Consider the following 138,233-nt stretch of genomic DNA (forward strand, 5'->3'; position numbering starts at 1 on the left):
TGCTGAGGGATGTAAGGGAGGAGATCGCAGGGGCTCTGATCCAAATTTTTAATTGCTCTCTGGCCATGGGGGAGGTGCTAGAGGACTGGAGAACAGCTAATGTTGTTCTGCTATTGAAGAAGGGTTGTAGAGATAAGACAGGGAACTACAGGCCAGTGAGTCTCACATCAGTGGTAGGGAAACTATTGGAGAAATTTCTGAAGGAGAGAATCTATTTCCACTTGGAGAGGCAAGGTTTGATCAGGGATAGTCAGCATGGCTTTGTCAGAGGGAGGGCATGCCTTACAAATTTGATTGAATTATCTGAGGAAGTGACCGGGTGTGTGTATGAGGGTAGTGCAGTTGATGTAGCTTATATGGGTTTCAGCAAAGCCTTTGAAAAGTTCCCACATGGGAGAATTATAAAGAAGGCAAATGCACATGGGATACAGGGTAATTTGATAAGGTGGATTCAAAATTGGCTTAGTTGTAGGAGGCAGAGGGTGATGACAGAAGGATGCTTTAGTGACTGGAAGCCAGTGTCCAGTGGCGTACCACAGGGATCTGTGCTGGGTCCCCTATTATTTGTCATTTATATAAACAACATAGATGACTACGTGGGGGGTAGAATTAGTAAGTTTGCGGATGACACAAAGATTGACCGGATGGTTAACAGTGAGGATGAGTGTCTTGGGCTACAGGAAGATATAGATGGGATTGTCAAAAGGGCAGATAAGTGGCAGATGGAATTTGACCCTGAAAAGTGTGAGGTGATGCACTTTGGTAGGAGTAATTTGACAAGGAAGTATTCAATGAACGGCATGACACTAGGAAGTTCTGAGGAACAAAGGGACCTTGGCGTGTGTGTCCATAGATCTCTGAAGGCAGAGGGGCAGGTTAGTGGGGTGGTGAATAATACATGTGGGATACTTGCCTTTATCAATCGAGGCATAGATTACAGAAGTAGGGAGGTCATGTTGGAGTCGTATAGAACCTTATTGAGGCCACAGCTGGAGTACTGTGTGTAGTTCTGGTCGCCACATTATAGGAAGGATGTGTTGGACTGGAGAGGTTGCAGAGGAGATTCACCTGGGTGTTTCCTGGGATGAAACATTTAAGTTATGAAGAGAGGTTGGATAGACTTGGGTTGTTTTCGTTGGAGCAGAGAAGACTGAGGTGCGACCTGATTGAGGTTTACAAGATTATGAGGGGCATGGACAGGGTGGATAGGGAGCAGCTGTTCCCCTTAGTTGAAAGGTCAGTCACAAGGGGACATAAGTTCAAGGTGAGGGGCAGGAGGTTTAGGGGGGATGTGAGGAAGTACTTTTTTACCCAGAGGGTGGTGACGGTCTGGAATGTGCTGCCTGGGAGGGTGGTGGAGGTGGGTTGCCTCACATCCTTTAGAAAGTGCCTGGATGAGCACTTGGCACGTGGACCATGTGCTGGTAAATGGGATTAGGTAGGTAGGTCAGGTGTTTCTCACGTGTCGGTGCAGACTCGATGGGCCGAAGGACCTCTTCTGCACTGTAATTCTTTGATTCCGTGATTCTGTGAGTGACTTGGAGAGGAAAGAAAATTCACTCCTTGTAATATCAAGAATCGAATTGGTTGAAGACTGGCATCTGTGATGCTGGGGACCTCCGGAGGAGGCCGAGATGGATCACCTACTCGACACTTCTGGCTGAATATTGTAGCAAATGCTTCAGCCTTATCTTTTGCACTGATGTGCTGGGCTCCCCAATCAATGAGGATGGGGATATTTGTGGAGCCTCCTCCTCCAGTGAGTTGTTTAATTGTCCACCACCATTCACGACTGGATGTGGCAGGACTGCAGAGCTTAGATCTGATTCGTTGGTTGTCGGATCGCTTAGATCTGTCTATCACTTGCTGCTTATGCTGTTTGGCACTCAAGTAGTCCTATGTTATAGCTTCACCAGGTTGACACCTCATTTTTAGGTATGCCTGGTGCTGCTCCTGGCATGTCCCCCTGCACTCTTCATTGAACCAGGGTTGATCCCCGGGCTTGATGGTAATGTTAGAGTGGGGGATATGTCGGACCATGAGGTTACAGATTGTGTTTGAGTACAATTCTGCTGCTACTGATGGCCCACAGCACCTCATGGATGCCCAGACATGAGTTACTAGATCTGTTTGAAATCTCTCCCGTGTAGCACAGTGATAGTGCCACACAACACGATGGAGGGTATGATGACCACCTCAGTCGTATGTGCGGAGGGTTCCACTCTTGCTGCCATGTGGTAATACAATATGTCCCATTCCCCATGTATGCAATGTGGGCTGGCTCTTTAGTAGCCCATATAGTCTCTATTGTACAATTGGCTGTAGCGCTAAATCCACACCTTGCCCTTTCTGTTTAGTATATCGGATGAGCACATATTGCTGAGGTGGCTTCTATACTGCATCTATCTAATTAAGAACTAATCATGCTGCCCTTTATCTAAACTGCGTATGGTGATATATTGTGATATCTTACATAATGATTCCCCCTGATTACTCCGATATTCTCTACCCTATATATCGTCCTGCTGGGCGTTGACTTGGGTATAATGGGTATCAACAAGACAATGCCTATCGACATGTTATTATCCCTGACACGTTCAGCATCAGTTCCATTCACATGATTTCAACCCCTGAGCTGGCAACCAGTCAAATCGTGAATGTGTTGTGAAAGGTTAAAAAGATGTATATTTGTTATCCATAAAGAGACCGTGCCTGTCTCAAATTCCCCCGTGTTTGTTCAAGCAGCCACGATCCATGTGTACTGCAGACACTGTTCCTGTTCGCATCATCCGAGATTTTTTTGCCCATTCCAGTTAATTTGTTAATAATGTCTGCACGACTCTCCAGCACAGTGGTCAAGTCCTGAACTATTGGTGTCAGGTTTTGGTCTGTGCCTAGTTGAGTGCAGAAACATCGGGTGGAATCTTCAGGTCGGTGTGCGGGGGCAGGGCCTCGATCGCTGATGTGTAAAATGACGTGGTGATGTCGGACGTGTGTCCTGATGTCGCCGCGCGTCATTCAGATTTTCAGTTCGGCGGGTGCGCACTGGAGTCAGCTGCATCCTCCAAACTGTCAAAGGCCTATTAGGGCCGTTTAAATTCCAATTAAAATAATTAACGGAGCTGCCCGTCCAACCTTAAGGTTGGGGGGCAGGTGAAGAGCCCAGGCGGCCTTCGCATTTCTCATGAAACCTCATCCACGGGCGGGATGAAGTTTTATGAAGGTTTTAAAACATAAATAGAAACTTTTAGTAAAATTCATAGTCGTGCCCCAGCTCATGTGACACTGTCACATGACAGGACATGTCTTTAATTTTTTTCCCCCCTTTTATTAAAACTTTTAAAAATCAAAGTAATCTCCCTGAAACAGCTCTGTGCCTCAGGGAGATTCCTGCACTCTTTCACGCACGTGCGCAGGCCCCGACTCAGCCTCCTGCCCCCCTCACACAGGGAGCGCTCAGCACTTCCGGGCGTGCGTCACGCTGGGCAGGCCTTAATTGTCTTGCCCACGTAAAATGGCAGAGCCCAGCTGATTGCGGGCACCGATCGCCCAGCTGATTGCGGGAACCGATCGCCCAGCTGATCGCGGGCGGCGATCGCCCAGCTGATCGCGGGCGGTGATCGCCCTCCCACGCTCGCTCCCGCCTAATCTCCCTCTGACAGGAAGAAAATTCTCCCCATAGAAACATAGAAACTAGGAGCAGGAGGAGGCCATTCGGCCCTTCAGCCCTTCAAGCCTGCTCTGCCATTCAATATGATCACAGCTGACCCTCTATCTCAACGCCATATTCCCGCTTTCTCTCCATACCCCTTGATGCCCCTAATATCGAAATAATTATCAATTTCTTTCTTGAATATATTCAGTGACCCGGCCTCCACAGCCTCTGTGGGAGAGAATTCCGCAGGTTGACCAACCTCTGAGTGAAGAACTTTTTCCTTATCTCAGTCCTAAATGGCCTGACCCGTATCCTGAGACTGTGGCCCCTGGTTCTAGACTCTCCAACCAGGGGAAACAACCTCCCTGCATCCAGTCTGTCTGGCCCTGTTAGAATTTTATACATTTCAATCAGATCCCCTCTCATTCTTCTAAACTCCAGTGAATACAGGCCCAGTCGCACCAATCTCTCCTCATACGACAGTCCTACCATCCCCAGAATCAGCCTAGCGAACCTTCACTGCACTCCCTCTATGGTAGGGAGACCAAAACTGTACACAATACTCCAGGTGTGGTCTCACCAAGGCCCTGTATAACTGCAGTAAGACACCCCCACTTCTGAACTCAAATCCTCTTGCAATGAAGGCCAACATACCATTTGCCTTCCTAATTGTTTGCTGCACCTGCCTGTTTACTTCCATTGACTGGTGTACAAGGACACCCAGATCCCTTTGTACATCCACATTTCCCAATATATCACCATTTAAATAATACTCTGCCTTTCTGTTTTTCACACCGAAGTGTATAACTTCACATTTATCCACGTTATACTGCATCTGCCATGTGTTTGCCCACACACACAACTTGTCTAAATCGCCCTGAAGCCTCCTTGCATCCTCCTCACAACTCACAACCCCGCCCAGTTTTGTGTCGTTAGCAAACTTGGAAATATTGCATTTGGTTTCCTCATCCAAGTCATTTATATATATTGTGAACAGCTGGGGCCCAAGCACTGATCCCTGGTACCCCTCTAGTCGCCACCTGCCATCCGGAAAAAGACCCACTTATTCCCACTCCCTGGCCAGAATTTTTCCGTCGGTGATTTGGGGGCAGGGCCTGCTCGCCAATGGGAAAATGACGCGGGATGATGTTGGGGGGAACCCCTGATGTCATCCCGCCCCATTTAAATTTTCAGGAAGTCGGGGGAACAGTGAAATCAGCTGTCCGCCCGCCGACCTGTCAATGGCCAATTGAGGCCAATGACAGGATCATTGAAACAATTAAAGGACCTGCCCGTCCAACCTTAAGGTTGGCGGGTCGACCAGGAGCCCCGGCAGCAAATAGAGAAAACATGAAACCTCATCCACCGGCGGGACGAGGTTTCATGTCTGTTTTTAAAAAGCTTAATAAAGTTTCTGTGCTTTTTATGAACGTGTCCCATCTCGTGTGACATTGTCAAATGAGGAGGACATGTTAATCTTTTTTTATTTTTCTATTTTTGATGTTTATAAAGCTTTCACCGCTCTCCCTGAGGCAGCACTTAGTCTCACGGAGCAGTGCGCACTCTCACATTTGGGGAATCCCTTCACCCCCCCACCCCCGCACAGGGAGCGCATAGCGCTTCCCATTGGGTGGCCCGCTGGGTGTGCCTTAATTGGCCCACCCACTTAAAATGGCGGGGGGCCCGTTTCGGCGGCAGCGATTGGCTGCCCGCCTGCCACTGAGCCGGTGGGGCCCACCCGCCCATCAAGGACTAAATTCTGCCCCCTGTCTCCGGCCTGTCAACCAATTCTCAATCCGTGCCAGTATATTACACCCGATCCCATGTGCTTTAATTTTGCCCACTAGCCTCTTATGTGGGACCTTATCAAAAGCCTTCTTGAAATCCAAATACACCACATCCACTGGTTCTCCCCTACCTATTCCAGTTATATCTTCAAAAAACTCCAGTAGATTAGTGAAGCATGATTTCCCTTTAATAAACCCATGCTGACTTTGTCTAATCCCATCAATGCTTTCCAAGTGTTCTGTTACCACATCTTTTATAATAGACTCTAGCATTTTTCCCACTATTGATGTTAGACTAACTGGTCTGTAATTCTCTGTGTTTTCTCTCCCTCCCTTTTTAAATAGTTGGGTTACATTTGCCACCCTCCAATCTGTAGGAACTGCTCCAGAGTCTTTGGGCAGAATCTTCTGGTTGACGTGCGGGTGGTGGAGTCCCCACGCCAGTGCTTAAAATGTCGCGCGCTGACATCATGCGAGTGTCCTGACGTCAGCGTGCGGCATCGCGATATTTCGGTCGGCGGGTGCGCTCAGCAGCGGGACAAGCGCCCGCCATTAATGAAAGGCCTCGTTAAGGCCCTTAACTTGCGAATTGTTGACGATTTTGAGGGGCCCGTGCGAATTTCGGGTCGGCGCACGGGCCCAATGGGCACGCGGGTAGGAGATTTTTTAATAAAAGCCATGCACTGGTGGGATATGTGGACTCCGAGGGGTTGTTCATGTTTTCCACGATGTTTTAATTGCAGAAAGTGTTTTAAAGTTGCCTGTGTGATTGTTAGCAGTTTCTCATCGATTTCCAAGAGCTTTTTGTGTACTTTGAAACCAGTCTGCAGATAGTAATCTTTATCGGGCCTGCAGCTTTCCGGAGGCCTTCATTTAGCCTGGGGTATGGGTTCTGACATCTCCACTGGAGGCAGCTCCCCTGAGGAGGGAGGGAGGGATAGAATCAGGAGGAGGCCAGGAGTGGACAATCAGCCTCCAGGGGAGCCACCTTTGGGAGGCCAGGCACAGGCACAAGGGGCGCAGCATCAAGAGGTTGTCCAAGGTGGAAGGGGCCGCAGAAGACTCCACTATCCTGCTGCCAGGGTTTACAGGCGGCGAAGCAGCTACCTCAATATGACAGAGGTGCAGTGCCGAAGGAGGCTCCAACTCTCAAGGGAGACAGTCAACTATATCTGTCAAGTGATTGGCCCTGAGATCTCCCCTAACTGTGTGAGTGGACACCCCAGGCCAGTGGCTCTGAAGGTCACAGTTCCCTCCACTTCTATGCCTCTGGCTCCTTCCAGGGCTCGGTGGGTGATCTTTGCGGTGTCTCCCAATCAGCTGTACACACGCATGTCAAGCAGGTTACAGACGCTCTGTTCAGACGGGCATTGACCTTCATCCACTTCCATTGGGACCAGGTAAGTCAGACACAGTGAGCCAGAGGCTTCGCAGCCATTGATGGCTTCCCCCGTGTCCGGGGTGCTATAGACTGTACACATGTGGCCATCAAGGCGCCAGCAGGTGAGCCCGGTGCCTTCGTCAACAGGAAGGGCTTCCACTCCATGAACGTGCAGAACGTGTGACCACAGGATGCTGATTCTACAAGTCTGTGCAAGGTACCCAGGCAGCTCCCACGATGCCTACATCCTCAGACACTCCCAGGTGCCGGGGCTCTTCAGTGCTCCAGCCCGGCTGGATGGATGGCTGCTGAGTGACAAGGGCTATCCTCTCAGAAGGTGGCTCATGACGCCTCTCCACCATCCAAGAACAGAAGCTGAGCAGCGGTACAATAGGAGCCAGGGCACCACAAGGGCTGTGGTGGAGAGAGCCATCAGTCTTCTCAAGATGCTCTTCCGATGCCTGGACCACTCAGGGGTCGCACTCCAGTACCCCCCAGATCACGTCTCTCTGATAGTGGTAGTCTGCTGCGCTCTGCACAATCTTGCGCTGGAACGGGGGGATGCAGTGGACGATGAAGACCTTGACGCCCTGGATTAGGCTGCACATGATGAATCCAGCAGTGGCTCAGAGGATGAGGAAGCACAGGGCGATGATGAGGGGCAGCACGCCGATCCGCTACTCACCAAAGAGGCAGGGACACCCGGGACACTTTAATCCAGTGAACCTTCAGCTAGCTCCACACACATGGATCTGCAGGACCAGCATTGCCTGGCGCTTCCACACATGGCACTTAGGTGCTACAGTACCTTTAGGTCCACAGTACCTATGTTGCTGGAATTAACCACTGAGGTTCCTGAATTAAACACTGTAGCGACATCATTTTCCAGGCTGCGATTCAGCCGGTTCTTCACCTGGGCCCTTGTCCATGACCCACTGTTGCACTGAGCTGCTCCTATCAATAACCGACCCATTAAGGCCGTATACAATGCTTGAGTATGAGTCGAGCACCATCCGGGCAGGGATATGCCGGGAATGTTTAGGACCCTGGGTACCAGCTCATGGTCTACACTATCATACAAGATCTTATTATCATTAATCAGCAGAAGTCCGTTTTCCGGTCCTGGGCTTAATGTCGGACCAGGTGGTTCAGATGGCCTGGTTTGTGGGGTTTTGAATGCATCTGCTGGGATCGATTGTCCTGTTGCCATGAAAGATGGTGAAGTGGTTGTAACAGTCCTTTCCTTGGGATATTTTCCCCACATCCACTTAGTACCGTCCTGTGCCCACGTTCGTCTATTATTGTCATTTGGACCACAAGTGTCCCTGCCTGTTTCTTGGTGGGGGGTTGGGGGGGAGGTGGGTGTAGAATGAGTAAAAAACTGGGCATACCCTGTCATACATGCCACATGTATGTGACTTCCTTTCTCACAAACAAAATCCTCCTATTCCTTATGCTTAAAACATACATCAGCTAGACACGGGAATTTAACAAACAAACCGATCTCCCCAAAGAGCCCCCACCAACTGTCCATTTGTATCAAGTTGTTACTGCTTCCGCATCCAAAATTAAGTAGACCCACACTGCAATACAATGTTGCTTGCTCTCCTATTGTTACGTCCAGTGTACCATGTTGGGTGTTGCACTCCGCACTGCTTGTGGTGTACCATAGTCCCGTCGGCGGTGTTTGTCAGGTGGTATTCCCCATTCCCTCCGCTAAGATTACCAATCCCACGAGTATTGGTGTGGCAGATAACATTCTGTAAATTAAACCAATAACCGTCCTGGTCATCACCAGTCGGTTGAGATTAATTCTGGAAAATGAGGTCAGTTAGTGACATGCTTCAATTGCAACCTGTGCTTCCAGCGTCCCTTCCCTTTCATATCCATGTAAGTGTTGCTAATCATTATTATCTCATAAAGTCCTATCCACTTGGTGAAAAACCTGGTTTCTCAGGCGTTACCTTCACCATTACCTTATCCCTCACTTCTGGCATGTTCTGAGGGAGGCACCCCCGCCTCCCACACTTCATTCCTGCTGCTGTCCCACGTCGGACCTCAATTCCTTAAGCTGCCCACACAACTCCACAGTGCACCTTCCTATCCTATATTTCAATGGCTCAGTATCTTCACTCCCAGTGGTGGTTCTCTCTGGGAACTGCTTAACTCTGTCTGTCATCACGGTGTTAATCCTGTGGCCTTACTTTTTGTAGCTCGCAGGCACATTAATATAGTCAGTAATACATCTATTTAGCCTTTTTCTGGCTTTCCCTTTACCTGTATCCATCTTGTGGTAAATTGTTGTTAAGTATTATTTCTCCTTACCCTTCATTTGCCTCAACTTTGGATTCCTTATACTTTTACCTTAAAGTTTTTTTACTCCCTCCAACCATGGTCATCCTAAGATTCTCTTGAGGTCAGTTTCTCTATTGTTTTGATCATTTAAAATGTTTCTTTAGGTCATATTAACTATTCCATGTCAACGGGGATCCCTGTCTCTATCTTCCCCTCTGCAGCTCCAATGCCTCAGTCGATGGCCAGATTAGCTAATTCACTTCTCTTAAAACAGTTTGTATATTGTGTCCTCTTTCCCTAACTCTATCTCCTACCCTTAATCATTTCCTCATACCATTTCACACACGCCAGCTACCACCTTATCTCATTCAGCTTGTCTGGACAGACTTTACAATCCAATAAAGTAGTCTCATAACTCTTTTAAAACAGGAATCAAACACTTCCATTTGATTCCAGGCATTAACATATTTTGCTTCCTTATCTTCTCAAACAACATTTTATTTTCTCATAAGTAACCCATTAGATTTGTGTCTGACCCTTTTTATCATTTTAGAATTACCCCAAATTCATTAATTCTGCCAAAAATGGGATTTCTGCCAAACTTTGTCAAGGTCTCGAGCTTAATTTTCTATTTTGAGAACAAGCTTACAAATACCAAAGCTGGCAGTATTTGAATTAGTGTCAATTGTTATCAAACCCTTTAAAATAAAGGGATCTTGGAGGCTCCACCTATAGGGACAATCAAACTGACTGAAGCTCACATTTCCTCTGCTCCTGCATGTCACTGCTCATTAACCCTGCTAGGGGTACCTGTCTCTCCCTTTCTCTCTCTCCAGCACAAACAGCTCTTGTGGCTTAGAACAATTCATTTTTAAGTAATTTACTAAAAGCTTTCGGGTCCTACCCATCCTTCCACAATCCCTTCATAATTTTTGACTGTCATCCCGCTATAAACCTCATGATGGAGCCCTCCAACCCCCAATCAAGGTCTATCGTGTTCTCTTTCTCCTTCTCCTTCCCTGACTGCACTTATTTATTATTCATACAGCTCCAGCCCAGATTTGGCTACAGCCCCTGTGCGGATACAACCGGCCCAGATTTGGCTATGGCCCCTGTGCAGATACCACTGGCCCAGATTTGGCTACAGCCCCTGTGCAGATACCACTGGCCCAGATTTGGCTACAGCCCCTGTGCGGATACAACCGGCCCAGATTTGGCTACAGCCCCTGTGCAGATACCACTGGCCCAGATTTGGCTTCGGCCCCTGCGCAGATACCACTGGCCCAGATTTGGCTACAGCCCCTGTGCGGATGCCACTGGCCCAGATTTGGCTACAGCCCCTGTGCGGATACAACCGGCCCAGATTTGGCTTCGGCCCCTGCGCAGATACCACCGGCCCAGATTTGGCTACAGCCCCTGTGCGGATACCACTGGCCCAGATTTGGCTACAGCCCCTGTGCAGATACCACCGGCCCAGATTTGGCATCTTCGCTAGCGACCTCCCTTCTTTCAGCGCTTCCAGTACTGACTTCTCATTTAGATTTTTTAGTACTCGGGTCAACTTACTGGACTGACTATGGGTGGCAAATAAACTTTACGCACCCGCTTTGTACTGCTGTGCCAATGGTTCAAGATGAGTATCCTGCCGACTATGCCAGATTGTTGTGGTGCCTTCTAAGAATCAAATACAGGAGACTCAGATACAGGTTAACAATTGTTTTAGTTGAGTAAACACAGGGAGAATCATAGAATCACAGAATCACACAGTGCAGAAGAGGCCCTTCGGCCCATCAAGTCTGCATCGACACATGAGAAACATCTGACCTACCTAATTAATCCCATTTATTGCTCCTCAATTTCCTGCCCCTCCCTGAACCACGTCTCAGTGATGGCTACTATATCACAATTCCACGTGTCAATCCTTACCCTTAACTCATCCGTTTTACCTGTAACACCCCTGGCATTAAAGTAGAGGCCATCCAGCCTTGCCTTACTCCCTTGAAACTTAATGCAGCTGTACTCCCTCTGACTTGATCGTTTCACTGTATTATGATGTGTCCCTATTCTGCTAACATTCTGTGTCCCCTGCCCCTGCCGAATTAGTTTAAACTCCTCCCAACAGCACTAGCAAACCCGCCTGCAAGGATGTTAGGCCCGCTCTGGTTCAGATGTAGACTGTCTCGCTTGTACAGGTCCCACCTTCCCCAGAAATGGTCCCAGTGATCCAGGAATCTAAAACCCTCCCTCCTGCACCAACTCTTAAGCCACATATTCATCTGCGCTATTCTCCTATTTCTGAGCTCGCTAGCACGTGGCACTGGGAGTAATCCAGAGATTGCAACCCGAGAGGTCTTGCTTTTTAGTCTACTGCCTAACTCCCTGAATTCTTGATGCAAGACCTCATCCCTCTTTCTATCTATCTCATTGGTACGAACATGTACCATGACCTCTGCATTGTCACCCTCCCCCTTCAGGATGCCCTGCAGCCGTTCAGTGACATCCCGGACCCTGGCACCAGGGAGGCAACATACAATCCTGGAGTCACGTTGATGGCCACAGTAGTGCCTACCTGTTCCCCTGACAATAGAATTCCCTATTACTATTGCTTTTCCTCCCTTTCTCCCCTCCTGTACAGACAGGCTGCTTGTGGTGCCAGAAGCTTGGCTCTGTCCGCACTCCCTGGAGGAACCAGCGCCCTCATCAGCCTCCAAAACGGAATACCGATTTATGAGCGGGACCCCATGGGACTCCTGAATTACCTGCCTGTTTCTCTTGGACTGCCTGGTGGTCACATATTCCCTTCCTCAAGTCCCTTCATCTGCGGTGTGACCACCTCTCTAAACGTGCTATCCACGATGCTTAGACTGGCTAAAACAGAACTCTCCCAATTACAGGAAATCCATCTTTTTTATACACAGTTATGCACACATTACATTATTTAAATTCGAAACTTGCCAGTACATAATCGCATAATAAGCAGATGTCCCCTGCCGCATGTACATATCTTTATCTTACCCAAGCAGGGTGTCTTTATCTCATTCTAGCCTGGTACTGTTTGACTTTACCTTACTTGTTTATCCTCATCCTCCCTTTCTTTCTCCTATCTAGTTAATCCCTTGTGATCTCCAAGGTCTTTCTGGAGAGTTCTGCTAATATCGGCCCTATGGTGTACAACGTTCGCTCGGAGAACCCTGCTGGACTTTGGTTTTACTAATAGAAAACTCCTGTTTAACTAGAAGTCCCTATTTGACTCTTACACTACTTACCCTCCCACCTAGTTTTGGGTCATCAGCAAACTTGGAAATATTACATTTGGTTCCCTCATCCAAATCATTGATATAAATTGTGAATAGCTGGGGCCCAAGCACTGATCCCTGCGGTAACCCATTAGTCACACCTTTCCCTCCGAAAAAGACCCATTTATTCCTACTCCCTGTTTCCTGTCTGCTAACCAATTCTCAATCCATGTCAATATATTGCCCCCAATCCCATGTGCTTTAATGTTACACACTAACCTCTTATGTGGGACGTTATCAAAAACTTCCTGAAAATCCAAATACACCACACCAATTGGTTCTCCCTTATCTATTCTGCTAGTTATGTCTTCAAAAAATGCTCTGCCATTTCCTTGTTCTCTATTATAAATTCTCCCATTTTGGACTGTAAGGGAGCAAAATTCTTAAGTTGCACCCAGGAGAACTTTTTTAACCAGTACATAGAAAGCCCAACAAGGGAGTGGGCAGTTCTGGACCTAATATGTGGAAATGAGTTCGGGTAGGTGGAAGGTATATCAGTAGGGGAGCATTTTGGAGATAGTGACCATAACTCAGTTAGATTTAGGATAGTTATGGAAAAGGATAAGGTTGGGATAGGAATAAAAGCTTTCAACTGGGGAAAGGCTAATTTTACTAAGATAAGATATGATTTGATCCAAATGGACTGGGAGCAGCTACTTGCAGATAAAACTGTGTCAGAGCAGTGGGAGGCATTCAAGAATACAGGGTAAATATGTTCCCGTGAAGACAAAGTGGGGCACCAAGTCCGGAGAACCCTGGATGTCAAAGGACATAAAGGGTAGGATTAAGAGAAAAAGAGAAGCTTATGGCAGATACCAAGGGCTCAATATGGCAGAGCCCCTAGAGGAGTATAAAAAGTGCAGGGGGAGCTTAAAAAGGAAATTAGGAAAGCTAAGAGGATGCATGAGAACGTATTGGTGGGTAGAATAAAGGAAAACCCAAAGGGTTTGTTTAAATATATAAAGAACAAGAGCATAACTAGGGAAAGAATAGGGCCAATTGATTGTCCCACTTTCTCAATGCAATCTTCCAACCTTGGTATAGGATATGTATCTGCTTTTGTCACCACATTCACCTTTTGTGAATGTTTGTGTTCCATTTGGTTTTGCTACAATAGGCGAACCTGCAGTTACTGCAACTAGGCTCAATGATATCATTTTGAAGCATGAATTTGATTTCTTTCTGTACTTTTGATAACTTTGCTGGATTTAATCTATAAGGATCTTATCAAAGAGTAAACTTCTACACATACATCATGTATAGCTAAATTTGTCTTTCCCAGCTTATTCCCACAAATAACTTGGTGACTGCAATAGCTTTTCCAAATCACTTTGACACTTGTCTGGAAGGTAATTCAATATTACATTTAAAATTTCAAGCATCCCCTCATTAACCAATTTGATTGGAGGCAAATCAACTTCAGATTCCTGCATTTCTCGTTATCTACCACCACTAACATCTCCTTTTGGTCCTCTTCCCTGTCAAAGTACTTTTTAAGCATATTTACGTGACACACCCTCTGCTTCTTTCTTCTATCTGGGGTATTTATTGAATAATTTACTTCACTCAGTTTCTTTTCAATCCTGTAAGACCCACTAAACCTTGACTTTAATGAGTCACCCAGTACTGGTAACAGAACTAGCACTTTCTCTTCAGCAACAAAATCCTGAGCTGTAGCTTGCCTGTCTGCTTTCACTTTCATCACTTGCTGTGATATCTTTAAATGCTCCCTAGGCAACTCACATGCTTTGTCCAACCTCTCTCTGAAGTTTGATACGTAATCCAGAAGAGTAGTTTCGGAATTTTGACCCACCAATGTCTCATAAATCAATTTCAGTGGTCCCCTTACCTCATGACCATAGACTAGTTTGAAAAGATTAAAACCAGTTGATGCATTAGGAGCGTCTCTAATAGCAAAAACAAGAATGGAATTCCTCCATCTAAATCCTGTGGATAATCCTGACTGTACGCTCTCATCATATTTTTCAGAGTTTGATGGCATCTTTCCAAAGCCCTTTGTCACTCAGGGTGATAAACTGTTGACTTAAATTGTTTACCCCCAAACTGTTCCTTAAACAGCTGTGACATAGGTAAATCATATCTTGTAAAACATTTAGTTAACTCGCCCACAATCTTCTTTGTTGTAATACACCTCAAAGGTATCGCTTCAGGAAACCTTGTACACACATTCATTATTGTCAGTAAGTACTGATTTCCACCATTAGTTTTAGGGAGGGGTCCTACACAATCACTCATGACCCTGGTAAAAGGTTCTTCAAATGCAGGAATTGGAATTAAAGCTGCTGGCTTAATCACTGCTTCTGGTTTCCCTATCACCTGACATGTGTGACATGTTCTACAGAAATTTGACTACATCCCTATTCAATCCAGGCCAAAAAAAAAAAGTTTTTGTACTTTCCCCTGTGTCTTTCTAATTCCTAAATGTCCCTCCATTGGAATTTCATGAGCTATCCTCAGAATCTCATTTCTATATCCAATTAGTATTATAATCTGATGTACCTCCGTCCAGCTTTCATTTGCTGAAATATGATACAGACTCCATTTTCTCATTAAATCATTAACCTTAAGGTAATAACATTCTGGGATACATTTTGCCTTTGTTTCTGAGTAAGCTGTCTGATATAAATGTGATTTTGCAAATCTCTTTCTGCAACTCCACCAACTACCAACTGAATTGCCCTCTGTTCTTTCCTCCTGAACAATGTTATCAAACACAGTGCCAGTTAATTTTTTTAAAAATTATTTTTCATGGGATGTGGGTGTCACTAGCTAGGCCAGAATTTATTGCCCATCCCTAATTGCCCTTGTTCACAGAGCATTTAAGAGTCAACCACATTTCTGTGGGCCTGGAGTCACATGTAGGTAAGGACAACAGATTTCCTTTCCTAAAGGGCATTAGTGAACCAGATGGGTTTATATAACAATTGACAATGGTTTCATGGTTAATTCCAGATTTTTATCTATTTCAAATTCCACTATCTGCTATGGCGGGATTCGAACCCAGGTCCCCAGACCATTACCCTGGGTCTCTGGATTACTAGTCAAGCGACAATATCACTGCGCCTTTGCCTCTCTTCATTGGACTTCAACCTTCTCCCTGCATTTGAACTTCCTGTTCTTCTTGTTTCAACCTATCAGCTTGTGACCTTGTTATCCCACAACCTGGAAATAATCCAGGATGCTCTCTCTGCAACATTTCTGTTGAAGATGCCTCTACAGGCTGCTCAACTACCATAGGCATCACCCACATTTATGATCCAGCTATATCATTACCCAAGATAAATTGAACTCCTCCAATGGGCAATTTTTCCATCATCCCATCAGTCACTTTGCCCATTTTCTACTTACTCTTTAAATTTACCTTCCACAAGGGAATAGGTTTAGCATCTCCATGAACCCCACTTATGAACCCCTGTTCCTGCAATACTCCCTCTGAACAAAAATATCACTATCCCACAACATTAAGGATTGACTAGCCCCTGGGTCTCTTAAAATGTTAACATCTCTGCCTACTCCACCCTGTACACATGGAAAGACCTTTTCTTCACTTACAAGATCTTTAAACATTTCTGCAAGCTTCCCCTCAGAATTCTCTTGGGTAAATTGTGAGCACATTCCCACTCCTTCGCCTATCACTGATTCTCCTGTTTTACCTGTATACAAACCACTGTTTTTTCCTGTGCCTGAACCTCAGAACCCACAGTACTTTTATTTCCAGAACTTTTCTGTATCCCAATAATCCCAACAGGTTTTCCCTGCAATTTCCAACACACTGACTTTGTGTGCTCCACTTTATTACAATGCAAACACACTAATTTTCGAATGTCGCTTCTACCTTCAGCACCTTCCTTTTTATTCTGAAAAAAAACTTTCTGGGAACTTCCAGCTACTTCTTCTCTTCTCTGGCTACCCACCATCCTTTCACCTTCCCAATTGTTATCCTTTTCCAATTTGAAAAGGTGACGGAATAAAGGTTTAGCTCTATGAACGAGCTCATTATCATCAGCTATCACTGCTGCTTGTCTTACAGAATCAACCCTCTGTTCCTCCACATGAGTTCTCACTACTGAAGAGATTGAATCTTTAAATTCTTCCAAAAGAATGACTTATCTAAGAGCTGCATAGGTTGTCTCTATTTTTAACGCCTTTATCCACCAGTCAAAATTACTTTGTTTTACTCTTTCAAACTCAAGATAAGTCTGCCCAGCCTGTTTTCTCATATTCCTGAATTTCTGCTTCAGGAACCAACTAATATGCACTCAAAATAGCTTTTTTCGCCACATCATAATTCACTGAAATTCAAAATCATAGAATCACAGTGCAGAAGAGGCCCTTCAGCCCATCGAGTCTGCACCGACACTTGAGAAACACCTGACCTACCTACCTAATCCCATTTACCAGAACTTGGCCCATAGCCTTGAATGTTATGACGTGCCAAGTGCTCATCCAGGTACATTTTAAAGGATGTGAGGCAACCCGCCTCCACCACCCTCCCAGGCAGTGCATCCCAGACTGTCACAACCCTTTGGATAAAAACGTTTTCCCTCACATCCCCCTTAAACCTCCTGCCCCTCACCTTGAACTTATCTCCCCTTGTGACTGACCCTTCAACTAAGGGGAACAGCTGCTCCCTATCCACCCTGTCTATGCCCCTCATAATCTTGTACACCTCGATCAGGTCGCCCCTCAGTCTTCTCTGCTCCAACAAAAACAACCCAAGTCTATCCAACCTCTCTTCATAACTTAAATGTTTCATCCCAGGAAACATCCTGGTGAATCTCCTCTGCACCCCCTCCAGTGCAATCACATCTTTCTTATAATGTGGCAACTAGAACTGCACACAGTACTCCAGCTGTGGCCTCACCAAGGTTCTATACAACTCCAACATGACCTCCCTACTTTCGTAATCTATGCCTCGATTGATAAAGACAAGTGTCCCATATGCCTTTTTCACCATCCCACTAACATGCCCCTCCGCCTTCAGAGATCTATGGACATACACGCCAAGGTCCCTTTATTCCTCAGAACTTCCTAGTGCCATGCCATTCATTGAATACTTCCTTGTCAAATTACTCCTTCCAAAGTGTATCACCTCACACTTTTCAGGGTTAAATTCCATCTGCCACTTATCTGCCCATTTGACCATCCCATCTATATCTTCCTGTAGCCCAAGACACTCAACCTCACTGTTAACCACCCAGCCAATCTTTGTGTCATCCGCAAATTTACTAATCCTGCCCCCCACATAGTCATCTATGTTGTTTACATAAATGACGAATATTAGGAGACCCAGCACAGATCCCTGTGGTACGCCACTGGACACTAGAAATATAATTTATCCCGGCACAGCCCCCAGTTGTTATGACCGATGCAGTTGGTAAAGTGAAGTTATTTAAAATTCTCAGAGGGAAACATTAAACAACTGTCATAACCTATAATTTTAAGTGTTATGTTTGAGAGGCAACCTTAAATTCAGGAATTAGACCATCAGTTCTCAAGGCTTTACATTAAACTAATTGAAACATTTTATTAATTTATACAGGTTAAAATAGATATACACATGTCTACAAATTACTACTATCATAACTTTTAACAAATTCCCAAACTAATCTCCATTAAGGCAACAGTAACCCATAGGCTTAACCAGACACCAGGCAAAGCATTTTCACCTTACAAATTCAAAATGAGGTTCCTCTCACTGTGGAGACAGTTGGAGGCTTACAGCTGCCTTTTGATCTTACATTGCCTCTGCCCTGCACACCCAAAAACTACTGAAGTTATACCGACCACCACTGATTGAATTCAAATTCTCATTGTCTCACCGGTTACTTTGAACTTTACCTGTTAACAATGAAACCCCATTCATTGTACCAATTCGATTAGTATTATAAACATATCGCTTGGTAGCTGCTGGATAACAGTCAAGTTTTCATCCCACTTCCTGAATGCTCTATTCAAAAAATGCAAATGCACTCTAATGCTCTTCCATATCAAAACGAATACCTATCAAAGCAGCCAGGCTAGCTGGCTTTAATCCAGTTAAGACAGACCAGCAGACTAAACCTCTATTTTAAAAGAACAACGTTTTCCAAAATATTATATACATTAATAGCTTCATGGCAGGCACCTACTCTCACCTCACCTCGGGAGTTCAGCTCTTTTGTCCATGTTTGAACCAAGGCTGTAACGAGGTCAGGAGCTGAGTGGCCCTGGCAGAACCCAAACTGGGCATCAGTGAGCAGGTTATCACTAAGCAAGTGCCGCTTAGCACTGTTGTTGACCCCTTCCATTACTTTACTGATGATTGAGAGTAGACTGATGGGGCGGTAATTGGACAGGTTGGATTTGTCCTGCTTTTTGTGTACAGGATATACCTGGGCAATTTTCCACATAGCCAGGTAGATGCCAGCGTTGTAGCTGTACTGGAACAGCTTGGCTAGGGACGCAGTAAGTTCTGGAGCAAAAGTCTTCAGCACTATTGCTGGAATATTGTCAGGGCCCACAGCCTTTGCAGTATCCAATGCCTTCAGCCGTTTCTTGACATCGCATTGAGTGAATTGAATTAGCTGAAGACTGGCACCTTCAGATGCTGGGGACCTCCGGAGGAGGCCAAGATGGATCATCCACTCAGCATTTCTGGCTGAAGATTGTAGCAACTGCTTCAGCCTTATCTTTTACACTACAAAAACAGAAATACCTGGAAAAACTCAGCAGGTCTGGCAGCATCGGCGGAGAAGAGCAAAGTTGACGCTTCGAGTCCTCATGACCCTTCAACGGAACTAAGTAGAAATAGGAATGGGGTGAAATATAAGCTGGTTTAAGGTGGGGGGGGAAGAAGTGGGAGGGGTTGTTGGGACAAGCAAGCAGTAATAGGAGGAGATAATCAAAAGATGTCATGGACAAAAGAACAAAGAGGTGTTGAAGGTGGTGATATTATCTAAAAGAATGTGCTAATTGAGAGTGGAGAGCAGGCATATTGAGTTCAACAACTTTAGATCTTGAACTCCATCCCCACCCCCTTTCCGTTTCTTCCCCCTCCCTTTTGCTTTTTCCAATAATTTATATAGATTTTTCTTTTCCCACCTATTTCCATTATTTTTAAATGTATTCCACCCTCTGTTTATTTCACCCCACCCGTACTAGAGCTACCTTGCTTGTCCTGCTCGACACTCTTAATTAGCACATTTTTGTAGATAATATCACCACCTTTAACACACTCTTTGTTCTTTTGTCCGTGACATATTTTGGTTATCTCCTCCTATCACTGCATGCTTGTCCCAACAACCGCCACCCCCCACCACTTAAACTAGCTTATACTTCACCCCTTTCCTATTTCTACTTAGTTCTGTTGAAGGCTCATGAGGACTCAAAACGTCAACTTTGCTCTTCTCCGCCGATGCTGCCAGACCTGCTGAGTTTTTCCAGGTATTTCTGTTTTTGTTTTGGATTTCCAGCATCCGCAGTTTTTTGTTTTTAACTCTGTGGAAGATGGTTGTGGTTGTTGAAGGTCAATCATCTCAGCTCCAGGACATCACTACAGGAGTTCCTCAGGGTAGTGTCCTCAGCCCAACCATCTTCAGCTGCTTCATCAATGACCTTCCTTCTGTCATAAGGTCAGAAGTGGGGATGTTCACTGATGATTGCACAATGTTCAGCACCATTCGCGACTCCTCAGATACTGAAGCAGTCCATGTCCAAATGCAGCATTCTTGGACAATATCCAGGTTTGAACTGACCATTGGCAAGTAACATTCACGCCACACAAGTGCCAGAATCTAACCATTGCCCCTTGATGTTCAATGGCATTACCATCGCTGAATCCCCCACTAGCAACATCCTGGGGGTTACCATTGACTAGAAACTGAACTGGACTAGCCATATAAATACTGTGGCTACAAGAGCAGGTCAGAGGCTGGGAATCCTGTGACGAGTAACTCACCTCCTGACTCCCCAAAGCCTGTCCACCATCTACAAGGCACATGTCAGGAATGTGATGGAATACTCTCCACTTGCCTGGATGAGTGCAGCTCCCACAACACTCAAGAAGCTCAACACCATCCAGGACAAAGCAGCCCCGCTTGATTGGCTCCACATCCACAAACATTCACTCCCTACACCACCGATGCACAGTAGCAACAATGTGTACCATCTACAAGATGCACTGCAGGAATTCACAAAGGCTCCTTCGACAGCACCTACCAAACCCATGACTGCTAATATTTAGAAGGACAAGGGCAGCAGATAGATGGGGACACAACCACCTGGAAGTTCCCCTCCAAGTCACTCACCATCCTGACTTGGAAATATATCGCCGTTCCTTCACTGTCACTGGGTCAAAATCCTGGAACTCCCTCCCTAACAGCGCTGTGGGTGTACGTATACCATATGGGCTACAGCAGTTCAAGAAGGCAGCTCAGCACCACCTTCTCCAGGGCAATTAGGGATGGTCAATAAATGCTGGCCCAGCCAGTGACGCCCACATCCCATGAATTAAGGAAAAAAACATTAATTTACCATTCCCCAATCTGGAGCAGGGACTGTTCACAATGCTCCAGATGTCGAGAATATTGGTAAACCACATGTTTCACGTAACTTCACTGTTTTACTGATGTCGGTTTTGAGTTAAATATTGATCCTCCAACATTGCAGGATTCCCTCATTATTCATCCTCTGACAGTGCAGCATTCCCTCAGTGCTGACCCTCTGACATAGCAGTGCTCCATCAATACTGACCCTCCAACAGTACAGCACTCAGTACTGACCCTCCGGCAGTGCAGCGCTCCCTCGGTGCTGACCCTCTGACAGTGCTGCACTCCCTCAGTACTGCCCCTTTGACAGTGCGTGCTCTCTCAGTACTGACCCTCCAACAATGTTCCTTCCTTACTGCCCTCCACACCCCTCAGTACAACACTGAAATGTCAGCCTGGGTTATAAAGTCAAGTCTCTGGAGTGGGACTTGAGCCTTTGACCTTCTCACGAATGGATGGTTGGGATTGGATTGAGTAACAACTGCCACAAGTTTAGAAACTTCTGCTTAGGAACAGAACTTCTCTTTGACAAACTGTCAATTGGGAAAGGACATCTTGGCCCAACGAGGTAACTGTTAAAAGACGGAGAGTTGTGTAATAAGCAACAGCTGCATTTTGCTCTGAATGAAACCTGGCTTCACACCGGGGTCGGCCAAAGGTCACGTACAATAAAACAGCCCAACATGAAGAGCAGAATCAAACCAGTTCATCTAAATATCAGAATTAAAGGCAGAAATATTGGAAACCTCACACCAAAACCAAACTGCATTTTGCCCGGACCATAATAGTCAAATTCAACCAGGTTATCAACATATTTCTCTCACTTTCTGTCAGGCAGTGAGGGGGAAGGTGTCATTCTGTGGCTCTGGTTGACAGATGGAACAGATTGTGGAACCCTGCATGTGCTCTTCACCTCTTGTCCAGTATTCATCTAGATCCTGGCATTGTTTAACAGTTTTTATTTTATTTTTGTTTTTGTTTAATACTTGTTGGTCATTCTAACACAGACGGTGTATTTAGTCTGGTGGTCACTCTGTGCCAGCACTGTGATCTTCACCCGGGACACAAATCACAAACAAGGGTCAAAGTTTATGAGATGGACTGAGATGAAGAGGAATTGCTTCACTCAGAGGGTGATGAATCTTTGGGATTCTCTACCCTAGAGGGTTGTGGAGGCTCAGTCATTCAGCATGTTCAAGACTTAGATCAATAGATTTCTGGATATTCAAGATATTAAAGGTTATGCGGATAGGGTGGGGAAATGGCATTAGTGTACAAGACCAGCCATTGTCTAAGTGAATGAGCGAGCAGCTGTGATGGGCTGAATGGCCTACTCTGTTCCTGTTTCCTATGTTCCTATGTAATAGAGTATTTGTCTCTCACACAATCTAGCCAGTGTGGGCAGCCCACGCCGTTTACATTTAAGAACAAATAGTACCTTTCAGCTCTTTGCAGAGAGGGTGAAGGGAACCAGGGACAAAGGAGGAGAGAGGGCTGACTAAATGCTTGGTCAAAGAGGGAGGAGAGAATTCCAAAGCATTGGGCCTAGATTACAAGAGGCATTGCCATCAATGGTGGAGTGAGAAAACTGGGAGAAGGTCACAAGTAGTTTTGTTTTTAAACATCTCAGAATGTGGGCATCATTGGCAAGACCAACATTAAATGCCCATCCCTAGTTGCCCTGAGATGGCGGTGGTGAGCTGTCTTCTTGATCTGATACAACTGAGTGGCTAGCTGGGCTATTTCAGACAGCAGTTATAAATTAATGAATCTGCAGACATGCATTGGTCAAAGCGGGTAAAGGTCTATTGGAAGAATTTTTACATTCCCTGAATTACTAGCCCAGAAACATATCATTCTGCTCACTTACCCTTAGCATGCAGCTACAGCAAGCAATTAGGAAGGCAAATGGCATGTTGGCCTTTATTGTAAGGGGATTGGAGAACAGGAATAAAGACATCTTGCTAGTGTTTTACAGGGCTTTTGTGAAACCACATCTGGAGAGTGCAGTTTTGGGTTCCATATCTAAAGAAGGATATAATTCCATTGGAAGAGGTACAGAGAAGGTTCAGTAAATTGGTCCCTGGGAGAGGTTTGTCCTGTAGCTCACCACCTTCCCAAGGGCAACTAGGGATGGGCAATAAATGCTGGCCCAGCCAGTGAAGCCCACACCACGTGAATGAAATAAAAAAAAGTGCACAGTAAATTGAGTCACTATTCTCTGCAGTTTAGAAGAATGAGAGGTGATTTCGTTGAAAGCTACAAATTCTGAAAGTGTTTGACAGGGTAGATGCTGTTTCCACTGGTCGGGGAATCTAAAACACAGGGACACAGTCTCAGGATAAGGGGCCGGTCATTTAGGACTGAGATGAGGAGAAATTACTTCACTCAAAGGGTTGTGAATCTTTGGAATTCTCTACACTGGAGGGTTGTGGATGCTCCATCGTTGAGTATATTTAAGGCTGGGAGAGAGAGATTTTTGGTTTCTCAGGGAATTAAGGGAAATGGGGAGTGGGTGGGAAAATGGAGTTGAGGCAGAAGGTCAGCCATGATGGTACTGAATGGTGGGGCAGGCTCGATGGGCCGAATGATCTACTCCTTCTCCTATTTCTTAGGGCTGAGGCCTGGGAAAGATTTCAATACAAGGATAAGAATTTTAAAATTGAGGCTTTGTCAGGCTAGGAGCCAAGGTATGTTATTGAAAAAGGGCTGTTTAGTGAACAGGACTTAATGAGTGTTTGGATGCGAAGATCCTAGTTTTTGAAGGTGGGAAATGGAATAGTCAAGCTTGGAGGTGACAAAGACACAGATGAGTTAGGTTGATGTGGGGATGGAGAGTTGAGGATGTTACAGAGTTAGAAATAGCTGGTATTTGTGATGGAGAAGATAAGAGCTTTGCATTGAATATATTCCTGAGATTGGGAACTACCCAGCTCAACTTGAAACAATGGCTGTGGAGAGGGCTGGGGGTCACTGCTGAGGGAACAGAGTTTGTGTCAGGGGCTGATGACAATGACTTTGGACTTCCCAATGTTGAACTCCGGAAAATTGTAGCTCATGCAATACTGGATGATTGAACAAGCAGTGTGACAACACAAAGGCAATGGGGGTGTCAAGGGGAGGCGGTGGCATAGTGATATTGTCACTGGACCCAGGGTAATGCTCTGGGGACCCAGGTTTGAATCCCATCACGGCAGATGGTGGAATTTGAATTCAATAAAAATCTGGAATTAAAACTCCAATGATGACCATGAAACCATTGTCGATTGTTGTAAAAACCCATCTGGTTCACTAATGCCCTTTAGGGAAGGAAATCTGATGTCCTTACCTGGTCTGGCCTACATGTGACTCCAAACCCACAGCTATGTGGTTGACTCTTAACTGCCCTCTGAACAAGGGCAATTAGGGATGGGCAATAAATGCTGGCCCAGCCAGCGATGTCAACATCCCATGAATGAACAAAACAAAATGTGGTGGAGAGGGAGAGCTGGGTTCCATTGGGGGAACTTGCATTGGAGACAGTTCAGAAAAAGTTCACCAAGCTGATCCTTGGGATGAAGAGGTTATCTGATGAGGAAAGGTTTAGTAGGTTGGGCCTATATTTCCTGGGATTTAGATGAATGAAAGGCGAACTTATAGAAACATTTGAGATCCTGAAGGTACTTGACAGAGTCGATGCTGAGAGGATGTTTTCCCTCGTGGGTAAATCTAGTCCTGGGGACACAGTTTCAGAATAAGGGGTCTTGATTTAAGGCGGAGATGAGGAGGATTTTTCTTTCTCTCAGAAGGTCTTTAGTCTGTGGAATTCTCTTCTAGAGAGAGCAGCGGAGACTGGGTCATTGAATATATCCAAGGTGAGTTAGACAGAGGTTTTGATTGACAAGGACTGAAGGTTATGGGGTGGCAAAGAGGAAAGTGAAGTTAAAGCCACAATCCAATCAGCCATGATCTTATTGAACAGCGGAGCAGGCTTGAGGGGCCGAATGGCCTGCTCCTCTTATTTCTTATGTTCTTAGTTGACCAGGTCAAAGGTTACAGATAGGTCAAGGAAGGATAATGAATTGTGGTGACAAATACAGAGAATATTGTTCAGGAGTGTGATGAAGGTCACTTGGCTCAGAGAGTTATATAGGGAGGTAATGGTGTAGTGGTATTGTCACTGCACTGGCAGTCCAGAGACCCAGGGTAATGCTCTTGGGACCCAGGCAGATGGTGGAATTTGAATTTAATAAAAATCTGGAATTAAAAGTCTTATGCTAACCATGAAACCATTGCCGATTTTTGTAAAAATCCATCTGGATCACTAATGCCCTTTAGAGAAGGAAATCTGTCATTCTCACCTGGTCTGGCCTACATGTGACTCCAGACCCACAGCAATGTGGTTGACTCTTAAATGCCCTCTGAATAGGGCAGTTAGGGATGGGAAATAAATGCTGGCCTAGCCAGTGACGCTCAAATCCCATGAACGAATAATAAAAAATACATGGCACAGTAGGACGCCATTTGATCCATCGAGTATATGCTAGCTCTCCACAGAGAAATCCAATTTGTCCCACTCCCCGTTCGATCCCTGTAGCTCTGCAAGTTTATTTCCTTCTCCTGTATATCCAATTTCCTTTACATCATCTCATCTCCCCGTAGGCAGCAAGTTTCAGGTCATTACCACTCACGACATTAAAAGAGTTCTTCCTCACATCGCCCCTGCATCTATTGCCCTAAACCTTAAATCTGTGTCCCCTACTCCTTGTACTAGCAACCAAAGGGAACTGTTTTCCCTTGTTTACCTTATCTAAACCTGTCATCATCTTGTACACCCCTATCAAATCTCCCCTCAATCTCCTTCACTCCGACAGTTCCAGCTTCTCTAACCTCACCTTGTAACTAAAATCCCTCATCCCTGGAACCATTCTGGTAAATCCCCTCCTCACCCTCTCAGGGACCCTCTCACCCTTCCCAAGTGACCAGAACTGGATGCAGTACTCAAGTTGTGGCCTAACCAGGGCTTTCTAAAGGTTCAGTGTAATCTCCCTACTTTTGTACTCAATGCCTCTATTTATGAAGCCCAAGGTCCCGTAATATAGAACGGTCACAGCAGCGAAGGAGGCCTTTCGGCCCGACATGTTTGTGCTGGCTCTCAGCAAGAGCAATTCACCTGCTGCCACTGCCTGTCTTCTCCCCACAGCTCTGCAGTTTTTTCCTCTTCAGATAATGATCAAATTCTCTTTTGAAAGCCATGATTGAACCTCCCTCCGCCAGACTCTCAGGCTGTGCATTCCAGACCCTAAACACTCGCTGCATGAAAAAGTTTTCCCTTCATGAAGCCATCTTGTGAATCTTTTCTGCACTCTCTGTAATACTGTCACATCCTTCCTAAAGTGTGGCACCCATAGCTGGACAAAATAATCCCGTTGTAGCTAAACCAGTGTTTTGTATAAGTTAAACATAACCTCCTTGCTCTTGTACTCTATGCCCCTAATAAAAAAGCCCAGGACACTAAATACTTCATTAACCGTACTCTCAACCTGTCCTGTCACCTTCAATGATTTATGTACCCTTACACCCTGGTCCCTCAGCTCCTGCTCCCCTTTAGAATTGTACCCTTTATTTTATATTGTCTCTTCATGTTCTTCTAACGAAATGAAGCACTTCACACATCTCTGCACTAATTTTCATCAGCTACTTGTCCACCCATTCCACCAACTTGGCTCTATCCTTTTGAAGTACTACACTATCCTCCTTATGGTTCACAAAACTCCCAGGATTTGTATCATCTGCTGGTTTTGAACGTGTGCCCTGTACACCAAGGTCTAGGTCCTGACTTAACTAAAAACAGAAAATGCTGGAAATACTCAGCAGGTCAGGCAGCCTCTGTGGAGAGACATGCTCTAGGGTCACTTTGTGCACCTTTACTAATCCCTCCTGTGTCCTCAGCTGCTTTCTTATTGATTCTTAAATCTACTAATTTCACTTTCTTGAACATTTGGAGGTGTTGTGTTTGATTTCTGTGTGTTTGATTTCTCTAAGCCTGTTTTCTCAGCTCTCCTGAGCTTTCCCTGCACTTCTCCTTTCAAACAGATGATTCCCTCTTTCCCCATCCCGTTTAACGGCCCTACACATGTTACACATTCCCCGAGTTCTTCTATTTCTGAGGGTGTTGCTCAAATTATTATTACCTAAGATTGACAAACAGCATCAAACTTTTAGCCAATAGAAACCCAACATCAGCAGCATGTGACCATTTGCACCTTGACCCATCTCTCCAATGCTGTGATATAAACTCTGATCAAACTGGGTCTCTCCGCAACTGTGAAGATCCTGCACAAGGTGAGGAAATTTTCTCAATCTCTTTTCCTGAAGCCTGAGTGAAGTCCAGGAATTATGGAGTGGGTCCATGCTGGGACTATCCCGAACACTCCTGTTCCTCAATGCGCATCTTAAATCAGTGTTAGTGCTTATGCTCAGTAGAAGGGACACAGGATAGGGAGCTGCTTCCTCCATTGGGTTCCAGTGAAATGAGTGAGTGAAATGGAGAGAGATCCAAAATTTACTCTGTACCTAACCCCGTGCTGTACCTGTCCTGGGAGTGTTTGATGGGGAGAGTGTAGAGGGAGCTTTACTCTGTATCTAACCCCGTGTTGTACCTGTCCTGGGAGTGTTTGATGGGGAGAGTGTAGAGGGAGCTTTACTCTGTATCTAACCCCGTGCTGTACCTGTCCTGGGAGTGTTTGATGGGGAGAGTGTAGAAGGAGCTTTACTCTGTATCTAACCCGTGCTGTACCTCTTCTGGGAGTGTTTGATGGGGACAGTGTAGAGGGAGCTTTACTCTGTATCTAACCCTGTGCTGTACCTCTTCCGGGAGTGTTTGATGGGGACAGTGTAGAGGGAGCTTTACTCTGTATCTAACCCCGTGCTGTACCTGTCCTGGGAGTGTTTGATGGGGACAGTGTAGAGGGAGCTTTACTCTGTATCTAACCCTGTGCTGTACCTGTCCTGGGAGTGTTTGATGGGGACAGTGTAGAGGGAGCTTTACTCTGTATCTAACCCCATGCTGTACCTGTCCTGTGAGTGTTTGATGGGGACAGTGCAGAGGGAGCTTTACTCTGTATCTAACCCCGTGCTGTACATGTCCTGGGAATGTTTGATGGGGACGGTGTAGAGGGAGCTTTACTCCGTATCTAACCCCATGCTGTACCTGTCCTGGGAATGTTTGATGGGGACAGTGTAGAGGGAGCTTTACTCTGTATCTAACCCCATGCTGTACCTGTCCAGGGAGTGTTTGATGAGGACAGTGTAGAGGGAGCTTTACTCTGTATCTAACCCCATGCTATACCTGTCCTGGGAATGTTTGATGAGGAGCATAAAGATGAGCATTGACCAATTGGGCTAAATGGCCTCTTTCTGTGCTGTACATTTGATGGATGTAGCCATAACGCCCAGCAAGTGTGAACTGTCCCAGTAAGAGTCAACGGTCAATGAGAGAAAAATTAATATCTTCCCAACATGGCTGGGTGATCAACAGTCGAATTCCCCCAATAAATATGAATCCAAGTCTGAGTAATATCTGTAAGGGACACAGAAATCTTCTCTCTACAACAGCAAGGCCCTTTCTCAGTGTGTGTAACATTTCCCTGTATTGTGTCTGTTCTACAGAATGTCAACTCATTACCTGCTGGTGTTTGCCTGTCTCTGGGGCTTTGCTAATGCCCATCCCTCTAAAGGTAAGACATTAACGTCTCTAAGTTACAGCTAGTTACAAACACAAGCAGGAAAACTATGCAGGTTCAGCCACTGTCTAATTCCCATTTAGATTGGTTATTAGTGCAGGCTGGTACTGGTCAGACTGGGTCAGTGCTTGGTGACTGTGACCAGCTGGAATTACACTGTCCCTGACTGAGAACAAACAGTCACAGCTCTGATAGCAGAAAATCACCCCAAAATGGACAGTGTGTGTGTGTGTGTGTATCTCTCTTACTGAGTGTGTGTGTGTATTTTGTATGTAGATGATAGCGACATGATACTGTACAGCTGGAGGCCATTCGGTCCATCGTGCCTTTGAAAGAACTATCCAATTAGTCCGAGTCCCCCCCACTCTTTCCCCAAAACCTGTTAAAACTTTCCCTTCAAATATTTATCCAATTCCCCATTGAATCTGCTTCCACCATCCTCTCAGACAGTGCAGCGCAGATCTCAACATCTCACTGTGGAGAAATGGTTTCCCCATCTCACCCCTGGTTCTTTTGCCAATTCCCTTAAATTTTAGGCAGGATTTCTTTTGTCAAAGTTGAGTGGAAGGTAAAGTTTTAAACAACTTTCTTCCCCCTGATTCCAGGGAATCTGGCAGCAACCATTCGGGCTACCCAGTCCAGCCTTGAACATTTTCTTGGCGAACCTCGACATGCCATCGATGGAAACGAGAACACTGATTACAATGTGGGATCGTGCAGCCGCACAAGGGTGCAAAGGTCCCCTTGGTGGAGGGTTGATTTTTTCTACCATTACCATGTCTACGTTGTAGAAATCACCACCAGCAGGGATGGAGGGGGCTTGACGGGAGCAGAAATTCGCATCGGAGACTCATTAGCCGACAATGGCAACAAAAACAAAATGTAACGTACAAACACCCCATCATGTTGAAACCCCCTGTAACTTACCAACCCCATTGTAATGTACAACATCCCCTGTAATGTACAATTGTGTTTATTTAACAACCCTTGTAACATACAAACCCCCCTGGAATGTACAAACCCCGCAGAGTCAACATGGCTTTTTTAAAAGGGAAACCATATTTAACCAATTTATTGGGGTTCTTTGATGGAGTCACATGTGCTGTGGATAAAGGGGAACAGGTAGATGTACTGTACTTAGATTTCCAGAAGGCATTTGATAAAGTGTCACATCAAAGGTTATTGCAGAAAGTAAAAGCACATGGTGTAGGGGGTAACATATTGGCATGGATAGAAGATTGGCTGGCTAACAGCAAATAGACAATAGGCATAAATGTGTCATTTCCTGGTTGGTAGGATGTGACGAGTGGTGTGCCACAGGGTTCAGTGCTGGGACCTCAACCTTTTACAATTTATATAAATGACTTGGATGAAGGGACCAAATGAATGGTGGCTAAATTTGCTGATGACACAAAGATAGGTAGGAAAGTAAATTGTGAAGAGCATGTAAGGAGGCTACAAAGTGACATAGATAGGTTAAGGGATTGGGCAAAAGTTTGGCAAACGGAGTATAATGTGGGCAAATGTGAAATTGTTCATTTTGGCAGGAAGATTAAAAAAGCTTATAACCTAAATGGTGAGAGATTGCAGAGTTCTGAGATTCAGAGGGATCTGGGTGTCCTAGAGCATGAATCACGTAAGGTTAGTATCCGGGTACAGCAGGTAATTAGGGAAGCTAACAGAATGTTATCATTTATATGAGGGAAACTGAATACGAAAGTTGGGAGGTTAAGCTTCAGTTGTACAGGGCACTGGTGAGACCACATCAGGAGTATTGTGTACAGTGCTGGTCTCCTTATTTAAAGAATGATGTAAGTGTGTTAGAAGCAGTTCAGAGAAGGTTTACTGAACAAATACCAGGAATGGGCTAAAAGCAAAATACTGCAGGTGCTGGAAATCTGAAACAAAAATTATTGGAAAAACTCAGCAGGTCTGACAGCATCTGTGGAGAGAAAGACCGAGTGAAAGTTCTGAGTCTGTTTGACTCTTCTTCAGAACTAAAGAGAAGTAAAAATGTGGTGAAATATATACTGTTTAAGGGGGTGTGGGGCAGGTGAAGCTGGATAGAAGGCCAGTGATAGGTGGAGGCAAAGGAGAGATTGCAAAAGGTGTAATGGACAAAAGGCTGATGGTGGTGATACTGGCTAAAGGAGGTGCTACATGGAACATCAAGAGTAGAAAGCAGAATGAGCAAGTGACAGATGGCCCTAGTGGGGATGGGGTGGGAGGAGGGGATGGTGTGGGAGAAAAGCTGTCACCAGGATTAGGCAGGTTATCTTATGAGGAAAGGTTAGGCTTGTATCCACTGGAGTTTAGAAGAGTAAGAGGTGACTTGAATGAAACATATAAGATCCTGAGGGGTCTGGACAGGGTGGATGTGGAGAGGATGTTTCCTCCTGTGGAAGAATCTAGAACTAGGGGTCACTGTTTAAAAATAAGGGGTCACTCATTTAAGACAGAGATGAGGAGAAATCTGTTCTCTCAGAGAGTTGAGAGTCTTTGGAACTCCCTTCCTCAAAAGGTGGTGGAAGCAGAGTCTTTGAATATTTTTTAACGCAGAGGTGGATAGGTTCTTGATAAACAAGGGGGTGAAAGGTTATCTGGGTGGGGAGAATGTGGGGTTGAGGCCACAATCAGATCAGCCGTGATCTTATTGAATAGTAGAACGGGCTCGAGGGGCCGAGTGGCCTACTCTACTCCTGCTCCTAATTTGTATGTTCGTCTCTAATGTACAGAGTGTGTTTATTTAAATCCCCCTTTAATGTTCAATCTAGAGTTAGTCACAGATTTTGTACAATTGATTCCTAGGGACTGAGATTCTCTCTTTATTTTCACCCTGTCTCTTACAGCTGCGCCAAGATTGAGAGCATTCCAGCAGGAGCGACACAAATATTTAAATGTGCAGGTCTCGGAGTGCACGGCCGTTATTTGACCATCCATGTTCCAGACAAGGTGGTGGCCCTGTCGCTGTGTGAGGTGAAAGCGTTTGGAGCACATGAACCTCACGATGAGTGAGTATTGATTCTGAGGCTCTGTCTCCAGCTGGCTCCATCACCATCCATTCACTCTCTCAGCTGCTGAGATCCCTCTCGGGGGAGCAATGGTCAGTGCTTCAGGGCTCTGAGGTTGGATAGTGGTTGAGAGTGGATACGAAGGACCTATTTACCTCTTCAGGAGGTCAATAACCAGGTGAATAGCAGAGATCTCCACACACTCCCAGGACCACTGAGATTACCACGTTTATCTGTAAAAGTTTCTATCTGTCAGCAGGCCTGGGAAGAAATAACATTAACACTGAGATAGGGGAAAGGAAGTAGAAGAACTGAGGGAACTTGGAAAGCGTGCCCACTGCCCCCTGATGGTAACGGGGCAAGTAGATAAAGTGGTAATGAAGCTTACAGAATACCATCCTTTATTAGCCATGGTATAGACTATAAGAGCAGGGAGGTTAACCTAGAACTCTCGAAAACACTAGTTAGAGCACAGCTGAAATACTGCATCCAGTTCAGGTTAGCGGATTACAGGAACGATGTGATCACACTGAAAGAGAGTACAGAGGGCATGGAGAATGAGGAAAGGTTGGATCGGCTGGAGTTGTTTACTTTGGAACAGAGGAGGCTGAGGGAGATTTGAATGAGGTGTATAAAATTGTGGGACCTCGATAGAGTGGATACGAAGGACCTATTTACCTCTTCAGGAGGTCAATAACCAGGCACCATGGGGTTTGACAGCCAATTAGCATTGAGAAGGATTTTTTTTCACAGGTGTCACTAAACTTCCCCATCCTCTGGCACCTCCCCTCTTAATCTGGGGTAGATGACCTGATTCATACTTGAAGAATTCACCTGATGTTCATCATTGACCCTCTTTTTTTTTAGTTTCATTATCATCTCTATCTCCCTCGTCACCCAAGGAGCCCTGTTTTTGATTCCCTTACCTTTCACTCTTGTTGGAATGTACCCAGCCTATATCTGAAATTTCCCTTTTCCCATTTCCCATATTGCAGTCTAACAGTCCCTGCCCTGGAGTGCCAACCTCGATTCTGTGTTCCTGTCCGACAGCGGGACTTGAACTCACTGCCCTCTGAGCTGTGCCAGCCACTGGATGAGCCGAAGAGGCAGTCAGGGGATCATTGTATCCGAGACAGTCCTGCTGAGCGGTCAAATCTCTGACTCACATTGGGACTGACAGTGGCTCACATTGTCTGCATGGACTCACACTGACCCTTCAACCTGTTTAAGGATGAGTCCCCAACAATCAAGGGTCACCTTTCCCTGGTGACCAAGGCCCTGCCCACTGCCAACCTAATATGAAGCCAATGTGGGCAGCTCTCTCTGCAAACCACATGTACTGTAGCATCCATCAATTCTGAAAAACCTAACTCCGCTCACTCTGCACAATCCCTCCCTGTACTGAGTTAGCAGTGTTACTGATGAAATCATTCCAATAACGGAAATGGGACCCATTTTTCTCTTGTCCTCTAAGGAAGGAAAGCTACCATCCTTACCTGGCCTGGGGCTTTAGATGTGACTTGAGAGCCTCAGCAATGTGCTTGACTCTGAACTGTCTTCTGAATTAACCCAGCCAGACTCAATTGTATCAAACCACTCCCAGCAGGAATGTGACTCAGTCGCACCACCTCAGGGTCACTTAGTGATGGACAATAAATGTTGGTCTTGCCAGCGACGCCCACGTCCTGTGAATGAAACAATAAAAATATTCTTCATTGATACTAGTTTTGTTTTCCAGACATGAACATTGAATAATCCAAACTGAAATCGCCGCTTGTTTGGAAAGATCCATTTTGTGCTTCCAGCTTATGCAACCAACCAGGGTCATTCTCAGCTTCTTCTCCTGGGCCACACTCTCTGCAAAGCAGCTTTAAACAATGAGCTCACACAACGAGTCTGTCTTCAGAGTTTCTGCAACACATCCAAGAACAGGCAGTCGATGGGTTCTCAGTCAAACAGTTTTCATCGAGAAATCAGAGGCAATGGGACAGAGCTCAGTGAAAGGACAAGAGTCACCAGAGAAAGAGTCTGTCAAACACTGTCCAGAACACAGGAGTACAGAGTGATGGATCAGTCCTATCTCTGTCCCACTGACTGTCAACTGCAATTCCCGCTTTAATGGAAAACCTGCAGCTCTGAGGAGAGGCAGGATTAATCCTGGAGTCTGTGCAGTTTACCCCCATCAGTATCTGTCCAATAAGAGCTCAGTACAGATTGACCATTCACTATCTGCATTGTTTAGTTCCTGTTCTGGGAGGATGTGTGTGTGATCTATAACCTGTCATTCCTGATTTTAAACAAAAATCAATAAAATTGCTGATTGCGGATCATTGTTACTGTGTCTGTTCTGTTCACTCTGTCCTGCACTGGACACTCAAACTCATTCCACACAATCTCACTTCATTCAGGAATATTGCTGACTTTTCACACTCCCATTTCCCTATTGTACACAGAAACCAAGACCCCGTGGGCCCTCTCCCTTCCCCCCACCCGTGGGCCCTTTCCCTTCCCCGCCTTCTCGCAGGCCCTCTCCCTCCCCCTTACGGGGTCTCCCTCCATCGTCCCTGCAAGCTCTCTCTCCCCCCCTCATCCCAGGCCCTGTCCGTCCCCTGGGTTCTGCCCCTCACTCCTCCAGCCCCTGTCTCTCCTCCCCCTGATGTTAACTGAGCCAAGCTGACAACTGGAGACTTGTTCTGTCTTGTCTCTGTCACACGCAAATCATTTCCACACTTTGACATTACCCCCTTATCTTCAATCATTCCATCTCCCTCTGCTATTACCTTCTGACTCTCCTGTTGTCGGCTTAGTTAACATCACTAAAAAAATTGCTTATTAATCTCATTGTTATTTGCGGGATCTTACTGTGCCATTGATCTTGAAGAATGTTCCAGGTTGTTTGATTTTGAATGTTTTTTGTTTTCTGCCAAACAGCCTTCTATCCACACTAATCCAACTAGTCGTCTGGTAGTCCTTCTACTAGTGTAACAGTTGCTTCCTCTCTCACCTCAGCCTGGGTACTATCTTCTTCATTTGTAAAGACAAATGCAAAGTACTCATTCAACATCTCCACTATTACTCCAGCCTCCACATGCAAGTCCCCTTGTTATGTCCCTAATCAGCCCTACTTTCTGTTCCCACCCTTTTATTATTTACACGCTCATCAAAGACTTTCGGATTCCCTTTTCTGTTCTCTGCCAGTCTCTTTTCATGCTCTCTCCTTCCTTTTCTTATAGTTTTTTCATTCCCTTCTGGTCCTTCTATATTCAGCTTGATTCTCCATTGCATTTTCTACTTGATATCTGTCATATGCGCAATTCTTCCTTTTCATCTTTGCCTCTATATCTCTCATCATCCAGGGTGTTGTAGATTTATTTGCCCTACCTTTCCCCTTCAAGGGAATATACCCTGACATCACCTGCAATACTGTTTCTTTATAGCTCATTCTTCATGCACCATCTTCTCTGCCAACATTTGATTCCAACTCACTCGACTCAGATACATTCTCATCACATCGAAGTTGGCTTCCACCCAATTAATTATCCCTGCTCTGGATTGTTCCCTGTCCTTTTCCATGATTAACCTAAACCTTATGATACAATGGTCACTGTCCCCTAGAGGCTCTCCCACTGATATTTGATCCACTTGGGCCAACTCATTCCCCCGAACCCAGTCCAACAGTGCCTGTCCTCTCATTGGACTGGAAACCTATCGCCGCAGAAAACTATCTTGAACACATTCCAGGAACCCTTGCCCCTCTTGTCCCTTTGCACTATCCCTATCCCAGTCTATATCTGGAGAATTGAAGTCCCCCATTATAATTATTCTATAATTTTTGCACCTCTCTGTAATTTCTTCCCAAATTTATTTCTCCACATCCCTTCCACTAGTTGGTGGTCTATATACTACACCAATCAACGTTATTGCACCTTTTTTATTCCTAACCTCTAACCAGAGAGATTCTGTCCTTGACCTCTCTGGAATATCCACTCCCTCCAGTACTGTAATGCCAGCTTTAATCAATACTGCCACTGCCCCCACCACACCACCTCCCCCAACCTTCTCCCCCCTTCCTGTCTCTCCTAAACACCTTGTACCCAGGAATATTTAACGCCCAGTCCTGCCCTTCTTTGAGCCCGGTCTCTGTTATAGCAATAATATCACAGTTCCATTTGTCAACCTGTGCCTGCAGTTCACCAATCTTATTCACCGCACTCCGTGTATGCACATAGACACACATTAGCCCTGATTTAGGCTTTCTTACTTTCCCCTTTATTCTGACCCCAACTAATAATTTACTGTTGTCTACTCTAATTCTATTAAACTCTCCAAGTAATCTATCCAATTGATGCAACTCTGATATATCCTCCATATCAGTTAACACTTCTCTACTTCCCACAGCCAGTTTTTCTCCTCTGCACTCTGAATTTCCCCTCAGGTTCCCATCCCCCTGCCAATCTCGATTAAACCCTCCCCAACAGCACTAGTAAATCTCCCCACGAGGATATTAGTCCCAGTCCTGTTAAGGTGTAAATTATCCTTCATGTACGGGTCCCAGAACTGGTCCCAGTGCCTCAGAAATCTAGACCCCTCCCTCCTGCTCCATTTCTCCAGCCACATGTTGAACTGCTCAATTTTCCTATTCTTATGCTCATTAGCACTTGGCACTGGGAGTAATCCTGAGATTACTGCTCTTGAGGTCCCGCTGTTTAATTTCCTTCCTAACTCCCTAAAATCTGTTTTGAGGACCTTGTCCCTTTTCCCAGCTATGTCATTGGTCCCAATGTGGACCACGACCTCTGGCTGCTCGCCCTTCCCCAAAAGAATGTCCTGCAGCTGCTCTGGGACATCCTTGACCCAGGGAAGCAACAAACCATCCTGGAGTCACGTCTACAGCTGCAGAAACATCTGTCTGCTCCGCTAACTATGGAATCCCCTGTCACTAAAGCATTTCCACTCTTCCTCCTCCCATCCTGTGCAGCTGAGCCTCCTGTGGTGCCACAAACGTGACTCTTGCTACAATCCTGAGGAACCATCTCGCTCACCAGTATCCAAAATGGAGAAGTGCTTAGAAAGCGAGTTAGTGCAGGAATCCCCTGAGGCTATCTGCCTGTTCCTCTTACATACTCTGGCAGTCACCCATTCCCTCTCTGCCTGTGTACCTTGTAGCTGCAGTGGGGGAGAGGCAGGAATCCTCACAACGTTTAAGAAGTATTTAGATAAGCACTTGAGACGCTGCAGCATACAGGGCTACGGGCCAAGTGCTGGAAAATGGGGCTAGAGTTGGCCAGCACAGACAGGATGGGCTGAAGGGCCTGATTCTGTGCTGTACAACTCTATGACTCTAAAATACAAATTGAAAAACAGTTGTGGCTGCTGTTTGAAGATTCCATCTGGGATTTGAGCAGCTCAACATTCACCCTCTGTTGTGCCATAACACAGGCCATGTACAAAAGCAGCAAGGCCTGAGATTGGGCACGTGTCCACACGTCATCGCGCACGTGGGCAATATTGAGGTCGGCAGGTGCACACGGGAGTCCGAGCAGCGCCCGCCCGCCGCCAATTAAAGGGAAAATTAAGGCCAGTGAAAAGCCAATTGGCCACGATTTTATGTTGATTTTTAGCCCATCCACAGGCAAAATGGGTGGGTGGAATTCAGGTTTTAATCATTTCCTCATCCACAGGTGGGAGAAAAGGCCCCAGAGCAGCAGCACTTTCTCTGTCATTACCCAGTCCTTTACTGTGGATCGTGGCTGGTCCCAGAGTTTCTTTGGCATCTCGTTTGATTGTCCAGCCTGCCTTTCAGCATCTCAGGCCCTCACCTTCCGTGGGAGGTTCCCCTGAGTATTGCAGCCCAGCGCTCCTTCATTTACAAGACACTGCCCCTCTGCATCCCATCTAATGGGGGTAGTGTATTCTACTGGGGGAACCTCCTGTGAAGAGGAAGAGAGGAGCAGGAGGGAGAGGATACCAGGTGGACGCAGTCAGTGAACTAGAGACAGGCCTTTAAGAGGAGAGGCACGGGCTCAGTTGGTGCAGGGCCAGCAGGGAGGCCAAGACAGGAGGGCACACTGAAGACACCAGTATCCAGCGGCTTGAGTGTTCAGGCAGTGTTCCAACTACTTCCAGATGTCTGAGGTCCAGTGCTACAGGAGGCTCCGCCTCTCCAGGGACAGAGTGACATCAATATGTCACATGATGGGTCCAGAAATCGCCTCCAAACGCATGGGTGGACACCCCATGCCGGGGGCTTTGAAGGTCACAGTGGCCCTGACCCTCTCTGCCTCTGGTCCTTTTCAGGGCTCAGTGGGGGATCTGTGCGATGTTTCTCAATCAGCTGCACACGGTTGTGTCAGGCTCATAACTGATGCTATCTTTAGACACTTCCGCACATTCACCCACTTCCGGACAGACGAGACAAGCCTGGTGGAGAGAGAGCACGAGGTTTCACTGCGATGGTTGGGTTCCCCGTGTCCGGGGTGTAATATCTTGCTGCACTCACATGGCCATCCAGACACCAGCAGGTGAGCCGGGAGCTTTTGTAAACAGAAAGAGGTTCCACTCAATGAATGTTCAGATCTTCTGGGACCACAGGACACAGATTCTCCCAGTTTGTGCCCGTTACCCTGGGAGCTCACACGATGCTTATGTCTTGTGGCCCTCACAGGTACCAAGGCTATTCCTGCCTCATGCACGAGTGGGTGGATGGCTCCTGAGTGACAAGGACTATCCCATAAAGAGGTGGCTGATGACCCCACTCCATCACTCAAGAATGTAGGCCAAGGGGAGATACAATGAGAGTCATGACTCCACTAGGGCAGCGGTGGAGTGGACCATCGGGCTGCTGAAGATACGCTACAGATGCCTGGACCTGTCGGGGGTGGTGGGGGGGTCATTACAGTGCCATCCAGAGTCTGTCTCCCTCATAGTCGTCGCATGCTGCACTCTGCACAACCTGGCTCTGGCAAGGGGGGACCTACTGGAGGCTGAGGAAAGCGAGGCAGCTCCACAGGTCATGGAGGATGAGTCAAGTGATGGCTCAGAGGAAGAGCCTGAGGAGGTGCAGGGTGAGGATCTCGGAGCAGAGGACAGGAATCCTCATGGAGGCAGGGACACCAGGGATGCTGTGATCCAGTGAACCTTCTGCTAGGCACCCAAGGCATCGATGCCTCGTCAGGCCAATGGCTCTGTCTCCTTTGCTAACAATTGATAAATGAGAACCCAGCCCAGTACGCCAGCAGCACACAACACCACACTGCTTCAAGCTGGTGCTGTATCTGGTACCTACTCATCCTAACCAGCCAACACAGCACATTTAAATCAAATAAGTGTTTATGGTACTTCACATGGACAAGGAGCAAAGTGTTCATCCCTAACACAAGAGCCAAAAGGAAAAATGCAAAAATGTCACCTGTGACAGGCCCCAGCTGTGCTCAAGGTGACTTCAACTTCCATGGGCGGGTGTTGTTAATGGGTGATCCTCCCCCGGCCTGCACTGGCAGTGCTGCTGGAGGCAGCTGCTTACCCTGCTGTCCTGGTGGCCCTGATGACCCTGGCGGTTGTCCTCTGGCAGCCAGAGATTGAACAGGCTCCGCCTGGGAGGGTGCATCCAGCCCCATAGCTGGGCACTCCTCAGTCATCACGGCATCATCAGATGCAGTGGTCACTGGCAGAGGGGCAGAGGAGCTGGTGCCCTTGTCCAGGGTGCCCTGAGAGGAGCCCACAGAGATGACAGGCAGCTGGCCAGCCAGTGTGAGGTGTGTTTGCACCTCCCTGCTCACCATCGATGGACGGGGACGTAGCAGGGAGACGAGCTGCCTCATCCACCTCTCACACTGGCAATGGCCTCCTGAGGGCTTGCAGGTCCCAGTGAAACCCCAGGAGCCCCTGAGGCTGTGATGGAAAAGGAAAGAGAGGCTTTTAGCAGGTACAAGAGAAGCAAATCAGCAGAGGCATTAGTGGAGTACAGACAGTGCAGGGGAGAGTTTAAGAAAGCAATTAGGAGATCAAAGAGGGGATATGAGAAAGCTCTGGCTGGTAGAAGTAGGGAAAATCCCAAGATATTCGATAAGTATATCAATGGGAAGAGGATTACCAGGGAAAGAGTTGGGCCCATTAGGAACCAATGGAGCAATCTATGGGTACAGACAGAGGACATGGCTAGAGTGTTGAATGAATACTTCACATCCGTCTTCACCCTAGAGAATGAGGATGAAGGTATCGAACTCAGGGAGAGAAACTACGAGGTTCTTAAACAAATTCATATAGGTAGTGACAAGGTATTGGAGATGTTGGCAGGCATAAAAGTGGACAAATCTCCAGGTCCAGATGATTTGTGTACCAGGCTGCTGAGGGAGGCAAGGGATGAGATTGCTGGAGCTCTGACCCAAATTTTTATTTCCTCTCTGGCCACGGGGGAGGTGCCAGAGGACTGGAGAAAAGTTAATGTGGTTCTGCTATTGAAGAAGGTTTGTAGGGATAAGCCAGGGAACTACAGGCCAGTGAGTCTCACATCAGTAGTAGGGAAACTATTGGAGAAATTTCTGAAGGAGAAAATCTATCTCCACTTGGAGAGGCAAGGTTTGATCAGGGATAATCAGCATGGCTTTGTCAGAGGGAGGTCATGCCTTACAATGAATTAGCTGAGAAGGTGACCGGGTGTGTGTATGAGGGTAGTGCAGTTGATGTAGCTTATATGGGTTTCAGCAAAGCCTTTGACAAGGTCCCTCATGGGAGACTTATAAAGAAGGCAAAGCCACATGGGATACAGGGTAATTTGATAAAATGGATTCAAAACCGGCTTAGTTGTACGAGACAGAGGGTGATGACAGAAGGATGCTTTAGTGATTGGAAGCCAGTGTCCAGTGGCGTACCACAGGGATCTGTGCTCAGTCCCCTATTATTTGTCATTTATATAAACAACATAGATGACTATGTGGGGGGTAGGATTAGTAAACTTGCAGATGACACAAAGATTGGCCGGGTGGTTAACAGTGAGGTTGAGTGTCTTGGTCTACAGGAAGATATAGACGGGATGGTCAAATGGGCAGATGAGTGGCAGATGGAATTTAACCCTGAAAAGTGTGAGGTGATACACTTTGGAAGGAGTAATTTGACAAGGAAGTATTCAATGAACGGCATGGCACTAGGAAGTTCTAAGGAACAAAGGGACCTTGGCGTGTGTGTCCATAGATCTCTGAAAGCAGAAGGGCATGATAGTGGGGTGGTGAGAAAGGTATATGGGGCACTTGCCTTTATCAATCGAGGCATAGATTACAAAAGTAGGGAGGACATGTTGGAGTTGTATAGAAGCTTGGTGAGGCCACAGCTGGAGTACTGTGTGCAGTTCTGGTCACCACATTATAGGAAGGATGTGATTGCACTGGAGGGGGTGCAGAGGAGATTCACCAGGATGTTGCCTGGGATGAAATATTTAAGTTATGAAGAGAGGTTGGATCGACTTGGGTTGTTTTCGTCGGAGCAGAGAAGACTGAGGGGCGACCTGATCGAGGTGTACAAGATTATGAGGGGCATGGACAGGGTGGATAGGGAGCAGCTGTTCCCCTTAGTTGAAGGGTCAGTCACAAGGGTGCATAAGTTCAAGGTGAGGGGCAGGAGGTTTAGCGGGGATGTTTAAGAATAGGGAGAGACAGTATAAAATAAACAGAGAAACTCTAGAGGTGGTGCAGGAAGAGAGGGGCATGGGTGTATATGTGCATAAGTCATTGAAGATGGCAGGGCATGTTGAGAGAGCAGTTAATAAAACATATGGTTTCGTAGGCTTTATTAATAGGAGCATGGGGTACAAAAGTAAAGAGGTCATGTTGAACTTGTATAAGACACTAGTTAGGCCTCACCTGGAGTCCTGCATCCAGTTCTAGGTGTCATACTTAAGGATGTGAAGGCATTGGAGAGATTACAGAGGAGATTTACAAGAATGATTCCCAGGATAAATAACTGTAGCTGAGAGGATAGATTGGAGGGGTGAGGACTGTTTTCCTTGGAGAAAAAGCAGCTGAGAGGAAACTTGGAGGTATTCAAGATCCTGAGGGGTATGGACAGGATAAATCGTGAGAATCTGTTCCCACTCAGGAGAGCAGGTACAAAATAATTGACAAAAGGGGTAAGTGATGAGGAAAAATTGTTTATTTATTTTTCACACCCAGAGGGCGGCTGCAGTTTGGAACCAACTTCCAGAGAGGGTGGAGGCAGGTTCCATGAGGTATTTAAAAGGAACCTGATTGCTACCTGAAAAGAGAGAATTTGCAAGGTTATGGGGATAAGGCAGAGGAGGAGTGGGACTAGGTGGAGAGACAGTGCAGACTCAATGGGCTGAATGGTCTCCTTCTGCACTGTGAAGATACTGTGATGATGCAGTATGGATAAGTGGTTTCCAATTAATTGGGACCAATCCTCCAAGTCTCCAAGATCAAGAACACTCATCTTAGACCTATACTTCACACTTCTGAATTTCACATTCAGTTTCAAATATGATCAGTCATCTGGAGGCTCCCTCATGTTATCGATTAATCCCATCTCATTGCACATTACAAGTCTACAGTAATCTATTCCATGGTTGGCTCTAGAACATACTGCTCAAAGGAATTGTCCCAGATGCATTATGATCTCACCTTTCAGGTAACCTCTTCCAGTATAATTTACATTTAGATTTGATGAATTAAAGTCTCCCATGGCGGTGGTAATTTCCTTACATGGCCCATTTTTCTTCATGTGGTGTCCTACCATGTGGATACTGTTAGGGAGCCCATAAACAGTTCTCAAATGACCTCTTACCTTCCCCATTTTTAGTGTGTACCCAAACTGATTCTAGATATTATTGCCATCCTTATTGACCGTAGCTACCCCACCACAACTTAGTTCCTGTCCCTTCAAAATGTCAAATAAGCTGGAATATTCATGTCCCAGCCTGGGCCACCTTGCAGCCACTTACCTGAATTTAGCATTCACTGGATGTGTGCATTACTGGCTAGGCTAGCATTTGCTGCTGCTCATCCCCAATTGCCCCTGAGGTGGGGAGCAGCCTTCTTCAATCACTGCAGTCCCTGTAGGTGTACCTACACCAGTGCTGTTAGGGAGAGAGTTAGGTGGCAAGTTACTCACCACAGGATTCCTAGCCTCTGACCTGCTCTTGTAGCCAAAGTATTTATGGCTAGTCTAGTTTCTAGTCAATGGAAATATCCGATGTCAATAGTGGATGATGCTGCAGGAACTCACCCAAAGCTCTTGAGAAACCCACAACCATTTATCTCAAAGCACCAGGGGAGGAGACCAGCACCTTCAAGGGCAATTAGGGATGGCAATAAATGCTGGCCCAGCCAGCAACACATCTCTTGAAATGGAAAAATTCAGTGCTGGCAAATGCAATGCATGGACAGGGGCAATGGTTAGATTCTCTCAGATGGAGATGGCCTGGCACTTGTGTGGGGCCAATGTTACTCCCCACTGGTCAGCCCAAGCCTGGATATGGTCCAGGTCTTGCAGCATTTGGACATGGACTGCTTCACTGGACCAGAGGCCAAACATGAGGCACAGGGTGGCCATCACTTCATATGTCCACACAGACTGAGGTGACGTCACTGCTAACACATGGCATGTTGTTATCTAGGAGGCTAGCAGTGTGCTTCAGTTCCTACAGGCTCACTAAACTGCAGACTCATCCCCTGGACAAGAACTGGAACTTTGGGGGGTGGGGGGTGGGGGGGTGCAGCAATGGGGTGCAATTGTGGTCACAAGTGGCAAAATTAACTGAAAGGTGAGCACAAAGATCGAATCTCAAAGATAACATGAGAACAGAGTTAGGTAATACCAGGAGTTTATTATCCAACACACACCTACAGCTCCACTGATCTGCACTCAGTGCCCAGCCTGTGAGTCACATTCATTTTCCACACAGCAACAGTCCCGACCAACAGGGTCACAGAGAGCAGCGCTACCCCAACCGCTAATCCAGGAGCAACATGGGAGGGGGAATCCACAGCAGCACCTGTGGAGTGAAAGCCAGGGTTAGAGGGACACCAGTTACTCCATCACTAGACACAGGAAGAGATTCCTCCTTTACCTTTCTCTTCCTGCTCCAACCCAGCAGCCAATCTCTCCTCATCTCCCAGGAAAATGATGGAGCCCTCAGTAGTCAGCAAGGCTCCAGACTGATCATCAGCGCTTCTTCGTCTCTCTGGGGGAAGAGAAGGAGAAAAGGTTCAAGGTGAAGCTTTGGAAGCCACAACATTCAATCCAATGAACAATATACCTGCAGACACTGGGTACCGGACAGGGATGGGAAATCAGTCTGTGCTCAAATATTGTTTCTCTGCATATTCTGGGGGAGGGAACAATTTCAGCTGAGTAACATTTCCTGTGACTGCCACTGCAATAAATATCCGATATTCACGTGGGGTGAATTGAATTGGCTGAAGACTGGCATCTGTGATGCTGGGGACCTCCGGAGGAGGCTGAGATGGATCGTCCAATTGGCACTTCTGGGTGAAGGTTATTGTAAATGTTTTAGCCTTATCTTTTGCACTGATGTGCTGTGTTCCCCCATTAATAAGGATGGGGATATTTGTGGAGCCTCCTCCTCCAGCGAGTTGTTTAATTGTCCATCACCATTCACTACTTAATGTGGCAGGACTGCAGAGCTTAGATCCGATGTATTGCTTTGCTTGTGGAATCACTTAGCTCTGTATATCACTTGTTGCTTGTGCTGTGTGGAAGACAAGTTGTCCTGTGTTATAGCTTCACCAGGTTGACACCTCATTTTTAGGTTTACCTGGTGCTGCTCCTGGCATGCCCTCCTGCACTCCTCATTGAACCAGGGTTGATCCCCTGGCTTGATGGTAATGGTAGAGTGGGGGATATGCTGAGCCGTGAAGTTACAGATTGTGTTCGAGTACAATTCTGCTGCTGCTGATGGCCCACAGCGCCTCATGGGTGCCCAGTCCCAAGTTGCTAGATCTGTTCAAAATCTATCCCATTTAACGTAGTTGTAGTGCCACAGAACACGATGGGGATGTGACCTCTGGCCCTTGCCCTTCTCAATGCTTACACTAAGTGGTGTTCAATATGGAATATTGGCTTATCAGCTGAGGTAAAGTGGTGCTTGGAGGTTTCATTGCCCATGTTTGACCTGATGCCATGAGGTCTAGAGTCAATATTAGGGTCTCCCAGGACAACTCCCTCCTGATTGTATCCCACCACTACCATCTCTGCCTGGCCTGTCCTGCCAGTGGGACAGGTCATATCCATGGATGGTGATGGTGTCTGGGACATTCTGTAAGCTATGCTCCCATCAGCATGACTGTCAGTCTTTAGCTTAACTAGTCTGTGAGCCACTCTACCACTTCCATTGAGTTTGTTAGTGAGTGGTCTCTATTTTTCCCCCTCCATGATCACCTGTTGCTCCTTACTCTGATCGCCAATACACCACTCCCAGGAATGCAGCTCAAATCCTGAAAAACCCATCAGTGAGCGGATTGTAATATCTGTTCATCAGATTAATCAGGACTTGGCCCTGTTGGTCTGGTGAACCTAATACCTTCCCCACACTGCAGCATTCAAGCCCACATCAACAGCCCCCTGGGAAAAGGTTTGTGGAATGGGGAAGTGAGGTGATGGTAAAGCACCATGACCCAGGTTTGGCCAGTTCCTTCCCTCCTGGAAAGTAACAGTGAAGAGGTCTGAGAACAGACCCCAGGATCTAGATCAGAAGTGAGTGAACCTGGGTGGATAAGAAAGTTTTACTGGCCTAATGCAGTTTTAGATCTCAGTGCAGTTTAGCTTGGCTTACAGGCAAGGAAGGATAAGACCATAACATGCAAGAGCACAAGGAGATCATGTGGCCCATAGAATCTGCTCTTCCACTCAATGAGATCATGGCTGGTCTGATAATCTTCAGCTTAATGCCACTTTCCTGCCCTCTCCCCCATAACTCTTGATTCCCTTCCTGAGTGAAAACCTGTCTACCTCTAGACTTCTTCAAAGTGTTAACAAGCAGGAGAGATAAAGAGGAACCAATAGATGTAATATATTTGGATTTCCAAAAAGCTGTCAATAAGTAGCCTTTTGCATTACCTTAATAAGTGCCCATGGTGTTAGGGTAGCATATTAGCAGGATAGAGGATTAGCTAACTAATAAAAGACTTGGGGAAAAAGGGGCATTTTCAGGATGGCAACCTGGAGTGCTACACACATCAGTGCTGAGGCCACAATTATTTCAAATATATTAATGACTTAGTGATATTACACTCATTTCCCTCATCTAAGTTTGCAGATGACAAAAATGGATGGGAAGGCAAGGGAATGGAATATAAAAATAGGGAAGTCTTGCTAAAACTATACAAGGCACTAGTTAGATCACAACTAGAATACAGTGAACAATTCTGGTCCCCTGACTTAAGGGGAAGTAGACTGGCATTGGAGGCAGTCCAGAGGAGGTTCACTAGGTTGCTCCCAGGTATGGAGAGATTTTTTAAGAAATCATGAGCTCAGGCTCAATGGAGTTTGAAGAATGAGAGGACCTTACTGAAACCCACTTAGCAGGTTTGAAAGGTGCTGAGGTCATCTCCCCTCAAGGGAGATCCTAGGGGCAGAGGTCATTATCTCACTAAGAGGGCACCTAGGAGAAATTTACTGAGGGTAGTGAAACTGTGGAATTCCTATACCACAGAGGAGTAGAGGCTAGGTTGTAAAGCATATTCAAGGATATTACCACCCGAGATGGATTGTGACAGAGGCTCACCCCACTAATCCCTAGGACGGTGGGAATGTCTTGAGGGGAAACAGAGCCTGTTTTGTTTAGAACCTCAGAAGAGGTGATCTCATTGAAACCTCAGTACTACACTGGTAGAAGATGTGCAAAGGAATACAAATAATCTGAGCAGGTCAAGCTGCACCAGAGCAAAGATATTGGCCTTCCTAGTCTGTATTTCCAGCAGCCAGTTTCACTTTTACAGCTTGGATATTTCCCCTAGCAGATGAGTCTTCACCCAGGGGACAGTCTTAGAATAAGGGTCAGGCTATTGAAGACTGAGATGGAGGAAGAATTTCTTCACTCTTCTCTAGCCCAGAGCACTGTTAGTGACTGGGCTTCCAAAGACCAGGGATCTATTGATTAAGATACAAAGATAAAGGCACGTGCAGAGGTGCACAGTAGAGGCATTGAGGTAGATGATCAGCCATGGTGCAATTTGAATGGAAGAGAAGCCTCAAACAGGCTGAAAGGCATTCCCTGTCCATACAGAATAGGATAAATAACTAGCTGCACCTGAAACCAAACTCACTTAGGAGTAAAAACACCACAGGATGGAAGATCTTCCTTAGTTTATTACAGAACAGACACATCTACATCTACAGTTCCATCGAGCTGCACTCAGTGCCCAGCCTGTGAGTCACATCCATTTTCCACACAGCAACAGTCCCGACCAACAGGGTCACAGAGAGCAGCGCTACCCCAACCGCTAATCCAGGAACAACATGGGAGGGGGAATCCACAGCAGCATCTGTGGAGAGAAGCCAGAGTTAGAGGGACAGCAGTTACTCCATCACTAGACACAAGAAGAGATTCCTCCTTTACCTTTCTCTTCCTGCTCTCTCCCAGCAGCCAATCTCTCCTCATCTTCCAGGAAAATGATGGAGCCCTCAGCAGTCACCAGGGCTCCAGACTGATCATCAGCGCTTCTTCGTCTCTCTGGGGGAAGAGAAGGAGAAAAGGTTCAAGCTTCTGAAGCCACAACATTCAATCCAATGAACAATATACCTGCAGACACTGGGTACAGGACAGGGATGGGAAATCAGCCTGTGCTCAAATATTGTTTCTCTGCATATTCTGGAGGAAGGACTCACTTCAGCTGAGTAACATTTCCTGTTACTGCCACTGCAATAAATATCTGCTCCCCTGGTGAAGACCAATTTCACCATCTGCCTTACCCATTTATTCCACAGGACATCCATGTCCCAGGTGTCTGGACATGGGATATCCATTCCCCTTCCAGCTGGAATTCCCACTAATGAAGCTGACAATTGGACACTGGGTCAGTGTTCCCAATGCCAAAGATGGGATCTCTTACCAACCAGGAGATTGGGAGTGGAGTGTACCTGAAGCAACAGATGGAGACTTCAGCAAGGTCAGTTAGGCTGCTTCACTATCCACATTAGGAACAAGGAACCAAAGTACTGCTCAGGGTTCCTGATAAGTACCTTCCTGCTGGAACATGTGCTCACACCCACCGCCCCACAATTATTCCAATATCAAACTGCACCAAGTGGAACTGGGGGACTTCCCACAACAATTCAGAGCCTCCAGATTCACCACACGATTCCTGGGAGCAACTGGAGCCCTTGTTGAGGGAAGCCAGTGTCCAGATGGGACACCCCCTCACCATCAGGCTTCAGTTTCTAGTCCGATCCCAGGTACTTACTGGAGCTGCAGGGAGCTGTGCAGTTCTCTCGGGTGGAAGGGTGACACACCTCAGCCCTGCAGTGGATGTACACCTGGAAAGAGAGAGTGCAGCATGGTCAGTCCCACAGCTCCCAGTCAGGAGATTGATGCTTCTACATTCAGAGGGTGAACAGGGGCCTCCTGACTCTCAGCAACAGCCCGGGAACAAATTGAACCAAGGCCCCGAGACACTAACACTGAAGGAAGCTCACCTCCCCGCTCAGAGGCCGGGCCCAAACTCGCTCCCAGAAAGTGAAAGTGCTCACTACAAAGCGATGGTGATGAGTTGGGAACCGCAAATGGGAAGCAGCGTCTACCGGGACCAGGCGGGTTTTGTAGTTGTCACCAGCAAAGGGACACCTGCAACACAGAGACAGGGGAGGGGGGGAGTTAGATAGGGAGGGGGCACGAGAGGCAGCTTTACACATCACACAACTAGAAGCCACTCATTGGCTATGTTCAAGGGAATGGAGAGCGAGGCATCTCAATGGGAAAGATCATTCATTCACTAAATGCCCACACTGGCCATTTGCTCTTCTTTCATCCCCAATCTAGCCCAAGGTGCCTCACTCGCTCCTTTACCTGTTCACCAGCAGCTCCCATCGGAGCCCCGAATACGGCTCGGGGCTGGGGGTCGCCCAGCAGTCATTGAGGACCAGCACCAGGCTCGGGTCGTTCCGCTTCAGGAGACGAACCTCCACAAACACGGGCTCCCGGAGCACACTCAGGACCGGGTAGTCAGTGGCCACGTACCAGCTCCGGTAGGCAGCATCTGGAGAGAGAGAAAGATGAAAGACGGCCACTATGTGGACACAGAGCCTCAAGTTGGACACTACTCGCCATCATTGAGCACTCGCTACCTCTCGCTATTCTCAGCTCCAGAAGCAGAATGCCGGCCTCAGTGACAGGCAGTGGCGGAGAAAGGGTGTAAACTCGGGGCTTCAGCTGCACTTCAGACTCCTGGCTTCCCGTGTAACTACACTGGACATGGAGCCTGCAAGAGAACGGACACGTATGGCTACACAATTCAGCTCCTCACCACCTCCAGCCTCTCAATGTGCTCCCATTCTCACCTGAAGGGACTGTCCCGGCTCACCGAGCCCAAAGCTCCATCCAAGATCTCAAACTCAGCCAACACATCCGTTTCATACACCACATTCACCCCGTCCAGCTACAAGAGACACAAGACGACGATCAGTAGCCGACTCGCAGCCAATGATGGGGCTCCCAAGTCCCAATACCTACCCGCTGAGTAGTGCCACACTCAGTGACTGCGAACTGAAAGAGCACAGTGTCTACAGAGGCCACGCTCGGACTGCACTCAGCTCCGTGTCCATCCTTCAGATGCACCGTTGTCAGGTTTACAGGAGGCAGCGTTAAATCCTTGGAGATGGCGATCAGAACGCGCCCATCCTTGGTACAAACTGCAAGAGAGGCAATGAAAGGCGCTTGGTTTCAGCACAGGGACGGTTAGAGAGTGGGACAAACTCCATGCAGCTCAGGGCCATGTTCTGCTATCTGTTCTCTCATTCTCAATCAGCTGCTGAAGCGGTTAACCAGCAGCCACACAGCACTGCTGTGGCTGTGCTCCAGAGACTGGCATCCCAACTGAAAGATCAGCTCTACATCACACTCTCTAGGGACCTGGGATCCTTCACTCCGCCCTTTGGATCTTCCTCTGCTCCAGCCCGCCCAATTCAGGCTAGAATGAGGCTACATCAACTCTTCTTCACTTCCCTTCAGCAATCCTTCCTTCACTGAGACCATAAGACATTGGAGCAGAAATCTGGCCAATCGGCCCATCGAATCTGCTCCGCCATTCAGTTTCTCAATCCCATTCTCCCACCTTCCGCCCGTAGCCTTTGATCCCCTTACCAATCAAGAACCTATCTATCTTGTTCTTAAATACACTCTATGACCTGGCCTCCACAACTTTCTGTGGCAATGAATTCCATAGATTCACCACTCTCTGGCTAAATAAGTTTCTGCTCATCTCTGTTCTAAGGGAAGGTCTTCCCTTTACTGAGGCTGTGCCTTCGCGTCCTAGTCTCTCCTACTAATAGAAACATCTTCCCCACGTCCACTCTATTCAGGCCTTTCAGTATTCTCTAAGTGTAAATCAGATCCCCCATCATCCTTCTAAACTCCATCGAGTATAGACCCAGAGTCCTCAAACATTCCTCATATGTTAAGCCTTTCATTCCTGGGATCATTCTCGTGAACCTCCTTTGGACCCTCTCCAGGGCCAGAACATCCTTCCTGACATACGAGGCCCAAAATTGCTCACAATATTGTAAATGTCATCTGACCAGAGCCTTATGAATCCTCAGCAGCACATCCCTGCTTTTATATTCTAGTTCTCTCGAAATAAATGCCAACATTGCATTTGCCTTCTTAACTCAACCTGCAAGTTAACCTTAAGAGAATCCTGGACTAGGACTCCCAAGTCCCTTTGCACTCCAGATTTCAGAATTCTCTTCCCATTTAGAAAATAGTCCATGCCTCTATTCTTCCTACCAAAGTGCATGACCTCACACTTCCCCACATTGTATTCCATCTGCCACTTCTTTGCCCATTCTCCTAACCTGTCCAAATCCTTTTGCAGCCTCCTCAATAATACCTGTCCCTCCACCTATCTTTGTATCATCTGCAAACTTAGCAAGGATGCCCTCAGTTCCTTCATCTAGATCATTAATGTATAAAGTGAAAAGTGGTGGTCCCAACACTGACGCCTGCGGAACTCCACTAGTCACCAGCCGCCATCTTGAGAAGGATCCCCTTATCCCCACTCTCTGCCTTCTGCCAGACAGCCAATCTTCTATCCATGCTAACACCTTGCCTCTAAAACCATGGGCTCTTATCTTACTGAGCAGCCTCCTGTGCGGCACCTTGTCAAAGGCCTTCTGGAAGTCCAAGTAGATAAAACCATTGCATCTCCTTTGTCCAACCTACTCGTTACCTCCTCAAAGAATTCTAACAGATTTGTCAGGCATGACCTCCCCTTGATGAAACCATGTTGACTTTGCCCGATTTTACCATGCACTTCCAAGTATTCTGAAATCTCATCCTTAATAATGGACTCTAAAATCTTGCCAACGACCGAGGTCAGGCTAATCGGCCTGTAATTTCCTGTCTCTTGCCTCACTCCCTTCTTAAACAGGGGGGGTTACATTAGCGATTTTCCAGTCCTCTGGGACCCTCCCTGACTCGAGTGATTCCTGAAAGATCACCACTAACACCTCCACCATCTCTTCAGCTATCTCCTTCAGAACTCTGGGGTGTAATCCATCTGGCCCAGGTGATTTATCCACCTTCAGACCTTTCAGTTTTCCGAGCACCTTCTCCTTGGTAATGGCCACCATTCTCACCTCTGCCCCCCGACTCTCTTGAACTTTGGGGATGTCACTCGTGTCTTCCACTGTGAAGACTGACGCAAAGTACCTATTCAGTTCCTCCGCCATTTCTTTGTTCCCCACTACTACTTCTCCAGCGTCATTTTCCAACGGTCCAAAGTCCACTTTTGCCTCTCTCTTACCCTTTATATATCTAAAAAATCTCTTGCAATCTTCTTTTATATTACTGGCTAGTTTACCCTCATATTTAATCTTCTCCCTCCTTATTTCTTTTTTAGGAGTCCTCTGTTGGTCTTTGTAGGCTTCCCAATCCCCTGCTTTTGGCCACATTGTATGCTTTCTCTTCAGCTTTAATGCTGTCCCTGACTTCCCTTGTCAGCCATGGGTGCCTCGTCCAGATTGAAAACCATTGTCTCCGCAAGTTGCTGCATCGTCTGATAACTCTCCTACAAAGCAACCCCTTAACCTGCTCAATACCTTAGGGGAGGGGATTCCGTCTTCAATCATGTCAGTCGGGGCCAGGTCAATCTTGGCTAATTTAACCAGCTTTACAAATACGGATCATTGATGGAGATTTAATCCGACAATCAAGTTGCAGGAATCAGAGAAGCTAAAGCTTCAGGGGAGGAAAACACAGATTCTCCCAGTAAAGGCCGAGTCCATGTGGACTGCAGCTGCTCCTGGAGAGTCCAGCTCTGGACTATGGCCGGAGGGAGAATCCACCCACCTGGCAGATTATCCAGTGAATAGAAACAGGGCGGCACATCCCGGCTCCCAGCATCAAAACAGCAGCCCATCCGCACACACTCACTGCCTTCAATCCCCGCAAATCCACACTCTGTGCGCCATTTGGGAGACAGCCAACATTTCTGGGCGGGGAGAAAGAGAGAAGGCGGCTGAGCGGAACAGATTGTAATCAATAACAAGCCTAAAAGCCCTACTCCGTCCATTGGAACAAGCGGCTCCTCCCAGAGAAGTGAGGCTATGGAGCCGACTCCCCCCCTTTTGATCCCAGCGCTGTTGCAGCCACAGTCAATGAGTTTCCCAATCAGACTGAGACAGAGTCCGCGGCTCACGGGCTCCTGAACATCAAGCCGCATTCCCACGGCTCGCACAGAGATGGGGCCTGTTTTTAATCAAGCACTAAAGGTGACCCAGGCTCCAAAGACAGCTCCACAAGTCACCCCACTTAAGGAGACAGCACTCATCGAATTGACACACAAAGTCTCATGAATGAAAGAAATGTTGAATTGCCAACGATCATATTGTTGTTTGTGGCAATTCCACACTGGGTATGTTGCGGGGCAGAGAGAGGCCGCTTCCATCCCATAGACACTGGGGAATATTGATTCAGCTCCAGAGCAAACCCCTCTCAGAGAGCCCATCTACTGGATTGTCTGCTTGTGGTCTCAGGGGATTGGACACATCCCTGATCTAATCCTCTTCCATGTGGCTTTAACTCTGTTTCCCGTGTCTCCACCAGTTCACCCCACGCTGACATTGGAACAAAAACAATAAAAGTCGATTTGGACCAGCGTCCACAACCTGTCACCCCATGGCCCGGTATATCCCCAACTCCACCATCACCATCAAACCAGGAGATCAACCCTCGTTGAATGAAGAGTGCAGGAGAGCATGTCAGGAGCAGCACCAGACATACCTAAAAATGAGGTGTCAACCTGGTGAATCTCTAACACAGGACGACAAGCGTGTCAAACAGCATTAGCAGCAAGTGATAGACAGAGCTATGCATCCCCACACCCAATGGATCAGATCTAACTCTGTACTCTTCCCACATCCAGTCATGAATGATTGTGGACAATTAAACAACTCACTGGAGGAGGAGGCTCCACAAATATCCCCATCCTCAATGATGGAGGAGCCCAGCAGATCAGTGCAAAAGATAAGGCTGAAGCATTTGCAACAATCTTCAGCCAGAAGTGCCGAGTGGATGATCCATCTCAGCCTCCTCTGGAGGTCCCCAGCATCACTGATGCCAGTCTTCAGCCAATTTGATTCACTCCAGGTCATATCAAGAAACGGCTGAAGGCACTGGATACTGCAAAGGCTCTGGACCCTGACAATATTCCAGCAATAGTACTGAAAACTTGTGCTCCAGAACTTGCCACACCCCTAGCCAAGCTGTTCCAGTACAGCTACAACACTGACATCTACTGGCTATGTGGAAAATTGCCCAGGTATGTCCTGTACATAGAAAGCAGGACAAATCCAACTCGACCAATTACCACCCCCTCAATCTACTCTTGATCATCAGTAAAGTAATGGAAGGGGTCATCAACAGTGACATGATGTGGCTCCTTCAGAAAATAATCTGCTCACTGATGCTCAGTTTGGATTCTGCCAGGGCCACTCAGCTCCTGAACTCATTACAGCCTTGGCTCAAACATGGACAAAAGAGCTGAACTCCCGAGGTGAGGTGAGAGTGACTGCCCTTGATATCACGGCCACATTTGACTGAGTGTGGCATCAAGGAGCCCTAGCAAAACTGGAGCCAATGGGAATCAGGGGGAATACTTTCCACTGGTTGGAGTCATACCTAGCACAAAGGAAGGTGGTTGTGGTTGTTGAAGGTCAGTCATCACATTCCTGGGACATCACTGCAGGAGTTCTTTTATTCATGTTATTCATGTGGGCATCACTGGCTGGGCCAGCATTTATTACCTATCCCTAATTCCCTTTGAGAAGGTGATAATGAGCTGTCGTTTTGAACCGCTGCAGTCCATGAGGTGTAGGTACACCCACAGTGCTGTTAGGGAGGGAGTTCCAGGATTTTGACCCAGTGACAGTGAAGGAATGGTGATATATTTTCAAGTCAGGATGGTGAGTGATTTGGAGGGGAATTTCCATGTAGTGATCTGCCCTTCTCCCTCTAGATGGTTGAGATCGTGGGTTTGGAAAATGCTGTTTAATGTGCCCCGGTGAGTTCCTGCAGTGCACGACCTCACATTAGTGTCCTCAGCCCAATCATCTTCAGCTGCTTCATCAATGACCTTCCTTCCATCATAAGGTCAGAAGTGGGGATGTTCGCTGATGATTGCACAATGTTCAGCACCATTCGCAACTCCTCAGATACTGAAGCAGACCATGTCCAAATGCAGCAAGACCTGGACAATATCCAGGCTTGGATTTTTTTCCTTTATTCATTCACCGCATGCGGGCTTTGCTGGCTGGGCCAGCATTTATTGTCATTCACTAGTTGCCCTTGAGAAGGTGGTGGTGAGCTGCCTTCTTGAACCGCTGCAGTCCATATGGTGTAGGTACACCCACAGTGCTGTTAGGGAGGGAGTTCCAGGATTTTGACCCAGCGACAGTGAAGGAATGGTGATATATTTCCAAGTCAGGATGGTGAGTGACTTGGAGGGGAACCTCCAGGTGGTGGTGTTCCCATCTATCTCCTGCCCTTGTCCTTCTTGGTGCTAATGGTCATGTGCTTGGAAGGTGCTGTCTAAGGAGTCTTGGTGAACTTCTGCAGTGCATCTTGTAGATGGTACACACTGCTGATACCGTGTGTCAGTGGTGGAGGGTGTGAATGTTTGTTAATGTGGTGCCAATCAAGTGGGCGGCTTTGTCCTGGACAGTGTCAAGCTTCTTGAGTGTTGTGGGAGCTGCACTCATCCAGGCGAGTGGGGAGTATTCCATCACACTCCTAACTTGTGCCTTGTAAATGGTGGACAGGCTTTGAGGAGTCAGGAGGTGTGTTACTCATCACACGATTCCTAGCATATGACCTGCTCTTGTAGCCACAGTATTTATTTGTCTAGTCCAGTTCAGTTTCTGGTCAATGGTAACCCCCAGGATGTTGAAGGTGGTGGATTCAGTGATGGTAATGCCATTGAACATCAAGGGGCGATGGTTGGAGTCTCTCCTGTTGGAGATGGTCATTGCCTGACAATTGTGTGGCATGAATGTTACTTGCCATTTGTCAGCCCAAGCCTGGATATCGTCCAGGTCTTGGTGCATTTGGACATGGACTGCTTCAGTATCTGAGGAGTCGTGAATGGTGCTGAACATTGTGCAATCATCAGCGAACATCTCCACTTCTGACCTTATGATGGAAGGAAGGTCATTGATGAAGCAGCTGAAGATGATTGGGCCAAGGACACTACCCTGAGGAACTCCTGCAGCGATGTCCTGGAGCTGAGATGACTGACCTCCAACAACCACAACCATCTTCTTTTGTGCTAGGTATGACTCCAACCAGCGGAGAGTTTTCCACCTGACTGACAAGTGGGAAGTAACATTCATGCCACACAGTGTCAGGCAATGACCATCTCCAATAAGAGAGAATCCAGCAATTTCCCCTTGACATTCAATGGCATTACCATCACTGAATCCCCCAATATCAGCATCCTGGGGGTTACCATTGACCAGAAACTGAACTGGACCAGCCATATAAATACTGTGGCTACAAGAGCAGGTCAGAGGCTGGGAATCCTGCGATGAGTAACCCACCTCCTGACTCCCCAAAACCTGTCCATCATCCACAAGGCACAAGTCAGGAGTATCATGGAATATTTCGACTTGTGCAAGGTCCACTTTCTCTTGCAAAATTTCTGGATCTGTCTTCATTTTTGATTGGGTGGTTGAGGTCCTCTGTCACAATCATACAATTCTCTATGTATTTACTCCATCTCTCCCTGATTTTGTCCTCTCCCATTAGAATTGATTCATCCTTTGCTGGCAAACATCTGTTGGCACTGCAAACTGATCGCTTTCCCGAAATTTAACTGACACATTGGTGAATTCCCTTAGTTTTAGCGTTAATTTACGATGTGAGCTAAATGACAGTAAGAGCTAAACAAGTCACTTAGCAACCGAACTCAGAATAGCGTTGACACGGTCAACTAGAAGTGGAGCAAGATGAGAAATGGAGCAGAATGTCCATGTGGTTTGGTTTCAGAGAATTGTAGCAACAATAAATTCTCAGTGTCAGTCAATGAAGTGCCAGATGCACAGCAAATCAAGACAGTTATTTTAACGGAACAATGTACATGACAACAGCATGTGCCCAAATAGTAGAAACATGTCTGTAAAACTTGTATCACTAGTGCTTTGGCTCTGACTTGAGAAGGGTCACTGATCTCCTGTAGATGCTGCAAAAAAGACTCTTGAACGTGAGACTCAGACTCTGGGAGGTGATACCCCTGAAAGGCGAAGGATGCAAGATTTTCATTGTCAATTGAAGCGTTTTTGTCATTCGGCCACATTTCTTATTCTTCCCTGCATTGCTGTTTTATTTCTTGGTTCTGTCTGCCATATTCCCATTCTAACTCTGCTGCTTTTCTCCTTTCGTCTTCATGGGCTGAGTTTTCTGCTCCCCCCTCCCCCTTCCACCAACACATTTTAAAGTGGGGGTGCTTATGCAATGAAGCCGGTGACATTCCCACTGTCTTATTCCACCTCCGCCGCTATTTTACATGGGGCAGGGGGAAGGCGGAGGTGAGGTGGGTATCCGCAGCTTTCACTGCATGGGCTGCTGTAGGGCAGGAGGGGTGGTATACCTCCTTCTGGGGTGCCCTGTGCCCAATGGTGGCACCCCCAACCTGCTACAATTGTGCCCCCTGTTTAATCTCCCCTCTGGGTCCTCAAACCCAGCCCCTCCTCCTACCTCCCTCGCTCCTTGCTGGGTCTGCCAGTCAGGCCTGTCCAAAATCCCAGACTAAGATTGCAATCCGAGCTCCATCACTTCTTCAGTTCTGAGGGACAGGATGAACTGTCACTTGGAGAGACACAGATTCATCAAGGGCAGTCAGTGTGGATTGGTTAAGGGAAGGCCATGTCTGACTAATTTGATTGAATTTTTTGAGGAGGTAACAAGGAGGATTGATGAGGGTAGTGCAGTTGATGTGATCTACATGGATTTTGGAAAGGCTTTTGACAAGGTCCCACATGGCCGACTAGTTAAAAAAATAAAAGCCCATGGAATCCAGGGGAATGTAGCAAACTGGATACGAAATTGGCTCGGTGGCAGGAAACAAAGGGTAATTGTTGACGGGTGTTTTTGTGACTGGAAGACTGTTTACAGTGCAGTTCCACAGGGCTCAGTACTAGACCCCCTGCTTTTTGTGGTATATTTTAATAATTTGGATGTAAATGTAGGGGGAATGATCAAAAAGTTTGCAGACAACACAAAAATCGGGTTGCTGGAGACTGCAGAAGGTATCAATGGACTGGTCAGGTGGGCAGAAAAGCGACAAATGGAATTCAACCCAGAGAAGTGGGAGGTGATGCATTTGGGAGGTCAAACAAGACAAAGGATTACACAGTTAATAGGAGAATACTGAGAGGAGTAGAGTAAGTGATTTGACAGAATTAACATATCTCATGGGAAAATTAAGATGCTAATTAGGCAAACACTGTTAGGAATACAGCTTGACATTAAAACACGGCTACAGTATTTGAATAGTTGCCAGGATGTCAAGAGTATATAAAGCCCTTGAATCATCATGCTGTTGGAAGCATGCCCAGAGGCTGGATTTTTTTCTAGACACCCGAACAAGGTGGTCGGCAAGGTCCTCAAATGTGATAGGAAGTGGTTTTTCTAACTTGTTTTCCTGAGAGACAAGGCACAATGAAAGGCTGATTTGGTCTCTGCTGAAATTCTCTTTAAATTAGTGACAACTCGCTCAGACAGGTCAGCCAGCCATCTTTTAGACCTCAATAGTGTTCCGGGCCTTTCCAGGATTCCCTATTTGAGACAAAGACACTTAAAACCCATAAAAAATTATTGTAAGTATAATTATCTTTAATCAATATTTGTTTGTTTATGGTGGATTCAAAATTGTATGTATCTTGTACCCACTTTTTTCTTATAATTATAATATTTTTTAAATGTATATATTTTTCTTTTCCCACCTATTTCTATTATTATTTGTAAAATTTATTTGCATTCATTGTTTTATCCCCACCCTTTATCCTATTTCGATCCCCTCCCCCCCACCCCACCCCCCACTAGGGCTATCTGTCACTTGCTCATCCTGCTTTCTACCCTTAATGTCACCATTAGCACATCCTTTAGCTAATATCACCACCGTCAACACCCCTTTGTCCTTTTGTCTATGACATCTTTGGCAATCTCTCCTTTGCCTCCACCTATCACTGGCCCCCTGTCCTGTCCAACCCCCCCTTAAACAGCTTATATTTCACCACATTTCTATTTCTCTTTAGTTCTGTTGAAGAGTCACACAGACTCGAAAAGTTAACTCTGCCTGCCTCTCCACAGATGCTGTCAGACCTGCTGAGTTTGTCCAGCAGCTTTTGTTTCTGTATGTGGGATTGGCATGTTCTGATTCGCTTTAGTTACCCTCTATTGGGAGAGGCGGAGGCGTAGTGGTATTGTCACTGGGCTAGTAATCCAGAGACCCAGGGTAATGCTCTGGGGACCCGGGTTTGAATCCCCCACGGCAGATGGTGAAATTGCAATAAAAATCTGGAATTAAAGGTCCGATGGTGACCACAAAGCCTATTGCCAATTGTTGTAAAATCCCATCTGGTTCACTAATGTCCTTTAGGGAAGGAAATCTGTCGTCCTTACCTGGTCTGGCCTACATGTAACTCCAGACCCACAGCAACGTGGTTGACTCTTAAATGCCCTTGTCCAGAGGGAAATTTAGGGATGGGTAATAAATGCTGGCCCAGCCTGTGACACCCACATCCCATGAACAAATAAAAAAAATATATAATCCTCATCCATAAACAGTAATCTATAATTGGTTTAAATCATCAGCATTTATTATAAAATATAAAAGAACTGGAGTCTCACATTAGCACCCTCATGAGTCCACATATACAATACCAATATCCTAGGATTCTAAGTTAGAATTCTAAGAGCTGATATTGGGCAATTTGACAGTAGTTTAGTCTGCTATAATATACCTCTATGTATGTTCTACCCTAAGATAACTGTTGGGTTGGAGACTCCAGAGAGAGAGGACCTCTTATTTCAGGACCCAGTCTATATCTGGCCTAGCAGACTATGTTCCTTTATTGATTGGAAATTTCTTTTAGTTGAGATTCTAAGCTAGCAATAAGTTCAAGGGAACAGGTTTACCTTGCTGGAGGTGGGGGTGCAGTGGTATGGGGTAAAGATAGAACCATTAACAGTGAGAGATCTTGGAGTGAATGTCCACAGATCCCTGAAGGATGCAGGACAGGCTAATGAGGTGGTTCAGAAGGCATGTAGAATCCTTTCCTTTATTAGCTGAGGTATAGAATATAAGAGCAGGGAGGTTACGTTGGAACTATATAAAGCATTACTAAGGCCACAACTTGAGTACTGTGTGCTTATTAAAAATGATTCTTTCATGGGAATGAGATGTGCCCATCCCTAATTGCCCTTGAACTGAGTGTCTTGCTAGGGCCATTTCAGAGGGTTGTTAAGAGTCAACCACATTGCTGTGGGTCTGGAGTCACATGTAGGCCAGACCAGGTAAGGACGGCAGATTTCCTTCCCTAAGGGCATTAGTGAACCAGATGGGTTTTTACAACAATCGACAATGGTTTCATGGTCATCATCAGACTTTTAATTCCAGATTTTTATTAGATTCAAATTTCACCATCTGCTGTGGTGGGATTCAAGGTCCCCAGTGAATTACCCTGGGTCTCTGGGTTACTGCTCTAGTGATGTTATCAGGAGGCCACTGTCTCCTCCTATTCTGGGCACCTCATCACAGAAAGGATGTAACTGCATTGGAGATTGTGCAGAGGAGGTTTGCGAGGATGTTTCTGGGAATGGAAAATGCAGCCGAGATGAAAGATTGTTTAAAAATAAGGGGACACCCATTTTATACAGAGATGAGGAGAAAGTTTTTCTCTCAGAGGGTCATGAGTCTTTGGAGCTCTCTTTGTCAAAAGGCGGTGGAAGCAGAATCTTTGAATATTTTTAAGGCAGAGCGAGATAGATTCTTGATAAGCAAGGGGGTGAAAGGCAGGAACCAGATCAGCCGTGATCTTATTGAATGGTGTAACAGGCTCGAGGGATAGGCTGGGTTTGGTCTCCTTGGAACAGGGGAAGCTGAGGGGAGATTTGATTGAGATGTACAAAATTTTGAGGGGCCTGGGAAGGATTAGAGGGAAGCGAGGAAAACTTCACCCAGAGGGTTGTGGGGTTCTGGAACTCGCTGCCTGAAAGAGGAGTAGAGGCAGAAACCTTCAACTCATTTAAAAGGTGCCTGGATATGCACCTCCTGCGCTGTAACCTGCAGGGGTCCGGACCGAATGCTGGAAAGTGGGGTTAGGCTGGGGGGCTCGTTTTTCGGCCAGTGTAGACTCGATGGGCCGAGTGGCCTCTTTCTGTGCTGTAAACATGCTGGGCAGAATTTTCTGGCTGACATGCGGGTGGCGGAGCCCACACACCAGCGCTTAAAATGTCGCTGACATGACACGAGCGCCCTGACGTCAGCGTGCGGCATCGCGATATTTCGGTCAGCGGGCGCACTCAGCAGCGGGACAAGCGCCCGCCATTAATAAAAGGCCTCGTTAAGGCCCTTAACTTGCCAATCGTCAATGATTTTGAGGGGCCTGTGCGAACTTCGGCTCGGTGCATGGGCCCAACGGGCAGGCGGATAGGAGATTTTTGTACAAACCTCATCCAGCGGCGGGATGGGGTTTGATCGCGGTTTTAAAAAACGTTTGATAAAATTTTTGTTTAGTTAATTAACATGTCCCATCTCATGTGACGTTTTCACATGAGGGGAACATGTTAATGATTTTTTTATCGTTCTATTTTTTATATTTGCCAGCCTTTCAGCGATCTCCCTGAGGCAGCACTTAGCCTCAGGGAGATGTGCGATATTTCGTGCACATACGTGAAAGAGCGCACTCTCGCAGTTGGGGAATCCCTCCCGCCCGCCCGCACAGGGAGCGCATAGCGCTTCCCGTCGGACAGCCCACTAAGTGGGCCTTAATTGACCCACCCACTTAAAATGGCGGCAGGGCCCATTTTGGTGGCGGTGATCGGCTCCAAACTGAAGAAGTAGAATCCAAAACTAGGGCCCTGAATTTAAATAAAGGAAACTACAAGGGTATGAGGTGTGAGTTGGCAATGATGGATTGGGGAACCTTACTGAAAAGGTCGACTGGATAGGCAATGGCTAATATTTAAGGAACGTATGCATGAATTACAACAATTATTCATTCCTGTCTGGCACAAAAGTAAAACAGGAAAGGTGGCTCAATCATGGATTACAAAATAAATTAAGGGTAGTATTAGATCCAAAGAGGAGACATATAAAATTGCCAGAAAAAGCAGCCAGCCTGAGGATTGGGAGCAGTTTAGAATTCAGCAAAAGTGGACAAAAACATTGATCAAGAAAGAGAAAATAGAGTATCAGAGTAAACTTGCAGGGAACATAAAAACTGACTGTAAAATCTTCTATAAATATGTGAAGAGAAAAAGATTAGCGAAGACAAAGGCCACTAATAGTCAGAAACGGGGGAAATTATAATGGGGAACAAAGAAATGGCAGAAGAATTGAACACATATTTTGGTTCTGTCTTCACAAAAGAGGACACAAATAATTTTCCAGAAATGTTAGGGAACCAAAGTTCTAGTGAGGGAGGAATTGAAGAAAATCAGTATTAGCAAAAAAAATGGTGCTAGAGAAATTAATGGGGTTAAAGGCTGAAAAATCCCCAGGGCCTGATAATCTACACCCCAGAGTATTAAAGGAAGTGGCCTTGGAAATATTGGATGCATTGGTGGTCATCTTCCAAAATTCTATTGACTCTGGAGCAGTTCCTACAGATTGGAGGGTGGAAAATGTAACCCCATTATTTAAAAAGGAGGGAGAGAAAAAACAGAGAATTACAGACCAGTTAGTCTAAAGTCAGTAGTCGGGAAAATGCTAGAGTCTATTATACAAGATGTTGTAACAGAACACTTGGAAAGCATTAACAGGATTAGACAAAGACAGCATGGGTTTATGAAAGGGAAATCGTGCTTAACTATTCTGGAGTTTTTTTGGGATGTAACTAGTAGAATAGATAAGGGAGAACCAGTGGATTTGGTGTATTTGGATTTCAAGAAGGCTTTTGATAAGGTCCCACATAAGAGGCTAGTGGGCAAAATTGAAGCACGTGGGATCGGGGGTAATATACTGGCACGGATTGAGAATTGGTTGACAGACGGGAAACAGAGAGTGGGAATAAATGGGTCTTTTTCCGGATGGTAGGTGGTGACTAGTGGGGTACCACAGGGATCAGTGCTTGGGCCCCAGCTATTCACAATATATATCAATGACTTGGATGAGGAAACCAAATGTAATATTTTTAAGCTTGCTAACGACACAAAACTGGGCGGGGTTGAGGTGTGAGGAGGATGCAAGGAGGCTTCAGGGCGATTTAGACAAGTTGTGTGTGTGGGCAAACACATGGCAGATGCAGTATAACGTGGATAAATGTGAAGTTATACACTTCGGTGTGAAAAACAGAAAGGCAGAGTATTATTTAAATGGTGATATATTGGGAAATGTGGATGTACAAAGGGATCTGGGTGTCCTTGTACACCAGTCAATGGAAGTAAACAGGCAGGTGCAGCAAACAATTAGGGAGGCAAATGGTATGTTGGCCTTCATTGCAAGAGGATTTGAGTTCAGAAGTAGGGATGTCTTACTGCAGTTATACAGGGCCTTGGTAAGACCATGCCTGGAGTATTGTGTGCAGTTTTGGTCTCCCTACCTAAGAAAGGATGTACTTGCCATAGAGGGAGTGCAGTGAAGGTTCACTAGGCTGATTCTGGGGATGGTAGGACTGTCATATGAGGAGAGATTGATTCGACTGGGTCTGTGTTCATTAGAGGTCAGAATGAGAGGGCATCTGATTGAAATGTTTTTCCAGGTATTTTTGATTAACACCCGTGCCCAGGCTGTGCAACTACATCTTAACCTTTGGGGTGTCAGCTGTGGCTCAGTTCATAGCACCCTCGCCTTTGAATCAGAAGGTTGTGGGTTCATGTCCCACTCCCGGTAAACCAAGAACTGTGAATGTACTCGAAAGAGTTACATTCTGTGACTGTTGATAACTCGAAAGAGTTACATCTTAATGTTCTGTGGCTCAGTTCATAGCACCCTCACCTTTGAGTCAGAAGGTTGTGGGTTCATGTCCCACTCCAGGACTTTGAACAAAAAAAAAGTCAAGAACTGTGAATGTACTCGAAAGAGTTACATCTTAACCTTCCTAACCCTGCCGCTACGTCTTGGTGCTCCCCAGACATCCACAGCGGAGGTGGAGGCAGCCTGCTGACTGCTACGCCCTGTCTGTAATGACCTTGGTGGGCGTCCTCTGGAGGGCTGAGACCTGGAGGGCCCCGGCCTGCTTTTGGGGACCTGCTGTGTGGCAGTAGCTCCCTCCTCAGCCTGTGGAGCTGGAGCTGCTGAGGTCACAGGAAGAGGGGATTCGGATGGGCCGGACACTCCCCAGTTACCTGGGTGGATGGTCCCGGGGTGTGCACCTGCTGATCCTTCTCCCTATGTGCGCCCAAGGGCCCCTGGTTGACTACTTGATGAGAAGGGGAAGCTGGAGTGAGATCGAGCTGCCCTGCATCCCTCTCACGTTGACACTGTTGGAGGCCAACTATGGCGTCAGTGATGGAGTTGAGCCCGGGCAGCAGTGCAGGAGCGACGTCCTGGACCAAGGTCTCCATGGCGGCCGCCACCCTGCCAGTGTTGACCTAGGTGCGTTGACAATGTCGGCGCTATCACCTCAGCCTGAAGGCAGACAGACTCCTCCATCGTGCCTTGCAATCTGAGGAGTGCAGTGGACATCCCTTCCTGATGTTCCCGAGCTTGTCTTTGCAACTCCAGCAACTGTGACATGACCGAGTCCAGAGGCTCCTCATCTGACTCAGCCTCAGCAACGTTCTGGCCTCCAGCAGCTCCTCCGAGTGCCGGGGACCTGGGAAGTCCTGGCCTCCGCCTGCTGTGGATCAGACAGTGCGATGTGCTCATCAGATTGTGACCCCGAAGCTACTCTAGAACTAGATCCCACCGAGGTGTGTGTCTCTGCGCTGGTGTGGGTGAGGCTGTGATGGGTCTTCAATCAGGGCGTCATCAGATTCTTCACCCAAGGTGTCTTCGGGGCTCGAATCGAGGACCTGGCTTGTGGAGCCTCTCGGCTGCTTCCCACATGTGCCTGTGAAGCAAAGAGAGATAAAACTCCGGAACAGGGGGACTCACTCACAGCCTGGGTGTCTGATGGATGTTGCACTGCTGGATCCTCACTTGGTTGAGCAGCGCCGACCTCACTGTCAGCACAGGACCGGTCCCGGACATCGCCGGCCAGCTGGATGGCTCTGTTTTCAAAGGCCGTGAGGACCTTGATGTCGGGCATTCCTCCACCAGTCTGCGACCTCTCCTTTTTGTTGTGTGCCAGCTTGTCCTGCATGGACAGAGATGGAGAGAGTATGAACAGGACATGTGCCAGACCAGATGAGAAGGATGCCTGACATGTGTGAGTGGTGAGTGGCACCTTAGACGGGGTGAGGACAATGACGGTGAGTGTGAGAGAATGAATGGTGATGTCCCTTGCACTGGGAGTGGGTGAGATCCCTGTGGATGTGTGTTGGGTTTGTGAGTGTGTGAGTTGAGAGTGATGAGAGGATTGACTAACCCTGGTAGAACCAAGAGAATTCATTGACGTTTGGCAGTAGCTGGCTGCCCTCTTTCGCAGGGCGTTGGCGCTGACCACTGCCATCGCCTCCCAGGCTAGGTTGGTGACCTCACTTGCTGGTCTTCATTCAGAGCGGGGGTAGAGGACATTGTGGTGGGGCCTCCACTGCACCCAGTAGGTGCCCGAGGGAGGTGAAGCTAAATTTGGGGGCAGCACGTTTCCTCCCTTTGGCAGCTCTGACCTTGCAGCAGCTTCTGATCCCTTAGAGAGAGCTGGCCCTGTGCAGGGGAGCCCTTTAAATATGGCACCCGGATTACTGGAGGCCTGAGGTGACAGCGGGGTGGGCCAATCAGAGGCATGGAACCCGGGAATGCATTATTAATGAGGCGGGGCACGCAGAGAATGGGACAATACGGTCCAAAAATACTCCATTGCAGCCGGTGGGTAAAACATCTGTATTCACGCTCACTACCGCACTTGGTGCAAATCTAGGATGATTCATAAGTGTGTGTGTGTGTGTGGGTGACAATTCTTTCTTTTCCCATTAGTTGAAGCAATTTGTTCAATAAACAGTTATTTACTTATTAAGTTTACAAACCTGGTGCTCATATTTTGTTAACCTAAATTAAACAGTTCGGTAGAATTGGGGACAATCTGGTGGTTTGGTCAAACTTTTCACCTTTGTCTCAGCTCGGGGAACAGTGGGGCTGATATTACAGCGCGCTATCCCCAGTGAGTCGATATTACAGCCACTGTCCCCAGTGAGTCGATATTACAGCACGCTGTCCCCAGTGAGTCGATATTACAGCGCGCTATCCCCAGTGAGTCGATATTACAGCGCGCTATCCCCAGTGAGTCAATATTACAGCGCGCTATCCCCAGTGAGTCGATATTACAGCGCGCTATCCCCAGTGAGTCGATATTACAGCGCGCTATCCCCAGTGAGTCGATATTACAGTGCGCTATCCCCAGTGAGTCGATATTACAGCGCACTGTCCCCAGTGAGTCGATATTACAGCGCGCTATCCCCAGTGAGTCGATATTACAGCGCGCTATCCCCAGTGAGTCGATATTACAGCGCACTGTCCCCAATGAGTCGATATTACAGCGCACTATCACTAGTGAGTCGATATTACAGCGCACTATCCCCAGTGAGTCGATATTACAGCGCACTATCCCCAGTGAGTCGATATTACAGCGCACTATCCCCAGTGAGTCGATATTACAGCGTGCTATCCCCAGTGAGTCATGACAGTTACCCCCTCCCCCCTTAGACAAATCAGACTGGCAAAGGCAGCCTGGATGATGAGTTCAAAAGGGCGTTTTTTGGATAGTTTCTTGCATGTTTTGCACCAACCAGAGGGCAGGCTATGGTCAAGATGCCTCTAGGTGGCAGTGATTGAATTTCATGTTCAGTTTGAGGGAGAGAGGAGTGGATCTAAGACTTGTGTTTTAAACTTAAGTAAGGGCCATTATGAGGGCATGAAGACAGAGGTGTCTAAAGTGAACTGGGAAATTAGGTTAAAGGATAAGTCAGTAGAGATGCAGTGGCAGGCATTTAAGGAGATATTTCAGAATACTTACAAAAGTGGCATGAAAATATAATAATTCTCATAATATTAAAGTGATTTATTGTAAAAGTAGGTTAATAGTGGGGTTTGGATAGTTTCTCAGTGTGTGTCTGTGTGGGATTTAATTGAATTGGGGACAGCTGGTCTGGAGGCTTTGACTCATCAAAATAAACTAGGTTTGAAATGCTCAACACGTAAACATGGCTGGAGTCTTAGAATGTGAGGTGAAGAGAATTTGCATTTTTAGATAACTCAGGACAGTTTGAATTTCAAAGAGATGTTAGGATGTTTACACCTAGCCAGAGAAGTTAGGCCAAGCAGTGTGTTTATTTTTCCCAAAGGTTACTGACAATATTTGCACCATGAAAAGATTTATATTATGAGAAAGGTAAGGTTCCAAAGGCATATGGGAACAATGGGATTTACATTAAAGGGGAGAAACATGTATAAAGGAGAATGAGGCTATATGCCAGGGAAGGCATTGTAAGATCTACTAAAAACCTCCAGTATTTGTGCATTAAGGCTGCTGGCTACAGAAACCAAAGCTGGGAAAAGCCATTTTGAATTATACCTTCCAGGGTATTGTGGTAACTTGCTAGAATCTGTTTAAAATCTATTTCTTTAACCGTTGCCTTAATGGGGGTGTAACTGGAAGCCGGATTAATTAGGGGTTTTAGGAGTCATTAAAGTAGTAATTTGTAGACCTACGCATATGCTTGAGATCTTTTCTTTTGTTATTAATTGTTTAATTTAGTTTTTTAAAAAAATCTCTGATGCCTTGGTGGATGTATTACTTCTGAATTCAGGGCACACATCTTGAAATAAATACAAACTTGCAAAACCATTGTGATTGTGGGATCGGGTTTCCCTCGTGCATTTGATCCACCTGGCACACGTCATCTTCCATGTCTTAACAAATTGGGGGCTCGTCTGGGATATTTGAAATTCCTTGATTGGTTTGGAGTTGGTGAATCTTAAGGTTACAAGGAGGAGAAACACATTCAATTCAGGAGTTGGTGTGAGGGTTTTTTTAAATTGGTGAGACTGAAAAAAACTGGCTGTATCCATGGATAAAACATTTTTGGAAGTAGAAGACATAACTCTGATTGGGTTACACAAAGTATCTAAGGGTAAGTTAACAGAGTTGTTGGATAAGTTGTAGTTGAGGTTACCTGTAGGTGCTAAGAAAGCAAACATAGTTGAAGTAATAGCACAGCATTTGAAGTTGGAAGTGATGCCTGACAGTAGTGAGTCACAGCTGGAGGTAGTGAGACTTCAGTTAGAAATGAGGAAGCAAAGGAAATATAACAACTGGAACTAGAGGCAACAGAGTAAGAAAGGGCATTCCAAAGGGAACTGGCAGAAAGGCAGAAGAGGGACAGTAATGGGAATTCATAATGGTGAGGTTAGAAAAGGAGGAAAGAGAGAACGAAAGAAAAAGAGTACCAACTTAAAAAGCTGGAGTTTAAAAAAGAGACATCAAATGCTGAGGAAAGTTCCGATGATGAAAAAACCTTTAGCCTAAAACCCAGTGGGGAGATGTTTAAGTTTGTACACGCTCTTACAAAGTTTGAAGAAAGAGAGGTGGAGGTTTGCTTTATTTCATTTGAGAAGATAGCTAAACAGGTGAAATGGCCACAGGGAAACTGGACATTGTTGTGATAATCTTGGTTATGGGGGTAGAGCACATGAGGTTTATGCTTCACTGTCAGAAGAAATGTTGGTGGACCATGATGTGGTAAAAAAAGGCTATTTTGAGCGCAGATGATTTGGTGCCTGAGACATACAGGCAGAAATATAAGAATATGAGAAAACAGCCTGGGCAAACGCATATTGAGTTTGAGAGAGTAAAACAAAGTAATTCTGACCAGTGGATAAGGGAATTAAAGCTAGGGACAACATATGCCGATCTTAGAGAAGACATTCTTTTGGAAGAATTTAAAGATTCAATTCCTTCGGTAGTGAGAACTCATGTGGAGGAACAGAGGGTTATAATGGTAAGATAAGCAGCAGATATAGCTGATGATCATGAGTTAGTTCACAGATCTAAACCTTTTTCTCATCACCTTTTGAATCAGATAGAAAAGATAGAAAGTGGGAAAGTGAAAGGGAGGTGGATAGTCAGGGAAGAGGAGTAGGTGGATATCCCCAGGAAGCTTTTTCTCAGACTAAAAAGGAAGGTGCTTAGGGTAGAAGTGATACTCGAAAACTGAGGTTTTTTCATTGTAATGAAGTTGGACACACAAGGTCAGTGTGTTGGAAAGTACAGGGAAAATCTGTTGGAATTATTGGGATGCAGAAAAGTTCTGGAAATAAAAGTACTGTGGGTTCTGAGGTTCAGGCACTGGAAAAATCAATGGTTTGTGTACAGGTAAAACAGGAAGAACCCCGGTGATAGGTAAAGAAGTGGGGATGTGTTCACAATTTACCCAAGGGAGTTCTGAGGAGCAGGCTGCAGAAATGTTTAAAGATTTTGTATGTGAAGGGGAAGTCTTCCCATGTGTACAGGGTGGAGCAGGTAAAGATATTAAAATCTTAAGAGACACAGGGGACAGTCAATCCTTAATGTTGTGGGATAGTGATATTTGTTGTTCAGAGGGAGTAGTGCAGGAACAAGTGATCATAAGTGGGGTTCATGTAGATGCTAAACTTATTCCATTGTGGAAGGTAAATTTAAAGGGTAAGTGGAAAACAGGTGAGGTGATTGTTAGAATAGTGGAAAAATTGCCCATTGCAGGGGTTCAATTTGTTTTGGATAATGATATAGCTGGATTACAGGAGTAGGTGATGCCCATGGTAGTTGAGTAGCCTATAGAGGTGTTTTCAACAGAAGTATTGCTGAAAGAACATCCTGGGTTGTTTCCAGATTGTGCGGTAACAAGATCACAAGTAAAAAGAGGAAGTTAAAAGGCAGGGAAAAGGTGTTGAAGTGAAGTTCAATTAGCTGAGACTACCTTTGATAAGATTGTTCAGGAATAAAGGATGGAAGAGAATGCAGCTGAGGTGTTTAGCTCAAGGCAGTTGTCAGAGTTACAGAAAAAAGATCCACACATAAAACAGTTATATCAGGCAGCTTACTCTGACACAGAGGCACAATGTATTCCTGAATGTTATTATAATATAAGACCACAAGAGGTAGGAGCAGAAGTAGGCCATTCGGCCCATTGAGTCTGCTCTGCCATTCAATGAGATCATGGCTGATCTGATAATCCTCAACTCCACCTTCCTGCCTTTTCCCCATAACCTTTGATTCCTTTGCTGATTAAAAATCTGTCTATCTCAGCCTTGAACATACTTAACGACCCAGCTGCTACAGCCTCTGTGGTAAAGAATTCCACAGATTGACTACCCTCTGAGAGAAGAAATCCCTCTTCATCTCTGTTTTAAATGGGCGACCCCTTACTCTGAGATTATGCCCTCTGGTCCTAGACTCTCCCACAAGGGGAAACAGCCTCTCAGCATCTACCCTGTCAAGGCCCCTAAGAATCTTATATGTTTCAATAAGGTCGCCTCTCATTCTTCTAAACTCCAATGAGTACAGGCCCAACCGACTCAACTTCTCCTCATAAGAAAGTCCCTCCATACCCGGGATGAACCTAGTGAACCTTCTCTGGACTGCCTCCAATGCCAGTATATCTTTCCTTAGATAAGGGGACCAAAACTGTTCACAGTATTCTAGGTGTGGTCTAACTAGTGCCTTGTATAGTTTTAGCAAGACTTTCCTATTTTTATACTCCATTCCCTTTGAAATAAAGACCAACATTCCATATTACCTGTTGAACTTGTGTGTTAGCTTTTTGGGATTCCTGCACAAGGACTCCCAAATCCCTCTGTGCTGCAGCTTTCTGCAGTCTTTCTCCATTTAAATAATATTCAGCTCCTCTCTTCCTCCTGCCAAAGTGCAAAACCTCACATTTCCCCACATTATATTCCATCTGTCACTTTTTTGGTAAAGTGTTAATGAGAAAGTGGCGGCCGTATCAGGTTTCAGCAGGTGAAAACTGGAGGGAAGTACATCAGGTTGTTATGTCATTTGGATATAGAAATGAGATCCTGAGAATAGCTCATGAAATTCCAAAGGGGGGACATTTAGGAATTAGAAAGACTTAGGTTAAAAAGCAAAAACATTTTTATTGGCTTGGATTGCATAGAGATGTAGTCAAATTCTGTAGAACATGTCACACATGTCAGGTGGTAGGGAAACCACAAGCATTGATTAAGGTGCCACCTTTAATTCCAATTCAAGCATTTGAAGAACCTTTTACTAGGGCCCTGATTGATTGTGTAGGACCCCTCCCTAAGACTAAAAGTGGAAATCAGTACTTACTGACAATAATGGATATATTAACAAGGTTTCCTGAAGCAATACAAAGGGAATTGTGGAAGAGTTGACTTAGGGCGGAATCTTGTCCTTGGATGGCGGGTGGGCCCCACCGGCTTGGCGGCGGGCGGGCAGATGACCCCCACCACTGAAATGGGGCCCGCCGCCATTTTAAGTGGGTGGGCCAATTAAGGCCCGCCCAGCGGCATCCCCGATGGGAAGCGCTATGCGCTTCCTGTGAGGCAGGGAGGGAATCCCCAGCTGTCAAAGTGCGCATGTGTGTGAAAGAGCGCACTTCTCCCTGAGGCAAAGTCCTGTCTCAGGGAGAATACTGATAGTGTCAAAAACATTAAAAATAGAAACATTAAAAAATTATTAACATGTCCCCCTCATGTGACAATGTCATACGAGATGGGACATGTTAATAAAGAACACATACGCTTTACTAATTTTTTACAATACGGACATGAAACTTCATCCCGCCAGTTTCATCAATAATCTGTAGCCCCCTGGGGCTCCTGGCCTGCCCGCCAGCCTTAAGGTTGGACAGGCAGGTCTTTAATTACTTTAATTAGCCTATCAATGGCCTCAATTTAGTCCTCTTGAACTAGTCTATGGTCATGAGGTAAGGGGACCACTGAAATTGATTCATGAGAAATTAATGGGTCAAAATTCAAAAACCACTCTCCTGGATTATGTATCAAACTTCAGAGAAAAATTGGACAGATCATGTGAGTTGGCTAGGAAACATTTAAAGATATCCCAGCAAGTGATGAAAGTGAAAGCAGACAGGCAAGCTACAGCTCGTAGTTTTGTTGCTGAAGAGAAAGTGCTAGTTCTGTTACCAGTACTGGGTGACTCGTTAAAGGCAAGGTTTAGTGGGCCTTCCATGATTGAAAAGAAATCGAGTGAAGCAAATTATTTAATAAATACTCCGATAGAAGAAAGAAGCAGAGGGCGTGTCATGTAAATATGCTTAAAAAGTACTTTGACAGAGTAGAGGGCCAAAAGGAGATATTAGTGGTAGGTAGGGAAATAAGTTGTGAAGAGGACGTAAGAGCCGGGAATTTCTGTGCCCACTGGTGTCGGGCATGTTTGGTGACATGAGCAGACAATATGGCTGTGTTTCCCACCAATGGACGTTGGGAACCTCATTGTAATACACCTCCATATTATTATAAGGCCAGTCTGCTGGATTCATCTCCCGCACCGCTGGATCGTCCACTCATGTTGGCAGGAAAACACGCTGATGTCTTTCAGAACAGCATATATAAGGCACGCACTTGGTGAGCTGTATTTTTCTTGGGGCTTCAAGGTTTGTTTGTCTACCTTGATTTTGTCAGTCATCAGCGCCAGGCTTTACAGGCAGCACCACATCGCTTTTAGGGGGTCTCACAGACAGGGCTCTATTTACCAGACCAGCCGTAAGGTGGGGGAAGCTTTTCAATGGCTGCAGGGCTAGGGCTTGCTTGGGGAAGGGGGAGAAGTGGCCTCAGGCACGGGAAGAGGCTGCAGGACGAGGGCTGTACTGGGGAAGGGGGGTATCCCAGGGTGGGTGTGGGGGGCACATGTTGATCTGTACAAGTGTCCTCAAGATGGTGAGGGCTGAGGTGTCAGTCTCCAGGGAAGATGAGGCCAGATGGAGATGTGAGGGTGTGCGTGAGAGAGTGAGTGGTGATGTCCCTTGAGCTGGCAGTGAGTGAGATGCCAGTGAATGTGTGAGTTTAGAGCGAGGAGATAGTTGCCTTACCCTGGTTGCATGGATGAGATCATTCATCCTCTCCCTGCATTGAATGGCCAACCTCTCCTATGCAACATTGACACTGACCACCACTGCCATCGCCTACCAGGCCATTGTGGTAATGTTGATGTCCCTCCTGCAGCCAGGATGGGGGTAGAGGACATCAGCATGGGTCTCCATAGCATCCAAAAGGGCCGCAGTCTTCTTGCCTTTCAGGGCCATGTCTTCTTTGCTGTCGTCCTGGGCTGGAAGCACTGAGTGCGGCTGTACTGTAAATGTGGTACCTGGCGTGGTGAAGTGGTGAGGTGACAGTGTAGCAGGTGAATTGGAGACCATCCACCATCAAGTCAGCATGTACCCCGGGAATGCATAGTTAATGCGGCAGGTTTGGGACGATGCAGTGTGAAAACCCACCATTGCAGCCGACATGTAAAACGTTGTTTCTTCCGCCCACTACCACACTTAGTGCAAACCTGGGGAGATTCCACTCAAGGAGTCTGCAGAGGGGTATAGACAGGTAAGTGAGTAAGCAAAAATTTGGCAGATGGAGTATAATGTGGGAAAATGTGAACTTGTCCAATTTGGCAGGAAGAATAGAACAGCAGCAAATTATTTAAATGGGGAGAGATTACAGAACTCAGTGGTACAGAGGGATCGGGGTGTCCTGGTACATGAATCAGGAAACGTTAGTATGCAGGCACAGCAAGTGATTAGGAAGGGAAATGGGATGTTGGGGTTTCTTGAAAGGGGAATGGAATATAAAAGTCGGGATGTTTTGCTGCAGTTGTACAGGGTGTTGGTGAGACAACATATGGAGTACAGTGCACAGTTTTGGTCTCCTTTTTTAAGAAAGGATATAAATGCATTAGAAGCAGTTCAGAGAAGGATCATTTGATTAATACCTGGGATGAAGGGATTATCTTATGTGGAAAGGTTGGACAGGTTGGGCCTGGAGTTTAGAAGAATGAGAGGTGATCTTACTGAAACAGGTAAGATCCTGAGAGGACTTGACAAGGAGGATGTTTCCCCCTTGTGGGGGAGACTGGAACTAGGGGGCACAGATTAAAAATAAAATTTAAGATGGAGATGAGGAGAAACTTTTTCTCTCCGAGGGTCGTGAATCTTTTGCACTCTCTTCCCCAGGGGTCGGTGGAGGTAGGATCAATGAATATCTTTAAGGCAGAGGTGGATAGATTCTTGACTAATAAAGGAGTTAAAGGTTATTGGGGGTAGGCGGGAATGTGGAGCTGAGTCAACAATCAAATCAACCATGATCTTACTGAATGGCGGAGCAGGTTTGAGGGGCTGAATGGCCTCCTCCTGCTCCTAATTCAATGCACTTGGAATGTTTCTTTAATGACAAGGCCTCTCAGTCGTTCAAGATCCCATCTCCTTTTCTCTTACCTTACTAGAGATTTTTAGCTTGATGTTCATTGTGGTAACCACTGGTGTGTGATTGATGTCACAGTCCGCTCCAGGATTAGAGTTTAGCTGTTTAATTGAGTTTCTTTTCATTGTAATAAAGTCAATCTGATTTCTTTTCAGTCACCTGGACTTTTCCAATTCCAGCTTTGCCTGTTCTAGTGTGTGCATTTCTAAACATAGCCGAGAACTGCTGTGACACAATAGCTTAAGCAAATAGAATGCATTCACAGGACAATTAATTGAAAGATGAGGCAAAGTAATTTGCTCTTGTAGAAAAGCTCAGCTCTTACCTGGAATACTGAGCCCAGCTTTGACATCCTCGTATGATGGGTGATAGTGAAGTTTTGGAAAGGTTGAAAAAGAGGAGCCATTCAACTAATTTCGGTTATAAAGCATTTTAGTTATCAAAATAAACTATAAGAGTTGGGGCTGTATGCTTAGAAAAACAGTAACTCAGGGGTGATCTGACTGAGATTGATAAGGATAATGAAGGGAATAGGGTGACTTCCAGGAAACAAACTCTTTCAATTGAGTAGGTTATGGAGGACGGGGGACAGGGGGGTCACATGTTATGTTGTGTAAGGTCAGATCTGAGTTTGATAACAGCTGGTGGTTTGTTTAGAGTCATAGAGTCACACAGAGCACAGAAGGAGGCCATTTGGCCCATTGATTCCATGTAGAGCCATCCAGTCAGTCGCACTCCCCCACTCCATTCCCATTGCTCTGCGGGCTTATTTCCTTCCATTGCCCATCCAGTTTCCTTTAGAAATCATTGATGGTCTCTGCTTCCACCATGTCCATAGGCAGCAAGTTCCAGCTCATTACCACACTCTGTCACTTTCCCAGATCTTCAATCTCTGTCCCCTACACTTGTGCCATCAGCCAATGAGAACAGTTTTTCCTTGTCTCCCTTACCTAAACCTGTCATCATCTTGTACACCCCTATCAAATCCCCCCTCAATCTCCTTCACTCCAAGGAGAACAACCCCAGCTTCTCCAACCTCACCTTGTAACTAAAATCCCTCATCCCTGGAACCGTTCTGGTAAATCCCCTCCTCACCCTCTCAGGGACCCTCACATCCTTCCTAAAGTGTGGTGAGCAGAACTGGACACAAGACCCTAGTTGTGGCCTAACCAGAGCTTTATAAAGATTCAGCAGAACCTGCCCGCTTTTGTACTCAATGGGCAGGATTTTCTGTGCCCGCTGGCCTTGGGCGTGTTCATGAGTGGACAATATGGCGAGAAAGCCAAAAACCGGTTTCATGACATTGTGAAACTAGTTTGCAATCGTCCACTCAGCCAGTCGATGGCGGGCTGTGTTTCCCACCATTGGACGTCAGGAACCTCATTGTGATACACCTACATATCATTATAAGGCCAGCCCACCGGAATTGTCACCCTGACCCCCTCCGCTGGATCATCCGTCCGCGTTGGTGTGATTGCACGATGACATTTTTCACAACAGCTCATACGATGCGTGCGCTGGGCGGGCTGCACTTTGAGGGGAACTCGGAGGTGAGTTCACAGTAACATTGTGCAGCCCTCACCAGGGTCACCTGTTGGACTTCAAGCTTGAGGAGCTTTGGGTGGTGGCGGGGTGCAAGTGCTGCCCTGCGGTTGAAGGTAGCGCACAGGCACATGTGGGAGTGGGGGTGGAGGGGGTAGGGTGGGGGGAAGGGGTGGACGAGGGAAGTGGCCACACATTAAGGAAACCTGTATAAAGTGACCATTCCTCTGAAGCTGGGACAGTTCAGGTCAGCTACATTGATGTGCTCGGATAAAAGCAAAATACTACGGATGCTGGAAACCTGAAACAAAAACAAAAATACCTGCAAAAACTCAGCAGGTCTGACAGCATCTGCGGAGAGGAACACAGTTAACGTTTTGAGTCCGTATGACTCTTCAACAGAACGTGCTTGGAGTTGGGCCTCTCAAAACAACACAGAGGCAGGAAAGTGCCACCAAGTGCTCCAGAGCTTCTCACCCCTCGGGCACAGACTGCAAACTCATGAGCATTTTAGTGGACTGCGGAACAGTTGGATGACTGCACACGTTGTACAATCTCCTCGCTAAAGCTGGGCCATGGAGCAGTCACTGGTGGAGATGCTCACAGCCCCTTTGCAATGTCATCATCCCGGTTTGGAGCAATCTCCCCCATGGTTCAGGCTAACAGTGCAGCCTTGCAGTGTGGGTTAGGAAAATGCCTGTGCCTGAGCTGAGAGCACAGCCTGCAGTCCAGTGGGCAAAGCTGCCGCGGTGAATCACACCAGTCGCAAAGGCTCGCTGGATGTGTAGCTGGTGTGCAGCCACAGAATGGGACAGGCTGTTATGCGCAGTTGTGTGCCCCCCCCCGTCTCATTATTTATGGACGCACACGGTTCACACGGCGGGACAGGCTGGAACTCAGCTGCCTCACCATCATGGCCAGACGCCAAGTTTAAAAGGACCCAGGCAGGCAGTCATTGATGGCACCAGGAGCTGCCAGAGAGATGGAGATGTCCAAAGCCATGAGGGGGCTGGACAGAGTAGATAGGGAGAAGCTGTTCCTGCTCGTAAAAGGATCAAGAACGAGAGGACACAGATTTAAAGTGATTTGCAAAAAAAGCAAACGTGATGTGAGAAAAACCACAACGAGTGGTTCGGGTCTGGAATGCGCTGCCTGGAAGTGTGGTGGAGGCAGGTTCAATCGAGGCACTCAAGAGGGCATTAGATGATTATTTGAATAGAAACAATGTGCAGGGGTACGGGGAAAAGGCAGGGCAATGGCACTAGGTCATAATGCTCATTTGGAGAGCTGGTGCAGACACAATGGGCAGAATGGCCTCTTTCTGTGCCGTTAAGATTCAGTGATTCTGTGATGGTGGGAGGGGAAGGTTCTGCAGCTGATTTCTGATCTGGACCAGACCAAAATACACACTTACCTTCCTCCAGTTTTCCTGAGCGATCTCCTGGCTGGGGGGGGTCTGTCACTTCAGACTCGGCGCAGCGAATGTGGGAGGGAGGAGCCCAGAGAATCCGCATAGAAACCACGCCCGCTAGGGGACATATTCCAGTAAGGAAAGAGTTAAAATGTCCCAAAGCCTCTGAGAGAAACTATGGAGAGGGGGTAAGTGTGTAAGGGGGTCGGGTGGGTAAGAGGGACGGGTAGGGAAGGAGGTCGGGTGGATAGGGGATGGGGTAGGTAAGGGAGTCAGGTGGGTAAGGGGATCGGGTGGGTAAGGGGGTCGGGTGGGTAATGGGGTCGGGTGGGCAAGGGGGTCGGGCAGGTAAGGGCATCGGGTGGGTAATGGGGTCGGGTGGGCAATGGGGTCAGGTGGGTAAGGGGGTCGGGCGGGTAAGGGGGTCAGGCGGGTAAGGACGTCGGGCGGGTAAGGGGGTCGGGTGGGTAATGGGGTCGGGTGGGTGAGGGGGTCAGGTGGGTAAGGGGGTCGGGTGGGTAAGGGGGTCGGGTAGGTATTGTGGTTGGGTGCATAAGGCGGTGGGTTGGGTAAGGGGCTGGGGTGGATAAGGGGTATGGGTGGGTAAGGGGGTCGGATGGGCTGGGTGTCTAAGTCGGTCGGGTGGGTAAAGGGTTGGGGTGGTTAGGGGGGTTGGGTGGGTAAGGGCGTGGGGTGGTTAAGTGGGTCGGGTGGGTAAGGGGGTTTGGGTGGGTTGGGTAGGTAAGGGGGTGGGATGGTTAAGCGGGTCGGGTGGGTAAGGGCGTGGGGTGGTTAAGGGGGTTGAGTGGGTAAGGAGGTCGGATGGGTAAGGGTTAGGGTGGGTAAGGTGGTCAGGTGGGTAAGGGGGTCAGGTGGTAAGGGGCTAGGGCGGTTAAGGGGTTGGGGTGGGTAAGGGGGTCGGGTGGGTAAGGGTGTCGGGTAGGTAAGGGGGTTGGGTGGGTAAGTGGGTTGAGTGGTAAGGGGCTAGGGTGGTTAAGGGGTCGGGTGGTTAAGGTGGTCGGGTAGGTAAGGGGGTGGGGTGGGTAGAGGGGTGGGGTGGGTAAGGAGGTCGGATGGTTAAGGGGGTGGGGTGGGTAAGGGGGTCGGGTGGTTAAGGGGGCAGGTGATTAAGGGGGTGGGTGGGTAGAGGGGTTAGCTGGGTAAGGGTGTTGGGTAGTTAAGGTGGTCGGGTAGGTAAGGGGGTTGGGTGGATAGAGGGGTGGATTGGTAGGGGGGTGGGTTTGGTAAGGGGGTTGGGTAGTTAAGGGGGTCAGGTGGTTAACGGGTGGGTGGGTAGAGGGGTTGGTTGGGTAAGGGTGTTGGGTAGTTATGGTGGTCGGGTGTGTAAGGGGGTCGAGTGGGTAAGGGGGACAGGTGGGCAAGGGGGACAGGTGGGCAAGGGGGAGAGGTGGGCATGGGGGTCGGGTGTGTAAGGGGCTCAGGTGGGTAATGGGGTCAGGTGGGTAAGTGGGATGGGTGGGTAAAGGAGTCAGGTGGGTAAGGGGGTCGGGTGGGTAAGTGGGATGGGTGGGTAAAGGAGTCAGGTGGGTAAGGGGGTCGGGCATGTCAGACTCACAGGATCACAGAATGGTTACAGTGCATGAGGCTATTTGGCCCATCATGTTTTCCCCAGCTAACCTAGATCCACCCCCCACCTATTCCCTGTAACCCTGTGCATCATTTCATTTCAGATAAAAGCAAAAACCTGCGGATGCTGGAAATTGAAAACAAAAACAAAAATAAAAATAAATAAAAATACCTGGAAAAACTCAGCAGGTCTGGCAGCATCTGCGGAGAGGAACACAGTTAACGTTTCGAGTCCGAATGACTCTTCAACAGAACTAAGGAAAAATAGAAGAGAGGTGAAATATAAGCTGGTTTAAGGGGGGTGGGACAGGTAGAGCTGGATAGAGGGCCAGTGATAGGTGGAGATAACCAAAAGATGTCACAGACAAAAGGACAAAGAGGTGTTGAAGGTGGTGATATTATCTAAGGAATGTGATAATAGGTGACTTTAAGGGTAGAAAGCAGGACGAGCAAGGTATAGATAGCCCTAGTGGGGGTGGAGTGGGGGGAAGGGATCGAAATAGGCTAAAAGGTAGAGATAAAACAATGGATGGAAATACATTTAAAAATAATGGAAATAGGTGGGAAAAGAAAAATCTATATTAATTATTGGAAAAAAGGGGGATTGGAAAGGGGGTGGGGATGGAGGAGAGAGCTCATGATCTAAAGTTGTTGAATTCAATATTCAGCCCGGAAGGCTGTAAAGTGCCTAGTCGGAAGATGAGGTGCTGTTCCTCCAGTTTGCGTTGAGCTTCACTGGAACAATGCAGCAAGCCAAGGACGGACATGTGGGCATGAGAGCAGGGTGGAGTGTTGAAATGGCAAGCGACAGGGAGGTCTGGGTCATGCTTGCGGACAGACCGAAGGTGTTCTGCAAAGCGATCACCCAGTCTGCGTTTCAGATGATGTCCAACTCACTCTTGAATGCTTCAATTGAACTTGTCTACCCCACACTTTTAGACAGTGCATTCCAGATCCTAACCACTCGATTGACCCTGTCTCCACTACACACTCAGACAGTGCATTCCAGATCCTAACCACTCGACTGACCTTGTCTCCACTATACTCTCAGACAGTGCATTCCAGATCCTAACCACTAGACACGTAAAAAAATTTTTCCTCACTTAATTTTGGCTTCTTTTTCCAATCACTTTAAATCTGTGCCTCCTTGTTCTCAATCCTTCCACCAATGGGACTCGTTCCTCCCTATTTACTCTGTCCAGACTCCCAATGATCTTGAATACCTTCTTCAAATGTCCTCTCAGCCTTCTCTTCTCCAGGGAAAATAGTCCCAGCTCCTCCAAGATAAAAGCAAAATACTGCGGATGCTGGAAATCTAAAATAAAAACAGAAATTGCTGGAAAAACTCAGCAGATGCTGCCAGACCAGCTGAGATTTTCCCACAGTTTCTGTTCTTATCCCAACTTCTCCAGCTTCTTTATGGAAATGAAGTTCCTCATCCCTGTAACCATATGGTAATCGGGTAAGGGGGTAAGGTGGCAGGTGGGTAGGTGTGTCTGGGGCTAGTGAGGTCAGGTCAGGGGATAATCAGGGGGTCAATGGGGACTCAGGTTGTGGGGTCGAGTCAGGTCAGGTCAGGAGATGAGAGGGATCAGGGTGTGGCCAGGGGTTTAGGGTCAGTGAGGAAGTCAGGGGGGAGTTGGGGGCTGTCAGTGTGGGTGAATGGGGGTGGGGTGGGGTCAGTTGTAAAGTTACGCAGGTCTTAGACATGGGCAGGATTTCCCGGCTCGCCTGCTCCCCAGGTCATCCGGTCCTGCCCAAGGTCAATGGAACTTTGGCTCAGCTATCGAATCTCCTTCGGCAAGTCCCACTATGACAGGACTGGAAAACCCCGCCCAAGGTTTTTTTTCTGCCTAACATTTCCTGGTATCTATCCAGGTGAGTAAGCTGGAACTGTTCAAAGTCTCTGACTCTAACTCAGAGTTGGAGACCTTCCCAGGGAGTCCCAGGGAGCAGGGGAATTGCCCATTGGAAATTCAAACTTCTCAGGCATTTCCCATGGACTCCTTGCATTGGGGCTTCCAAGTGGTCCCGTGGAGTATCGTCTGAGGTACATCCGGTCTCCAACCATCCAAAGACTGGAAGAACTAGGTTAGTATTTAACCGGAGAGTGACTGCAGAACTCAGTGATACAGAGGGATCTGGGTGTCCGGGTACTTGCATCACAAAAATTTTAAATGCGGGTACAGCAAGTGATTAGGAAGGCAAATGGAATGCTGGTCTTTATTGGAGCGGGGGATGGAATATAAAAGTAGGTGATCCTTGATACAAACCTGCAGGAAATTGGGGAGATTGCACCTGGGGGACTGTGACGGTCGGGTGGGTAAGGTGTTGGGGTGGTTAAGGGGGCCCGGTGGGTAAGGGGATAGGGTGGAATATAAAATTAGGAGAGCCTTGATACAGGAAATTGGGGAGATTGCACCTGAGGAACTGTGTACAGTTTTGGTCTCCTTACTTAAGGAGGAATAGACTTGCTTTAGGGACAGTTCAGAGAAGGTTCACTTGGCTGATTCCTGGGATGAAGAGGTTGTCTTATGAATAGCGGTTGAGCAGTTTGGGCCCGTATCCATTGGAATTTAGAAGAATGAGAGGTGATCTTATTGAAACATAGAAGATTCTGAGGGAAATTGACAGGGTAGATGCTGAGAGGATGTTTCCCCTCGTGGGGGAGACTAAAACTAGGGGGCTCTTGTCTCAAAATAACTGGTCTTATTTAAGACGGAGATGAGGAGGAATTTCTTCTCTCAAAGAGTCATTAAGCATTGGAATTCTCTTCCCCAGAGATCAGTGGAGGCTGGGTCATTGAATATATTCAAGACTGAGTTAGACAGAGTTTTGATTGATAAGTGAGTCGAGGGTTATGGGGGGGGCGGACAGGAAAGTGGAGTTAAGGCCACAATCAAGCCATGTTCTTATTGAATGATGGAGCTGGCCTGAGGGGCTGAATGGCCTCCTCCTGCTCCTATTTCTTATGATCAGAAGGAGGCCATTTGGGCCATCGTTTCCTTTGCCGACTGATGCAGATTAATCCCACCTTCCTGCAGGTTACAAATAGAAATCCAAGTGCCTTCTAAATGTGGTGAGAGTCTCTGTGTCTGCCTTCCCCTTCTTCCTTTCTGTCACGGGCAGAAGAACATATGGATTAGGAGCAGGAGTAGGCCATTCAGCCCCTTGAGCCTCCTCCACCATTCAATAAGATCATGGTCGATCTGATTGTAATCTCCTGCCTACCCCTGATCACCTTTCACCCCCCCACTTGTTTCTTGAGAATCTATCTCCCTTTGCTTGAAAAATATTCGAAGACTCTGCCTCCACCGCCTCTTGAAGAAAAGCGTAGCAAAGACTCACGACCCACGGAGAGAAAAAATTTCGCCTCATCTCTGTCTTAAATGGGGGACCCCCTGTTTTAAAACAGTAACCCCTGGTTCTAGATTCTCCCACAAGAGGGAACATCCTCTACACATCCACCCTGTTAAGACCCCTTATGAACGTATATCTTTCAATGAAGTTGCCTCTTACTAATCTAAACTCCAGCAGATACGAGCTTAGTCTGTCCAATCTTTCCTCATTGGACAACCAAGACAAGGCACTGAGCTCCAGGTCCCTAACACGCTCTGTTAATCCTCCCTTTATCCCCACCTATCGCTCACCCTCTATCCAGCTCCACCTTCCCTAGTAACAATTTCATTACATTTCTATTTCTCTTTAGCTCTGAAGAAGAGTCATACGGACTCAAAACTCTGTTTCTCTCTCCACAGATGCTGCCAGACCTGCTGAGTTTTTCCAGCATTTTCTGTTTTTGTTAAACATCTCACTGTCTAAGAATGAACCAGAGCTTGAGGAATAGGGAATCTCTAGATCATTGGTCTCCCAGTGCCATATTTTAAAAATTCATTTATGGGATGTGGGCTTCGCTGGCTGGGCCAGCATTTATGGCCCATCCCTAGTTGCCCTTGAGAAGGTGGTGGTGAGCTGCCTTCTTGAACCGCTGCAGTCCATGTGGTGTAGGTACACCCACAGTGCTGTTAGGGAGGGAGTTCCAGGATTTTGACCCAGCGACAGTGAAGGAATGGCGATATATTTCCAAGTCTGGATGGTGAGTGACTTGGAGGGGAACTTCCTGGTGGTGGTGTTCCCATCTATCTGCTGCCCTTGTCCTTCTAGATGGTAGTGGTCGTGGGTTTGCAAGGTGCTGTCGAAGGAGCCTTGTTGAGTTCCTGCAGTGCATCTTGTAGATGGTACACACTGCTGCTACTGTGCGTCGGTGGTGGAGGGAGTGAATGTTTTTGGATGTGGTGTCAGTCAAGTGGCTGCTTTGTTCTGGATGGTGTCAAGCTTCTTGAGTGTTGTGGGAGCTGCACTCATCCAGGTAAGTGGAGAGTATTCCATCATACTCCTGACTAGTGCCTTGTAGATGGTGGACAGGCTTTGGAGAGTCAGGAGGTGAGTTACTCGCTGCAGGATTCCTAGCCTCTGACCTGCTCTTGTAGCCACAGTATTTATATGGCTGGTCCAGTTCAGCTTCTGGTCATTGGTAACCCCCAGGATGTTGATAGTTGGGGATTCAGCAAAGGTAATGCCATTGAATTTGAAGGTACGATGGTTGGACTCTCTAATGTTGGAGGGGTCATTGCCAGGCACTTGTGTGGCGCAATTTTGAAAAATATTAATTCACAGGATGTGGGCTTCGCTGTCTGGGCCAGCATTTATTGCCCATCCCTAGTTGCCAAAGCGAAGGTGGTTGTGAACTGCCATCTTGAACCGCTGCAGTCTATGTGGTGTAGGTACACCCACAGTGCTGTTAGGAAGGGAGTTCCAGGATTTTGACCCAGTGACAGTGAAGGAACGGCGATATATTTCCAAGTCAGGGTGGTGAGTGACTTGGGGGGGAACTTCCAGTTGGTGGTGTTCCCATCTATGTGCTGCCCTTGTCCTTCTAGATGGTAGTGGTCGTGGGTTTGGAAGGTGCTGTCTAAGGAGCTTTTGTGAGTTCCTGCAGTGCACCTTGTAGATGGTACACACTGCGACCACTGTGCGTCGGTTTTATTACAAATATGAGACTTTGTCAGACAGCTATGTTTTAAAATGCAGAATGTCCTGGAAAGTGAGATGGTGATTATGCTGAACTCTATCCAGAGGCAGTGCTTCCTCAGTACTGACCCTCCGACAGTGCAGCACTCCCTCAGTACTGACCCTCCGACAGTGCAGCACTCCCTCAGTACTGACCCTCCGACAGTGCAGCACTCCCTCTTACTGACCCTCTGACAGTGCAGCACTCCCTCAGTACTGACCCTCCGACAGTGCAGCACTCCCTCTTACTGACCCTCTGACAGTGCAGCACTCCCTCAGTACTGACCCTCCGACAGTGCAGCACTCCCTCAGTACTGACCCTCTGACAGTGCTGCACTCCCTCAGTACTGACCCTCCGACAGTGCGGCACTCCCTCAGTACTGACCCTCCGACAGTGCGGGGCTCCCTCAGTACTGACCCTCTGACAGTGCTGCACTCCCTCAGTACTGACCCTCTGACAGTGCCGCACTCCCTCAGTGCTGCCCCTCTGACAGTGCAGCACTCCCTCAGTACTGACCCTCTGACAGTGCAGCACTCCCTCAGTACTGACCCTCCAACAATGTTCCTTCCTTACTGCCCTCCACACCCCTCAGTACAACACTGAAATGTCAGCCTGGGTTATAAAGTCAAGTCTCTGGAGTGGGACTTGAGCCTTTGACCTTCTCACGAATGGATGGTTGGGATTGGATTGAGTAACAACTGCCACAAGTTTAGAAACTTCTGCTTAGGAACAGAACTTCTCTTTGACAAACTGTCAGTTGGGAAAGGACATCCTGGCCCAACGAGGTAACTGTTAAAAGATGGAGAGTTGTGTCATAAGCAACTGCTGCATTTTGTTCTGGATGAAACCTGGCTTCACACCGGGGTCGGCCAAAGGTCACGTACAATAAAACAGCCCAATAATATTAATAATGAGCAGAATCATTTTGGATGCAAACCAGTTGATGTAAGCATCAGAAGCCAGGTGTATTAAAATGTTATGATAAAGTTGAGCTGGATTGAGTACAGACCATAATGATACGTATAAATCAGGCTAATATCTGAATCGGATCCAGACTGAAGCAGCCAGTGGATTTTATCTAGACTTGCCAAGTGGTTTTACAGCCAATGAAGTATTTTTGAAGTGTAGTCACTCCTGTAATGAGGAAATGACGGCAACCAAAATGCATACAGCGAGACTCCACATACATCAATGTATCAATGGCCAAATCATGTTACCGTGATGCTGGGTGAATTGAGAGGTGAATATTTACCAGAGCCCCTCGATTCTTTGAAGAGTGCCATGGGATCTTTTACATTCAAACTTTTATTCTATTCATTCATGGGATGTGGGTGTCATTGTCAAGGCCAGCATTAATTACCCATCCTGAGTTGCCCTTGAGAAGGTGGTGGTGAGCTGCCTTCTTGAACCACTGCAGTCCATGTGGTGTAGGTACATCCACAGTGCTGTTAGGGTGGGAGTTCCAGGATTTTGATCCAGTGACAGCGGGAGAATGCCCTTTCTGTTATAAACCAGAATACAACTGAGTGGCTTGCTAGGCCAGTTCAGGGACCAATTAAGAGTCAACTACATTGCTGTGGGTCTGGAGTCACATGTAGGCCCAGACCAGGTAAGGACGGCAGATTTCCTTCCCTAAACGGAAATGGTGAACCAGATGGGTTTTTACAACAATCGAGCAGTTCCGTTGTCACCATCACCGTTCCCAGTGTTTTGCTGTAAAATGACTTAATTCATTGAAATTTAATTTCCCCAACAGCTGGGGTGGGATTTGAATTCATGTCTCTCCCTCTGAATTACTTGTTCAGTAACATAGACACAATGGTACTGTAATCTTTCTGCTATAAACCAGAAATGGGGAGCTTCAGCTTTGAGGTGACATGTCTTAAAACAAAGAATGTTCACTTTGTTAACTCTTTCCTTATTTAAATATCTATAGAAACTCTTATTTCCCATCTTTATATTACTAGCTGGCTTTCTCTTGTGCTCTAATGTTTCTATCCTTATTAATCTTTTAGCCTTTCTTTGCTGTTTTTTTATTCTGTCCAATCTTCTGACCTGCCACCCACCCTTGTGCAATTATTTGCTTTTTTTTTAAGTCTGATACTATCTTTAACTTTTTTAGTTAACCACGGATAGTGGGCCCTCCCCTTGGAATTTTTCTTTCTCATTGGAATGTATATATTCTGTGTATCCTGAAATATCCCCTTAAATGTCTGCACTGAAGTACTATTGATCTATCCCTTAACCTCATTTGTCAGTTCACTTTAGCTAGTTCTGCTTTCATGCCCTCATAATCACCCTTATTTACATTTAAAGCACTAGTCTTGGCCCTAATCTTCTCCCCCTCAGAATGAATGTAAAATTCAATCATATTATAATTGCTGCTACCAAGGGGCACCTTTACTATGAGATTTTTAATTAACTCTATCTCGCTGCACAATACCAGGTCTAATATTGCCTGTTTTCTGGTTGGCTCCAGAACATGTTTCTTTAAGAAGCTATCCCTAAAAGACTCTATGAACTCCTTATCTAGGTTACCTTTTCTCATCTGATTTATCCAGTCTAGTTCTGTGAAAGAGTCGCATGTGCTATGGATAAAGGGGTACTAGTGGATGTACTGTACTTAGATTCCCAGAAGGCATTTGATAAAGTGCCAGATCAGAGGTTATTGTGGAAAATAAAAGCACATGGTGTAGGGGGTAACCATATTGGCATGGATAGAAGATTAGCTAGCTAACAGGAAGCAGAGAGTAGGCATAAATGGGTCATTTCATGGTTGGCAGGATGTGAGGAGTGGTGTGCCACAGGGATCAGTGCTGGGGCCTCAACTGCTTACAATTCATATAAATGACCTGGATGAAGGGGCCAAAGGTATGGTTGTTAAATTTGCAGATCACACAAAGGTAGGTAGATAGACATTAAGTTGTGAAGAGGGCATAAGGAGGCTACAAAGGGAAATATATAGGGTAAGTGAGTGGGCAAAGACCTGGCAAATGGAGTATAATGTGGGAAAATGTGAAATTGTCTATTTTGGCAGGAAGAATAAAGAATAAGCTTATTATCTAAATGGTGAGAGATTGCAGAGCTCCGAGATTCAGAGGGATCTGGGTGTCCTAGTGCATGAATCACAAAAGGTTAGTATGCAGGTACAGCAGGTAATTAGGAAAGATAATTGAATGTTATCATTTTTTGTGAGGGGAATTGATTACAACAGGAGGGAGGTTATGCTTCAGTTTTTATTCATTCACAGGGTGTTGCTTCAGGCTATGCTTCAGTTATACAGGGCACTGGTAACACCACATCTGGAATACTGTGTACAGCATTGGTCTCCTTAGGATGTAAATGCGTTGGAAGCAGTTCAGAGAAGGTTTACTAGACTAATGCCAGGAATGAGCAGGATGTCTTATGAGGAAAGGTTGGACAGACTAGGCTTGTATCCACTGGAGTTTAGTAGAGTAAAAGGCAACTTAATTGAAACCTTTAAGGTCCTGAGAGGTCTTGACAGTGTGGCTATGGAGAGGATGGTTCCTGTTGTGGGAGAATCTAGAACTAGAGGCCACTGCCGGGTTGTGAGTCTTTGGAACTCTCTTCCTCAAAAGCGGTGGAAACAGAGTCTTTGAATATTTTTAAGCCAGAGCGAGATGGATTCTTGATTAACAAGAGGGTGAAGGGTTATCAGGGGTTGTAATTTTTTTATCATTCACGGGATGTGGGCATCGCTGGCTAGCCCAGCATTTATTGCCCATCCCTAGTTGCCCTTGAGAAGGTGGTGGTGAGCTGCCTTCTTGAGCCGCTGCAGTCCCTGTGGTGTAGGTACACCCACAGCGCTGTTAGGGAGGGAGTTCCAGGATTTTGACCCAGCAACAGTGAAGGAATGGCGATATATTTCCAAGTCTGGATGGTGAGTGACTTGGAGGGGAACTTCCAGGTGGTGGTGTTCCCATCTATCTGCTGCCCTTGTCCTTCTAGATGGTAGTGGTCGTGGGTTTGGAAGGTGCTGTCTAAGGAGCCTTGGTGAATTCCTGCAGCGCATCTTGTAGATGGTACACATACTGCTGCTACTGTGCGTCGGTGGTGGAGGGAGTGAATGTGTGTGGATGTGGTGCCAATCAAGTGGGCTGCTTTGTCCTTGATGGTGTCAAGTTTCTTGAGTGTTGTGGGAGCTGCACTCATCCAGGCAAGTGGGGAGTATTCCATCACACTCCTGACTTGTGCCTTGTAGATGGTGGACAGGCTTTGGGGAGTCAGGAGGTGAGTTACTTGCCACAGGGTTCCTAGCCTCTAACCTACTCTGGTAGCCACAGTATTTATATGGCTGGTCCAGTTCAGTTTCAATGTGGAGTTGAGTTACAATTAGACCATGATCTTATTGAATGGCAGAGCAGGCTCAAGGGGGCCGAGTGGCCCACTCCTGCCCCTAATTCGTATGTTCATAAGACAGCTCACCATAGCCTTCTCAAGGGCAATTAGATCTGGGCAATGAATGCTGGCCTTGTCAGCGACACTCACATTGTAGGAATGAACGACTAAAAAAGGGCAGGCATAAGAAGAGAACGAAGGAATCAGAGACCAGATACACGTAGGATAGGAGAACGGGGACACATATGGAATAAGGCTAAAGGAGGAGGAGTGCTTTAAGAAAGTGAGTGCAGATTTGGGGTACTAGTTATAGAATTTGTCAGCAGTAAAGGCAGCATTTATTGCCCATCCCTAATTGCCCTTGAGAAGGTGGTGGTGAGCTGCCTTCATGAACCACTGAAGTCCATGTGGTGTAGGTACACCCACAGTGCTGTTAGGGAGGGAGTTCCAGGGTTTTGACCCAGTGACAGCGAAGGAACAACAATATACATTAGGGTTTTTCTCTTTCAAATCCTCTCATCATCTTGAAACTATCTATTATGTCACTTCTTAACCTTCTCTATTCCAAACGGAACAGTCTGAACTTTTCCAACCTCTCCTCATAACTGAAGACCCTCATCCCAGTGACATCCTGGTAAATCCCCTCTGTAGCATTTGTAAGACCTTTACATCTTTCTTGATGGCTCCAGATAGGTTTCCTCACCGCCTTCTGAAGGGCAATTAGGAATGGGCAATAAATGCTGGCCTAGCCAGTGACACCCACATCCCATTAAAGAATATAAGGAAACTACTGTTTTTCCATATTATTCCTCTCAAATTTCATTATTTCACACTTCTCTGCATTGAACTTCATCTGCCATCTTCTGCCCATTCAGCACCCACTCTCTGTCCCCCAGAAACTGAGAATTATTGTCACCACTTTGTCAAGTTTCACATTATCTCCAAACTTTATAAAGCTGCTTCCTGTACCCAAATCTAGGTGATTTATAAAAATTCCACCGAATAATGGATTCAAAACTGACTCATGGAGAACACGGCGTCATTATCCTTCCTTTCCTGTCACTGAGCCAATTCTGGATCCATAACCATCACTTTCACCTTAATACCAGTGGCTTCCATCTTCTTCATAAATCCCCCATATGGCACTTTGTCAAATGTTGTCTAAAGGTCTGTACACACAGCAGCTACTGCACCACCTTGATCATCTTTCTCCATTACCTCACCAAAGAATTTGATCAATCAGACATGATTTACCTTTAACAGTCCACAATGACCCACCTCGACTAACCCTTACCTTCCCAAACGAAAGCTTATTGTGTCCCTGGTAATGGTTTCCAATAATTTCACCACCATTGATGTTAGGTTGATTGACCTGGTGTTTCTCTGGTTTATTCCTCTCCCCTTTCTTGAATAGTGGTTTAACAATAGCGACCCTGCAATTCTGTATTCAATGAGAGGCTGTGACCAATGCTTTGGCTATTTCTACCCTTGCTTCTTTCAGTGACATGGGATGTATTTCCATCTGGACTGACTGACTTACCACCTTTCTGCAGTGATTATGTGGTGCGGTAATATGCTGGTAATGTTGTGAGGCTAGTAAACCAGAGGCCTGGATAAATGCTCAGGAAACACAAGTTCATGTTGCACCATAGCAGCTGGAGGAGTCACAGTTGATTAATTAAACCTGAAGTAAAAATTTAGTTTCAGTAATGGTAACTTTTATGCTTCTATAGTGTGAAGTGACCACCTGGGAAGTATGTTTGAGGGCACTCGAACTGCAGTAACTCCAGCAGCTCCTCAAATTGGAGCAGGTTCTCAAGCAAATGGCAGCACTTTAGGAGAGGCAATGGTATTGTCACTGACTAGTAATCCAAAGGCCCAGGGTGATGCTCTGGGGACCCGGGTTCGAATCCCACCACGGCAAATGGTGAAATTTGAATTCAATAAAAATCTGGAATTAAAAGTCTAATGATGACCATGAAACTGTTGTCGATTGTTGTAAAAACCCATCTGGTTCACTAATGTCCTTTAGGGAAGGAAATCTGCCGTCCTTACCTGGTCTGGCCTACATGTGACCCCTGACCCACAGCAATGTGGTTGACTCTTAACTGCCCCCTGAACTGGCCCAGCAAGTCACTCAGTTGTGACAAAAAAGGAGCCCTGTGGGTGTACCCACACCACATGGACTGCAGCGGTTCACCACCCTCTCAAGGGCAACTAGGGATGGGCAATAAATGCCAGCAAAGCCCACATCCCATGGATGAATAAAACAAAAACTTTCTGCACCCTATGGTTATGCAGGATGTGGCCTGGAATTCCCAAATTGGAACAGAATGCTCAGGCGATCGAACCCTGGTGAGCCCTCTGACCTCAGAATCACTGAGGCCCTGACTGCTATGCAACACTGGATTCCAAAAACGTTCAGATACTGAGACACCAACATATAAGAAATCAATCTCTGAAAGGCTGAAGACAGTGGGGATGGTATATATTATTTAAAAACACAATGGGAAGGGGCATGAATTGAATTGCACACTTTAGGGAGGGTAATTGAATGGATTTCTTGTCCGAAAAATCAGCAGAATGATGGAGGATGTCATGGACAGTACTTACTCATCAAAAACCTGCTCACTGATGTTCAGTTTGAGTTCTACCAGCTCCCCTTGGCTCCAAACTGATGACAATATTGGTCCAGGTTTGGAGACCTCCCAGTATGAAGCAACCACTTGATAAGCACCCCATGTACCACCTTCAAAATCCACTCCCTCCACCACTGACGCACAGTAGTAGCAGTGTGCACCATCTACAAGATGCACTGCAGGAATTCACCAAGGCTCCTTCGACAGCACCTTGCAAACCCACGACCACTACCACCTAGAAGGACAAGGGCAGCAGACACATGGGAACCCCACCACCTGGAAGTTCCCCTCCAAGTCACTCACCATCCTGACTTGGAAATATATCGCCGTTCCTTCACTGTCACTGGGTCAAAATCCTGGAACTCCCTCCCTAACAGCACAGTGGGTGTACCTACACCTCATGGACTGCAGCGGCTCAAGAAGGCAGCTCATCATCACCTTCTCAAGGGCAACTAGGGATGGGCAATAAATGCTGGCCCAGCCAGTGAAGCCCACATCCCGTGAATGATTAATAAAAATAATCATAGCAGGTGGATGGAGCCAGTGGTCAGTCCTCAAAGGGAGCGAGTAAAAGGTCAAAAGAGGCTTCCTGGTCAAGTCAGAAAATTCCTTCCAACAACCAGAGGCTCCAGGATCTTTATTCCTTCATGGGACATGGGCATTGCTGACAAAGCCAGCATTTCTTGCCCATCTTTAATTACCCTGCTTGAACTGAGTGGTTTGCTCGGCCATTTCAGGGGGAAGTTAAGGGTCAACCACATTGCTGTGGGTCTGGAGTCACATGTAGGCCAGACCAGGTAAGGACAGCAGATTTCCTTCCCTAAAGGACATTAGTGAACCAGATGGGTTTTTACAACAATCAATAATAGTTTGATGGTCATCATTGAATTTTTTGAGGAGGTGACCAGGTGTGTAGATGAGGGTAGTGCAGTTGATGTAATTTATATGGATTTCAGCAAAGCCTTTGACCATATGGGAGACTTATAAAGAAGGCAAGTGCACATGGGATACAGGGTAATTTGATAAGGTGGATTCAAAGTTGGCTTAGTTGTAGGAGACAGAGGGTGATGACAGAAGGATGCTTTAGTGACTGGAAGTCAGTGTCCAGTGGCGTACCACAGGGATCTGTGCTCGGTCCCCTATTATTCATCATTTATATAAACGACATAGATGACTATGTGGGGGTAGGATTAGTAAGTTTGCGGATGACACAAAGATTGGCCGGGTGGTTAATAGTGAGGCTGAGTGTCTTGGGCTACAGGAAGATATAGACGGGATGGTCAAATGGGAAGATAAGTGGCAGATGGAATTTAACCCTGAAAATTGTGAGGTGATACACTTTGGAAGGAGTAATTTGAGAAGGAAGTATTCAATGAACGGCATGACACTAGGAAGTTCTGAGGAACAAAGGGACTTTGGCGTGTATGTCCATAGATCTCTGAAGGCAGAGGGCATGTTAGTGGGGTGGTGAAAAAGGCATATGGGACACTTGCCTTTATCAATCAAGGCATAGATTACAAAAGTAGGGAGGTCATGTTGGAGTTGTATAGAACCTTGGTGAGGCCACAGCTGGAGTACTGTGTACAGTTCTGGTCACCACATTATAGGAAGGATGTGATTGCACTGGAGAGGGTGCAGTGGAGATTCACCAGGATGTTGCCTGGGATGAAACATTTAAGTTATGAAGAGAGGTTGGATAGACTTGGATTGTTTTCGTTGGAGCAGAGAAGACTGAGGGGTGACCTGATCGAGGTGTACAAGATTATGAGGGGCATGGACAGTGTGGATAGGGAGCAGCTGTTCCCCTTAGTTGAAGGGTCAGTCATGAGGGGACATCAGTTCAAGGTGAGGGGTAGGAGGTTTAGAGGGGAGGTGAGGAAAAACCTTTTTACCCAGAGGGTGGTGACGGTCTGGAATGCGCTGCCTGGGAGGGTGGTGGAGGCAGGTTGCCTCACAATCTTTAAAAAGTACCTGGGTGAGCACTTGGCACATCATAACATTCAAGGCTATGGGCCAAGTGCTAGTAGATGGAATTAGGTAGGTAGGTCAGGTGTTTCTCACGTGTCGGTGCAGACTCGATGGGCCGAAGGGCCTCTTCTGCACCGTGTGATTCTGTGATTACTGAGAATAGTTTTATATTCCAGATTTATTAATTAATTCAATTTAAATTCCACCAGCTGCCTTGATAGGATTTGAACCCATGTCCACAGAGCATTGATCTGGCCCTCGGGGTTATTAGTGCAGTGACACTATCAATGCTCCATTGTCTCCCCTCTGCCTTAAGTTTTAGGTGGCCAATTTTCTTCTATCAGGGGAGGGGTAGAACACAAATGAGCCTGGGTGTGATAGCAGAATGGCAATGTTACTGGATTAGTAATCCCTGTGGCCTGGACTAATACTCCATAGATATGGGTTCAAATCCCACCACAGCAGTTTCATTAATGTTGAGTGTGAACCTATTGGATTGTTATAAACCCCATCAGGTTCACTGATTCCTTTCATAGAAGAAAATCTGCTACCCTTATGTGGTCTGGCCTACAAGTGACTCCAGACCCACAGCAATGTGGTTGACTCTGAGATGGTTTAGCAAACCAATGAATGAATCTAAGGGAGGCCTCAAAATCCTGGCAGCCCAGCAGCTCAGCCAGACTTTCCTTGTTGGATGTGCATCTCCCTTAATTTCCCACACCAACCCCTTGAGGAAATCAATTGCCACCACTGGCAGGTTAATTAGGGAGCTGCTTTCTGACCCCACGAGGGTCAAAGGCCAAGGCATTATCCTGGCCTCTCATTTCAGGGTCTTGGTCTGAAGCTCATCATTAACAGAACACCCAGCATTGTTCATTCACTCCTCCACCCCCAAGCTCTCAATTTCCCTGCACTTCTCCTTTCAAACAGATGATTCCCTCTTTCCCCATCCTGTTTAACGGCCCTACACATGTTACACATTCCCCGAGTTCTTCTATTTCTGAGGGTGTTGCTCAAATTATTATTACCTAAGATTGACAAACAGCATCAAACTTTTAGCTAATAGAAACCCAACATCAGCAGCATGTGACCATTTGCACCCTTGACCCATCTCTCCAATGCTGTGATATAAACTCTGATCAAACTGGGTCTCTCCGCAACTGTGAAGATCCTGCACAAGGTGAGGAAATTTTCTCAATCTCTTTTCCTGAAGCCTGAGTGAAGTCCAGGAATTGTGGAGTGGGTCCATGCTGGGACTATCCCGAACACTCCTGTTCCTCAATGCGCATCTTAAATCAGTGTTAGTGCTTATGCTCAGTAGAAGGGACACAGGATAGGGAGCTGCTTCCTCCATTGGGTTACTTGTCCATCCCGTCTCTGTGAGGGATTCTGGTTGAGGTTATTCTGCAATCATTGAATCCAACCCGCTTAAAATCTATTTGACACAATGGGCCGAATGGCCTCCTTCTGTGATGTTAAAAATCTGTGATAAATTCTGTGATTCTGTTAGTTCTTCAGTTGGGTAGAACAAGCTAATAGGAGCAGCAGACATATACTGAAAGCTTTGCTGATGGGTATCAATGCCTAGATAAACTAGAGAATATTTCACTTTTAAAGGATTTTTTTTTTCAGGGATTCATGAGAAGGCTGTTTACAAAGGATGCAGAGGAGATTGACTAGGTTGGTGCCAGTGTTGAGGGCATTGAGTTTATGTAGAGAGAGTGGAGAAGCTCTCCTTAGAGTGAAGATTACGAGGAGATTTAACAGAGGTGTTCAAATTCATGAAGGGCTTTGATAGAGTAAGTGAGGAGAAATTGGAGGTTGGCATGGTGGTGCAGTGGTTAGTGTTGCCACCGCATGTTTCCAGGGACCCGGGTTTGATCCAGACCACGGGTGTCTGCTTGTGTGGAGTTTGCACATTCTTCCTGTGTCTGTTTGGGTTTCCTCCACGTGCACTGGCTTCCTCCCAGGGTCCAAAGATGCGCTGGTTAGGGTGGGTTGGCTCTGGTAAATTGTCCCTGAGCGTGTGCCCTGTGATGGACTGGAGTCCTCTCCTGTGTCTACCTGACCTTGTGCCCATTCCCCATTGGGATAGGCTCTGACTTCCTGTGATCCTGAATCACACAAAGCGGCACTGGAAAAGTGAGTGAGTCTTTCCAGTGGCAGGAGGGTCGGCAACCAGAGGGACTCAGGTTGAGGGTGATTGATAAAAGAGGGGGTAATGAAGAATGTGCTGCCTGAAAGGAGGGGGCGGGGGTGGTGGGTGAGGGGAAGCAGATTCAATAATAACTTTCAAAAGGGAATTGGATAAATGTCTGAAGGGCTATGGGGAAAGAGCAGGGGCTGAGTGAAGGGTGAAGGTGGGGTGGAGATGGCATGTGAGCAGAGTGGGTTTGTCCCTTTGCTGATTCTAAAATGTATCAAAGATAATTAATGAGTAAATTACATGGTCAATGGAGAGAGGTCTGAATTAATGGGAGATGCCAGGGTCCATGGGAGTGATCAGTGGGTGAAACCTTTCCTGTCCTTGGGTTTCCCCAGTCAAACAGCTCAAGGAGAATTAGAGAGAAAGGTGGAAACATCTGGGATCTCAGCGAGTGTAAGAAATCTCTGAACTAGGCAAAGGGATGGAATGTGGCCCAGTCAGAGAGAGCTGAGGTTAGGGAAAGAGTGAAAGTGAAAACTGGAGAGCGAAGAGATATGAACGGAGGAACATAAAAGGAGTGGGGGTGGGGGTGAGGAGAAAGGGAGAGGATTGCAGAGGGCAATGGAGGGTCTGTGATGATTTTATAGCTAGCCTCCTGCTCAGTGAATCTATATCTCTGCAACAATAGCCCAGGTCTTCCAACCCCCGGATGGTCAGAGACCGGATATACGCTGCGGACTCCCTCGGAGATCCCAATGCAAGGACTCCCTGGGAATTGCCCAGGAAGTTTGAACTTCCAATAGGAAATTCCCCTGCTCTCTGGGTCGATCTGAAAAGGCCTCCAACTCTGAGTTAGAGTCAGAGATTTCAGACTTACTCACCTGGATAGTTACCCAGGAACTATTAGACAGGAAAAATCTAAGTCTAACTCCGGTGTAACTATACAACTGACTCCTCCTAATTACTCACACTGACATCCCCCTCAAACCCCCACTACCCCCAACCCTCACCCCACCCCGATTCCCCCTGACTCAACCTGACCTGACCTCACCACCTGAATCCCCAACTGGCTCTCCGAATCTCCTCTGCTGCATTGGCCTCTTGGCTCTCCCCCAATGCCCCCATTCTGACGCTCCCATTCCGCGTGACCCAACCTGACCCAACCGCACACGCTGGCCCAACTCTCCCTGACCTGGCATGCTCCAACCTCACTACCCTACAGATCTGCTACCCTACCCCTTTACCCACCCTAGCCCCTCACCCACATACCTTACCCACTCTTCACCTTCCCAAGAACCTTACCAATTTACCTCACCCACCGTATTCCCTCACCCACCTAATCCCCTTAACCCCTGCTCCCTCCCCACCCTACCCCCTCACCTACTGTACCCCCTTATCCATTTACCTCACACATCCTATCCCCTTACCCACCCGACCCCCTTGCACACTTACCCTCTCTCCATAGTTTCTCTCAGAGGCTTTGGGACATTTTAACTCTTTACTTACTGGAATAGGTCCCCTAGCAGGTGTGGTTGCTGTGCAGACTCTCTGTGCTCCTCCCTCCCACGCTCGCTGCGCTGAGTTTGAAGTCGCCCGTTGGGAGATCGCTCAGGAAAAGCGGAGGCAGGTAAGTGTGTATTTTGGTCTGATCAGGGCCCTGACCCTGATCGGAAAAATGGAGCCAATAAATGTTACAAATGATCCAGCAGTTACACCTCCTGTCAGTTGGTGAGAATCTCTCTCCTGCAGAGGAAGACAGTATTTCATATTGCCACCCATGGAATCCTGACTTATTAATTCTGAAACTGATCCTTCATTGAGTCTCAAAATACACAATTAATGTAACAACCTTTCTCTATTTTTACACCATTTTCAACAGTGAAATATGGTAGTGTGGGCTATTACAAGATGGTCAATGTGATTAATGAGTAGGTTTTTGGTCAATGTGCTTCCTGAGTGTTACTTCTTGTCTCTTATTATGCTTCTCAATTGACCTTCCTTGTTATATATAATATATTATATAATATATTATATGTTATATATAATACTACAAGTGATAACTGGTGTACAACATTAACAGTTTTGACTACTTAAATCAGAAGCAGACTTCTAGCTATTAATTAACCTGGTCTAAACTCAAAGGAAATGTGGTTTCCTATTGGGTTAATGAGACAATGTTGATGGATGAATATTGAAAGGGAGAGGCTCGGGTTTTATGAGAAAGGAAATGAGGAGAAGGAAGGGCTAAGAACAACGCTACAGAGCAACAAGTAGAGAACATAAGGAACAAGTGATGCCTTCATCAGTCAACCTGCAATAGGAGCCAACCTGGACTCATTATCTAATATTGCTGGAAAGGTCATTCCTATCAAACCGCGTGCTGTACCTGCCGTGGGAGTGTTTGATGGGGACAGTGTAGAGGGAGCTTTACTCTGTATCTAACCCCGTGCTGTACCTGTCCTGGGAGTGTTTGACGGGGACGGTGTAGAGGGAGCTTTACTCTGTATCTAACCACGTGCTATACCTGTCCTGGGAGTGTTTGATGAGAACAGAGTAGAGGGAGCTTTACTCTGTATCTAACCCCGTGCTGTACCTGTCCTGGGAGCGTTTGATGGGGACAGTGTAGAGGGAGCTTTACTCTGTATCTAACCCCATGCTGTACCTGTCCTGGGAGTGTTTGATGGGGACGGTGTAGAGGGAGCTTTACTCTGTATCTAACCCCGTGCTGTACCTGTCCTGGGAGTGTTTGATGAGAACAGAGTAGAGGGAGCTTTACTCTGTATCTAACCCCGTGCTGTACCTGCCCTGGGGACATTTTAGGTAGTAAGTGTAATGCTTTTAATACTCTCTCTGCTGTGCACCTGCAATTGGGTATATTATACAAAACTTACTTCAATTTGAATTCTTACAGGCAGATGGGGGGACTGTGATACTGTCAGCCTATGCTTTATTGAGAGTCAGTTTCAGATGCGATAGGGATGTGCTGGTCTTCGCACTGGTGACTTTAATCTTCTGCCATTTATATTTCCCTCCCCTCTAGCCCGACTAAAATGACTACAACACAGTCCTTCTCAACAGTGACAATCTATGCTGAATATTTGACAAGCAGATCCTCAGTCTGAAATGTAACAGATGGTCAGAGAGTGAATGCTAAGGAGCAGGAGTATTCATGTTCCCACCCTGTTCTGTGCTAACTGAACTGGGTTCGGTCAGGGGGAAACTGTTACTCTCGCTGCTCTCTGACCTAGATGAGTAACGTTGGAACAGGTTCCCAATGTGGGCCAGTGCTCCTGATTGGACCATGTTGCAGTTTACCAGGGTCCCTTCCCAGAGGAACCTCACTCCCAAAGTCTGCTCCCCAGTCCATGCCAAGCGCGCCGCTGGGTGGTGGGCCAGGCGAGTTACCTGAGTTAGTTCTCCCTAACGCCTCCTTCATAGAGAAACTGTGAATGGATAAAATGGCACAGCTCCAAGTCTGAGTGGGTCTTCCACTTGCTGGCAATTCTCAAACCCCGGTTAACTCTGTGAATAACATTTCCCTGTCTGTGTCTTTCCGGCAGGATGATGCTCCATTACTTGTTTGTATTTGCCTCCCTCTGTGGTATATTTCACATTGGAAATTCACAAGGTAAGAGATTAACGTGTGTCAGTTATGGCTAATTACAAACTAGGGGGAGGTGGTGGCAGAGTGGTATTGTCACTGGGCTAGTATTCCAGAAGCCCCAAGGTAATTCACTGGGACCTGTGTTCAAATCCAGCCAAGGGAAATTTGAATTCAATAAAAATCTGGAATTAAGAGTCTGATGATGACCATGAAACCATTGTCAATTTTTGTAAAGACCCATCTGGTTCACTAATGTCCCTTAGGAAAGGAAATTTGGCCTGACTCTAGACCCACAATATGGTGGGTTCTTAAAATTCCCTCTGAACAAGGGCAATTAGGGATGGGGAATAAATGGTCTGGCCAGTGACACCCACACCCCGTGAAGAAAGGAAAACTATTCAAGATCTGTCTCAGGTTCAAACAGTGTTCAGTTCCCACTTTGGCTGATTATTAGTGCAGACTGGTCCTGGTCAGACTGGGTCGGTGACTGTGATCAGAGGGAGTGAGACAGAGTGAGGAGAGAGTGGGAGACAGAGTGAGCAGGGGGTGAGGGAGCAGAGAGTGAGAGACAGAGAGAGGGAGGAGAGTGTTGTGGAGTCCTCTTCAGTTCAGGCATGAATTGTGTAGATTTGAGTGGAAGGTATTGTAAATGGACATCTGATCTTTGTACTTTTAGAAAATGTGGCTGCTGGGATTCGGGCCACACAGTCTACCACCTACAGACACTTTGCTAACGCAAATAACGCGATCGATGGAAATAAGGACACTGAATTCAGGCATTCATCCTGCAGCAGCACATACAGGGAGAATCAGCCGTGGTGGAGAGTGGATTTGCAGCGACATTACCGGGTCTTTGTTGTAAGAATCACGAACAGAAATAAAAAAGGACAAAGGCTGAATGGAGCAGAAATCCGAATCGGAGATTCACTTGAAAATAACGGCAACGGCAACACCCTGTAAATATATCCTGGCACCATCGGTACTCTCAGCAATCTACACTCCCCGCAATCTACACTCCCCGCATTCTACACTCCCCGCATTCTACTCTCTCCGCAATCTACACTCCCCGCAATCTACACTCCCCGCATTCTACACTCCCCGCATTCTACTCTCCCCGCAATCTACACACCCCGCATTCTACACTCCCCGCAATCTACACTCCCCGCATTCTACACTCCTCGCATTCAACACTCCCCGCAATCTACACTCCCCGCATTCTACTCTCCACGCAATCTACACTCCCCGCATTCTACACTCCCCGCAATCTACACTCCCTGCAATCTACACTCCCCGCAATCTACACTCCCCGCATTCTACACTCCCCGCAATCTACACTCCCCGCATTCTACTCTCCCCGCAATCTACACTACCCGCATTCTACACTCCCCGCAATCTACTCTCCCCGCAATCTACTCTCCCCGCAATCTACACTCCCCGCAATCTACTCTCCCAGCAATCTACTCTCCCCGCAATCTACTCTCTCCGCACTCTACTCTCCCCGCAATCTACTCTCCCCGCAATCTACTCTCCCCGCAATCTACACTCCCCGCATTCTACTCTCCCCGCAATCTACACTCCCCGCATTCTACTCTCCCCGCAATCTACACTCCCCGCATTCTACACTCCCCGCAATCTACACTCCCCGCATTCTACACTCTCCGCAATCTACACTCTCAGCAATCTACACTCCCCGCAATCTACTCTCCCCGCAATCTACACTCCCCGCAATCTACACTCCCCGCATTCTACACTCCCCGCATTCTACACTCCCCGCAATCTACACTCCCCGCAATCTACACTCCCCGCAATCTACACTCCCCGCATTCTAATCTCCCCGCATTCTACACTCCCCGCATTCTAAACTCTCCGCAATCTACACTCCCTGCAATCTACACTCCCCGCAATCTACACTCCCCGCAATCTACTCTCCCCGCAATCTAAACTCCCCGCAATCTACACTCCCCGCAATCTACACTCCCCGCAATCTCTTCTCCCCGCATTCTACACTACCCGCAATCTATACTCCCCGCAATCTACACTCCCCGCAATCTACACTCCCCGCATTCTAAACTCTCCGCAATCTACACTCCCCGCATTCTAAACTCTCTGCAATCTACACTCCCCGCATTCTACACTCCCCGCAATCTACACTCCCCGCATTCTACACTCCCCGCATTCTAAACTCTCTGCAATCTACACTCCCCGCATTCTACACTCCCCGCAATCTACACTCCCCGCAATCTACACTCTCCCCGCAATCTACACTCCCCGCAATCTACACTCCCCGCAATCAACACTCCCCGCAATCTACACTCCCCGCAATCTACACTCCCCGCATTCTACACTCCCCGCAATCTACACTCCCCGCAATCTACACTGCCCGCATTCTACACTCCCCGCAATCTACACTCCCCGCAATCTACACTCCCCGCAATCTACACTCCCCGCAATCTACATTCTCCGCATTCTAAACTCTCAGCAATCTACACTCCCCGCAATCTACACTCCCCGCATTCTACACTCCCCGCAATCTACACTCCCCGCAATCTACACTCCCCGCAATCTACACTCTCCGCATTCTACACTCTCTGCATTCTACACTCCCCGCAATCTACTCTCCCCGCATTCTACACTCCCCGCATTCTGCTCTCCCCACAATCTACACTCCCCGCATTCTACACTCTCCGCAATCTACACTCCCCGCAATCTACACTCACCGCATTCTACACTCCCCGCAATCTAAACTCCCCGCAATCTACACTCCCCGCATTTTACACTCCCTGCAATCTACACTCCCCGCAATCTACACTCCCCGCATTCTACACTCCCCGCAATCTACACTCCCCGCATTCTAAACTCCCCGCAATCTACACTCCCCGCATTCTACACTCCCCGCAATCTACACTCCCCGCATTCTAAACTCACCGCAATCTACTCTCCCCGCATTCTACACTCCCCGCATTCTACACTCCCCGCATTCTACACTCCCCGCAATCAACACTCCCTGCAATCTAAACTCTCCGCATTCTACACTCCCCGCATTCTACTCTCCCCGCATTCTACTCTCCCCGCAATCTACACTCCCCGCAATCTACTCTCCCCGCAATCTACACTACCCGCATTCTACTCTCCCCGCAATCTACTCTCCCCGCAATCTACACTCCCCGCATTCTACACTCTCCGCAATCTACACTCTCAGCAATCTACACTCCCCGCAATCTACTCTCCCCGCAATCTACGCTCCCCGCAATCTACACTCCCCGCATTCTACACTCCCCGCAATCTACACTCCCCGCAATCAACACTCCCCGCATTCTACTCTCCCCGCATTCTACACTCCCCGCAATCTACACTCCCCGCAATCTACACTCCCCGCACTCTAAACTCTCAGCAATCTACTCTCCCCGCATTCTAAACTCCCCGCAATCTACACTCCCCGCAATCTACACTCCCCGCATTCTACACACCCCGCAATCTACACTCCCCGCAATCTAAACTCTCAGCAATCTACTCTCCCCGCATTCTACACTCCCTGCAATCTACACTCCCCGCAATCTACACTCCCCGCATTCTACACCCCCCGCAATCTACACTCCCCGCAATCTAAACTCTCAGCAATCTACTCTCCCCGCATTCTACACTCCCCGCAATCTACACTCCCCGCAATCTACACTCCCCGCATTCTACACCCCCCGCAATCTACACTCCCCGCATTCTAAACTCTCAGCAATCTACTCTCCCCGCATTCTAAACTCCCCGCATTCTACACTCCCCGCATTCTACACTTTCCGCATTCTAAACTCTCAGCAATCTACTCTCCCCGCATTCTAAACTCCCCGCATTCTACACTCCCCGCAATCTACACTCCCCGCATTCTACACTCCCCGCAATCTACACTTCCCGCATTCTAAACTCACCGCATTCTAAACTCTCAGCAATCTACCCTGCCCGCATTCTACACTCCCCGCAATCTACACTCTCCGCATTCTAAACTCTCAGCAATCTACACTCCCCGCATTCTACACTCCCCGCAATCTACACTCTCCGCATTCTACACTCCCCGCATTCTATACTCTCCGCATTCTAAACTCTCAGCAATCTACACTCTCCGCATTCTACACTCCCCGCAATCTACACTCTCCGCATTCTACACTCCCCGCAATCTACACTCTCCGCATTCTACACTCCCTGCAATCTACACTCTCCGCATTCTAAACTCTCAGCAATCTACACTCCCCGCAATCTACACTCCCCGCAATCTACACACCCCGCATTCTACTCTCCCCGCAATCTACACTCCCCGCATTCTACACTCCCTGCAATCTACTCTCCCTGCATTCTACACTCCCCGCAATCTACACTCCCCGCAATCTACACTCCCCGCATTCTACTCTCCCCACATTCTAAACTCTCAGCAATCTACACTCCCCGCAATCTACACTCCCCGCAATCTAAACTCCCCGCATTCTACACTCCCCGCATTCTACACACCCCGCAATATACACTCCCCGCAATCTACACTCCCCGCATTCTAAACTCTCAGCAATCTACTCTCCCCGCATTCTACACTCCCCGCATTCTACACTCCACGCAATCTACACTCCCCGCATTCTAAACTCTCAGCAATCTACTCTCCCCGCATTCTAAACTCCCCGCATTCTACACTCCCCGCATTCTACACACCCCGCAATCTACACTCCCCGCATTCTAAACTATCAGCAATCTACTCTCCCCGCATTCTACACTCCCCGCAATCTACACTCCCCGCATTCTAAACTCTCAGCAATCTACTCTCCCCGCATTCTACTCTCCCCGCATTCTAAACTCCCCGCATTCTACACTCCCCGCAATCTACACTCCCCGCATTCTACACTCTCCGCATTCTAAACTCCCCGCATTCTACTCTCCCCGCATTCTAAACTCCCCGCATTCTACACTCCCCGCAATCTACACTCCCCGCATTCTACACTCTCCGCATTCTAAACTCCCCGCATTCTACTCTCCCCGCATTCTAAACTCCCCGCATTCTACACTCCCCGCAATCTACTCTCCCCGCATTCTACTCTCCCCGCATTCTAAACTCCCCGCATTCTACACTCCCCGCAATCAACACTCCCCGCATTCTACACTCTCCGCATTCTAAACTCTCAGCAATCTACACTCCCCGCATTCTAAACTCTCTGCAATCTACCCTCCCCGCATTCTAAACCCTCCGCAATCTACACTCCCCGCAATCTACACTCCCCGCAATCTACACTCCCCGCATTCTACTCTCCCCGCATTCTACACTCCCCGCATTCTAAACTCTCCGCAATCTACACTCCCTGCAATCTACACTCCCCGCAATCTACACTCCCCGCAATCTACACTCCCCGCAATCTCTTCTCCCCGCATTCTACACTACCCGCAATCTACTCTCCCCGCATTATACACTCCCCGCAATCTACACTCCCCGCAATCTACACTCCCCGCAATCGACTCTCCCCGCAATCTACTCTCCCCGCAATCTACACCCCCCGCAATCTACATTCCCCGCTATCTACACTCCCCGCAATCTACTCTCCCTGCATTCTACACTCCCCGCAATCTACACACCCCGCATTCTACACTCCCCGCAATCTACACTCCCCGCATTCTACTCTCCCCGCAATCTACACTACCCGCATTCTACTCTCCCCGCAATCTACTCTCCCCGCAATCTACACTCCCCGCATTCTACACTCCCCGCATTCTACACTCCCCGCATTCTACTCTCCCCGCAATCTACACTCCCCGCATTCTACTCTCCCCGCAATCTACACTCCCCGCATTCTACACTCCCCGCAATCTACACTCCCCGCAATCTACACTCCCCGCATTCTCCACTCTCCGCAATCTACACACTCAGCAATCTACACTCCCCGCAATCTACTCTCCCCGCAATCTACACTCCCCGCAATCTACACTCCCCGCATTCTACACTCCCCGCATTCTACACTCCCCGCATTCTACACTCCCCGCAATCTACACTCCCCGCAATCAACACTCCCCGCATTCTACTCTCCCCGCATTCTACACTCCCCGCAATCTACACTCCCCGCAATCTACACTCCCCGCATTCTAAACTCTCAGCAATCTACTCTCCCCGCATTCTATACTCCCCGCAATCTACACTCCCCGCAATCTACACTCCCCGCATTCTACACACCCCGCAATCTACCCTCCCCGCATTCTAAACTCTCAGCAATCTACTCTCCCCGCATTCTACACTCCCCGCATTCTACACCCCCCGCAATCTACACTCCCCGCAATCTACTCTCCCCGCAATCTATGCTCCCCGCATTCTACACTCCCCGCATTCTACACTCCCCGCAATCTACACTCCCCGCAATCTACACTCCCCGCAATCTCTTCTCCCCGCATTCTACACTACCCGCAATCTACTCTCCCCGCATTCTACACTCCCCGCAATCTACACTCCCCGCAATCTACACTCCCCGCAATCTGCACTCCCCGCAATCTACACTCCCCGCAATCTACACTCCCCGTAATCTACTCTCCCTGCATTCTACACTCCCCGCAATCTACACTCCCCGCATTCTACACTCCCCGCAATCTACACTCCCCGCCCGCAATCTACACTCCCCGCAATCTACATTCCCCGCATTCTACACTCCCCACAATCAACTGTCCCCGCGTTCTATACCCTCCGCAATCTACACTCCCTGCAATCTACACTCCCCACATTCTAAACTCTCCACAATCTACTCTCCCCGCAATCTAAACTCTCTGCAATCTACACTCTCCGCAATCTACACTCCCCGCAATCGACACTCTCCGCATTCTAAACTCTCCGCAATCTACACTCCCCGCATTCTAAACTCTCCGCAATCTACACTCTCCGCAATCTACACTCCCCGCAATCTACAGTCCCCGCATTCTACACTCCCCGCAATCTACACTCCCCGCATTCTACACTCCGCGCAATCTACTCTCCCCGCAATCTACACTCCCCGCATTCTACACTCCCCGCAATCTACTCTCCCCGCGTTCTAAACTCTCTGCAATCTACACTCCCCGCATTCTACACTCCCCGCATTCTACACTCCCCGCAATCTACACTCCCCGCATTCTACACTCCCCGCAATCTACACTCCCCGCTTTCTAAACTCTCCACAATCTACACTCCCCGCAATCTACACTCCCCGCAATCTACACTCCCCGCATTCTAAACTCTCCGCGAACTACACTCCCCGCTTTCTAAACTCTCCACAATCTACACTCCCCGCAATCTACACTCCCCGCAATCTACTCTCCCCGCATTCTACACTCCCCGCAATCTGCACTCCCCGCATTCTAAACTCTCAGCAATCTACTCTCCCCGCATTCTAAACTCCCCGCAATCTACACTCCCCGCATTCTACACTCCCCGCATTCTACACTCCCCGCAATCTACACTTCCCGCATTCTAAACTCTCAGCAATCTACTCTCCCCGCAATCTACACTCCCCGCAATCTACACTCCCCGCTTTCTAAACTCTCCACAATCTACACTCCCCGCAATCTACTCTCCCCGCATTCTAAACTCCCCGCATTCTACACTTCCCGCATTCTAAACTCTCAGCAATCTACTCTCCCCGCAATCTACACTCCCCGCAATCTACACTCCCCGCATTCTACACTCCCCGCAATCTACACTCCCCGCTTTCTAAACTCTCCACAATCTACACTCCCCGCAATCTACTCTCCCCGCATTCTAAACTCCCCGCATTCTACACTCCCCGCATTCTACACACCCCGTAATCTACACTCCCCGCATTCTAAACTATCAGCAATCTACTCTCCCCGCATTCTACACTCCCCGCAATCTACATTCTACACTCTCCACATTCTAAACTCTCAGCAATCTACACTCCCCGCATTCTAAACTCTCTGCAATCTACTCTCCCCGCATTCTAAACTCCCCGCTTTCTACACTCCCCGCAATCTACACTCCCCGCATTCTTAACTCACCGCATTCTACACTCACCGCAATCTACACTCCCCGCATTCTAAACTCTCAGCAACCTACACTCCCTGCATTCTACACTCCCCGCATTCTACACACCCCGCATTCTACACTCTCCTCATTATACACTCTCCGCATTCTAAACTCTCAGCAATCTACACTCCCCGCATTCTACGCTCCCCGCAATCTACACTTTCCGCATTCTACACTCCCCGCAATCTACACTCTCCGCATTCTACACTCCCTGCAATCTACACTCCCCGCATTCTAAACTCTCAGCAATCTACACTCCCCGCAATCTACACTCCCCGCAATCTACACTCCCCGCATTCTACTCTCCCCGCAATCTACACTCCCCGCATTCTACACTCCCCGCAATCTACACTCCCCGCATTCTACTCTCCCCGCAATCTACACTCTCCGCAATCTACACTCCCCTCATTCCAAACTCTCCGCAATCTACTCTCCCCGCATTCTAAACTCCCCGCAATCTACACTCCCCGCAATCTACACTCCCCGCAATCTACACTCTCCGCAATCTACTCACCCCGCATTCTACACTCCCCGCATTCTACTCTCCCCGCAATCTACACTCTCCGCAATCTACACTCCCCTCATTCCAAACTCTCCGCAATCTACTCACCCCGCATTCTTCACTCCCCGCATTCTACACTCTCCGCATTCTAAACTCTCCACAATCTACTCTCCCCGCATTCTACTCTCCCCGCAATCTACACTCCCCGCATTCTACTCTCCCCGCATTCTACTCTCCCCGCATTCTACTCTCCCCGCAATCTACACTCCCAGCATTCTAAACTCCCCGCATTCTACACTCCCCGCAATCTACACTCCCCGCATTCTAAACTCTCAGCAATCTACACTCCCCGCAATCTACACTCCCCGCATTCTACACTCCCCGCATTCTACTCTCCCCGCAATCTACACTCTCTGCAATCTAGACTCCCCTCATTCTAATCACTCCGCCATCTACTCTCCCCGCAATCTATACTCCCCGCAATCTACGCTCCCCGCAATCTACACTCTCCGCAATCTACTCACCCTGCATTCTACACTCCCCGCATTCTACTCTCCCCGCATTCTACACTCTCCGCAATCTACACTCCCCTCATTGCAAACTCTCCGCAATCTACTCTCTCCGCATTCTAAACTCGCCGCAATCTACACTCTCCGCAATCTACTCACCCCGCATTCTACACTCCCCGCATTCTACCCTCCCCGCAATCTACACTCCGCAATCTACACTCCCCTCATTCCAAACTCTCCGCAATCTACTCTCCCTGCATTCTAAACTCCCCGCAATCTACACTCTCCGCAATCTACTCACCCCGCATTCTACACTCCCCGCATTCTACTCTCCCCGCAATCTACACTCCCCGCATTCTACACTCCCCGCATTCTACTCTCCCCGCAATCTACACTCCCCGCATTCTACACTCCCCGCAATCTACACTCTCCGCAATCTACACTCCCCTCATTCTAAACTCTCCGCAAATTACACTCCCCGCATTCTAAACTCTCAACAATCTACACTCTCCGCATTTTAACTCTCCGCAATCTACTCTCCCCGCAATCTACACTCCCCGCATTCTATACTCTCCGCAATCTCCTCTCCCCGAAATCTACACTCTCAGCAATCTACACTCCCCGAAATGTACACTCTCAGCAATCTACACTCCCCGCAATCTACTCTCCCCGCATTCTACACTCTCAGCAATCTACACTCCCCGCATTCTAATCACTCCGCAATCTACTCTCCCCGCAATCTATACTCCCCGCAATCTACACTCCCCGCAATCTACACTCTCCGCAATCTACTCACCCCACATTCTACACTCCCCGCATTCTACTCTCCCCGCAATCTACACTCTCCGCAATCTGCACTCCCCTCATTGCAAACTCTCCGCAATCTACTCTCCCCGCATTCTAAACTCCCCGCAATCTACACTCCCCGCATTCTACACTCCCCGCATTCTACTCTCCCCGCAATCTACACTCTCTGCAATCTACACTCCCCTCATTCTAATCACTCCGCAATCTTCTCTCCCCGCAATCTATACTCCCCGCAATCTACACTCCCCGCAATCTACACTCTCCGCAATCTACTCACCCCGCATTCTACACTCCCCGCATTCCTCTCTCCCTGCAATCTACACTCTCTGCAATCTACACTCCCCTCATTGCAAACTCTCCGCAATCTACTCTCCCCGCAATCTACACTCTCCGCAATCTACTCACCCCGCATTCTACACTCCCCGCATTCTACCCTCCCCGCAATCTACACTCTCCGCAATCTACACTCCCCTCATTCCAAACTCTCCGCAATCTACTCTCCCCGCATTCTAAATTCCCCGCAATCTACACTCTCCGCAATCTACTCACCCCGCATTCTACACTCCCCGCATTCTACTCTCCCCGCAATCTACACTCTCCGCAATCTACACTCCCCTCATTCTTAACTCTCCGCAATCTACACTCCCCGCATTCTAAACTCTCAACAATCTACACTCCCCGCATTCTAAACTCTCCGCAATCCACTCTCCCCGCATTCTACACTCCCCGCATTCTACACTCCCCGCATTCTACCCTCCCCGAAATCTACACTCTCAGCAATCTGCACTCCCCGAACTTTACACTCTCAGCAATCTACACTCCCCGCAATCTACTCTCCCCGAAATCTACACTCTCAGCAATCTGCACTCCCCGAACTTTACACTCTCAGCAATCTACACTCCCCGCAATCTACTCTCCCCGAAATCTACACTCTCAGCAATCTACACTCCCCGCAATCTACTCTCCCCGAAATCTACACTCTCAGCAATCTACACTCCCCGCAATCTACTCTCCCCGCAATCTACACTCCCCGCAATCTACTCTCCCCGAAATCTACACTCTCAGCAATCTGCACTCCCCGAAATTTACACTCTCCGCAATCTACACTCCCCGCATTCTAAACTCTCAGCAATCTACACTCCCCACATTCTAAACTCTCAGCATTCTACACTCTCCGCATTCTACACTCCCCGCAATCTACACTCTCCGCATTCTACACTCCCCGCAATCTACACTCTCCGCAATCTACACTCCCCGCATTCTACACTCCCCGCATTCTAAACTCTCAGCATTCTAAACTCTCAGCAATCTACACTCCCCGCAATCTAAACTCCCCGCAATCTATACTCCCCGCATTCTACACTCCCCGCATTCTACACTCCCGGCATTCTACACTCTCCGCATTCTACACTCCCCGCAATCTACAATCCCCGCAATCTACACTCCCCGGAATCTACACTCCCCGCATTCTAAACTCCCCGCAATCTACACTCCTCGCACTCTACACTCCCCGCAATCTACACTCCCCGCATTCTAAACTCCCCGCAATCTACACTCCCCGCATTCTACACTCCCGGCATTCTACACTCCCCGCAATCTACACTCCCCGGAATCTACACTCCCCGCATTCTAAACTCCCCGCAATCTACACTCCTCGCACTCTACACTCCCCGCAATCTACACTCCCCGCATTCTAAACTCCCCGCAATCTACACTCCCCGCATTCTACACTCCCCGCAATCTACACTCCCCGCAATCTACACTCCCCGCATTCTACACTCCCCGCATTCTAAACTCACCGCAATCTACTCTCCCCGCATTCTAAACCCTCCGCAATCTACACTCCCCGCAATCTACACTCCCCGCATTCTAAACTCTCCGCAATCTACTCTCCCCGCAATCTAAACTCTCCGCAATCTACACTCTCCGCAATCTACACTCCCCGCAATCTACACTCCCCGCATTCTAAACTCTCCGCAATCTACACTCCCCGCATTCTAAACTCTCCGCAATCTACACTCTCCGCAATCTACACTCCCCGCAATCTACACTCCCCGTATTCTACACTCCCCGCAATCTACACTCCCCGCATTCTACACTCCCCGCAATCTACCCTCCCCGCAATCTACACTCCCCGCATTCTACTCTCCCCGCAATCTATACTCCCCGCATTCTACACTCCCCGCAATCTACTCTCCCCGCAATCTACTCTCCCCGCAATCTACACTCCCCGCATTTTAAACTCTCCGCAATCTACACTCCCCGCAATCTACACTCCCCGCATTCTACACTCCCCGCAATCTACACTCCCCGCAATCTACACTCCCCGCATTCTACTCTCCCTGCAATCTACACTCCCCGCATTCTACACTCCCCGCAATCTACTCTCCCCGCAATCTACACTCCCCGCATTTTAAACTCTCCGCAATCTACACTCCCCGCAATGTACTCTCCCCGCAATCTACACTCCCCACAATCTACACTCCCCGCAATCTACTCTCCCCGCATTCTACTCTCCCCGCAATCTACTCTCCCCGCACTCTGCACTCTCCGCAATCTACTATCCCCGCATTCTACACTCTCCGCCATCTACTCTCCCCGCATTCTACACTCCCCGCATTCTACACTCCCCGCATTCTACACTCCCCGCATTCTACACTCCCCGCAATCTACACCCTCCGCAATCTACTCTCCCCGCATTCTACACTCCCCGCAATCTACACTCCCCGCAATCTACACTCCCTACAATCTACACTCCCCACATTCTACATTCCCCGCAATCAGACACTCCCCGCAATCAGACACTCCCCGCAATCTACACGCTCAGCAATCTATTATATATCAGGATCCTGTGGGTCACCATTGACCAGAAACTGAACTGGACTATTCATATAAATACTGTGGCTACAAGAGCAGGTCAGGGGCTAGGAATCCTGCAGAGAGTAGCTCACCTCCTGACTACCCAAAGCCTGTCCACCATCTACAAGGCACAAGTCAGGAGTGTGATGAAATACTCCCCACTTGCCTGGATGAGTGCAGCTCCCACGACACTCAAGAAGCTTGACACCATCCAGAACAAAGCAGCCCCACTTGATTGGCACCACATCCACAAACATTCACTCCCTCCACCACCGACGCACAGTGGCATCAGTGTGTATCATCTACAAATGCACTGCAGGAGCTCACCAAGGCTCCCTAGGGAGCACCTTCCAAACCCATGGCCACTACCATCTAGAAGGACAAGGGCAGCAGATAGATGGGAACACCACCACCTGGAAGTTCCTCTCCTAGTCACTCACCATCCTGACTTGGAAATATATCACCGTTCCTTCACTGTCGCTGGGTCAAAATCCTGGAACTCCCTCTCTAACAGCACTGTGGGTGTACCTACACCACATGGACTGCAGCGGTTCAAGAAGGCAGCTCACCACCACCTTCTCAAGGGCAACTAGGGATGGGCAATAAATGCTCGCCCAGACAGCGAAGCCCACACCCTGTGAAAGGATAATAAAAAGGTGCCACAATCTATACCCACCACAACTTTAATGCAGGCTGCAGTTGTACTTTTGTATGCAAATAGCTGTATGATGTGAAATGTAGAGTCCCCTGTGACCATTGTGGAACTTGCAGAGTGTGTGTAGAGATTTGTTTAAGAGCCAAATGTAATCATCATTCTCATACTGTCTCTTCCAGCTGTGCAAAGATCACTTCTATACCCTGTGGTAAAACTGTGGAATTTTTCTGTCAGTCACCTACTGGTGTGCATGGGCGCTATGTCAACATCTTCCACCCAAGTTACCAAGCAATTCTCACCTTGTGTGAGGTGGAGGTGTATGGATTCCATGAACCTCACTGATTCTGTGGCTGCTGTGAGTATTGACCAGTTGCTCTGCGATTGTTTTATTCTCCATTCTAGCCATTGCAATACTCAATCTCTCCCCTCCTCAGATCGCTCCGTCCTCCTGGATTGCGCTTGGCTTTTGAGTCTTTCAGCATTGCCCATGGTGCAGGGACATCGACACCTCCCCAGCCTGGTTTGAATTCTCAGCAGTTGAGGGAATATTTAAGGTGCTGGGAATGACCATTAAATTTCTGGAGATACAAATCTCAACTCCCGTCCCCATCACTAGATCCACTTTATCCTGCTCTTGTATTAATCGACACACACTGGCCAGATATCAGTGTGGGTGATAACAGTTGCATCTGATTTAACATTGGATAAATGTCACCTGGCGGGACACATTAACCATTTATTTTCACACAGTGTTTTACAGCCTTCCTCAGGTGAGTGTTCCCCTCTCACTGAGCCCGGCCCCATTGAATGAAGTCCGATTATCTGTGTTCATTAATAATCACCGCTTTACTATATCTGCTGCGGTTTCAGGGCTTTGCACAGCAGACCAGGTGGAAAGTGCACAGAAAGAGGAAATGCCTGAACTGGGAAAATAAAATCACTCCTTCACTCCCTCCTCTTCTTCACTCCCCCCTCATCCCCTTCACTTCCTCCTCCCCTTCATTTCTTCCTCCTCTCCTTCACTACCCCTCCTCCCTCATCCCCTTCACTTCTTCCTCCTCCCCTTCACTCCCCTCCTCCCCTTCACTCCCTCCTCTTCTTCACTCCCCCTCCTCCCCTTCACTCCCCTCCTCCCTCCTCCCCTTCACTCCCTCATCCCCTTCTTCTTCCTCCTCCCCTTCACTCCCCTCCTCCCCTTCACTCCCTCCTCCTCCCCTTCACTCCCCCCTCTCCTTCACTCCCCCCTCGTCCCCTTCACTTCTTCCTCCTCCCCTTCACTCCCCTCCTCCCCTTCACTCCCCCTCCTCCCCGTCACTCCCCTCCTCCCTCCTCCCCTTCACTCCCCTCCTCCCTCCTCCCCTTCACTCCCCCCTCCTCCCCTTCACTCCCTTGTCCCCTTCACTACTTCCTCCTCCCTTTCATTCCCCCCTCCTACTCTTTACTCCCCCTCCTCCCCTTCACTCCCCCTCCTCCCTCCTCCCCTTCACTGCCTCCTCCTCCCCTTCACTCCCTCATTCTCCCTTTCACTCCCTCCTCCCCTTCACTCCCTCCTCCAATTCACTCCCCCCTCCTTGCCTTCACTCCCTCCACCTCCGTTTCATCCCTCCTCCCCTTCACCCCCTCCTCCTCCCCTTCTCTCCAACCTCCTCCTCTTCAACCCCTCCTCCTCTCCTCCACTTCACTCCCTCTGTCCCTGCTTCATCCCTCCTCCACTTTACTCCATCTCTCCTTCACTCCCTCCTCTCTACCCCCTGCTCCTCTTTACCCCATCCTCTGCCCTTTCACTCCCTCCTCCCCTACTCTCCTTTACCCCCTCCTCTCCATCACTCCCTCCTCCTATTCTTCTTCTGCTCAATTTGCATTAGTTGTGGTGTAAGCAATCTGAAGAGGTGTTCCCTCCAGTTGCCAGTGGTTGGATTTGATTGGCCACACAATCCTTTCACTGTGAAATCCAGAAAGTATTGAGTTTCAAATCATCTATGAATTCATTCGAGTATTGGAAGCATTTTGAAACTAACTATATAATTTTCCTGTGGATTTGTTTTCAGACACTGAATAATCCAAACTGAAATCGCCGCTTGTTTGGAAAGATCCATTTTGTGCTTCCAGCTTATGCAACCAACCAGGGTCATTCTCAGCTTCTTCCCCTGGGCCACACTCTCTGCAAAGCAGCTTTAAACAATGAGCTCACACAACGAGTCTGTCTTCAGAGTTTCTGCAACACATCCAAGAACAGGCAGTCGATGGGTTCTCAGTCAAACAGTTTTCATCGAGAAATCAGAGGCAATGGGACAGAGCTCAGTGAAAGGACAAGAGTCACCAGAGAAAGAGTCTGTCAAACACTGTCCAGAACACAGGAGTACAGAGTGATGGATCAGTCCTATCTCTGTCCCACTGACTGTCAACTGCAATTCCCGCTTTAATGGAAAACCTGCAGCTCTGAAGAGAGGCAGGATTAATCCTGGAGTCTGTGCAGTTTACCCCCATCAGTATCTGTCCAATAAGAGCTCAGTACAGATTGACCATTCACTATCTGCATTGTTTAGTTCCTGTTCTGGGAGGATGTGTGTGTGATCTATAACCTGTCATTCCTGATTTTAAACAAAAATCAATAAAATTGCTGATTGCGGATCATTGTTACTGTGTCTGTTCTGTTCACTCTGTCCCTGCACTGGACACTCAAACTCATTCCACACAATCTCACTTCATTCAGGAATATTGCTGACTTTTCACACTCCCATTTCCCTATTGTACACAGAAACCAAGACCCCGTGGGCCCTCTCCCTCCCCCCACCCGTGGGCCCTTTCCCTTCCCCGCCTTCTCGCAGGCCCTCTCCCTCCCCCGCACCCCCCACCCGTGGGCCCTCTCCCTCACCCCCCACCCATGGGCCTTCTCCCTCCCCCGCACCCCCCACCCGTGGGCCCTCTCCCTCTCCCTCACCCCCCACCCATGGGCCTTCTCCCTCCCCCGCACCCCCCACCCACGGGCCCTCTCCCTCCCCCGCACCCCCCACCTGCAGGCCCTCTCCCTCCCCCGCACCCCCCACCCGTGGGCCCTCTCCCTCACCCCCCACCCATGGGCCTTCTCCCTCCCCCGCACCCCCCACCCGTGGGCCCTCTCCCTCCCCCCAGGTCTTGTGCCTGCCCCATGGACTCTGTCCCTCCCCCTGGGATGGTCCGTCCCCACCTCCCCCCCAGACCCTGTCCCTCCTGTTTTGGTTCCATGATGGGGGAATGATTGATGGGAAATCACCGATCTGAATCCAGTTGTGATTGTTTTTTGTTATATCGTACCAGCCACTTATCAATCCCGCCCAATATAATCTCACTAACCCTAGAGGCTTTAGTCTGATATGGAACTTGTTACAAGTTTTCAGTAAATCTAAGTAGAAAGTGTTGACTTGCTTTCCCTCGTCCACCATCTTAACATCTTCAAAAATTATAATCATACTTGTATCGGATTCTTTTATGAAGCATTTTGGGTGTCCCAATTATGTCCCTCTCTAACCAAGAAATCATATATTGCATCCCTAATAATTCCCTCGAGCATCTTTCATATTGTTGAACTAATGGCCTATGGATACCCAGGGCTGTATTACCACACGTTTTAATGATCAGAGAAAATATTGGCCCTGAATAATTGATAGGAACCATTTCAGGATGCAGTGAATTACTAAAAATACCGACAATGGTGTTCTGTCCTCATCCAGCACAGACTGAATGGGCAGAATGTCTGTCTCCTATCTGACACCTATTCTATGATCCTAGTCTGTTAAACTGATAGCTCTTAGAGCTACACCTCCGACCAGTAAAACAGCCCCCACCAAGATAACATGGCTTTATGTCCAAATGAAAGCAAGCCAGTGGGGTGGCTGTGACATAGTGGTATTGTCACTGGGCTAGGCATCCAGTAGGTTCACTTGTAAGAAGCAGATTGTGTTTGGCTGAACAATTGAATTGTTTGACAAAGGGCTGAGTTTTGCCCTTGATGGGCGGGTGGGCCCCACCGGCTCGGTGGTGGGCAGGCAGCCAATCGCCGCCACCAAAATGGGCCCTGCCGCCATTTTAAGTGGGCCGGCCAATTAAGACCTGCCCAGCGTGATGCCCGAAGGGAAGTGCTATGCGCTCCCTGTGCGGGCGGGCAGGAGGGATTCCCCAACTGCGAGAGTGCGCTCTTTCACACATGCGCACGAAATAGCGCACATCTCCCTGAGGCTAAGTGCAGCCTCAGGGAGATCACTGAAAGGCTGGCAAATATAAAAAATAGAACGATAAAAAATTCATTAACATGTTCCCCTCATCTGAAAATGTCACATGAGATGGGACATGTTAATGAAATGCACAAACACTTTATTAAACTTTTATAATTCCGATATCAAACCTCATCCCGCCACTGGATGAGGTTTGTACAAAAATCTCCTAGCCGCCTGCCCGTTGGGCCCGAGCGACGAGCCGAAGTTTGCACGGGCCCCTCAAAATCATTGACGATTGGCAAGTTAATGGCCTTAACGAGGCCTTTCATTAATTGCGGGCAAGTGTCCCGCTGCTGAGCGCACCCGCCGACCGAAATATTGCAATGCCGCACGCTGACGTCGGGACATTCGCGCAATGTCAGCGCGCGACATTTTAAGCGCTGGTGTGTGGGCTCCGCCACCCACACATCAGCCAGAAAATTCTGCCCAAAGTAACAATGAGGGTTGACATCAAGAAACAGCTGAAGGCACTGGATACTGCAAAGTCTATGGGCCCTGACAATATTCCAGCAATAGTACTGAAGACTTGTGCTCCAGAACTTGCCGCGCCCCTAGCCAAGCTGTTCCAGTACAGCTACAACACTGGCATCTACCGGCTATGTGGAAAATTGCCCAGGTATGTCCTGTACACAAAAAGCAGGACAAATCCAACCCGGCCAATTCCTAACCCATCAGTCTACTCTCCATCATCAGTAAAGTAATGGAAGGGGTCATCAACAGTGCTATCAAGCAGCACTTGCTTAGCAATAACCTGTTCACTGATGCACAGTTTGGGTTCCGCCAGGGCCACTCAGCTCCTGACCTCATTACAGCCTTGGTTCAAACATGGACAAAAGAGCTGAACTCCCGAGGTGAGGTGAGAGTGACTGCCCTTGACATCAAGGCAGCATTTGACCGAGTGTGGCATCAAGGAGCCCTAGCAAAACTGGAGCCAATGGGAATCCCCACTGGTGGGAGTCATACCTAGCACAAATGTAGATGGTCAGTCATCTCAGCTCCAGGAGTTCCTCAGGGTAGTGTCCTTGGCCCAACCATCTTCAGCAATGCCTTCCTTCCATCATTATTTTTTATTCATTGGGGTGTGGGTCTCACTGGCCAGGCCAGCATTCATGGTCCATCCCTAGTTCAGAGGGCATTTAAGAGTCAACCACATGGCTGTGGGCCTGGAGTCACATGTAGGCCAGACCAGGTAAGGATGGCAGATTTCCTTCCCTAAAGGACATTAGTGAACCAGATGGGTTTTTACAACAACTGACAATGGTTTCATGGTCACTATTAGACATTTAATTCCAGATTTTTTACATTGATTTCAAATTCCATCATCTGTTGTGGTGGGATTTGAACCAGACCATTACCCTGGGTCTCTGGATGACTAGTCAACTGACAATACCACTGCACCATTGCCTCCCCCTAGGCAATAGGGAAGGCAAATGGAATGTTGGCCTTTATTTCAAAGGGAATGGAGTATAAAAATAGGGAAGTCTTGCTAGAACTATACAAGGCACTAGTTAGACCACACCTAGAATACTGTGAACAGTTTAGATCCCTTTATCTAAGGAAAGATATACTGGCATTGGAGGCAGTCCAGAGAAGGTTCACTAGGTTGATCCCGGGAATGGAGGGATTTTCTTTTGAGGAGAGATTGAGTCAGTTGGGCCTGTACTCATTGGAGTTTAGAAGTATGAGAGGTGACCTTATTGAAACATATATGTTTCTTAGGGGGCTTAACAGGGTAGATGCTGAGCTGTTGTTTCTCATTTTGAGAGAGTCTAGGACCAAAGGGCATAATCTCAGAGTAAGGGGGTCACCCATTTAAACCAGAGATGAGGGGGAATTTCTTCCCTCAGAGGGTAGTCAATCTGTGGAATTCTTTACTGCAGAGGGCTGTAGAGGCTGGGTTGTTAAGTATATTCAAGGCTGAGATAGACAGATTTTTAATCAGTAAGGGAATGAAGGGTTATGGGGAAAAGACAGGAAAGTGGAGTTGAGGGTTATCAGATCAGCCATGATCACATTGAATGGAGGAGCAGACTCGATGGCTCCTACGTCTTATGGTCTTATGTTCATCACTGTTCTTTACTCCTTAAGGATTGAAGCAGTCTGTGTCCATATGCAGCAAGACCTGGACAATATCCAGGCTTGGGCTGACAAGTGGCAAGTTGCATTTATGCCACACAAGTGCCAGGGAATGACCATTTCCAACAAGGGAGAATCTAACCATCGCCCCCTTGACATTCAATAGCATTACAGTCACTGAATCCCCCACTATCAACATCCTGCAGGTTACCATTGACCAGAAGCTGAACTGGACTAGCCATATAAATCCTGTACCTACATGAACAGGTCAGAGGCTGGGAACCCTGCGCTGAATAACTCAACTCCTGATTCCCCAAAGCCTGTGCACCATCCATAATGCACAAGCTTTTGCCTGTACTGGAGTGCTGTGTTTGGCTACAGTAGAGAGCTTCAGCTGGAGTTTTGTGACTGAGGGAATTCAGGGAGGAGGGAGGAGCTGCTCCTTTCTTTTTCTACCTTTCCTCAGAAAGAAGAGCAGTGGCCTTGGTAAGTAGGACCTGGTGAGTAAATTAGAAAAGTGTAATATTTTTAATCAAGTTCCTGTGCTTGGATTTAACTGAGAAGCACCTGGAATAAGGGAAATCTAGGGCCAATATAATAAAGTAATATAAATAATCCAAAATAGAATAAAGTTAACCTAAGGGAAGTAGAGTTAAGACATGGCAGGGCAGCTCAGTCAGGTGGAATGCACGTCCTGTAATATGTGGGAAGTCATGGACGCTACCTTACTGTGTCCTAGACCACCATATGTGCAGGAAGTGCTGTCAGCTGCAGAAACTTGAGCTCCAGGTTTCAGAGCTCGAGCGGCGGCTGGAGTCACTGTGGCACATCCACGAGGCTGAGTGCTATGTGGATAGCACGTTCAGAGAGGTGGTCACACCGCAGCTTAAGGGCCTGGAGACAGAGAGGGAATGGGTGACCACCAGGCTGTCCAAGAGAAGTCGGCAGGTAGTGCAGGAGTTCCCTGGGGTCCCGCTCACAAATTGGCTTTCCGTTTTGGAAACTGGTGAGGGCACTGGTTCCTCAGAGGAGTGCAGTCAGAGCCAAGTTTGTGGCACCATGAGCAGCTCGGCTGTACAGGAAGGGAGGAAGAAGAAAGGAAGAGCTATAGTGATAGGGGATTCATTGGTTAGGATGAGACACGCATTTCTCTGGCCATAGATGTGACTCCAGGATGGTATGTTGCCTCCTTGGTGCCAGGGTCAAGCATGTGACAGAGCGGCTGCAGGACATTCTTCTTGGGGAGGGTGAACAGCCAGTGGTGGTGGTCCACATTGGTATTAATGACTTCGGTAGGAAGGGGGATGTGGTCCTGCAATCAGAATTTATGGAGCTAGGTAGAAAATTAACAAGCAGGACCACTAATGTAGTAATTTCTGGATTACTCCCAGTGCCATGTGCCAGTGAGTACAGAAATAGGAGGAACAGACAGATGAATGTGTGGCTGGAAAGATGGTGCAGGAGGGAGGGCTTTAGATTCCTGGGACACTGGGACTGGCTCTGGAGGAGATGGCACCTGTACAAGCAGGGCGAGCTGCACCTGAACAGAGCTGGGACTGAGTTCCTTGTGGGGTGTTTTGCTAGTGCTGTTGGGAGGGCTTTAAACCAACTCAGCAGGGGTATGGGAACCAAGAGAAAATATTAGAGAGGAATACCAGGGTGCACAAAATACTGGGAGGGACAGAAAGCACTAGAATAGAAAATAGTACATTAATAGGTAAAGTCAGGGTAAGGGAGAAAGTAACAAAATCTAAATCAGGGCTACTATGCATGTATGTGAATGCAGAGTACAGTGAATAAGATTGGGGAGTTACAGACGCAGATTGCCATGTGGAAATATGATGTGTTGATAACAGAGACGTGGCTCAAGGAAGGGCAGAACTAGGTGTTTAATATTCCTGTGTTCAAAGTGTTCTGAAGAGATAAGAAAGGAAGGAAAGGAGGAGGGGTGACGGTATTGGTTAAGGAGAGCATTGCAGTGCTGGAGAAAGAGGGTGTCCCAGAGGGTTCAAGGACTGAATCTATTTGACTAGAGCTAAGGAACACAAAGGGGGAATTACATTGCTCGGTGTAGTCTATAGGCCGGCAACTAGTGAGAAGGATGTAGAAGAACAAATCTGCAGGGAAATTACAGAGAGATGCAGGCATTATAGAGTAGTTATAATGGGGGACTTTAATTACTGTAGATGTAGACTGGGACAGTGGTAGTGTACAGGGCGGAGAGGGGCAAAAGTTCCTAGATTGTGTTCAGGAGAATTTTCTACAGCAGCATGTGTCCAATCCAACAAGAAAAGATGCACTGTTGGACCTGGTTCTTGGAAATGAGGTGGGCCAAGTAGGTCAAAGCCAGAATTTTCATGTCGGCAAGTGGGTTCAGGCCTGGCACACTGACTCATAACATGACGTGTGGTGACATTGGGCGTGCGTCCCAACGTCACCGCGCGTCATTCACGTCTTTCGTTCGGCAGGCGCACCAGAGGCATCTGATTTCCAGGCCAGTGGATGAAAGTACACTCATACGCTGCCAGAATCAACGCCCATCTCTGTATTCTTACTGAGGCTATGGGTGGTGTAGCCTTGTCCTTGCTGAAGAATCCTAGCAAAGGCTTATGGTCCGAAACGTTAGTAAAATGACAACTCTGTACGTACTGGTGACATTTCTTGACACCAAAGATGATTGATAAGCCTTCTTTTTCTACCTGTGAGTATCCCTTTTCCGCTGTGTTGAACACTCTTGATACATATCCAATGGGTCGTTCTGAGCCATCTTCCATTCAATGGGAGAGCACTGCTCCTACTCCATAAGGAGATGTGCTACATGTCAGAACTAACCCTTTCCTTTAGTCAAAATGTACTAATAGGGTGGATGAATGCAACACTTTTGTGAAAGCTTCTTTCTGTGGTGTTTGCCAAGACTAACTTTGGTTTTCCTTGAGTAGGTAATCTCCCGTGTAAGTTTTCAATCTGGCATCCATTTCTTCCAAATGTAATTTACATTCTCCATGATTCAGGTTTTTAAAAGTCTGCTGACCTATCGCCGTAAAGGAAGCCCCTGTATCCACTTCCATTCTGATAGACCTATTCTTCACTCTCACTGTTACATAGATTGGTCCTGTTCTCCCTATCTCTAATTTATATGATGAATAAATACCTGAATCTGTTACTTCAGGCTCTCCTGTGTTATGAATCTCATGGGGTTTTTTCTTTTGATTGAAAGTCTGCCTGATTCTACCCTTGCAGTGTCTCGCCAGGTGTCCATTTCGATGGCAGTAAAAACATTTGATTTTTTTAAACATTGAGTCATTACAAGATTGTCTGCTTCCACCTCTGCTCCCATTATTCCATGTTTTCACTGCTCCGTCATTTCTATCTGTCTGCTAGTGGTGGCTGCTTCCCACGTTTCATCAGAGCTGTGCATTTTTGTGCCTTTTTGGCTGGGGCTCCCGCCCAACATGGTGGATGGCGCCATTTTGTGCTCCCTGTGTGGCTTTTGAATCCCTCACTGCACCTTCCATAGTCAGTACAATCTCTAGGCCCTTCTTAAAATCCTAATTTTCTTCAGACTGTAATCACTTCTGAATCACATCTTCATTTATACCGCACACCAAACGATCTCTAAGCATTTCATTTATAGATGTAGCAAACTCACAATGTTAACTGTTTTAGACTTGCCACATAACAAACGACTGTCTCCCCCGGGGGTTTATTTCTTGAGTTAAATTTGAACTGTTGTATGGTTACCGAGGACTTGGGCTGATAATGATTCTTCATAAGGTTCGCTAAATCATCAAAACTTTTCAAATCCCGGGCACTGGCTGTCATTAAACTTCGGATCAAACCATCAATCTTACTCCAACATGTGGATAAGAGGATCGCGTTCCTCTTCCCCTCCCCCACAATGTCATTAGCTTGGGAAAAGAACACGAGGCATTCAACATAATGAGACATAAGGGTATTGTCACTGGGCTAGTGATCCAGAGACCCAGGGTAATGCTCTGGGGACCTGGGTTCAAATCACAGATGGTGGAATTTGAATTCAATAAAAATCTGGAATCTAAAGTCTGATGATGACCATGAAACCATTGTCGATTGTTGTAAAAACCCATCTGGTTCACTAATGCCCCTTGAGGGAAGGAAATCTGTTGTCCTTACCTGGTCTGGCCTGCATGTGACTCCAGACCCACAGCAATGTGGTTGTCAAGCCACTCAGTTGTAACAAACTGTGACAGTCACCATTAATGAATGAAACTGGACGGACCACCCGGCATCGACCTAGGTACCGGAAACGACAACGGCAATCTCTGCCCTGTTGACCCTGCAAAGTCCTCCTTACTAACATCTGGGGGCTAGTGCCAAAATTGGGAGAGCTGTCTCACAGGCTAGTCAAGCAACAGCCTGACATAGTCATCCTCACGGAATCATATCGTACAGGTAATGTCCCAGACACCACCATCACCATCCCTGGGTATGTCCTGTCCCAGCAGAGGTATACAGTCGGGAGGGAGTTGCCCTGGGAGTCCTCAACATCCAGACCCCATGAAGTCTTCTGCTGATTACCACGAACCGCCCTCCCTCAGCTGATGAATCAGTGCTCCTCCATGTTGAACATCACTTGGAGGAAGCACTGAGGGTGGCAAGGGTGCAGAATGTACCCTGGGTGAGGGACTTCAATGTCCATCACTGAGAGTGGCTCAGTAGCACCACTACTGACCGAGCTGGCCGAGTCCTAAAGGACATAGCTGCTAGACTGGGTCTGCGGCAGGTGGTGAGGGAACCAACGAGGGAAAAACATAGTTGACTTCACCCTCACCAATCTGCCTGCCTGTCCATCTGTCCATGACAGTATCGGTAGGAGTGGAGATGAAGTCCCACCTTCACATTGAGGATACCCTCCATCGTGTTGTGTGGCACTACCACAGTGCTAAATGGGATAGATTTCGAACAGATCTGGCAACTCAAGACTGGGCATCCATGAGGCACTGTGGGCCATCAGCAGCAGCAGAATTGTACTCGAACACAATCTGTAACCTCATGGCCCAGCATATCCCCCGTTCTACCATTACCATCAAGCCAGGGGATCAATTCCGGTTCAATGAAGAGTGAAAGAGGGCATGCCAGGATCAGCACCTGCCTGTCACTGCTCATTAACCCCGCTAGGGGTACCCCCCTCGTGCTCTCTCTCTCTCTCTCTTCAGCACAAACAGCTCTTGTATCTTTGCTCAATTCATCTTTTTAAGTTACAGAAAATTCAGTAGGGGATCTTTTGGGCCCCAATCATCCTTCCACATCTTCTTGATTAATTTTGACTGTTTTTCCACTATGAACCTCGTGATGGAGTCCGCGGCTCCCTGGTGGAGTTTATGCACTCTCCTGTTTTCCTGACGGCATTCTATTATTCTATTCCGTCTGTCTCTGCACAGTTAATTCACGCGGCTCTGACAATTTAGTTACTTGCGGTCTACTTGTTTTCCCCAGAGGCCTGACCTCTGCCCGGCTTCAACTATGATTCTATTTCAAACTGTAGCCCGGCAGCGTGGCTCCGCCTCCTACCCCAGCGCCTCCTGTCCTGAGTCCTCCTCCCCCCGATTCTTTTGATACTTGACTGGACCGTTCTTGGGTAGACTTACTGCACTAACTATGGGCGGTAAATAAAGTATACTCACCCACTTTGCAGAGCCGTCCAGAGGATCCGATCTGAGTATCCTGCCGACTACACCAATTGTTGTGGCAACAATGAATCAAGTATGTTAAATATATAACTAGTATCAGCTGAATCACAACCAGGGCTTGGGAAATAATCCAAATCCACAGGTGTATTTGTACATTTGAGCCCCAATTCCGCAGATCCTCCCACCATGTGGAGGAATCTAATTGCTCCATATCCTCTTTTAAGGCTCTAACCTGTTGCTGCAGTGTATAGCAAGTTCTGTATATCTGCTGAGCCTGTCTCCGAATCGCGGTGAGGTGCTCTGGTAATAGGGGAATTTCACAGGAGAACTGGTTCAGATACTGTGTCAGGTTATCCTTAAGGTTTTCCACGAGCTGAATAGTAGCCGATTCTCTCTTGTATATTTCAACCTGTTCCACCTTCCCCACCCTTGCTGGCGCCTGTGGGTGTAGGCACACTGAATGATTGTGGATGGGGCATATCCGGTTACTCCTGTACTGGATTCTTTCCTGCCACGTGGTAATACAATATCTCCCATTCCCTGTATATGCAACATGGGTCGGTTATTTTTCAGCCCATATAGTTTCCATTGTACAGTTTGCTGCTGCTTTAAACCCACACTTCACTTCCTCCATCTCATATATTGAATGTGCACATACTACTGCAGTGGTCTCTATACCACACCCTTCTAATGTGGTGCTCACTATATTTCCTTCTATGTCTACTGCGTATGGTGGAATATCATGGTACTAATATAGTAATCCCCCTGTATAAACCCCAATATTTTCTACTCTATATAATGTCCTCCCAGGTGCTGACATAGGTATAACAGGTATCACTAAGACAATGCCCATTAGCATATTATAATTCACTATACATTCAACATTCATTCTATATACAAGTGTTAAACCTCTGAGCTGGCAACCGGTCAAGTCATGATCCTTATGTCGTGAAAGATTAAATAAATATTCATTAATTACCCATAAAGGAACTACCCCTTCATTAATCTGTCTTAAATTCTCTCGGGCTTGTTCCAGTGCCCAAGGATCCATAGGTGCTACAAACATCATTTCTGCTCATTTCATCTGAAATATTTTCCCCTATCCCGATCAGTTTAATGATAGTCCCTGCATGACCCTCGAGCACGATAGTCAGGTTTTGAATTAACCGTGTCATGTCCTGGTCTGTGTTTAATTGGATGTTGTGAATTCCCTGTTCCTGTTCTAAAATTTCTTTAAGTTTGGATCTCAAGGTCTGGACCTTCTGGTCAACAGTTGCCGGGTCAATCGAATTAACCATTGATGTCCCTGTACGTGTCATATCCCTGACACTTCCATGCCCGATCTGAAGCAAACCCTTGCTACAATCCAAATTCACTTGTTCTCCTACTGTTATATTTATCCTTCCCCATTGCATGTCACATTCGGCACTGTCCGTGCTGTACCAGAGTCCCTCCTGTGGTGTGGGATGAGCCGTGATGATCCCCGACCTTGTTGCCAGTATCGCCACGCCCACGAGCGTTGACATTACGATTAACATTTTGTGAATTGAAGCAGATAACCGTCCCAGTCATCGCCGGATGGTTGTTGAGTTTAGGATAGAATCAGTTAATAAAACGCTTCAGTTGTGACCAGTGCTTCCAGTGCTCCTTTCGTCTAAAGTCCACACATGCGCAGGTATTGCTGGTCATGATTACCTCATATGGTCCCACCCATCTGGGTGCAAACCCCATTCGTTCTGGGTTTATCTTAACCATCACCTTGGTCCCCACCTGGGGTGGGCTGTTGTTGCCTTTTGGATTTATCTGTTTCCAATTACCTGTTGGTCCCTGACTTCCTTCCTTAACTCATGCAATTGCTTATTCATTTCCTTCACATAGTCTCGCACCCTTCCCTTTCGTGGCCCTACATCTCCCGCTCCTACTGTGATTCCCTCGGGTAGCTGCATTGCTCTCCTTGTCATTAGTTCAAATGGGGTGAACCTGGTGGTCCTGCTTGGGGAAGCCCTAAGGCGCATCAGAATATTGGGCTGTTCCCTGTCTCTTGAATTGCTTTTACTATTGACGTTTTTAAAGCTCGGTTCATCCTTTCCACCATCCCCGAGCTCTGTGGGTGATAGGGAATGTGGAATTTCTGTTTAATCCCCATAAATTTACACATTTCTTTAATGACTCTTCCTGTGAAATGAGTTCCCTGATCTGGATCCAGCTGGGTAGACACCCTCCACTCCTTCCAGTCCACTATCTCCTGCTGCTGTCCCACGTCGGACCTCAATTCCTTAAACTGCCAACACAACTCTACAATGCACCTTCCTATCCTATCTTTCAATGTCTCAGTATCATCATTTCCAGTGATGGTTCTCTCTGGGAACCACTTAACTCTGTCTGTCATCACGGTGTTAATCCTGTGGTCTTACTTTTTGTACCTTGCAGGCACAGTAATATAGTCAGTAATACATCTATTTAGCCTTTTCCCAGCTTTCCCTTTACCTGTATCCATCTTGTGGTAAATTGTTGTTAAGTATTATTTCTCCTTACCCTTCAATTGCCTCAACTACATATTCTACACAGTTTTACCTCTAAGTTTTTTTTTCCTGACCATGATCATCCTAAGTTTCTCTATTGTCTTGATCATTTAAAATGTTTCCTTATTCTTTAGGCCATATTAACTATTCCATGTCAACGGGGGATCTCTGTCTCTAGATCTTTGCCTATCTCCCCCTGTGCGGTTCCAATGTCTCAGTTGATGGCCAGATTATCAAATTCACTTCCCTTAAAACAGTTTGTATATTGTGTCCACTTTCCCTAACTCATTCTCCTACCCTTAATCCTTTCCTCACACCATTTTACACATGCAACAGCTACCATCTTATCTTGTTCAGGTTGTCTGGAGAGACTTTACAGTCCAATAAAGTATTCTCATAACAGTTTTAAAACAGAAAATAGGCATTGACATGTTTTGCTTCCTTATTTTCTTCTCAAACAACATTTTATCATCTCAAAAATAACCCACTAAATTATGTCTGACCCTCTTTTTAGAATTATTCAAGATTCATTAACTCGATCAAACTTTGTCAAGGTCTTGAGCTTAACTTTATATTTTGAGAACAGACTTACAAATAAAAAAGCTGGCAGTATTTGAATTAGTGTCAATTGTTATCAAACCTTTAAAAATAGAAATTCCCTTCTGAGAACTTTAAAAACTGCAATTTTTAAAAATTTTGTAAGAACTGTAATTTACACTATCAAAATTAAAACTACCTCTTTCTCATGTGTATTGATCTGTGTCCAGATTAAAAGTCCCATATGTTTATCGATACATTCTTTATCTTGGATAGCTGCCTAGATATTCAAAAATAACCCAATAAATTACACTGCATTTTTCACATCTCAAGATTGTCCCAAATTCAAATAACAGTGCTGTTTCCTTTCATATTTCATTCATCTCTTCAAACAAAACCCTTTTTCATCCATTGGAACCACTTAGACCGTGTGGTTATGTCTTTTGGTTTTCCTAGAATCCTTTTGAATTTCAGGTAATTTTTTTTCCCTCAAAATTTTAGAATTCTATCTCGTATGTATCAATCCCAATCAGATCGGAAGCTGGTGATGAGGGTTACCTTCTACTAGTCTGCTAGGGGGTGGTACAAAGGTTAGTTCATCTCAAACAAAGGCAAACCCTGTTTTATCTTTACGATACCTTCAAATTGCAATTTTTGCCAGAAATCTCAACTTGAACCTTATACTCAAAGCTTTGGAATATTTGAGTATACATTTCCTTTAATCTAATATGGGGCTTTCAACTATAAAGTGCTGAACTACACACACAAAAGACAATTCAGGGAAGAAAACACATTAAAGCTCACATACAAATGCTTCCTCGCACACAAACAAACACATAGATAAAGGTATGTATTTATATTCCTATAACATTGAACTTAACGACTTAAAACTCTCTCACTCTAAACTAAACTTCAAGTAGCAGTGGGGGGAATAAAGGGATCTTGGAGGCTCCACCTATAGGGACAATCAAACTGATTGAAACTCACATTTCCTCTGCTCCTGCCTGTCACTGCTCATTAAACCCTCTAGGGATACCCCCCCTCTCTCTCTCTCTTCAGCACAAACAGCTCTTGTAGCTTAGGTCAATTCACCTTTTTAAGTTACAGAAAATTTAGTAGGGGACCTTTCGGGTCCCAATCATCCTTCCACATTTTCTTGATTAATTTTAACTGTTGTTGCTCTATGAACCTCGTGATGGAGTCCGCGGCTCCCTGATCGAGTTCCATAGCAATTTCCTGTCTTCCTGACGGTGTTCTATTCTTCTATTCTGTCTATCTCTGTGCAGTTAGTTCACGTGGCTCTGATAACTTAGTTACTTGTGGTCTACTTGTTTTCCCCAGGGAGCTGGCCTCCATGCGTGGCTTCAACCAAGGTTCTATTTCAAACCATAGCCAGCCAGCGTGTCCCCGTGTCCTCTCATGGTAGTGGTCTGGCTCCCTGCACAGCTTTGCATCCGCTAGCTCACCAGCGTGGCTCCGCCTCCTACCCCAGCGCCTCCTGTCCTGAGTTCTCCTCCCAATTCTTTTTGATACTCGGCCGGACCATTCTCAGGTAGGCTTACTGCACTAACTATGGGTGGTACATAAAGTATACTCACCCACTTTGCAGAGCCGTCCCGAGGATCTGATCTGAGTATCCTGCCGACTACGCCAATTGTTGTGGTATCTTTGATGAATGAACCACAGGAGGCTCAGGTACAGGTTGCAATCGTTTATTTGAGCAATTGCAAGGAGAGAACCACCTCAAAACAGCTTGAGATAGCACTGTACCAAAGTACAAGTATACAGCTTATTTATTCATCACTGACAAGAACATTGTTCAGCCTTCACCCAGGCAGAGCCTTCTCCCCCTATCTAAGCTGGGACCATCTATCCTTTCCTTATCTGTTGAAGAGCACACTTAATCTATCTTGTTTTCATCCTCCGTCTCCAGTCTAGCTCCCAGGGTCTTTCTGATGATTGTAGGCCCTAAGGGTATGCAAAGTTCATCTGGTAACCCTTAACTGTTAATGTACTTGATGGTGCTGTCTGCCTGGAGATTCTAAGTAATTCCCTTTCAATAAATTCTTCTGTATTCCCCCTAATACAACCATACCTAAAAATGAGGTGCCAACCTGGTGAAGCTATAACATAGGACTACTTGTGTGCCAAACAGCATAAGCAGCAAGTGATAGACAGAGCTAAGTGATTCCACAACCAATGGATCTGATAAAAACTCTGCAGTCCTGCCACATCCAGTCGTGAATGGTGGTGGGCAATTAAACAACTCACTGGAGGAGGAGGCTCCACAAATATCCCCATCCTCAATGATGGATGAGCCCAGCACATCAGTGCAAAAGATAAATTATTTGCTACATTCTTCAGTCAGAAGTGCTGAGTGGATGATCCATCTCAGCCTCCTCCGGAGGTCCCCATGATCACAGCTGCCAGTCTTCAGCCAATTCGTTTTACTCCACATGATACCAAGAAATGGCTGAAGGCACTGGATACTGCAAAGGCTATGGGCCCTGACAATATTCCAGCAATAGTACTGAAGACTTGTGCACACTGACAAAGGACAACCAGATAGAGTCTCTCTGCAGAGATGGGCTTTGGAGGATGTGCGTTATAAAATAATGGATAAAGTCCTGGTGGATGCCTGGAAATTCTCATCAACTAGTCTCAGCTTTACAGGTCCAAATGCAGACTGGTTACACTCAGATGAGGGTTCTCTGGCTACAGGTTGATAGCCACATACAATATCAGGCAAGGTAGAGAGAGGGAGTCAGTCAAGGTAGCCGTCCTTTCTCAGCTTGCTCTCCAACAAGACTACCTTCAAAACCAACAGGTTCGCAACTTGAGATTTCCTCCTGTCCCATGTGATTGCCTTTTTGTCTCCCAGATTTTCATTAATTAAAGGGCTTTGCAGTTCAACACAAACGAAAAATTCCTTCTCAAGCACCATCGAGGTCAGGTGATTGCTGGGAAGAGGCCTGCTTGTTTATAGTTCCAAGGCAAACTTATGACCTTCTTTTTAAAAAGAATCCCAGGTTAGCATCCAGATGAGCGGATCATGCCAGGTCCTTCCACTTTGTAAAAGAAAACTTCAGTCTCAAGAGATATGATTTTAACAATTGCTCGATCCTGGCACTGACAACTGCTTTCAATGAAAAGTGGAATCACACAACAAACAGTCCTTGATTTAGATTCTCAACATTAAATATATTTATTGAATAGAAAATGTACAGGTGAAAATTGAAATAGAATGTATGTATGGATATATATTTAAAGCAATAATTCTGTGACCAAAAATAAAAAATAAGTTAGCATTTCTGTAGCACATTTCATAATCTCAGGAACTCCAAAAATAATTTTCAGCCAAGGAAGTACTTCTTAAAGTGTGCTCACCGTTACAACGTAGGCAAATTGCAGCTATGTGGCCAAAGGTCAGTACTGAGGGTGTGCTGCACTGTCAGAGGGTCAGTACTGAGGGAGTGCTGCACTGTCAGAGGGTCAGTACTGAGGGAGTGCTGCACTGTCAGAGAGTCAGTACTGAGGGAGTGCTGCACTGTCAGAGGGTCAGCACTGAGGGAGTGCCGCACTGTCGGAGGGTCAGTACTGAGGGAGAGCTGCACTGTCAGAGGGTCAGTACTGAGGGAGTGCTGCACTGTCAGAGGGTCAGTACTGAGGGTGTGCCGCACTGTCAGAGGGTCAGTACTGAGGGTGTGCCGCACTGTCAGAGGGTCAGCACTGAGGGTGTGCAGCACTGTCAGAGGGTCAGTACTGCGGCAGTGCTGCGCTGTTGAGGGTCAGCACTAAGGCAGCTTCACACTGTCAGAGGGTGACATCTGAGGGAGTGCTGTACTGTTAGAGGGTCAGTACTGAGGGAGTGCTGCACTGTCGGAAGGTCAGTACTGAGGGAGTGCTGCACTGTCAGAGGGTCAGTACTGAGGGAGTGCTGCACTGTCAGAGGATCAGCACTGAGGGAGTGCTGCATTGTCGGAGGGTCAACGCTGAGAAAGTGCTGCACTGTTGGGGGGTCAGTACTGAGGGAGTGCTGCACTGTCGGAGGGTCAACGCTGAGAGAGTGCTGCACTGTTGGGGGGTCAGTACTGAGTGTAGCATTATTGGAACTGCCATCTTACAGTTGAGAGATGAAGGTGAGACCATGCCTGCTCTCTCATGTGAATGTAAATGATCTCAATGCAGTATTTGAAGATGGACAGGGCAGCTCCCTGGTTAAGTATTGGCTTAACCCTGAACTCAAGTGGTATTGAGAAAATTGTTGGTGCTGCGGGCTGACAAATCCCCAGGTCTGGATGAACTTCACCCTAAGGTCTTGTAAGAAGTGGCTAGTGAGATAGTTGATGCACTAGTTTTAATTTTCCAAAATGCCCTCGATTTGGGGAGGGTTCCATTCGATTGGAAAATATTATTCAAATAGCAATATTTACTCAAAAAGGGAGGGAGACAGAAAGCAGGAAACTATAGGCCAGTTAGCCTAACATCTGTCACTGGGAAAATGATAGGAGCTATTATTAAAGATGCTACATCAGGGCACTTAGAATAATTCAAAACAATCGGGCAGAGTCAACATGGTTTTGTGAAAGGGAAATCATGTTTAACCAATTTATTGGAGTTCTTTGAAGGAGTCACATGTGCTGTGGATAAAGGGGAACCAGTGGATGTACTGTACTTAGATTTCCAGAAGGCATTTGATAAAGTGTCACATCAAAGGTTATTGTGGAAAATAAAAGCTCATGGTGTAGGGGGTAACATATTGGCATGGATAGAAGATTGGCTGGCTAACAGGAAACAGAGAGTTGGCATAAAAGGATCATTTCCTGGTTGACAGGCTGTAACTAGTGGTGTGCCACAGGGTTCAGTGCTGGGGCCTTAACCTTTTACAATTTATATAAATGACTTGGATGATGGGACCAAAGGAATGGTGGCTAAATTTGCTGTTGACACAAAGATAGGTAGGAAAGTAAATAGTGAAGAGAATGTAAGGAGGCTACAAAGTGATATCGATAGGCTAAGTGAGTGGGCAAAGACCTGGCAAATGGAGTATAATGTGGGAAAATGTGAAATTGTTCATTTTGGCAGGAAGAATAAAAAGCAACTTATTACCTAAATGGTGAGAGATTGCAGAGTTCTGAGATTCAGAGGGATTTGGGTATCCTAGTGCATGAATCACAGAAGGTTAGTATCCGGGTACAGCAGGTAATTAGGAAAGCTAATAGAATGTTATCATTTATTGTGAGGGGAATTGATTACAAAAGTAGGGAGGTTATGCTTCAGTTGTACAGGGCCCTGGTGAGACCACATCTGGAGTATTGTGTACAGTATTGGTCTCCTTATTTAAAGAAAGATGTAAATGCGTTAGAAACAGTTCAGAAAAGGTTTACCAGGCTAATACCAGGAATGGGTGGGTTGTCTTATGAGGAAAGGCTAGACAGGTTAGGCTTGTATCTGCTGGAATCTACAAAGTAAGAGCTAACTTAATTGAAACCTTTAAGACCCTGAGTGGTCTTGACAGGGTGAATGTGGAGAAGATGCTTCTTCTTGTGGGAGAATCTAGAACTAGGGGACACTAGTTAAAAATAAGGGGTCACTCATTTAGGACAGAGATGAGAAGAAATTTTTCCTCTCAGAGATCTGAGAATCTTTGGAACTCTCTTCCTCAAAAGGCGGTAGAAGCAGAGTCTTTGAATATTTTTAAGACAGAGCTAGGTAGATTCTTGATTAACAAGAGGGTGAAAGGTTATCGGGGTTAGGCAGGAATGCGGGGTTGAGGTTACAGTCAGATCAGCCATGATCTTACTGAATGGCAGAGCAGACTCGAGGGGCCAAGTGGCTTATCCTGCTCCTAATTCGTATGTTCCTATGTTAGCTCACTAAATCATTGAGAATCCTCAGATTGGGAGAGGCACTATAGAAATTCTGTTTCTACCTTTGTTTTATTTGTGATTCCCATGTCTGCATTTATAATGAAACAGCAGCAACCAGGCGATGGTCCCATTGGAGCGTGATTTGTTTACATAGCAACTTCCCATTGGAAATGTAGCCAATGTATTCTAATAGTAACTCACAAAGGGGAATTGGATAAAACCTTGAAAAGCGCTATAAAGGAAAGGCAGAGGAGTGGGACTAATTGGATAGGTCTTTCAAAGAGCTAGCACACGCTGGATGAGCTGAATTGACCCCCTTTCCTTCTGTACCATTCTGTGGTTCGATGATTTCATGTGGGTGTAAGATCTGTCCATGAAGAGAGGTGATGAACAGTTTTTAATATATTGATTATTTCTGAAATGGATTCAGGAACTAAGGTGTTAGATATTCATTTAGGACTCTGGTTGCTGTCATTCACAGGTCTGAATTATAAAGAGGGGCTGCCCAAAGACCCCCACCTCACACAGAGTCAGACGCTTCTGATTCCCAGGCTGGACAATGTTCACATATCGACCTTGCATCCCTCTGCAGCTGAAGGTTTCTGTAGCTCCGAAATCAATTGTTTGCACTGTCGCACATCTGGAATTAGAATGTGTTGTGAGAGTGAGCAGAGAGTGCACGAGTAGATCAGTCAATGAACTGGAACAGGAATTTTAATAAAATTCTCACCCCCATCATGTACTCACTTTGGGTTGTCATTGCCATGATTCTGGTCCAGGTCTCCAATCCGGATTTCTGCCCCGTTGATCCCTTCCTTGTCATTCCTATTTGTGTTGGTAATGTTGATGAGCTGTATCTGATACTTTTGAAGCAGGTCCAGCCTCCACCAGGGATCTCCCTCCACTTTAGTAGAAGAGCAGGAATCGTCACGGGTTTTCCCATCGATGGCTTTTCCTGCCTTTTGACGATTGCTGGACTGGGTAGCAACAGCAGCCAAGGCGACATTTTGGACTGTTAACAACATTCTGCAATAGTTACCACAGGACTGCAACTGGCTGCATCTGTGGAGAATCTTTAATGTAGAAAAACATCCCAAGATGCTTCACAGATGCATAATGTGACAAAAATATAGACACTAATTTGAAAGAGGAGACTTTAGGACAATGAATGTTGGTTTTCAGGAGGATCTTAAAGAAACAGAGCAAGTGGTAAAGAAGGCTAAGGAGGGTTTTCCAGGCTTAAGAGCAGACATCTGAAGGTAACTCCACCCATGCTGGAGTGGTTAAAAATGGGGACGTTCAGGATTGGAGGAGAGGAGATATCTCAGAGGGTCATAGGGCTGGAAGAGGTTACAGAGATAGAGAGCGACACATTCGAAAATGGAGGTGTTAGCTGACTGGGAGACAGTGCTGGTCAATGAGCATGGTGCAGTGGGTGAGGGGGTGTTGGGTGAATGGGACTCAGTTTGAATTAGGGCAGAAGCAGCGGAATTTTGGATAAGCTCAAGTTTACAGAAGGTGGAACATAAGAGGTTGGTGTTGGAATGGTGGAGTCTGGAGGTTGAAAGAAATTGACCCGGATCAAGCAGGGAGCAGCAATCGCCATCAGATTGTGCTCTGACCGTACCTTTCTGTGCCTGACACAGCTCCACATTTCTGCCCGTGTACATGGAGTCTGGCTTCTCCAGAAATGTGGAGCGTATCAGAGAATAGCTACAGTGAGTTTAAATGTCCAGTGTGAACGTTAACAAATGGGTGAGTGGGTAGGTGGGTCGGAAGTGGGTAAATGGGTCAGGTAGGAAGGGGTAGTCGAGTGGTGAGGGTAGTCAGACACATAGTAACGCAAACACACACACAAACACAGGGGCACACACAAATGCACGTATACACACTGACACCCACACACACACAGACACACACACAAACGCACATATTCACACTGACACCCACACAAAACACAGTGACACACACACACACACACACACACACAGTGACACACACACACACAAACATAGTGACACACACACACAAACACAGTGACACACACAAACGCACATATACGCACTGACACCCACACAAAACACAGTGACACACACACAAAACACAGTCACACACACACAGTGACACACACACACACACAAACACAGTGACACACACAAATGCACATATACACACTGACACCCACATACACAAAACACAGTGACACACACAAAACACAGTGATGCACACACACAAAACACAGTGACACACACACACACACACACACACACAGAGTGACACACACACAGATACAAACACACTGACACCCACACAAAACACAGTGGCACACACACAAAACACAGTGACACACACACACAAACACAGTGACACACACGCACACACAAATACAGTGGCACACACACACACAAACACAGTGACACACACACACACACAAACACAGTGACACACACACACACACACAAACACAGTGGCACACACATACACAAACACAGTGACACACACACACACAAACATAGTGACACACACACACAAACACAGTGACACACACACACACAGTGGCACACACACACAGACACAGTGGCACACACACAGTGACACACACACACAAACACAGTGACACACACAAAACAAAGTGACACACACACACCCAAAACACAGTGACAAACACCCACACACACAAACACAGTGACACACCCACACACACAAAACACAGTGACACACACACACACAAACACAGTGGCACACACACACACACACACACACACACACACAAACACAGTGACACACACACACACACACACACACACAGTGGCACACACACACACAAACACAGTGACACACACACAAACACAGTGACACACACACACACAAACATAGTGACACACACACACACAAACACAGTGACACACACACACACAGTGGCACACACACACAGACACAGTGGCACACACACAGTGACACACACACACAAACACAGTGACACACACAAAACACAGTGACACACACACACCCAAAACACAGTGACAAACACCCACACACACACAAACACAGTGACACACCCACACACACAAAACACAGTGACACACACACACACAAACACAGTGGCACACACACACACACACACACAAACACAGTGACACACACACACACACACACACACAGTGGCACACACACACACAAACACAGTGACACACACACAAACACAGTGACACACCCCCACACACACAAACACAGTGAGACACACACACAAACACAGTGACACACACAAACACAGTGACACACACACACACAAACACAGTGACACACACACACAAAACACAGTGAGACACACACACACACACACACACAGTGACACACACACACACACACACAAACACACACACACACACACAAACACAGTGACACACACACACACACAAAACACAGTGAGACACACACACACACACACACAGTGACACACACACACAAACACAGTGACACACACACACACACACACAGTGACTGACACACACACACACACACACACACAGTGACACACACACACACACAAAACACAGTGAGACACACACACACACACACACACACACAGTGACACACACACACAAACACAGTGACACACACACACACAAACACAGTGACACACACACACAAAACACAGTGAGACACACACACACACACACACAGTGACACACACATATATTGCAGTGAATGACTAACAGGTGCAGGGTTCTGATTCTCTTGTTATTCCCTATTTGACAAACAGTTGATGCTAATTCTGCATTTAAATCTCGCCACATTCAAACTGAGAATGAACAGATTAATTCCAGACAGAGAGATGGAAAAGAAGATGAACTCCAATCCTTACCCATAGTGAATCCACCTTGAATAATCACCCAGAGACAGGCGAACATGTAAAACTGAAGCAGCTTCATCCAGATGAAGCAAAGCATGAATGGAACTTCAGAATGATTGAAGGGGGAATTTCGGTGATTCCAGTGCTCGCTTGGACTGTGACAGCAGTTAGATCATCACCTGATTGTGCTGCTGATTCATTTACCCTCCAATTACCCAGCAACTGAAAACCCCTGCAACTGGGAGCAGTTAGCTGGTGTGATAATTATAAACCTTAACTGCTCTCAATCCAGGAACCAGGGTCAACACCTCCCTCCAGGTACTGGGCCATCAGCGAGGGCAGCATTCCTGGTTTTATATGAGGACTGACAAACTGTGGTGCTATTGACAGACTCTGTGACATCACCTTCACTTGGTTGGTTGGTGTGAGGGTTTGGTTACAATGTGGATTTTACAGGGCAAGGCCAGCAGGTGTATAGTTTGCATCGCAGTGCCTGAGACACACAGGGGACAGAGATCCAGTGTCACAGTCCTGAGAATCTGCTTGGGTTCACTCCATGTAATGAGTTGCGAGAGAGAAGTGTTAGCAAAGGGAAATTAATTCCTCCTTCATAGTCAACAGATCAAGAAATAAGAGCAGAACTGGACTGTAAGGCCCATCATACTGGGGAACATAGAAACATAGAAAAAACATTGAGAAATAGAAACAGGAGTTGGCCATTCGTCCCGTCAAGGCTGCTCTGCCATTCAATATGATCATGGCTGATCCTCTATCTCAATGTCGTACTCCCGCGCTCTCCCCATACCCCTTGATGCCTTTAGAGTCTAACCAGAACAGATTGTATTGCCCCACCATTCAATACCATCTGAACTTATGCCTCAACTCTATTTTCCCATGCACTCCCCAGATCCTTTGATTCCCTGAGAGACAAAAAATATATCTATTCCAACCTTGACCTTCCCACTATCATAAGGTCAGAAGTGGGGATGTTCTCTGATGATTGCACAATGTTCAGCACCATTTGCAACTCCTCAGATACTGAAGCAGTCCATGTCCAAATGCAGCAAGACCTGCGCAATATCCAGGCTTGGGCTAACAAGTGACAAGTAACATTCATGCCACACAAGTGTCAGGCAATGACCATCTCCAACAAGAGAGAATCCAACCATCAGCCCTTGATGTTCAATGGCATTACCATCACTGAATCCCCCACAATCAGTATCCTGGGGGTTACCATTGACTAGAAACTGAACTGGACTAGCCATATAAATACTGTGGCTACAAGAGCAGGTCAAAGGCTAGGAATCCTGCAATGAGTAACTCACCTCCAGACTCCCCAAAGCCTGTCCACAATCTACAAAGTACAGGTCAGGAGTGTGATGGAATACTCCCCACTTGCCTGGATGAGTGCAGCTCCAACAACATTCAAGAGGCTCAACACCATCCAGGACAAAGCAGCCCCGCTTGATTGGCACCACATCCACAAACATTCACTCCCTCCACCACCAACGCACAGTAGTAGCAGTGTGTACCATCTACAAGATGCACTGCAGGAATTCACCAAGGCTCCTTAGACAGCACCTTCCAAACCCACGACCACTACCATCTAGAAGGACAAGGGCAG

General features: G+C 47.1%; 4 protein-coding genes across 5 annotated transcripts; 2 read left to right on the top strand and 2 right to left on the bottom strand.

The window, feature by feature from the left end:
- Window positions 1-28,614: 28,614 nt before the first annotated feature.
- Window positions 28,615-34,030, top strand: LOC144674767 (fucolectin-1-like). Its single transcript, XM_078535973.1, has 4 exons — window positions 28,615-28,681; window positions 29,293-29,569; window positions 31,537-31,698; window positions 33,437-34,030. Exons 1-4 carry the CDS (start codon window positions 28,615-28,617, stop codon window positions 33,447-33,449), a joined length of 519 nt encoding a protein of 172 aa, XP_078392099.1. The 3' UTR covers window positions 33,450-34,030.
- A 9,483-nt stretch (window positions 34,031-43,513) lies between these two features.
- LOC144674698 (zona pellucida sperm-binding protein 4-like) lies at window positions 43,514-52,357 on the bottom strand. Its single transcript, XM_078535934.1, has 9 exons — window positions 52,229-52,357; window positions 49,394-49,572; window positions 49,222-49,319; window positions 49,009-49,142; window positions 48,731-48,920; window positions 48,361-48,508; window positions 48,129-48,201; window positions 47,285-47,398; window positions 43,514-43,888 (listed from the first exon to the last, which is right to left on the bottom strand). The coding sequence occupies exons 1-9, from the start codon at window positions 52,296-52,298 to the stop codon at window positions 43,746-43,748; spliced, it is 1,149 nt and encodes a 382-aa protein (XP_078392060.1). The 5' UTR covers window positions 52,299-52,357; the 3' UTR covers window positions 43,514-43,745.
- A 5,412-nt stretch (window positions 52,358-57,769) lies between these two features.
- On the top strand, window positions 57,770-114,465 carry LOC144674805 (fucolectin-like). 2 transcript variants are annotated; one of them, XM_078536006.1, is made up of 6 exons: window positions 57,770-58,251; window positions 96,388-96,500; window positions 98,434-98,501; window positions 99,154-99,433; window positions 112,009-112,184; window positions 113,878-114,465. In XM_078536006.1, the coding sequence occupies exons 3-5, from the start codon at window positions 98,435-98,437 to the stop codon at window positions 112,169-112,171; spliced, it is 510 nt and encodes a 169-aa protein (XP_078392132.1). In that variant the 5' UTR covers window positions 57,770-58,251; window positions 96,388-96,500; window position 98,434; the 3' UTR covers window positions 112,172-112,184; window positions 113,878-114,465. The 2 variants fall into 2 exon arrangements, with proteins under 2 accessions (XP_078392132.1, XP_078392139.1); XM_078536013.1 differs by lacking the exon at window positions 96,388-96,500.
- An 18,762-nt stretch (window positions 114,466-133,227) lies between these two features.
- LOC144672454 (fucolectin-5-like) lies at window positions 133,228-133,781 on the bottom strand. The gene is made up of 2 exons (XM_078534300.1): window positions 133,504-133,781; window positions 133,228-133,396 (listed from the first exon to the last, which is right to left on the bottom strand). Exons 1-2 carry the CDS (start codon window positions 133,779-133,781, stop codon window positions 133,228-133,230), a joined length of 447 nt encoding a protein of 148 aa, XP_078390426.1.
- Window positions 133,782-138,233: the final 4,452 nt, after the last annotated feature.

This window comes from Cetorhinus maximus, chromosome 3 (assembly GCF_964194155.1).
Source record: "Cetorhinus maximus chromosome 3, sCetMax3.hap1.1, whole genome shotgun sequence".
NCBI classification, from domain to species: domain Eukaryota; kingdom Metazoa; phylum Chordata; class Chondrichthyes; order Lamniformes; family Cetorhinidae; genus Cetorhinus; species Cetorhinus maximus.

What these genes read in the sequence shown, in the direction of transcription:
- LOC144674767 (XM_078535973.1), top strand. Translation starts at nt 28,615, where the DNA reads ATGTCAACTCATTACCTGCTGGTGTTTGCCTGTCTCTGGGGCTTTGCT. An exon ending in TAATGCCCATCCCTCTAAAG is followed by an intron (nt 28,682 to 29,292) that starts GTAAGACATTAA and finishes CCCTGATTCCAG; the next exon opens with GGAATCTGGCAGCAACCATT. An exon ending in AATGGCAACAAAAACAAAAT is followed by an intron (nt 29,570 to 31,536) that starts GTAACGTACAAA and finishes TGTCTCTTACAG; the next exon opens with CTGCGCCAAGATTGAGAGCA.
- LOC144674698 (XM_078535934.1), bottom strand. Translation starts at nt 52,298, where the DNA reads ATGGGCTGCTGTTTTGATGCTGGGAGCCGGGATGTGCCGCCCTGTTTC. An exon ending in GGAGCTGAGAATAGCGAGAG is followed by an intron (nt 48,921 to 49,008) that starts GTAGCGAGTGCT and finishes CTCTCTCTCCAG; the next exon opens with ATGCTGCCTACCGGAGCTGG. An exon ending in CCCGGCCTCTGAGCGGGGAG is followed by an intron (nt 48,202 to 48,360) that starts GTGAGCTTCCTT and finishes CTCTCTTTCCAG; the next exon opens with GTGTACATCCACTGCAGGGC.
- LOC144674805 (XM_078536006.1), top strand. Translation starts at nt 98,435, where the DNA reads ATGATGCTCCATTACTTGTTTGTATTTGCCTCCCTCTGTGGTATATTT. An exon ending in TCACATTGGAAATTCACAAG is followed by an intron (nt 98,502 to 99,153) that starts GTAAGAGATTAA and finishes TTGTACTTTTAG; the next exon opens with AAAATGTGGCTGCTGGGATT. An exon ending in AACGGCAACGGCAACACCCT is followed by an intron (nt 99,434 to 112,008) that starts GTAAATATATCC and finishes TGTCTCTTCCAG; the next exon opens with CTGTGCAAAGATCACTTCTA.
- LOC144672454 (XM_078534300.1), bottom strand. Translation starts at nt 133,781, where the DNA reads ATGTTGTTAACAGTCCAAAATGTCGCCTTGGCTGCTGTTGCTACCCAG. An exon ending in CATGGCAATGACAACCCAAA is followed by an intron (nt 133,397 to 133,503) that starts GTGAGTACATGA and finishes TTCTAATTCCAG; the next exon opens with ATGTGCGACAGTGCAAACAA.